The sequence below is a fragment of the Larimichthys crocea genome, chromosome XIII (assembly GCF_000972845.2).
Source record: "Larimichthys crocea isolate SSNF chromosome XIII, L_crocea_2.0, whole genome shotgun sequence".
Classification (NCBI taxonomy): Eukaryota; Metazoa; Chordata; class Actinopteri; family Sciaenidae; genus Larimichthys; species Larimichthys crocea.
In genome coordinates this window covers 37,687,722-37,830,323 of record NC_040023.1, presented here as the reverse complement: position 1 = coordinate 37,830,323, position 142,602 = coordinate 37,687,722, and the positions used below count along the sequence as shown (strand labels likewise).

The 142,602-nt window shown below is 43.4% G+C and overlaps 5 protein-coding genes across 15 annotated transcripts in view; all 5 read left to right on the top strand.

Moving 5' to 3' along the window:
* The window catches only part of LOC113747475 (multidrug resistance-associated protein 9-like), a 23,195-nt gene extending 12,388 nt beyond the window's left edge, over window positions 1-10,807 (top strand). The window contains exons 2-8 of the mRNA XM_027287324.1: window positions 4,203-4,350; window positions 5,574-5,801; window positions 5,893-6,066; window positions 9,629-9,776; window positions 9,886-10,034; window positions 10,388-10,495; window positions 10,565-10,807. Coding sequence (XP_027143125.1) covers window positions 4,327-4,350; window positions 5,574-5,801; window positions 5,893-6,066; window positions 9,629-9,776; window positions 9,886-10,034; window positions 10,388-10,495; window positions 10,565-10,807 — 1,074 coding nt within the window. The 5' untranslated portion in view covers window positions 4,203-4,326. The remainder of the gene's footprint in view (window positions 1-4,202; window positions 4,351-5,573; window positions 5,802-5,892; window positions 6,067-9,628; window positions 9,777-9,885; window positions 10,035-10,387; window positions 10,496-10,564) is intronic.
* Window positions 10,808-28,849: 18,042 nt separating this feature from the next.
* Window positions 28,850-36,694, top strand: LOC104938617 (multidrug resistance-associated protein 9). 4 transcript variants are annotated; one of them, XM_027286051.1, is made up of 19 exons: window positions 28,850-28,982; window positions 29,055-29,127; window positions 29,526-29,729; window positions 29,960-30,094; window positions 30,199-30,256; window positions 30,576-30,626; window positions 31,335-31,424; window positions 31,516-31,619; window positions 31,735-31,917; window positions 32,433-32,659; window positions 33,386-33,523; window positions 33,761-33,950; window positions 34,118-34,207; window positions 34,697-34,886; window positions 35,144-35,303; window positions 35,645-35,723; window positions 35,815-35,931; window positions 36,029-36,193; window positions 36,279-36,694. In XM_027286051.1, exons 1-19 carry the CDS (start codon window positions 28,858-28,860, stop codon window positions 36,360-36,362), a joined length of 2,463 nt encoding a protein of 820 aa, XP_027141852.1. In that variant the 5' UTR covers window positions 28,850-28,857; the 3' UTR covers window positions 36,363-36,694. The 4 variants fall into 4 exon arrangements, with proteins under 4 accessions (XP_027141852.1, XP_027141851.1, XP_027141853.1 ...); XM_027286050.1 differs by having other exon boundaries at window positions 31,335-31,430; XM_027286052.1 differs by lacking the exon at window positions 33,386-33,523 and having other exon boundaries at window positions 31,335-31,430.
* Window positions 36,695-38,232: 1,538 nt separating this feature from the next.
* On the top strand, window positions 38,233-58,238 carry LOC104938616 (transient receptor potential cation channel subfamily M member 1). Its single transcript, XM_019262991.2, has 28 exons — window positions 38,233-38,316; window positions 42,413-42,489; window positions 42,574-42,766; window positions 42,878-43,091; window positions 43,305-43,429; window positions 43,591-43,762; window positions 44,312-44,486; window positions 44,592-44,715; window positions 48,722-48,794; window positions 48,937-49,037; window positions 49,404-49,589; window positions 49,728-49,862; window positions 51,582-51,632; window positions 51,703-51,843; window positions 52,218-52,247; window positions 52,403-52,689; window positions 52,858-53,086; window positions 53,574-53,705; window positions 53,776-53,916; window positions 54,349-54,477; window positions 54,643-54,894; window positions 55,054-55,228; window positions 55,794-55,814; window positions 55,978-56,122; window positions 56,219-56,418; window positions 56,593-56,725; window positions 57,066-57,412; window positions 57,484-58,238. The coding sequence occupies exons 1-28, from the start codon at window positions 38,233-38,235 to the stop codon at window positions 58,119-58,121; spliced, it is 4,710 nt and encodes a 1,569-aa protein (XP_019118536.1). The 3' UTR covers window positions 58,122-58,238.
* A 1,821-nt stretch (window positions 58,239-60,059) lies between these two features.
* vps13c (vacuolar protein sorting 13 homolog C) lies at window positions 60,060-114,789 on the top strand. Of its 8 annotated transcripts, none has more exons than XM_027287443.1 (85): window positions 60,065-60,302; window positions 63,943-63,986; window positions 64,205-64,247; window positions 65,906-66,001; window positions 66,386-66,418; window positions 69,828-69,929; window positions 73,386-73,495; window positions 73,620-73,679; window positions 73,762-73,821; window positions 74,721-74,801; window positions 75,180-75,234; window positions 75,411-75,538; window positions 75,686-75,792; window positions 75,892-76,066; window positions 76,436-76,498; window positions 76,587-76,731; window positions 78,020-78,126; window positions 78,259-78,401; window positions 78,482-78,674; window positions 78,795-78,909; window positions 79,057-79,193; window positions 79,339-79,471; window positions 79,553-79,670; window positions 79,772-79,904; window positions 80,538-80,610; window positions 80,692-80,792; window positions 80,877-81,030; window positions 81,234-81,313; window positions 82,005-82,064; window positions 82,187-82,337; window positions 82,448-82,564; window positions 82,644-82,747; window positions 82,855-83,022; window positions 85,087-85,391; window positions 85,604-85,751; window positions 85,844-85,952; window positions 86,067-86,185; window positions 86,435-86,591; window positions 86,766-86,845; window positions 86,976-87,035; window positions 88,788-88,938; window positions 89,052-89,168; window positions 89,254-89,357; window positions 90,009-90,176; window positions 90,488-90,792; window positions 90,890-91,037; window positions 91,836-91,971; window positions 92,060-92,184; window positions 92,321-92,487; window positions 92,617-92,870; window positions 93,033-93,259; window positions 93,594-93,686; window positions 94,168-94,401; window positions 94,487-94,618; window positions 94,823-94,912; window positions 95,016-95,171; window positions 96,232-96,496; window positions 98,569-98,729; window positions 98,819-98,940; window positions 99,223-99,520; window positions 99,945-100,334; window positions 100,611-100,715; window positions 101,743-101,898; window positions 102,146-102,271; window positions 102,353-102,486; window positions 102,807-102,933; window positions 103,352-103,587; window positions 103,702-103,846; window positions 103,950-104,090; window positions 104,165-104,246; window positions 104,332-104,401; window positions 105,186-105,297; window positions 105,424-105,537; window positions 105,662-105,792; window positions 105,974-106,055; window positions 106,371-106,484; window positions 106,881-106,956; window positions 107,144-107,307; window positions 107,410-107,455; window positions 107,654-107,777; window positions 110,210-110,324; window positions 112,842-112,933; window positions 113,548-113,671; window positions 114,055-114,138; window positions 114,217-114,789. In XM_027287443.1, exons 1-85 carry the CDS (start codon window positions 60,203-60,205, stop codon window positions 114,316-114,318), a joined length of 11,112 nt encoding a protein of 3,703 aa, XP_027143244.1. In that variant the 5' UTR covers window positions 60,065-60,202; the 3' UTR covers window positions 114,319-114,789. The 8 variants fall into 8 exon arrangements, 7 of the variants coding, with proteins under 7 accessions (XP_027143247.1, XP_027143244.1, XP_027143243.1 ...); XM_027287442.1 differs by having other exon boundaries at window positions 89,049-89,168; XM_027287448.1 differs by lacking the exon at window positions 66,386-66,418.
* A 6,033-nt stretch (window positions 114,790-120,822) lies between these two features.
* Window positions 120,823-141,416, top strand: emilin1b (elastin microfibril interfacer 1b). Its single transcript, XM_010750042.3, has 14 exons — window positions 120,823-121,352; window positions 131,731-131,856; window positions 132,017-132,306; window positions 132,608-132,858; window positions 133,416-133,589; window positions 133,718-134,683; window positions 134,885-135,218; window positions 135,473-135,703; window positions 135,784-136,032; window positions 136,333-136,524; window positions 137,385-137,492; window positions 137,895-137,912; window positions 138,786-138,920; window positions 139,593-141,416. The coding sequence occupies exons 1-14, from the start codon at window positions 121,213-121,215 to the stop codon at window positions 139,913-139,915; spliced, it is 3,537 nt and encodes a 1,178-aa protein (XP_010748344.1). The 5' UTR covers window positions 120,823-121,212; the 3' UTR covers window positions 139,916-141,416.
* The last annotated feature ends 1,186 nt before the right edge of the window (window positions 141,417-142,602 follow it).

Below are 142,602 nucleotides of genomic sequence, written 5' to 3'. Positions count from 1 at the left end.
TGTTGCTGTGTTTGTTGCTGTGTTGCTGTGTGTGTTTAAGTGTTGCTGTGTTTGTTGCTGTGTTGCTGTGTGTGTTTAAGTGTTGCTGTGTTTGTTGCTGTGTTGCTGTGTGTGTTTAAGTGTTGCTGTGTTTGTTGCTGTGTTGCTGTGTGTGTTTAAGTGTTGCTGTGTTTGTTGCTGTGTTGCTGTGTGTGTTTAAGTGTTGCTGTGTTTGTTGCTGTGTTGCTGTGTGTGTTTAAGTGTTGCTGTGTTTGTTGCTGTGTTGCTGTGTGTGTTTAAGTGTTGCTGTGTTTGTTGCTGTGTTGCTGTGTGTGTTTAAGTGTTGCTGTGTTTGTTGCTGTGTTGCTGTGTGTGTTTAAGTGTTGCTGTGTTTGTTGCTGTGTTGCTGTGTGTGTTTAAGTGTTGCTGTGTTTGTTGCTGTGTTGCTGTGTGTGTTTAAGTGTTGCTGTGTTTGTTGCTGTGTTGCTGTGTGTGTTTAAGTGTTGCTGTGTTTGTTGCTGTGTTGCTGTGTGTGTTTAAGTGTTGCTGTGTTTGTTGCTGTGTTGCTGTGTGTGTTTAAGTGTTGCTGTGTTTGTTGCTGTGTTGCTGTGTGTGTTTAAGTGTTGCTGTGTTTGTTGCTGTGTTGCTGTGTGTGTTTAAGTGTTGCTGTGTTTGTTGCTGTGTTGCTGTGTGTGTTTAAGTGTTGCTGTGTTTGTTGCTGTGTTGCTGTGTGTGTTTAAGTGTTGCTGTGTTTGTTGCTGTGTTGCTGTGTGTGTTTAAGTGTTGCTGTGTTTGTTGCTGTGTTGCTGTGTGTGTTTAAGTGTTGCTGTGTTTGTTGCTGTGTTGCTGTGTGTGTTTAAGTGTTGCTGTGTTTGTTGCTGTGTTGCTGTGTGTGTTTAAGTGTTGCTGTGTTTGTTGCTGTGTTGCTGTGTGTGTTTAAGTGTTGCTGTGTTTGTTGCTGTGTTGCTGTGTGTGTTTAAGTGTTGCTGTGTTTGTTGCTGTGTTGCTGTGTGTGTTTAAGTGTTGCTGTGTTTGTTGCTGTGTTGCTGTGTGTGTTTAAGTGTTGCTGTGTTTGTTGCTGTGTTGCTGTGTGTGTTTAAGTGTTGCTGTGTTTGTTGCTGTGTTGCTGTGTGTGTTTAAGTGTTGCTGTGTTTGTTGCTGTGTTGCTGTGTGTGTTTAAGTGTTGCTGTGTTTGTTGCTGTGTTGCTGTGTGTGTTTAAGTGTTGCTGTGTTTGTTGCTGTGTTGCTGTGTGTGTTTAAGTGTTGCTGTGTTTGTTGCTGTGTTGCTGTGTGTGTTTAAGTGTTGCTGTGTTTGTTGCTGTGTTGCTGTGTGTGTTTAAGTGTTGCTGTGTTTGTTGCTGTGTTGCTGTGTGTGTTTAAGTGTTGCTGTGTTTGTTGCTGTGTTGCTGTGTGTGTTTAAGTGTTGCTGTGTTTGTTGCTGTGTTGCTGTGTGTGTTTAAGTGTTGCTGTGTTTGTTGCTGTGTTGCTGTGTGTGTTTAAGTGTTGCTGTGTTTGTTGCTGTGTTGCTGTGTGTGTTTAAGTGTTGCTGTGTTTGTTGCTGTGTTGCTGTGTGTGTTTAAGTGTTGCTGTGTTTGTTGCTGTGTTGCTGTGTGTGTTTAAGTGTTGCTGTGTTTGTTGCTGTGTTGCTGTGTGTGTTTAAGTGTTGCTGTGTTTGTTGCTGTGTTGCTGTGTGTGTTTAAGTGTTGCTGTGTTTGTTGCTGTGTTGCTGTGTGTGTTTAAGTGTTGCTGTGTTTGTTGCTGTGTTGCTGTGTGTGTTTAAGTGTTGCTGTGTTTGTTGCTGTGTTGCTGTGTGTGTTTAAGTGTTGCTGTGTTTGTTGCTGTGTTGCTGTGTGTGTTTAAGTGTTGCTGTGTTTGTTGCTGTGTTGCTGTGTGTGTTTAAGTGTTGCTGTGTTTGTTGCTGTGTTGCTGTGTGTGTTTAAGTGTTGCTGTGTTTGTTGCTGTGTTGCTGTGTGTGTTTAAGTGTTGCTGTGTTTGTTGCTGTGTTGCTGTGTGTGTTTAAGTGTTGCTGTGTTTGTTGCTGTGTTGCTGTGTGTGTTTAAGTGTTGCTGTGTTTGTTGCTGTGTTGCTGTGTGTGTTTAAGTGTTGCTGTGTTTGTTGCTGTGTTGCTGTGTGTGTTTAAGTGTTGCTGTGTTTGTTGCTGTGTTGCTGTGTGTGTTTAAGTGTTGCTGTGTTTGTTGCTGTGTTGCTGTGTGTGTTTAAGTGTTGCTGTGTTTGTTGCTGTGTTGCTGTGTGTGTTTAAGTGTTGCTGTGTTTGTTGCTGTGTTGCTGTGTGTGTTTAAGTGTTGCTGTGTTTGTTGCTGTGTTGCTGTGTGTGTTTAAGTGTTGCTGTGTTTGTTGCTGTGTTGCTGTGTGTGTTTAAGTGTTGCTGTGTTTGTTGCTGTGTTGCTGTGTGTGTTTAAGTGTTGCTGTGTTTGTTGCTGTGTTGCTGTGTGTGTTTAAGTGTTGCTGTGTTTGTTGCTGTGTTGCTGTGTGTGTTTAAGTGTTGCTGTGTTTGTTGCTGTGTTGCTGTGTGTGTTTAAGTGTTGCTGTGTTTGTTGCTGTGTTGCTGTGTGTGTTTAAGTGTTGCTGTGTTTGTTGCTGTGTTGCTGTGTGTGTTTAAGTGTTGCTGTGTTTGTTGCTGTGTTGCTGTGTGTGTTTAAGTGTTGCTGTGTTTGTTGCTGTGTTGCTGTGTGTGTTTAAGTGTTGCTGTGTTTGTTGCTGTGTTGCTGTGTGTGTTTAAGTGTTGCTGTGTTTGTTGCTGTGTTGCTGTGTGTGTTTAAGTGTTGCTGTGTTTGTTGCTGTGTTGCTGTGTGTGTTTAAGTGTTGCTGTGTTTGTTGCTGTGTTGCTGTGTGTGTTTAAGTGTTGCTGTGTTTGTTGCTGTGTTGCTGTGTGTGTTTAAGTGTTGCTGTGTTTGTTGCTGTGTTGCTGTGTGTGTTTAAGTGTTGCTGTGTTTGTTGCTGTGTTGCTGTGTGTGTTTAAGTGTTGCTGTGTTTGTTGCTGTGTTGCTGTGTGTGTTTAAGTGTTGCTGTGTTTGTTGCTGTGTTGCTGTGTGTGTTTAAGTGTTGCTGTGTTTGTTGCTGTGTTGCTGTGTGTGTTTAAGTGTTGCTGTGTTTGTTGCTGTGTTGCTGTGTGTGTTTAAGTGTTGCTGTGTTTGTTGCTGTGTTGCTGTGTGTGTTTAAGTGTTGCTGTGTTTGTTGCTGTGTTGCTGTGTGTGTTTAAGTGTTGCTGTGTTTGTTGCTGTGTTGCTGTGTGTGTTTAAGTGTTGCTGTGTTTGTTGCTGTGTTGCTGTGTGTGTTTAAGTGTTGCTGTGTTTGTTGCTGTGTTGCTGTGTGTGTTTAAGTGTTGCTGTGTTTGTTGCTGTGTTGCTGTGTGTGTTTAAGTGTTGCTGTGTTTGTTGCTGTGTTGCTGTGTGTGTTTAAGTGTTGCTGTGTTTGTTGCTGTGTTGCTGTGTGTGTTTAAGTGTTGCTGTGTTTGTTGCTGTGTTGCTGTGTGTGTTTAAGTGTTGCTGTGTTTGTTGCTGTGTTGCTGTGTGTGTTTAAGTGTTGCTGTGTTTGTTGCTGTGTTGCTGTGTGTGTTTAAGTGTTGCTGTGTTTGTTGCTGTGTTGCTGTGTGTGTTTAAGTGTTGCTGTGTTTGTTGCTGTGTTGCTGTGTGTGTTTAAGTGTTGCTGTGTTTGTTGCTGTGTTGCTGTGTGTGTTTAAGTGTTGCTGTGTTTGTTGCTGTGTTGCTGTGTGTGTTTAAGTGTTGCTGTGTTTGTTGCTGTGTTGCTGTGTGTGTTTAAGTGTTGCTGTGTTTGTTGCTGTGTTGCTGTGTGTGTTTAAGTGTTGCTGTGTTTGTTGCTGTGTTGCTGTGTGTGTTTAAGTGTTGCTGTGTTTGTTGCTGTGTTGCTGTGTGTGTTTAAGTGTTGCTGTGTTTGTTGCTGTGTTGCTGTGTGTGTTTAAGTGTTGCTGTGTTTGTTGCTGTGTTGCTGTGTGTGTTTAAGTGTTGCTGTGTTTGTTGCTGTGTTGCTGTGTGTGTTTAAGTGTTGCTGTGTTTGTTGCTGTGTTGCTGTGTGTGTTTAAGTGTTGCTGTGTTTGTTGCTGTGTTGCTGTGTGTGTTTAAGTGTTGCTGTGTTTACTCGTTGCTGTGTTTCTGTGTGTTTACATGCTGCTGTGTGTTGCTGTGTTGACATGTTGACATGTTGTTGTGTGTGTTCACACATTGCTGTGTTGCCGTGTGTTGCAGGTTGCAGACTCTGTGGGAACAGGAAGTGTCCTTAGTTGGTCTCCAGAAAGCGTCTTTGACTCGCGTCCTGCTTCATTTCCAGAGAGACAGACTGCTACTCGTCCTCTGCGTCAGCGTCCTGTTCATGTTGTGTCTGTTTGTCGGCTCAGTGAGTCAAAACTCTCTTAGATTATTAATGTATGTCTCTGTGTCCTCTGAAGTCTGTGTGATGTCTCTGTGTCCTCTGAAGTCTGTGTGTCCTCTGAAGTCTGTGTGATGTCTCTGTGTCCTCTGTGTCCTCTGAAGTCTGTGTGATGTCTCTGTGTCCTCTGAAGTCTGTGTGATGTCTCTGTGTCCTCTGAAGTCTGTGTGATGTCTCTGTGTCCTCTGAAGTCTGTGTGATGTCTCTGTGTCCTCTGAAGTTTGTGTGATGTCTCTGTGTCCTCTGAAGTCTGTGTGATGTCTCTGTGTCCTCTGAAGTCTGTGTGATGTCTCTGTGTCCTCTGAAGTCTGTGTGATGTCTCTGTGTCCTCTGAAGTCTGTGTGATGTCTCTGTGTCCTCTGAAGTCTGTGTGATGTCTCTGTGTCCTCTGAAGTTTGTGTGATGTCTCTGTGTCCTCTGAAGTCTGTGTGATGTCTCTGTGTCCTCTGAAGTCTGTGTGATGTCTCTGTGTCCTCTGAAGTCTGTGTGATGTCTCTGTGTCCTCTGAAGTCTGTGTGATGTCTCTGTGTCCTCTGAAGTCTGTGTGATGTCTCTGTGTCCTCTGAAGTCTGTGTGATGTCTCTGTGTCCTCTGAAGTCTGTGTGATGTCTCTGTGTCCTCTGAAGTTTGTGTGATGTCTCTGTGTCCTCTGAAGTCTGTGTGATGTCTCTGTGTCCTCTGAAGTTTGTGTGATGCCTCTGTGTCCTCTGAAGTTTGTGTGATGTCTCTGTGTCCTCTGAAGTCTGTGTGATGTCTCTATGTCCTCTGTGTCCTCTGAAGTCTGCGTGATGTCTCTGTGTCCTCTTAAGTCTGTGTGATGTCTCTGTGTCCTCTGAAGTTTGTGTGATGTCTCTGTGTCCTCTGTGTCCTCTGAAGTCTGTGTGATGTCTCTGTGTCCTTTGAAGTCTGTGTGATGTCTCTGTGTCCTCTGAAGTCTGTGTGATGTCTCTGTGTCCTCTGTGTCCTCTGGAGTCTGTGTGATGTCTCTGTGTCCTCTGAAGTTTGTGTGACGTCTCTGTGTCCTCTGAAGTCTGTGTGGTGTCTCTGTGTCCTCTGTGTCCTCTGAAGTCTGTGTGATGTCTCTGTGTCCTCTGAAGTTTGTGTGATGTCTCTGTGTCCTCTGTGTCCTCTGAAGTCTGTGTGATGTCTCTGTGTCCTCTGAATTTTGTGTGATGTCTCTGTCCTCTCAGGGTGTCCTCGTCCATGAGATCCTCCGGTACATCATCCACCCTTCCTCCGTGTTGGTGGGTGTGGTTCTGTCTCTGGCTCTGGTCCTCGTCGAGCTGTCCCGGGTCGGCTGTCTTACTCTGTGCTTTGCCGTCAACCTGAGGACAGGAATCAGGCTGAGGACAGGCGTCCTCATGCTGGGCTTTAACAAGATCCTGTCCCTGAGGGGACACAGAGGACAAGTGGGACAGGTGAGGGGACATGGAGGACAGGTGAGGGAATGCCAACCAGGACTGTCTGTCTGTCTGTCTGTCTCACTGTCCCTTTCTGTCTGTGGTTCAGATAGTGGATGTCCTGACCAGTGACAGTCTCCGCCTGTTCGATGCCGTCCTGTTGTGTCCACTGATGCTGCCCTTCCCGCTCCTCTTCGTCTTCTGCTCCGTCTACTCCGTCTACATCCTCGGATACACTGCCCTCATCGGCTTCTTCATCATCCTCCTCTTCATCGTCCTGCAGGTCTGTGGACACCATAAAGAGAGACAGGGTAGTCAGAGAGACAGGGACCACAGAGAGACAGGATGTCAGAGAGACAGGGATGTCAGAGAGACAGGGACCACAGAGAGACAGGGATGTCAGAGAGACAGGGATGTCAGAGAGACAGGATGTCAGAGAGACGGGATGACAGAGAGACGGGATGTCAGAGAGACAGGATGTCAGAGAGACAGGATGAATATAGACTGTGAAGACGATCACATGATTAGGACTGACTGTAAACAGCTGATCTGTGTCCTCTCAGGTCCCTGTAATGTGTCTAATTAAAGCCTTGATGAATATATAAATATATAATAATAAGTATTTATTTTTACCTGCCAGCATGTTACACAATCTGATTTTGTGCTGAACTGTCTCAGGAGCATCTTTGCACAGCCTGCATCTCGGGTCCTGATCGGTGTGGCAGACCCCCTCGGGTCCTGATCGGTGTGGCAGACCCCCTCGGGTCCTGATCGGTGTGGTAGACCACCGCCTCTATTGATCTTGAGTGCCTGTTCTTGTGCTGCCATGATTCGTGCCGCTGTGCTGTCTTTCAGTCCAGCCTTTTCCAGCCACTGTTAGGATTACTTGATGTCAGCCACTTCTTCAGTCTGTCGATGATACATGCCGTGCAGGGGCTTGTCCCTCCATGATGGTTCATCCTCCTCTGCACCATCAGGTTTCTGCTGCCTGAGGCGTTAACTTAGCAGCTCATCTGTGGGGGCCATATTCCTGACGTACATCATCCTGGATGGTGGTTCTGACACTCAAGAGTCCTTGGCCTCCCTTGCTTTGCTGGATTTGGGGTGAAACCCTTCATGCATTATGAGGAGCTTCCATGTCTTGATATCAGTGGCTTCTATCTCCTCCTTTGGCCAGTTTATTATATCAGCGGGCTATCTGATGTGTACGTGTTGATGACTCAGACCTTGTAGTGTGTAGGTACTTGGCTGCGATAACGGGTGGCTGGTGTACCAAAGAGGCAAGCGCTGAGTTTATGAGCAAACAGGGTTTATTCAACAACTGGGGGGTGTAAGACGGGCTGAAGAGCAGGGGGTTCCGGATGGCACGATGACGGGGTCCAGGGAAAGTGAGGAGGGGGAGCTGGGAGATTCATGAGGACAGATGACCACAGGAAGGTGAGGAGCAGGTCCAGAGAGGCAGCGTGCTGAACATGGGCAGGTGATCTGGGGCACAGGAAGACAGAGTCAAGAAAACGAGGCAGGAAACATGGGGAGTCAGAGAAAGCCGGAGAACCAAAACCTGTTTTCAAAAACACGAGGAGTTCAAAGAAATACGAAAGTTGTAGTCATGAGGAACAAGAAGCCTGATCAGTTACCACGAGATGAACTGCAAAGATCTGGGGTCTCATGTACAAAGCATGCGTACGCACAAAAAAGGGGCGTACGTCCTTTTCCACGCTCACGTTCAAATGTATCAAACGTGAAATGATCGTAGAAATGTGCGTGCCCCACGCCAATTTCATAGCTGTCGTACGCACGTTTCTACAGCTATTGTTCCTTTGGCGACACTTAGAGGTGACGCTGGGAAACTGTTAATAATGTGAAAACAAGTAGTCATCAGAGTGATGTGCACATCAGAGACACACTTATGAACAATTAACACACCCACGTGTTTGCAGTTATATGGGTGGATATAAAAGCATGCGTAATGTGATTAAGAAAATGGTATTAACAATGGCAGCGTTAGCGTTGTTAGAGGACCTTGCAAACGTGAGCGATTTAAGGAACGCAAGGATTTACTTGCAAACCATGATAATTGGCTCATAAGCCGATTTCGGTTACCAAGGCCAGTGTTACTGGAGTTGTGCGCAGAGCTGCGGCCGGCCCGAGAGCGCAACGGGGGCCGGCGAGTAGCTCGGGGTTGTGCTGACTACGCTGGGGTTCCTGGCAACAGGGGAATTCCAGCGGGAGCTGTTTATCTAAGTAGGAAACATTTTAATTCCATCAATGTTCAAATCATATGTGATGCGCGAATGCAGCTAACTAACATCGCGGCAAGGTGGCCTGGTTCAACGCACAACTCATTCATTATGACTAACAGCATGGTTGGGAACAGGCTGGAGGCTGGCACGGTGCGCGATGGGTGGCTTCTATTCGTTTAATTGTCCCGTATGTAACGCTGGATTACGTACGAAACAATTAAACGAATAAACTCTTTACTTACCCAGAAGCCGTGCCAGTGTGCCAATGCACATTTGGGCATGTGGCATTCAAATATCATGTTTTTGGTTTTCTTTATTTTCTGCTGGTGAAATTAGAGCTGCAGAGCTTTCTAACAAGCCCTGATTGTCTCCCTGTGTTCAGTATTCTTGTCAGTAAAAGCGGGCGTAAAATGTCAGCCACGGCGCCACACCTGTCCACACCTGTCCACACCTGTCCCCACCTGTCCACACCTGTGTGTGCGCTGCTCGGATCCCACGGCATTTCCAGCCTCACACACACACTCCCACTCACGTCTTTTTTTGGTCATATTTATCCCTGTAGACAGGAACCAAACAGAATCTCCACTTCATTCACTAGAATCTTTAGCTTAGACTCTGTAAAATTCCTTTTCTTTCCTTTGTTCATCGCGTTATCTGATCGGACAAAGAGGTGAATCTCAGGTCCGGGGCCTATTTAAATAGATTTGCATATGTAAATGGGGCGTGGACAGGGAGGAGTTGCACGTGCGCTCAATTCCACGTTGATTGGCATGTACAAAAGAAACGTGCTTGGGTCCATGCGAACGCACACTTTGATACATCTGAATATTTTTGTGTGTACGACAGTTTCTGGGTTTTGGTGTACGCCAAGTTTCACGTGGAAATCCACGCAAGTATTCGTACATGAGGCCCCTGGTGATGAGTGAGTGGAAAGTTGGTGTATTTCAGCAGGAGAGTGATGAACAGATGAGCTTCAGGTGTGCCCTGCAGCAGCTGCCTGCATCTGGAATCCGCCCTAGGAGGGAGAGGCAGATGTGGATGTAACACTTGGCTGACTGCCTCCTCATGGTTCCCATTGGTGACCTGCAATGTGCTCAGAGTGTGGATCTGTTCTCGTGTTATTACTCTGCCACTGAGAGTACACTGTAGATAGTTCAGTGGAGAACATTCTGTTTATTCTCCTGTGTATCTCTTCAGGCGGGTAGCCAGAGCCGTGAGCCTTTGCCTCAGGTATAGACAGTACCTTCATACCTTTCTGCAGTTCTGGCAATTGGCTAACTTCTCTCGGTGTGCCTCTGATCTTGGCCTCCAGCCTCCTTCTCCTTCTCCTACTTGGAGGACAATGGCCTTTTTGGCCTGTGGTTGTCATCTTGTATCCAAGAATCTCCAGGATTACTGTCACTGTGATGTGTATCAGCTGATTGGTCTCAGTTATAGACCAACAGGTGACAGACTGTAGCGCTGCATTCACATCGTCTAGCAGATCTTCAGAAGGTACTTTATCACTGAGGTGGTAGTGTTGTGGGTGTTGTCTTAACAAAATCAAAACAACTGAATTTTAAATTTTAGTTTTATATTTTTAAAATCGTGTGTGTGTTGTAGTGTGTGTTTGCCACACTCATCAGTTGCCTCCAGAAGAAGTCGTTGATCATCACTGACAGTCGAGTCCAAAGTGTTAACGAGCTGCTGAGCTTCATCAAACTCATCAAGATGTTCGTCTGGGAGACGTCGTTCACCGACAGGATCACAGGTCGCAACACACACACAAGAATACACACCACACACACACGTACATGTTTGTAGTGTGTGTATTCAAGTGTGTGTGTGTGTGTGTGTGTGTGTGTGTGTGTGTGTGTCAGACCTGAGGAGGTCGGAGGTGAACGTGTTGCAGCGATCTGCTCTGATCCAGAATCTCAGTGTGACCATCAGTCCTCTGGTTCCCGTCATGGCCGCCGTGTTTACCTTCATCGTCCACACGTCGCTGGGCCTACCACTGACCACGCACACCGTGAGGACTTGCTACACTGATACTACACTGATACTACTGTAGTACTACACTGATACTACTGTAGTACTACACTGATACTACTGTAATACTACACTGATACTACAGTAATACTACACTGATACTACTGTAATACTACACTGATACTACAGTAATACTACACTGATACTACTGTAGTACTACACTGATACTACTGTAGTACTACACTGATACTACTGTAATACTAACACTAAACTATGATACACTTTGTTGTAACAAGTCACAGATCAAACCTTCATCACGTGACAACAGTCAGTGTCTCAGGTGCAGATGATGTTAGCGCCCCCTGCTGCAGCAGCAATCTGTTTTTTCTGCAGGCTTATCCCATCGTCACCATCTTCAACTGCATGAGGTTCATTCTATCCATGACGCCCAGTGCCGTCAAGCTCCTGGCTGAAACTGCTGCGTCTGTGGGTCGCCTGAAGGTAACCGATCCTCCATCGAGGTTTGAATCTGTGTTTGATGGTACACCTGAGTACATACATGTGTTGCAGAAGTTGCTGCTGATCAAGAATCCAGAGTCGTACATCAGTCGGAAAACAGACTGCAGGTCAGCGGTCGTCATGGAGAAGGCCACGCTGTCCTGGAATAAACCAGTCCAGCACCCCGACACAGAGGACAGGCCGGACTCGGTGTCCAACTGCAGACACACTGAGGTGACGCCAACTCTGAAGAACATCAGCTTTACCCTGAACAAGGTGAGCAGTGTTCACAGGCTACACCTCAGGAGGACATGAACCGGTTAAACAGGTGTGATCCTGATCCTGATCCAGTATAGACCAGGATGGATTGGTATAGATTAGTTTAGTTTTTTTTTTTTTCGAACATGTGCGGGTAACACAACAAAGTGAGTTGAAAAACAAACAAATCCAATGAAAATAGTCAAAACAACAATAACAGTAGTCAATACAAAAAGTAATAATGTGAACCCAACGTGTCCGAAAAGGAGTAGGATGAAGCATATGCTTATTTAAACCTACCCCTTCTCCACTATTCAATCAAAAATCTTACTAAGTAATACATATTTACAAAAAAGAAAACAGATAAATAGAAAATAAATAGATTAAACAAACAAATACATAAATCATTTATCATTTATAAAACACCCATTGTTAAAGCCCTTCTTCCTCTTCCTCTTCCGCTTGGACATTGCTTGAGCCCCTCACCCAGTCTGTTCCACAACCTCACTCCACAAACTGAAAGGCAAAAACTTTTTAATGTTGTACGCTGATGTTTAAATTGAACTCACCCCTCAGATTATAACCCCCAACTCTGTAAGAAAACTATTTTTGAATGTTGCCAGGAAGTAGATTGTTTTTTGCTTTGTACATGATTTGTGCTGTTTGGAAATGAACCAGCTCAGTAAATTTTAATGTTTTTGATTTTAAGAATACTGAATTTGTGTGGTCTCTATACCCGGTATTATGAATTATTCTTATGGCTCTTTTCTGCAGTATGGATAGAGATTGCACTGTACATTTATAAGTATTGCCCCAAACCTCTGCACAGTTTTGTAAATGTGGTAAAATCAGTGAACAGTAGAGAACGTGGAGTGATTTGTGGTCCAGAATATGTTTTGCTTTGCTCAGAACTGAAATGCTTCTTGACAGTTTGCTTTGTACATGTTTTATATGAGAAGTTTATTTTATCATCAATTGTTACCCCAAGAAACTTGATTTCATATACACTTTCAACGTCCACCCCATCTATTTGTAACTGTACTTGTGTATTCTTATTGTAATTGCCGAATAACAAGAATTTAGTTTTACTTAAGTTTAACGATGATTTGTTTCTGTCAAACCACATTTTCAGTGGTGATCCTCCCTAGTACTTCATGTAAATCCCCCCCAGAACAAAAAATACTAGTGTCATCTGCAAATAATCCTAATTTTAATGTTCATGAAATTTTGCATATATTTATGTAAATTATAAATAGTTTTGGACCTAATACTGACCCCTGTGGGACGCCACAAGCAATGTCCAATCATAAAGATAAATGTTCCCCCAACTTCACAAATTGTTTTCTGTTACTTAAATAACTTCTCACCCAGTGCAATACTAACCCTCTGATCCCATACCGTTCACGTTTATTGATTAACATGTTATCATTAATTGTATCAAAAGCTTTTTTGAGATCTATGAATACTCCAACTGAATGCAGTTTGTGATCTACAGTAGTAGCAACTTAAAAGTTCCCGTTCAAGCTGAACGCCAGCTGAATGGCAGCCGTCTTCCAGCTGACTTCCAGCCGGTTCCCTGCAAAGTCCCGGGAAAGGAGAGACCCCCCTCCTTCTCCCGGGCGTGTCTATTTTTTACTGTAACTCCACCCATTCGTGTAATTACAGGGTATGACCAGGAGATGGCGCTTCTCTCACAGAACTTTTTTACAGTTGTTCTACCTGGAGATGACGTAGCTTACACACCTCGTTAGCATTCTCGTTGCTCAACCTTTTGTTTGCGCTTACAGTAATGGGCTTTTTGGTCTCTCAGTGTCACAGATCACAGAGCGGAAAATGCAGCTGGTTTGACTACTGCATACTGTACAGTAGCCGTATAATTTGAGCGTGTACATGAATTGAAATTAAATTTAAGGTGTTTATATCTAACATGTCAGCATTCACCAAATCAACAACATCTAGGCTGTTCTGTCTTTACTAGCGGTGGGCCGTTATCGGCGTTAACGTGCTGCGTTAACGTGAGACTCTTATCGGGCGATAAAAAAATATCACCATTAATCTATTTGCAAAGCTGTTCCAGCCTCTCAGGTCGCTTTTTTACTTTTTTACTTTTTTCTCTTTTGTTCGTTTTTGTTTTCTTCACTGTAACTCCGTGGAGTCCTGATCTCTATAGCAGTTTAGAGAGTTTTGTGCTTTTGTCATGTTTTTCTCGTGGTTTTTCTTGGTGATGTTTTTTAAATGCCGCTTCCACCTGGACAACTGCCTTTGTTTACTCAGAGAAACAGCTGATCCCGCTAATGCCGGCCGGCATTGGCGCAATCAGCTGTTTGATTGGCGCGACTAATCTATGGCCACCACTAGTCTTTGCATAATTACAGGAGCGTCTCTTCTCTTGTGTTCGCGCCTCTCTCTCGTTTATCTGCATGTAAACAACAAACTAACCCTTAAAAAAGTTACAAAAAACGGTTCGGACGTCTCAGGGCTGCCAGGCCTGTGTGTCAGACCTGCAGATACAAGCGATGGTTTATTTTTAATTAACAGTTTATTTGGAGGGGAGGGCTCGTTGTTGTTGTGCGACATAGAGCTGCAGAGACGAGCGTTTTGGAAGCCCTTTGTTATGCAGGTATTTACTGTAGTGCACGCTTTAGGCCAGGTAAACCATACAAACCTCATTAGCATCTCATTGTTTGCACTTGATGGGCTTTTTGGTCTCCCAGTGTCACAGATCACAGAGCGAAGAATGCAGCTGGTTTGAGTACTGCATACTATACAGCAGCCTTGTGATTTGAGTGTGTTCATGAACATGAATGACTCCTTTTCATTTTCGTCCATTCCATAGGCTAAATGGCGTAAATGGAAAGAATATTGTAGTGACCCGGAACAATGAAACTACGAAGCAACTGGTTTTGCTGGACTTTATTCCTAATCTGGAACACAGGCTCCTGTGGCCGTAGCCAACGGCAAAAAAACAATAAAACCAGGCAAGCACAGCAGCATATAACATTAACACATTAGCTACTTCGTGCCCCTCATCGCCATGGCAACTGCCATGACTGACAGGCTTCACAGCCTCTAACAACGCCACCCCCCCAGGCGTCACCCCATACACTGCAGCCTAACTTACTGAACACAACTCAACAGCCACAGTGTATACACAGCCCGTTACAATATGTATGAAATAAGTGAAGTATGTTTGGTCTTAATAAAGTTTGCAGTATATATGTTATGTTTTTATTCTACATGGACACCACTGTTTATTTTCCACTATGCCTCCCTCCATTATAATAATACACGGCACAGCTTTTTAAAGTCCAGAGAGAAGTCTGTTGCAAAAGTCCACGGTGACTCTCCTTTGCCAAAACGTCTGTATGTCCTCGACGAGCTCCTGTTTTGTGCCTGGCTTAGCCTCCTTGCGAATAAAGTCTTTCATGGAATGCCTAAATATATGTTTGATGGTTTCGTAAGCTTATACTGCAAACTTTATTAAAACCAAAAATACTTGACTTATTTCATACTTGATTCACCCGTAATTCTTTCGATTTGCGCTTTACGCCATTTAGCCTATGGTCACTGTTTAAATCAACAACATCTAGGCTATGTTACGGACGTTACGAGCGGAGTTTTCTTTAATAACGCGTTTATGTTGGCATGTTCTTGTTGCTGCCTCACTGTTATCTTATCACAACTTTTTTTTTTTTCCATCAACTGATCCGCTGATCAGCTGATCAGCTCACCCCGGCGTATCTGTTCAGATGTGTCTTTAGACAGTCGACGGTGAGAGCGGAACATCACTGCTCCTCCCCGTGGACAAATGAGGCATTGCAGCTGGTTTTCACACAGACTGCTTAGGGGCGTTTCCAGTCGGGGCCTCACTGACTACGTCATCGCGGGGGATTACATTTCGGTCACGCACCAGCCAAGGACCTTGACAGGACCTGTGACGGAACAGCCACGGTCCCGTCACGGTTCCGTCACGGAAACACGGGAACTTTTAAGTTGCTACATCTGTATATATATTTCATTGGTTTTTGTAGTTGACCGTACTGTACGCTGACCCGCCATCCTACGGCTGGGCATCCACACTACTCATGAGCACGACGTTAAGCGGAGACCAATTGCTTTCCTGCTCACGCACACGCACAGAATCTGATAAAACGCTACTCTCAAATCTAGAAGGAGTGCTGACATCTGTTTGTGCCTGGTGGAAGCTTTTGTACTTAATGTAACAAGGGCTATACATTTTTTGGCCCCCATACAACCACAACAGCTGGTCCCTTTGATTATGTAATGCGGTGACCTGGACAAGCACCGGTTCGTTCCGAGAGACTTTTAATGCGTCTGATGCGTTTCAATGTGACAGCTGTCCCATGTTCCAGGCAAAGCTTATCGGTGCAGATGAGCTGGTCCAGGAAGCCCTCTGGCCACAAGACGGAGTCTGAGACGACGCGTCGTTCGAGGCGTACGTCAATGCAGTGGTGACAAAATAAGCCCATGGCATCAGAGAGTTGGAGGAGATAAGAATGAAAAAGCGACGCAGAAGGATCCAGACCTTTCAACGGTCAGCTCAGAGGGCTAAACGCTTGGCGTAGACTCACAACTTTGTCCCTCCCTCTCTCCTCTCTCCGTGTACTCCGCCAGGCATCACCGTCTGTAAGCCAATGGACTAGTGCTGGATGATGACAGAAATTGTGATACCAAACATTAAGATCGCATTTCTGAAAAGTAATCCACACTGGTCGCCCAAGGAGGGACAAGTGCGTAGCTGCCAAAAATGTCTGTCCTGGTGGCCCGGGAATTGGGGGCGCATCAAACACAACAGTGGGGCATATGCAAGTTTCTGCAAGAGCACAAGCCAAAACAGAGGCGTGAGCCTCTCATCACATCGGCCCTGCCGGAAGGAACCATGGCAAGAGGATCGGCGCTGACCTTGGGCCGGAGCTGTACGGGTGAAGCAAGTACCGCTGATCGTAGTGGACTGACTACACAAAACCAGTATATCGGTGGCACACTTACCCTCTGCATCAAGGCCACAGGTCATTACGCGCCTCAAGGAATCGAAGCAGAATGGGTGTAACTCTCGAACTAGTCGTGGCTGGATAACGGGTCAACACCGCCCCCCCCCTGCAGTTTGCTTGGCTGCAGAATTTCTGACTTTAGCAAACATAACGGGTATCGGTCACACAACAACCTCGACCTCACTGCCCCCAGGCCAATGGGCGGACTGAGCGAGCAGTTCAGCTGCACAAAATAGTACTGTTAAAATAAAACAATCAACCCGCACCTTGCCCTGATGAGTACCTAGCACACCCATTGCGCAATCAGGGCCATTCCCGGCTTCAACTGATGATGGGACGACAGATTCGTACCACAGTCCCCCACCTTGATCAAAACCTGGGATGACTCCAATAAGCCAGAACAAGTAACGCAAGTGACGCTAAAAGCCAAGAAATCCTTACGATGTAACTTTCGTGACAATCGCCCCCCAGCTCCGTCCATCGCCTGCCAGGGCTACGACAGGCCAGCCGTGCGTTTCAAGCTGGACACAGAAAAAGTGTTGAGACTCCTGCGCGAGTGGTGGGAAAGGGCAGATCACCCCGATCCTACATGTCCAGATGGACAAACGGGCACAGTGGTTGCGTCCACAGGAGACCCTGCAGGCAGTTCCTTTGAAACTACTGCGCCCTGCATAACCACAGCTACGCGTATACCAGCCCAACCCAGCCCATGCAGCATCCACTCCGGAGATTGTCCCAGGGCCAACATGCAATCCTCCCCAAGAGAGGCCCTACACCAGAGACTACACGGACCCCGCACGGGCTACTCTGGCTGATGGTGCAATCAACTTACCTCAAGTGGCCTAAATCAGACCACCCGCTTCGGTTCAAACTGAATGACCTGATTTGTGTTAACTGAGTTTTACTTATTTGTTTTCAGGTTCTAACGGCTGATCTACGGCGAAATGATCGGAAAAAAAAAGGAAAGAAAAGGGGAGAAGAGTAAAAAGAGAAAAAAAAATGTTTTGCAGTTAAGGTTGGAATGCAACTTAAACGAATGTTGACAGGTAAAAAGATTGAAATAATACTACGTACAGGATATGAACGGTTTTGGAAAATAATGGAAATGTGAGATTTGTTTGAATGAACAAATTTAGTTTAAGCTTTAGCTGCTAGGAAAAAAAAGTTGGGGTTCTTTTTGAAGGTTAAGGATGTTCTGAAAGAAGTGAAGTACTGGTGAATTACTTTTAAGTGTTATGTCAAAGGGGGGAGGATGTTAGTGTGAGCACGGACGTGCCAATTATAGATGTGGCCTGATCAAGTGCTTGGTTGACGTAACACGAGGGTGGGTTAACACAAGTGACTGCATACGAGACACGTCCATTCGCTCTGTAACTGTTTGTTTATAAATAAATATCAACGAGTTGGAACACAAACTGTTGTGTTATCGGGACATTTGTTTTTAAGAGGAGGGCCGCTGAGCTCCCGCAACCCCGAGGCTCAGGTGTATCTCTGGGTAGTGGTTCTGTTTGGGGTTCTGGTTCAGCCCTCTCACTCTGCTGTGTCTAGGAGAAGGACCTCTCTCCTTCTCTGTCAGCCTCTTCCTCCAGAGCTCCCGAGCTCTCCATAGCCGACAGCCATCCCAGCACAGAGCTCAGAGCCTGACTGTCCGTGAGCGTTGGTCCTGCTGCATTCACCAGCTGACCTTCAGGCAGACCGACCCATGACTGCACAGCGCCCCATACTCAGCCAGGTCAGCGCTGCGCTCCACGTCCAGCCTGGCCCACAAAATTAAAGGCCTCCTTTTAACAGCCGTGCAGAGAGTCACATCTTCTCAAGGTCTTTTTAGTTTTAAACACGCTCCAGGGATTTCAGAAACACCCTGATAAAAAAGAGGGCAAACCACCCTAACTTAGAAATTTAATTCCAGTTATAAACAGAGCAGCTAAAATAACACAGCCCCAGCGTGGTTGTTTGACACCTGAGTTGTACCTGAGCAAAGGGGAGTCAGGTAGCAAGCGAAGACAAGACAACTACGTCCCTCATACGTCTTCGGGTCAGTTTGATTTCATGGTATGAGGCTAGCGTAGCCGAAGGTGAGCTGTGCCTGCTAGCCAGGTGGAAGCCCTTGTGTCCCCCCTCCCTCTGTCGATTAAAAACAACACAGACGGAGTACCCCAAATGTATTGTATCCCACAAAAAAATTCACTATCTTTACCTGGATTTGGGCCAAATCAGACCTATGGAGGGTCCCAAACAGGCTAACCGGTGCCATAGCAGGGAGGCCACCCTGGTAGTTAAACTAGGCCCTCCCTCTAAAACATCTGGGAGGAGGACCACCTCCACTTAGCCAATTTGCAGTCAACTTTGGCCACAAGTTTCTCCCAGTTCTTTTTTTTTATGTCGCTGTTTCCTAAAAAAATACCCAGATATTTTAGCCCTCCCTTTTTCCAGATTAGGCCTTGGGGAGAACAGGGAGGCCTTCACGCCACTCCCAACGCGAGGGCCTGCTCTTCCCCCAGTTCACCCTTCAGATGACCAACAACAAATTTCTCAATGACAGAGTTTAAAACACTTACACCTGTTGATCCTGACTAAAACAACACATCATCAGCATAAGCAGATAACCACACTGCTGTAAAACCAGGTAAAAACAGGCCTCGCAGAAGTGCCCTGATCTTCTGAAGGAGGGTTCCAGGAGAGTGCATAGAGCATCCCGGATGGTGCACAGCCCTGCCGGAGCCTCTATGCACTTAAAAGGAGGAGCACACAGCTGCCATTAAACTGTAGCACACTCTAAATGTCATGTAACAACACCTTGATCTTGGCTTGAGACCAGCGCTGAACCCAAACCTCTCCATGACCTTCCAGAGGAAGCTGTGTTCAACGCGGTCAAAGAGCCTTTCTTTGATCTAATGCGATCATCCAGTATTTACGCCTAAGAACTGGAGACCTCCAAAACATCCCGAATGAGGTAGATATTATCTAACATAGAGCCCGGGGACACACAGTACGTCTGATCCCGGTGGAGAATCGTGCTCACATGACTCCCTCACCTATTGGCTAAGACTTTGGAGAGTATTTATAGTCTGTGCAGAGGAGAGACACAGACGCCAGTTTTTGATGTCCTGCAGGTTTCCTTTCTTGCAGGAGGGTAGGGATGGCTCTCCTACTCGACAGAGCCAGCGACCCAGCCACCAGGCTCTCGTTAAAAACATCTAAATGTCACCAGCCAAGATGTCCCAGAAAGCCTTAAACTCCACAGTGAGGGCCGTCGATGCCTGGAGCCTTTCTCCCTGCATGCTCTGCAGTGCAGCAACAGCTCCTGTGGAGTCAGTGGGCTGTCGAGCTGTGGGTAGCCTCTGCAGACACCTGAGGAAACCACCCACAGACCTCTTCCATCATTCCTCATCTCTCTTTAAATCACTTTGAACAGTGAGGCAAAAACTCGACGGCTCTCTTCCTGATCAGGCCTCGCTCCGTCAGCTCCTGCCCTGTCGCAGAGAGTAGAGATGGGATCGTCTCCTCTGCCCTTGTCGCTTCTCCTCCAGCCCAAAGAAGCTTGATGGAGCATCCATCCTCCCTAAGTTCTGGACCTGGGACCGGACCAGCGCACACTGTACTTTAGTGTCCAGCAGGCTGGCTAAAGCCATCTTTTAGTCCTTGAGGATTCAATATATCCGTATTTCCGTGGACTCACTTCATCACGCTCAAGATCCACAATATCATCTCCAGATCTCTGATAGATCTGGTGATGTCACGTGCATTGAGCGTGTGCGCTGCATAAAAGTTTCATTTGAACTTTTCCATGGTCCCACCGCCCATCGACTGACAAACTGTTTTTTTCTTGTCTAAAATCAGTCCAATAAAAGCTAAAAGCTTCCCTGAAAGATTTATCAACAGTTAAAACAGTTAAAATGCCAATAGGCACTTTGGGGTAAAATATTCTGGTAAAAACGCAATAAAACCAAAGAGTGATCAGTAAAAACCACTGTAAAATCTCACTCATTTTTTAACAGCACTGAGTCTGTGCTTAAAAACATAAAAACGATCGAGTCTGGCCAGGGATTCTGTTTTTCTTCTCTGACGTGGGACCATGTGTACTGTCTGCAGCCGGGGTGCATCCTTCTCCACACGTCCACCAGGCCATGGGAAGAGACCAGCTGCCTCAAGGCATGCTGGGATACTGGATGCGGCTCTGCATGGTTTCGATCAAAAATTCATCACAGTACAGTTAAAATCCCCACCCACGAATAAATAGTCCTCCGAGCCACAGCTGTTTAAACATCATTCATGTTTTCAAAGAAGGTTTTCTCTCTGCACCGCTGTTTGGAGCGTAGATGTTGATAAACAACATTAAAATGTTCAAAACCACCCTTCACTAAAAGGCACCTCCCCTCCACGACATTTTGACACCTGCAGAGAGGTAGAGAGTAAAACCTAGGAGAACAGGAAGCCCACTCCTGCACTGAGGGTGGTGTTTAGGCTTAAAATCACGTCACCTTCCCATCTCTGCTCCAGTCTGCCTCGTTACTCACATCACTCCTGTGTGTCTCTTGTAGAAATAAACCATTGATGTGTTTTCATTCTGGCCATCTCCAACACTGACGCTCTCTTTCTAGCGTCTCGGGCACCACTGACTTTAAGACTGCCCATCTTAAAAACATCCAAATGATGTAGAGGTTAAAACACAGAGTAAAAAACAATCAGTGAAATATCATCAAAATAATCATTCATCATGATTAAGAACTGAGCTGCTTCCTGACTTTGATCATCTGTTTTTTTCAGTCGCTAATACTTCCTGGTCTGTCAGGTCTGACTCTGCTCATGTCTAAGAATGTACCTAACTGAGTCATAAAACCTTGCAAATTAGGAAGTGCTGTTCCAACATTACCTTCATCCATTTGGGTCTGCTTTAAAAAGGCCTGCAGTACCTCAGTGAATACACATAAGCACTGCTGAGTGGAGAACGGCATGCGGGTCAGACAACACAGCCCTCACTGTCACTGCTTGCCAGTCAGAGCTGCTCCGCTCTCTACAAGCAGGTTCCCTGCCAGCCGCTCGACCTACCACCAACCATCACAGTCAGAGCACTTCTCCTCTTACTGTGCCGTTTCAGGGAGCAGACCCCACCCAGCCCACAGGCCTCCATCCCTTCATCCTCAGCTGCTCCACACAGCTCCTCGTCTACATTACCTGCTCTCTCACCTTACCTACAGCCTCACCTCAAGCCTCACCACAGCCTCACCACAGCTTCACCTACAGCCGCACCTACAGCCTTCACCCACAGCGCCTCACACCAGGCCTTCACCTACAGCCCACCTACAGCCTCGCCCACAGCCTCCACCTACAGCTTCACTCTACAGCCTCACACACAGCCTCACTACAGCCTCACACACAAGCCTCACCTACAGCTTCACCTACAGCCTCATCTACAGCCCACACACAGCCTCAACCTACAGCCTCATCTACAGCCCTACACCACAGCTTCACCTACAGCCTCATCTACAACCTCACACAAACAGCCTCACCTACAGCTGATAAATTTTCTAGTTTAAAACTAGGACCCTCCTCTAAAAAGACATCTGGGAGAGGAGCCACCTCCACTTAGCCAATTTGCAGTCAACTTTGGCCACATGTTCTCCAGTTCTTTATTTTTATGTCGCTGTTTCCCTAAAAAATACCCAGATATTTTAGCCCTTCCCATTTCCAGATTAGGCCTTTGGGAGAACAGGGAGGGCCTTCACGCCCTCGCCAACAGGCCCAGCTCATTCCCCAGTTCACCCTTGCAGATGACACAACCGAAAACTTTCCCATATGACAGAGTTTAAACACTTAATCTGTTGATCCCTGACTGAAAACAACAACATCTTATCAGCATAGCAGATAAAACCACACTGCTGTTAAAACCAGGTAAAAAACAGGCCTCGAAAGATGACCTGATCTTCTGAAGGAGGGTTCCAGGGAGAGTGCATAGAGCATCCCGGATTGGCACAGCCCTGCCGGATGCCTCTATGCACTTTAAAGGAGCACACAAGCTGCCATTAAACTTCAGCACACTCTCAATGTCACTGTACAACACCTTTATCTTGGCTATGAGACCAGCGCTGAACCCAAACCTCTCCATGACCTTCCAGAGAAGCTGTGTTCAACGCGGTCAAAAGCCTTTTCTTGATCTATGCGATCATCCAGTATTTACGCCTAATGAACTGGAGACCTCCCAAACATCCCGAATGAGGTAGATATTATCTAACATAGACCTGCCGGGCACCCCAGTACGTCTGATCCCGTGGAGAATCTGCTCCATGACTCCTCTCAGCCTATTGCTAAGAAACTCTCCGTCCATTTTGTCAGAGTCTCTGTCTTCAAACTGCCAACTTTATCAATTTACCACTTCGGATAAGCGTGCCATAGAGTTTCTAATAAAAGTACTATTGATCTTGTTCGTTACTTTCACAACACAAATAAATTCTTCATCTAGATTCCAGTGAGCCTAGCAGTCATACACATTCACTACATGCTTTACCCCAAATTTGTCTTCTTCCTGTGTGTGCGTGTATTGACTGGTTTGTAGGAGTGATATGGATGTTCAAACTAAGCTATTGTGTTTCAGACGTGCTTCTAAGTTTTTACTGGGACCTTTTAACTTCATCTTGGTTCTAGTGTACTTTATTTATGAACAATCACGGCGGGGGTTTTAGCTTCTCAAAGATTATGTTATGTTTTTATCTAGGTCTGGCCGACTAGCCTTGAATCATGATCCAGACCTTATTATTAGTCATGTGGGACTGTCACTTACATCCACAACCGCCTTACTGTGAACATTAACAGAGTTTACATTTTGGTTATTTGTGATAATTAATTGTTAATTGCATGTATAGCTATTATATATAATATATATATTATATATATATATATTTGATGACTGTAGAAAAATAATCATTTGGTATCATAATATACTTATAATTATTTACCTTTTGCTACTGAGAAATTGTGATCTTATTTGCAATCAAGTTTAGTTAAACGCACTTATTCTACAGAATATAGAGACCATTAAAGTCATTCATGTTTAAGATCTGAGAATTGAAGTAATATGTCTGATCCTACTTATTAGTCACACCAAGTATTGATGAATAAGCTCGATGTAACAATTTTGTCTGCTTTTACTTGAGGGAGTGGGGCTATGTGGGTGACTGTGGGACCATATTTTTATTTTAAGCACATATAGGGTATTCTTACTGGAACTTACAAGAGTTATCATTGGTTATTGTGGATAATTAATGATGTAAGCTATGTAAATGCAATTTATCATTATATTGTGATGGGACTGTTAGAAAATAATCATTTGGCTCATAAAACTTTAATTATTTATTTCTACTGAGATTGTGATCTTATTTTGCATACAAGTTTGTTTAAGCACTTATTCTCTAACGATATAGAGACAATAAAGGAGCAGAGTAAGATCTGAGAAATGAAGGAAAGTTTCGATCCTACTTATTAGTCACACCAGTATTGAGAATAAGCTCGGATGGAACAATTTTGTGGCTAGCACTTGAGTTATGGGGTGCTATGTGTGTGACGGTGACCATAGTGATTTTTAAGCACCAAGTTATGGCTTACTGTGGAACATACAAGAGTTTACATTTTGGTATTTGTGATAAATGGAAGTAATGCTATGTAAATAGCATAATAATGTGATGGACTGTGAGAAAAATAACATTGGTTATCATAATATACTTATAATTATTTTACCTTTTGCTACTGAGAAATTGTGATCTTATTTTGCAATACAAGTTTAGTTAAAGCACTTATTCTCTACAGAATATGAGACAATTTAAAGTGTTCATAGTTTAGATCTGAGAAATTGAAGAATATGTTCTGATCCTATATTGTAGGTCAGGTTTTTGTGGAACCCTTGGATTTCGATAAGAGCCTTCTGCGGAGGAGCCAGAGGAAGACGCTGATGGCGAGCCGGACCCTGGAGGATCGTAGACGTACCCTGCGGAATTGAATCCTTTTGCTCACTTTTACACATACACACACACACACCCACAATCGTGTGGGGGACTGACACCTAAAGGGGGCAGTATAGTGAAGTGACAGAACATAAGAAAAACACGTACAGCTGCGAAAAACTTTTTATTTTGTTTATTATTTCTATACCCTACCCGGGTAAGCTTGTATGTATTTCATGTGTTTATTATTCTCCCCAGCTTAATATAAAAGGGGAGCATTGTTCTCATTAAACAAAAGAGCCACAGTTGTTGTGTCGTTCATGTGCATCGGTTGGTTACACCTGGCTCCGTAGCCGAATTTAAATCTTCTGTTTCTTATTCGCCATTAGTTCATATTATTATCATTACTAATACTTTTGCTTCAGAGGGTTACACTAATTAACTGTTAGCCCATCAGCGCAACATGCTAATTTAACAAGGCGATGCTAAAATGAATGTTAACATGCTAATGATAATGCTATGTTAACTGCTACCCATCAGCGCTAACATGTTAATGCTACTGCTAATGCTAATGCTAGTCCATCAGCGTAACATGCTAATGCAAAAATGCTATGCTAACATGCTAATGCTAACTGCTAGCTAAAAATGCTAAGTTAATTGCTAGCACGTAAGCTAGCTGCTCCTGTGGTCTAAATAAACATGTTAAAAATGACTATTTGAGGCGTGCTTTTTGAATACAGACCCCCAGCAACAGCCCACTCGTCAATCTCAAAATTTCTTTTCGTCTGCTGAGCAGTGTCAGTAATATATCGGGGACGACGGGGCCAGAGTCAGGCACACTCAAAAATTTCTTTAGAAATTTTTCTAGTTTAAAACTAGGACCCCCCCCTCTAAAACATCTGGGAGGGAGCCACCTCCACTTAGCCAATTTGCAGTCAACTTTGGCCACAATGTTCTCCCAGTTCTTTATTTTATGTCGCTGTTTCCTAAAAAAATACCCAGATATTTTAGCCCTTCCCATTTCCAGATTAGGCCTTGGGGGAGAACAGGGAGGCCTTCACGCCACTCGCCAACAGCGAGGGCCTCGCTCTTCCCCCAGTTCACCCTTGCAGATGACACAACCGAAAACTTTTCAATGACAGAGTTTAAAACACTTACATCTCTTTGATCCCTGACTAAACAACAACATCATCAGCATAAGCAGATAAAACCACACTGCTGTTAAAACCAGGTAAAACAGGCCTCGAACAGATGACCTGATCTTCTGAGGAGGGGTTCCAGGGAGAGTGCATAGAGCATCCCGGATGTGTCACAGCCCTGCCGGATGCCTCTATGCACTTTAAAGGAGCACACAAGCTGCCATTAAACTTCAGCACACTCTCAATGTCACTGTACAACACCTTGATCTTGGCTATGAGACCAGCGCTGAACCCAAACCTCTCCATGACCTTCCAGAGGAAGCTGTGTTCAACGCGGTCAAAAGCCTTTTCTTGATCTAATGCGATCAATCCAGTATTTACGCCTAATGAACTGGAGACCTCCAAAACATCCCGAATGAGGTAGATATTATCTACCATAGACCTGCCGGGCACACAGTACGTCTGATCCCGGTGGAGAATCTGCTCCATGACTCCTCTCAGCCTATTGGCTAAGACTTTGGAGAGTATTTTATAGTCTGTGCAGAGGAGAGACACAGGACGCCAGTTTTTGATGTCCTGCAGGTTTCCTTTCTTAGGCAGGAGGGTGATGATGGCTCTCCTACTCGACAGAGCCAGCGACCCAGCCACCAGGCTCTCGTTAAAAACGTCTAAAATGTCACCAGCCAAGATGTCCCAGAAAGCTTTATAAAACTCTACCGTGAGGCCGTCGATGCCTGGAGCCTTTCGTCCCTGCATGCTCTGCAGTGCAGCATACAGCTCCTGTGGAGTCAGTGGGCTGTCGAGCTGTGGGTTAGCCTCTGCAGACACCTGAGGAAGACCACCACAGACCTCTTCCATCAGTTCCTCATTCTCTTTAAATTCACTTTTGAACAGTAAGGCATAAAACTCGACAGCTCTCTTCCTGATCAGGCCTGGCTCCGTCAGCTCCTGCCCTGTCGCAGAGAGTAGAGATTGGATCTGTCTCCTCTGCCCTTGTCTCTTCTCCAGTCCAAAGAAGAAGCTTGATGGAGCATCCATCTCCCCAATGTTCTGAACCCGGGACCGGACCAGCACACCCTGTACTTTAGTGTCCAGCAGGCTGGCTAAAGCCATCTTTTTAGTCTTGAGGATTTCAATATATTCTCGATTTCCTGTGGACTCACTTTCACACTCGAGATCCACAATATCAGTCTCCAGATCTCTGATAGATCTGGTGATGTCACGTGTGACATTGAGCGTGTGCTGCTGACATAAAAGTTTAATTTGAACTTTTCCATGGTCCCACCGCTGCCTCAGACTGACAAACTCTGTTTGTTTCTGTCTAAAATCAGTCCAATAAAAGCTAAAAGCCCTGAAAGATTTATCAACAGTTAAAACAGAGTTAAAATGCCAATAGGCACTTTTGGGTAAAATATTTCTGGTAAAAACGCTACATAAAACCAAAGAGTGATCAGTAAAACCAACCGGTAAAATCTCACTCATTTTTACAGCACTGAGTCTGTGCTTAAAAACATAAAAACGATCGAGTCTGACCAGGGAGATTCTGTTTTCTCTGACGTGGGACCATGTGTACTGTCTGCAGCCTTCTCCACACGTCCACCAGGCCATGGGAAGAGACCAGCTGCCTCAAGGCATGCTGGGATACTGGATGCGGCTCTGCATGGTTTCAAACTAAAAATTCATTATTAGTACAGTTAAAATCCCCATCCACGAATAAATAGTCCTCCGAGCCACAGCTGTTTAAAACATCATTCAGGTTTTCATGAGTTTCCTCTCTGCACCGCTGTTTGGAGCGTAGATGTTGATAAAAACAACATTAAAATGTTCAAAACCAGCCTTCACTAAAAGGCACCTCCCCTCCACAACATGTTTGACCTGCAGAGAGGTTGGAGTAAAACTTGGAGAGAACATGGAGCCCACTCCTGCACTGAGGGTGGTGTTATGGCTTAAAATCACGTCACCTTCCCATTCTCTGCTCCAGTCTGCCTCGTTACTCACATCGCTGTATCTCTTGTAGAAATAAAACATCGCTGTGTGTTTCTTGTAGAAATAAAACATCGCTGTGTGTTTCTTGTAGAAATAAAACATTGATGTGTTTCATTCTGGCCATCTCCAACACTGACGCTCTCTTTCTAGCGTCTCTGGCACCATTGACGTTAAGACTGCCCATCTTAAAAAACATCCATAGTGATGTAGAGGTTAAAACACAGAGTAAAAACAATCAGTGCAATAAATAAAAATAAAATCCGTACGTTCATCACAATTAAGAACCGAGCTGCTTCCTGACTTTGATCATCTGTTTTTTCAGTCTAAATACTTCCTGGTCTGTCAGGTCTGACTCTGCTCTATGTCTAAGAATGTACCTGACTGAGTTATAAAAACCTTGGAAATTAGGGAAGTGCTGTCCCAACATTACCTTCATCCCTTTGGTCTGCTTTAAAAAGGCCTGCAGTACCTCAGCTGAATACACCTGAGCAGCCTGCTGAGTGTGAGACAGGTCACTGTTGTCAGACACACAGCCCTCACTGTCACTGTTGTCAGACAGAGCTGCTCCGCTCTCTACAGCAGACTTCCCTGCCAGCCGCCTGGCCTTACCACCAACCATCACAGTCAGAGCACTTCTCCTCTTACTGCGCCGTTTCAGACCCCACCCAGCCTCACAGGCCTCCATCCCTTCAGCCTCAGCTGCTCCACACAGCTCCTCTGCTACTTTACCTGCCTCACTCACCTCACCTACAGCTTCACCTACAACCTCACCCACAGCCTCACCTACAGCTTCACCCACAGCCTCACCCACAGCCTCACCTACAGCTTCACCTACAGCCTCACCCACAGCTTCACCTACAGCTTCACCCACAGCCTCACCCACAGCCTCACCCACAGCCTCACCTACAGCTTCACCCACAGCCTCACCCACAGCCTCACCCACAGCTTCACCCACAGCCTCACCTACAGTTTCACCTACAGCTTCACCTACAGCCTCATCCACAGCCTCACCCACAGCCTCACCCACAGCCTCACCCACAGCCTCACCTACAGCCTCAACTACAGCCTCACACACAGCCTCACCTACAGCTTCACATGCCTCTTCTACCTCACCTATTTCAGCTACCTCCCCCAGTTCACCTGCTATTTTATTCCCTTTACCTACTTCACCAACAACCTCACCTGCCTCACCCCCCTTACCTATTTCAAGCACATCCTTCACCAATTCACTTGCCCCTTTACCTGAAGTATCACCTGTGTCCTCACCTGTTTCATCTCCCACCTCCTCTCTCTCACCATTCACCTCAGTGCTCCCTCCAGCCTGGCTCTGCATCGCCCCCTCCGGTTGTTTCTCAGTAGCCCCCGTGTCTTTCTCCTTCTTCTCCCTGGCGGTACCGGCCCCCCCACCGGCTACACGCCACGACGCTGGAACGGGTTGGCCCGCAAGAGTGGATGGGTCAGCGGTGGCAGCGGCCCCCGCCGCCAGGGCACCGCAGTTGGGACAGGCTTTGATCAAATGTCCCTCCCCGCCACATCCAAAACATTTTATAGTAGATGATGTTGCAAACAACACATACTCAAAGTCATCCACGCGTGTTGAGCAACATGAAGAGCATGAAGAGCTGCCTGCGGTGAGACACGACATGTCTCAGCAGGGGGGACTTGCAGCCTGACAACACCTTTCTTATGGGTGACACCACCTTTCCATGTCTCGACCGCTCTTTAGTTAAAAAGTCATCACTGTTGAACGGGGGGCTGTGTCAGCGGCATCACCGGTTTAAACATCCCGTTCACCGTGATGCCCGTCTCCACCAACCTGTTCACCTGCTCCACTGTCTCCAGGAACAGGACCACCGCGCTGTTCATACGGGCAGCAGACTTCACAGAGCCGTGCCCGATGACCTTTCCCACGGCCAGTGCGACCTCCTCCACGCTGCATGGAGAGCCGGCTCCGATTTATTAGAGCAGCCTGATAACAAAGAGTTACAATAGTCCAGCCTAGAAGTAACAATGTGCTTACCTGTCTGTCTGCATAGATGTACCTGCTGCAGGGCTCGGTATCCGTGGAGGGGTCGATTGCCTACACATCTCAGCAGGCCTGGATCTTCTATGGGACAGTCCAGGACAACATCCTGATGGGGAACCCTCTGGACACGTCCAGGTAGGCAGAGCCTCCTCCTGTGATGTCAGGTGTCAGGTATACTCCTGTCGTGACTCTGTGGATGTTCTGCAGGTACAACAGAGTCCTCAGCAGCTGCAGTCTGCAGGCCGACCTCGATATCCTGCCTCATGGAGATCAAACGCTGGTGAGGAAGTCTTCAGTGTTTCAGTGGGTCACCTGACAGGAAGCAGACAGAGCAGACAGGAAGCAGACAGAGCAGACAGGAAGCAGACAGGAAGCAGACAGGAAGCAGACAGAGCAGACAGGAAGCAGACAGGAAACGGACAGGAAGCATAAGGACACAGTCCAAAACTCAGAAATTGTGCCATCTATGAAAAATTGTTAAAGAGGAATTGAGGAAAATAATCGACAATGAATCACCAAAGGTTAAAACCAGGCAAATATTTCAGGGCCTATGACTCAAGGTGCTTTCAATGATTCAGGTCTACTCAGTATTAATAATATTTGATTGATTTATAATTTGATAACTTAATTTACAGATGTGTGTGTGTTTGGTGTGTGTGTGTGTTTGTGTGTTTTCAGTTAGGGGATCAGGGGCTGAACCTGTCGGCGGGGCAGAGACAGAAGGTCAGTCTAGCCAGAGCCATCTACTCCAACAAGGACCTGTACCTGCTGGATGACCCGCTGTCCGCCGTTGACACCCACACAGGAAAACACATCTTTGAGAAGTGCATCAAGAAGGAGCTGCATGGGAAGACGGTCATACTGGTCACCAACCAGGTTCAGGTGAGTTTAAACAGGGTTTTAACTGGAATTCAGTCACGGTGGCAATGGGTTTAACTATGATTCACACCTCTAACTGCCATACCTCATAGCAAAAGCAGTTGAAGCTCTCAGCTATTTAGAGACACCATCAAAAACCTGATCTGAGTTTCTGTGTTCAGGTTGAAAAGTTAAAGATTCAGAGATTAAATTACAGTTCACCTGTTGAGTCCGGTTCTGTGTGTATCTATTAGTACATGGAGTTCTGTGATGAGGTTCTGGTCATGAATGACGGGACGATCATGGAAGCAGGAAGTCACCTAGACCTGATGAGGGTGGAGGGAGTGTACGCTGAGCTTGTCACCAAACACCTGACAGAGCAGAGTGTGGTGAGACTCCTTGTTTTATCTCATCATGTCATGTTGATTTAAATGAGCTTCACGTTCTCATCTAAAGTCCTGTTTTCTTCGTATTTCCTATTTCCTGTTTCCAGCCTCGGATAAAGGAGAAGAAGAAGGTGGACGGTCAAATGAATGAAGGAACCAGTCCAGGTAGATTCAGAGAGAGCTGTTTGTTTTACCATCAAACTGAGGACATTCTTTTATTATTTCTCCATCAGGTTTTAAGATATTTTTTCAATTTATTACATTTTCAAAGAAAATATAAACAAAATAAAAAATGTAAATATAAACATAACAACACGCTGTGGACGTGGTAAAGTGATGAGCACCAATGTCAAATATTCAAACGTTTCCAGCTTTTTATTGTTTTTAAACTCTGACAAAGGTTTGACCTCAGTGACGAGTCAGCTGACTGTGACATCACATTAATGAGTCTTTATTCAAACAGTTCATCAATGTTTCCTTGCAGTCTTCAACATGTCAGACAAGAACACAGATGCACCGTCATCAGACTGCAAACGTAAGTTCAAATATATAAATACATAAATAATCAATACACAGAGAACATCACACTGATCATACCACGTTCTGAGGGTCTGGTCTGAGGGTCAGAGATCTTCACACGCAGAAACTGAAACAAAGTTCATGTCCTCAACCTGGACTGAATGTGGAGCTTCATGTGGGGCAGCTGGGCTCAGGAGGTAGAGCAGGTTGTCCACTAATTAGGCGATCGGCGGTTCGATCCCTGGCTCCTCCAGTCTGCATGTCGAAGTGTCCTTGGGCAAAATACTGAACCCAAAATTGCTCCCAAATGTGTGTGAACCGCTTATGAATGGTTAGCTCCTAAAACTGATGAGCAGTTGGCCGCTAATGCCATCAGTGTGTAACTGGGAGCATGAGATATGTAGTGTAAAAAGTGCTGAGTGGACTAGAATGGTGCTATATAAGTCCATAAGTCCATTTACCATGATGGCGAGTTAAGCTGAAGTTCAGCTGTGATCAGTCATTCATCCTGAGGAACAGACCCTGACCCTGACCCTGATCCTGGACTGAAGGTCATCACAGAAACTTCATACAGAGAGTCGGCTGAATAACAGACAATTACACAGATTCTGATAACCAATCACAGACAAACTCTTGTTATATTTCATAAAGACACGAAAACATGAAGACACAGTCAATGACATAATCAATGACATGACAATAATGGTGTTTGTCCTCTGTGAAGCTGCTGATCAGCTGACCGATGAAGAGGATAGCAGGAAGAATTCGGTGATCCGGAGGACATTCACAACATTTGGACAGTACTGCAACGCTGGTGGCGGTAACACACTTACACTTCCTGTCCCCTTCAAAGTAAAATCCTGTCCCTTTTTAAAATAAAAGTCTGTTTTTCATGTCTTCTGCAGGGTTTTGTGTGAGCCTCTTCCTCCTTCTCGTCTTCATTGTGTTAATCACAAACACAGTGTTGAGTTACAGCTGGCTCAGTTATTGGCTGCAGCAGGGACATGGGGTGAGACACACACACAAACACACAGTCGATGGACGTCCACTGCCAGACATCTACCGACCGTGGACGTCTTGCAGTGGCTGCTCTGTTTAACACATCTGGACTCTGGTTTCTTCAGACAGCGAATGTGACGTCTTCAGAGCGAGGAAATGTTTCTCTGAACACCGACCTTCCCTTCTACCAGCTGATGTTCGGAGTATCAATTGTTGTCTTGATGATGGTCTGCATCATCAAATGTTTCTGCTACATCAAGGTCACGCTTCACGCCTCCACCACGCTGCACAACAGCCTGCTGAACAAGGTGACACTCCATACTTCGGACAAAAAAAACCCTGCTGATTTAAGAGACCCAAGTTCAGGTCCAGGTCCAGGTCCAGGTCCAGATAAAGCCGCAGAGTCAGTTGGATTCAGTTGCTCAGAAAGCAAAGTAAAAGGAAAGCATGATGAACTGAGGAGTGAGAGGATTGATGAGGAGCTACATGTCTCTTCATCTATTATAGAGTAAAAGAAATGTCCCAGTGGTTGGGGACCAGCGGTTGGGTTAGAAGACTAAACTTAGAAGTAAAACACTCAGAAAATTAAAGGTGCTAACTGGAACAAAGAATGAGTGATGCTATAGAAGATACTGGAGGTCCAAAGTCTGGACCAGGTTTTAAGCCCTCACAAAGGTTCACAAAGGTTAGGAGGTTCTGGTTCTCTGGAGATGATTGGAGTTTAAAGAGTTAATTCTTTCAGATGAACTTACATTTAAACTATGTAATGTAAACAGGAAGTCTTGTTTGTCACTGTGAGCTGATTGGTTGATGTCTCCCTCAGATCATTGCGTGTCCAATGAGTTTCTTTGAATCGACTCCAACCGGACAGATCCTGAAATGTTTCTCCAGATATCAGGAGGAGATTGACACTGTGGTGCCTCATCATCTCAACGTCCTGCTCACCTTCTTCCTTATTGTCGTCAGCATCTGTGTCATCAACACCATCATATTTCCCATCATGCTCCTGCCGATCTTCATCTTAGTGACGGTCTTCACGCTCCTCATGAGGTGAGTTCATTCGTTAATTAATGAACACTGTTTGTGACCTTTGTTCCACAACAAAGACAAGACGATGACAAGCTCAAAATAAATCTTTGATGATAAAAATGTTTTCATTGACAAGACTAAAATATTGACAAGACTAAAATATTGACAGGCTGTCGGACCTCCAAAAAACACTTGTATCATATTTACAATCATATTATCATAAACAATCATATTTACCTTCAACACGTCAACAAGAGAAAACAGAGGGTTCAGGATTCTTTAAGACCCACATCCACCTAACACATTATAATCAGCACCGACCTGCAAACCTCCAACTTTATCCATTATAACAACACAATTGTCTGAGCGACTCTCCAAGAAGCTGTCAGAACACAACTGGACTGCAGGAGATCTGGACCAAATGAATAGACGGACCGATCCCAACGTGTGTCAGGGGACATACAGTCCAAAACACTATGACAACAGGTGAACTGTGAACAGGTGATGCAACATCAGGTGTTTCTGAGGTAGAAAGGTAGAGACCGAGAGGGTTCAGTCAACAGAAAGAAACTCTGAAAGACCATGACAGACCAGGACTCTGTGACTCTGTGGACCTGAGCTTCTGTCTTTCATTCAGTTCAGCAGGGTGGTGATTCATATCTTCTTCAAACAATATGGACTTTATTTCCCATCATCCTTTGTAACCATGACCACAGTTTGAGTTAACGGGTTCTTGGTTCCCTGCAGGACGTTCCTGAGGAACATCTCTGAGTTGAAGCAGACAGAGAGCATCAGTCGTTCTCAGTGCGTCTCTCTGTGGACGTCCATTGCTCAAGGACTGAGCACCGTCCACGCTTATGACAAGACACACCACTACACACAGCTGTAAGACATCTGTCCAACATCTGTCCCCCAGGACCTCGTCCTGCCTCGTCACATTGTCCTCTGCTTCATCACATTGTCCTCTTCCTCGACATGTTGTCCTCTTCCTCGACATGTTGTCCTCTTCCTCGACATGTTGTCCTCTGCTTCATCACGTTGCCCTCTGCTTTGTTCTGCTGTCCTCTGTTTTGCATGTTGACTCGTCATGTTGTCTGTTGCCTCGTGATGTTTGTGTGGCAGGTTTAAGACCTTGTGTGACATCAATGCAAACCACTTCATGCTGTTTAACTCCGCCATGCGCTGGCTCTGCTTCCTGGCGGATTCTCTGTCTGCTGCTATGACGCTGCCGGTTGCTCTGCTGGTCATCTTCACCTCCAATGATGTCTGCAGCCCACCAATGAAAGCCCTCGCTTTGAGTTACATCATCCAGGTGAGAAGGTCACCTGACATGACTCTCTGCAGCAGTGTGCAGTGTGTCACCTGACCTGCAGGGAGTGACAATACAGATATCAAACTGAATAAACATAAAGCTGATCTCTGATCATGTGTTGTATGTTAAAAAATAATGATAATAATGATGATATTGTTTGTCTCCAGTTGAGGACTAACTCTCAGTATCTGATCCAGTCTCTGATGGAGGTGGAGACTCGGTTCATCTCCATGGAGCGACTGCTTGAGTACATCACGGTCAGTAAACGGGGCAGTCATGTTGATCATGAATCATCTGAATGTTCATCGTGACTTCACCTCATTTTCCTGGTTCACTGTCAAAGCATCGATCTAACTTATCAAAGAGCTGCCCATGATGGAGCTCTCTGTTTAAAACTGAATTTCAATAATAAAGTTGTAAGAATGATAAGAAGTAATCTGGGATCAATTGAGTTCACATTACAATGATGTATTGACATATCAGTCAATAATCAGATTTCTAAAGTCTCAATTATTGACATGTATCCGCATTAGAGGTCTGGTCCAGGTGCTCTTCAATCCACATTAAAGATGTTTAGACTACTATTATTGAATGAAGAATTTATTCAGTGTGTTCTGATGAACTGAAGATGACATGAAGACCTTAACACAACTGCTTCAAACGTTAAACTCTGGTAAGATCTCAGGTAAAGGTGACTCGGTTCTGCTGCCTGCTGGTCTGGCTTTGACGTGTTTATTCTGTTTCAGGGCTGCGAGTCGGAGGGTTCAGGGAAGCTACAGGTGGATCGGGTGTTAGAGGACTGGCCTCAGCTTGGAGCCATCACCTTCTTGGACTATAGGATGAGGTACAGAGAGGACTCACCTGATGTCCTCAACGGGCTGCAGCTCCACATCAGAGCTGGGGAGAAGCTTGGCATTGTGGGAAGGGCTGGCTCCGGTAAGAGCATGTCTGAACAAACATGGAGGTTTTTACATGGCTGATGGGATGTTTGAGCATTCACTATGTGCTGCTGTACTGCTGGGAAACACCACCTTCAGCCAATAAGATAATGAAGATAATGTCATACACCTTAGGGACATTCAGGACGAGGTGGACGACCTGGACCTGAATACCGAGCAGAGGGTGGATGGAGGTCAGGTGTTTTTCAGGTGTTGTGGTTGTGTGATAATGAAATGTCCACTTCCTGTGTCCAGGGAAGTCGTCTCTGGCTGCGGCTCTGTTCCGGCTCGTTGAACCGACTGCAGGAAGTATCCTTATAGATGGAGTGGACATCAAGACCATCAGCCTGTCGGATCTGCGCACAAAACTGTGCATCATCCCCCAGGACCCCGTCCTGTTTACCGGTACTGTCAGGTAATCTGCTTCCTGTCAAGACGAACTAACTAAAGACTGTCTAAAACCTGGACGTAGTCTCCGTGACGTCCCCGCAGACTATCTAAAACCTGGACGTAGTCTCCGTGACCGCAGACTGTCAAATATCTGCACGTAGTCTCCGTGACGTCCCCACAGACTGTCTAAAACCTGGACGTAGTCTCCGTGACGTCCCCGCGTACTGTCTAAAACCTGGACGTAGTCTCTGTGACGTCCCCACAGACTGTCTAAAACCTGGACGTAGTCTCTGTGACATCCCCACAGACTGTCTAAAACCTGGACGTAGTCTCTGTGACATTACATACAGGTGTGTTTGTCTGCAGGTATAACCTGGACCCGTTGAACAGGTGCAGTGATGAGGAGATCTGGGCAGCGCTGGAGAAGACCTACATGAAGGACATAGTACGTCACCTTGCCTGTTCATTTAATTAATTTCTCTGATGTTGCTTGTCTCTGATTGGCTGTTCCTTCTTCTTTGTCTGCGATTGGTTAGATCTGCAGTTTGGACAGGAGGCTGAACACTGAGCTGACGGAGGGAGGACGAGGGACGTTTTCAGTTGGACAGAAACAGCTGATGTGTCTGAGCAGAGTGCTGCTTCAAGACTGTAAGGTCTGTTTACCTGTCTGTCTGTCTGTCTGTCTGTCTGTCTGTCTGTCTATTTACCTGTCTGTCTGTTTGTTTACCTGTCTCTCTCTTGTCCAATCAGATTGTCATATTGGACGAAGTGACAGCATCTGTTGATGCAGAGATGGACGCTCAGATCCAGATCACGATCCGAGAGGCGTTCAAGTCCTGCACAGTTCTCACCATCGCCCACCGCCTTCACACAGTGCTGCAGGCTGACCGAGTCCTGGTCCTTGACCACGGACAGGTAACCCACCTCAGACTACAACGTGACCTGAAGTGTTCCAAGTCATGGTTCAGTTGTGTGTAAATGTCGCTGTTGTGTCCCACAGGTGGTCGAATTTGATCATCCAGATGTGTTGAAACAAAAACCAGACTCACTGTTCTCCTTTCTGCTGACTGCTGCAACACTGTGATGTCCTGTAGTCCTCAAACACACCGATGCTGTGACGTCCTGAAGTCGTCAAACACACCGATGCTGTGACGTCCTGAAGTCCTCAAACACATCGATGCTGTGACGTCCTGAAGTCATCAAACACACTGATGCTGTGACGTCCTGAAGTCCTCAAACACATCGATGCTGTGACGTCCTGAAGTCATCAAACACACCGATGCTGTGACGTCCTGAAGTCCTCAAACACACCGATGCTGTGACGTCCTGAAGCCCTCAAGCACAACGCTGTTTATTTTTTGGATTTAACTGAAATCAGTTGTTTTTTAATCATTAAATTATTTTTTTATCACTGAAGTGTTCAAAGTCTCTGTTTCAGCTGACTGCAGGTTAGCGTTCGTTCATGTGTTCTTTAAAGACTCAACAGAGGAAGCTCATTCAAACTTTAACCACAGGTGAGGGATGGAACATAGATAGACTGTCTCAGCTAAATCTGAACCACAACAGTTCGGACCAACTGCTGACACTGCACCGATCTGCCTGTAACTTGTGACCAAAACAGAGAACTGAAGACTCTGAGATACTTGAACTCCTTCAGTTGATGGCGACTAGCTTCGACCCATTCGATTGTTCATGACCTCTGTGATTTAAGCGAGGCATCCCTAAGTCTTCAGACCGACATCAGTCCGATTCAGCAGTCCTCTGCCTGGCTGAACTCAGGATGACTCAGATTATCAGGAACCAAAAAAACAACATGAACCAAGACAAACCAACACAAGCCAACACGAACCAACACAAGCCAATGCGAACCAACACGAACCAATATGAACCACAAGGTTCATCTGCAGAGTTCTCCTCTTTGATTCAGGAGAAACTCACAGAATGAGTAGATGAAGTAAATGTTTGATGTCTTACATCTGATCGGACTCTTGTGGTTTTTGATGTTCTTTGTCTTTTATTTGTTGTTTTATTTGGGGTTCTTTTCTACATTAATTTTATTAAACTGATGATCTGGACCAGTTCACTCTGAGTCCAAGTCTCGTGTTCTGGTTCTGCCTGAACCCCAACATGTTCTGTGTTTTGGACTGATTTTCAGACAGACTGACAGATTTATACATTTTTCAAAAATCTGTCAAAAATGTCAGTGTTGGACTTGTTGGACTCATTGATGGACTCATTGTTGGACTTATTGATGGACTCATTGTTGGACTTATTGTTGGACTCATTGTGGGACTTATTAATGGACTCATTGTTGGACTTGTTGTTGGACTCATTGTGGGACTTATTGTTGGACTCGTTGTTGGACTTGTTGTTGGACTCATTGTTGGACTCATTGTTGGACACGTTGTTGGACTTGTTGGACTCATTGTTGGACTCATTGTTGGACACGTTGTTGGACTTGTTGTTGGACTCATTGTTGGACTTGTTGTTGGACTTATTGTTGGACTCATTGTTGGACTCGTTGTTGGACTCGTTGTTGGACTTGTTGTTGGACTCATTGTTGGACTCGTTGTTGGACTTATTGTTGGACTCATTGTTGGACTTAATGTTGGACTCATTGTTGGACTTATTGATGGACTCATTGTTGGACTTAAATATTGTTGGAAATAATCTGTCTGAATTAGATTTACGTTCAATCACATTTATCAAATCTCCATCCATTAAAGAGCAGCAGCCCTCTGAGTCCACTAATCCAGATTAGAGAGAGAGAGGACGGGGTCTCAGTCTGCCTGTCACATCACAGCCCACCAACAGATGCCTGAACGCAGCACCAAGGCTGGACCACAGTACAGACCACAGTACAGACCACAGGACGACTACAGGAAGACCACAGGACGGGAAAGAGGAGGCTAAAAGATACGGGACATGAACGTAGACAGTTGAACGTGATCAACATGGACAACAGAGGGAGGAGAGGAACGAACGGATCTTTGAAACGCTCGTCGATCAAACGCAGCGCATCATCTGGTTCACAGAAAGTAAGACTGTTATGACTGAATCTTAAAGACTGTTAATCTGAGGTATAAAAACTGGTGGTCTTAGGGTTTAATGATGAGTCATGTTAAACACACAGAGTGAACCTTAATGAGCACTCATTAAGCTCAGCTCATTAAATACACACACACAGGACAAATCAGTTCATTCATGAAGCTTCTATTGATGTTTGATTATTAAACAGCTGTTACATTTTGATGATTTGTTACCTGAACAAAGTATTTAAAAGTTGTGAGCAGCTGAAACCAAACAGCTGGTGGAAAATCTCACAGTGAATGACGTTACCTGTCAACAGGTGAGGCACATGACTGTGACAGTGTTTGTGAGGTAAATATGGGAGGGGTTCCTAAATACTGTTGGTCTGAGGTTTAAAGTCAGTCAGTCAGTCAGTCTGTCTGTCTGTCTGTCTGTCTGGATTAGATATATACTTTATTTATCCCACCACGGGGAAATTCACTTGTAACAGCAGCAAGATAGAAAAACAAAAGTAGAAGAGGCCAAAACACAATAAACAGACAGAAATGAAATGGACAGAAGTATCTATAACTACACATTAACCACGAAAAATCAACCTTCAAAAACAGATAAGTACTGAGTGGCATAAAAAGTGGCATGATATATAAAGAGTATTGTAGTGTAAAATGACTCGTTTGGCTCTCAACGAAGGCGGTCGCATCTTCTCCTCCTCTCCTCCCCTTGGCCTTGCCTGCTCTCCTGTCTGTGTCTAGTCTTTTGTCTACTATTGAAGAGACTCTCCTTGTACTGCTCTCCAAACTATCAACATCATGGATCTGATCAATTGGTCTCTAAACGCAATTGACACCATCTTCTCAACGAGAAGCCCGGGTTCGGGGGAACCTGTATGTCCTGCCGGAACGTTTGCAGCTGGTTACTCGATGGACGCCTGGGAGAAGTGGCGGGTCGTGTGTCTGGCGGCTCTTTCTGTGGAGGACGTTGAAGACATCTTTCTATTCGGATTGTTGATGACAAGTGTCTTGCTGATTGGAGCGGGCATGGCACTGATTCATCGAGGCATGCGGAAAATGCTGATAGCCGTGCAAAGCCCCATTACGCTGCCAGCAATGATTGAGGCTCTGAGCAGAGCTGTCGGAAACCTGAATGAGGCCGTGCACCGGAATACGGATAACATCGGAGTGTTGGATCGCAACAACGCGGATAACATCACAGCGTTGAATCGCAAGGTGGACGACATCACAGAGACTATGAACCGGAACATGGTCACCATTACGGGACCAGGATATGGGTTACATCATGGAGAAGCTGACAGTTTTGCAAAGGCAAATGGATCGTTTTGGAGACCAAGCTGGCTGAGAGAGCCTGTAGCGGATAACGCAGCTACGGGGCCCCAAGACCAAACAAATTCCAATCTTATCTTGACCTCCCCACACCTGCAGAGCCTTGGCCAAGGCTTCTGCTGGAATAACAACTCCCCCGGAAGATCACTACAGCGAGACGCTCTTTGCCCGACTCCCCTACTCCCCTATCTCCCACTGACACTTGTTGACTGTTCTGCCATGGCCTGATCAAGGCTGTCTCCATAGCAACTGCCATGCCATCGCCATAACATCTGTGGACTGAGACTCCACGATTACGGACAGGGCGGGGCACGTCTCCAGGCTTACGCACACATGCACAGACTTACAGATATGCTTTCACTGCCCTACCCACATCCCCCCGCCTTCACCGCTTGTTCCCCCCAGCCTGACAAGGCGGGTCTGTGACCAGCGCCCTCTGGCTGCAGGACCGGATGGCTGCGTGTCTGTGCTGGGATTACTCAAACCCCCCATCCCCTATCCCCTGGTTGCTAGTGATGTGTCTCATCTTGTAGAGTGTACTGTATATGTGCTAAAACTGCTGAGGTGTTTTTGTCCTGCTCCCAGACTGTACTCCTTACAGGAGCACAGTCTGTGGGTTGTTCTTTTTTCTCCTCCCCTCTCCCCATGTTGTATCCCTTTTTTTCTTCTTTCCTTTGGCTACCATACACTGTCCTGTCCTCCCCCACTTGTCATATTACATGTATTATTTGTATGGACAGACTGGTTTGCAATTTCGTTGTACTGTACTTGTACTGCTACAATGACAAAATAAAGCCCCTATCATCATCATCATTATCATCATAGTGTAAGTAATTTTGCAAAGAAAGTGACCATAATATAAATAATAGTATTATTGCTATAGAGTAGTGACCATAATATAAATAGTAACTAGAAAATTCGCGCAGAAATTTGACGACAAGAGTGACGAGTGGGCTGTTGCCGGGGGTCTGTATTCAAAAAGCACACCTCAAACAGTCATTTTTAACATGTTTATTTAGACACAGGAGCAGCTAGTGCTGCCGTGCTAGAAATTAACATTAGCTTGTTAACAATTACCATGTGTTTAATTTTTTGTGGCTAATGTTAATTAGTATATTAGCATTTAAATTAATTTTAGCATTAGCTAGAAAATAGAAAGAAAATAGAGCAACAATTTAAGAATAATGTTTGTCAACGTAAAATGACAAGAGAAAGAATCTGTGAAAAACTGTTGTGAAGAACGTGGACGCTCTGAACGCCCTGGACCCTTTGATGATGATGATGATTTGATGATTCTGGGTCCAGGTCGGTCTGAATGAAAATATTCCGTGGCTCATGAGACTCTCAGAAAGATTAGCTTGGACCGAGTCATGAGACCGGCTCCAGCAAGGAGGCCTGCTGCCTCACATGCTGGTCACATGAAATTGATCAGCTGCATCACATCAGCCACTTCCCTGTGCTGGAGCTGCTCTGATGATCTACACTGAACCAAAGACTTTGGACCAGAAATCAGGACCAGGGACCAGCCTGGACTGTTGGAGCCTCATAAACCTGCCCGGCCCTCATAAAGCTGTCTGGTATGGTCTGGTCAGAGAAAAAGACGTTCTTGTAGAGATGAGACAAGACGTACTGCTGTCGTCACACATTTATGATTCTTCTGAAAAGAAGGATGATAAAAGATAATGAAGATGATGAAGAAGCATCTCAGAGGTCTGTGAATCAGGTCAGGTCCTCTTGGATCAGGCTTATGGTCTCCGGTCCAAAGATGATCAGATGTTCTGTTAAGAACTAAAAAGCATTTTGTCTTTTCTCTCAAGTCCTAAAAAACTTAAATGTATTCATTTACTCTGACTGATGCTGATACACGTCCACAGTTTAACATTAACATGAAGATAAATGTCATCAGAGACTCTCTGACTGAAGTTAATTATCTACAACAGCTTCCTGTTTTGACCTCTTCCTCCAATCAGATTTCAGCGCTCAGAGATTTGATTGAATTTTTTATAAAAATCTGATTTATTGGCGTTGGTTGAAACTCAGATTAAAAATCTACAAAAGTCACAAAAAGATCTTTAAATTAAAACAAACTTTAATTTGTTTGATCTGAGCGACGTTCTCAGGAGAACTCTGCTGCAGTCTGAAGGGATGAAGATGTGATGATGAAGATGGTGGTGAGGATAGTGATAATGGTAATGCTTCATTGTTCATGTGACAGAGACAATAAAAGCTCAGCTGCTGTGTACTTCATGTTAATCCTCCATCAGCGTTCTCATGGATTTAGAGGTTAAGAGGATTTCAGAGAGAAATCAAGCTCTGGACTAATTAGACAGATCACAGAGACACAGGCTACGAGACTAGGAACTGAGACTGTCACAGAGACTAGCACTAAGACTGAGACCAGAGCCAAGAGCAGGACTCAGACGGTCACAGAGACCAGCGATGAGACATGAGAGGCTTTATGTTTCAGCTGAATTTGGGGAGCCACTGGACAAAGACCGGCACAGAGGCCGACCAACAGTCAATGATTACGTTGAGTGATTCTGGTTAATCTAGATCCAGGTTTTAAAATTCAGACTTTGAAACTTTTTTTTTTAAAATGCTAATCTGAAATTAAAGATCATCGTCCAATCAGATCAAACCTTATTACATCAGAATATTTATCATGTTTTAGGGTTACATCCAAAATCTTCATAAAAATCTTCATTCATAAATTCATTTAATAACCTTAATGATCTGATCTCTACATGTTTGCTTCCTGTTTCAGATCCAGAGAGCATGGATCGAGAGAACTTTCCAGAAGAGAGAATGTGTCCAAATTATTCTCAGCAAAGACACCAACAGGTACTGACTCACTGTTAGCTCAGTTAGTTAACCTGAAGTTAACTCTTTCTAATAAATTATCATCTATTTGTTGATGTGGTTCAGGTGCAGTTGTGGTCAGGTGGTGACGCAGCACACGTCCATCTTACCAGGGTGCAAAGATGATGGGGCTCCTCTGGTTCAGCTGGAGGTCCAACCTGTAGAGAGATGGAACCCCCTCAAACACACTCAGCCATCCCCGACTGACGCCTATGGAGTCATTGAGTTTCAGGGAGGAGGACTCATCAACAAAGCCATGGTGCTTCAACACATCAGATACCATGTTAATCTGTCATCAACCACACAAGTTCACTAACAACTGTTCTTCATCATCCTCCTCCTCTTCTCCATCCTCCTCTTCTTCCTGCAGTACATCCGAGTCTCCTATGACTCCAAACCAGACCATCTGCTCCATCTCATGGTGAAGGACTGGCAGCTGGAGCTTCCCACACTGCTCATCTCCGTCCACGGAGGCCTGCAAAACTTCGACCTTCCCCCTAAACTGAAGCAGGTTTTTGGGAAAGGACTGATCAAAGCAGCCGTGACCACCGGAGCTTGGATCTTCACCGGGGGAGTCAGTACTGGTACGATACAGCGGCTTACAAACAACATGTTCTTTAATATGTTAACACGTTCTTTAACATGTTTGGGAGACATGTTCACCTGACCAACACTTGATGATATAAAATCTTGTCTTTATGAATTCTTGGACCTTGTACCTGGACCTTGACCCTGTGCCTGGACCCTGGACTGTGGACCTTGTACCTGGACCCTGATCATGCCCTGTGGTCTTTCAGGAGTGATCCGCCATGTTGGAGACGCTCTTAAAGATCATTCGTCAAAATCCAGAGGAAAAGTCTGTGCGATCGGCATCGCACCGTGGGGCATCATCGAGAACAAAGAAGACCTGATTGGAAGAGACGTAAGACAAACCAGAGCGGTGGACTGATTTAGACTAAACTGGACTGAACGACACTAAACCAGAACCAACGAGAACTCATCACCTCATTAAGACTTAAGTCTCAGCTGTGACTCTGCCCACCTCTGATGGGACCAATGTCTGACCATGTCTGTCTGTTCCAGGTGACCCGGCCCTATCAGACCATGTCCAACCCGCTCAGCAAGCTGTCAGTCCTGAACGGCAGCCACTCCCACTTCATCCTGGCAGATAATGGGACCAACGGGAAGTACGGTGCTGAAGTCCGCCTCCGCCGGCAGCTGGAGAAACACATCGCCCTGCAGAAGATCAACACACGTGAGTCCCACAATTGCAACAGGTGACCACTGAAACAACCAATCACTGCTGTCCCGAGAATGACAGGGTTGGGTTGGAGGACTTCAGGTGGTGATAAAAGACATTTGATGAATTCTCCCTCTGGTTTCCTGTCATGGCTCATCAGTCCCACCTGCTGTGTCCATATGACCCATCATGTGACTGATCATGTGACCTGTGTGTTTCCCTTTGTCATCCTATGATTGGAGCTGTCTGTAAGGCAGGGACAGCAAAGGAAAGCTCAGCCGTCACCTCTCGCTTCAACCAAGAACACACTTACCTTTGCTAGCACAGAGCCCGAGAGCAGGTGTGACTCCTAGCCTAGCTTAGCAGGGGGGAGGCTGTTAGCCTAGCCTAGCCTAGCTGCAAACAGAATGCAGCAGCAAAATGTGCAGACAGTGTTACTAAAGCCAAAATTATCTTAGCATTGTTTGTAACATCATTGAATAACTCCACCACACAGAGTGGTCATGTGACCTTGCAGGTGGTAGCAGTCCAGGTGCTGTGAGTGTTTGGTGTGGGATGTTTCAGGTCTGGGTCAGGGCGTCCCTGTGGTCTGTCTGATCCTGGAAGGTGGTCCAAACGCCATCTCAATCGTATTGGAGAGTCTGAAGGAGGAGCCTCCAGTCCCTGTTGTCGTCTGTGACGGCAGTGGCCGAGCCTCTGACATCATTTCTTTTGCACACAGATACTGCGAGGAGGACGGGTGAGTCACATTCATTGATGAGATCATTACATTCATCACAGTTTGGTTTTCTAAAGAGTCTGAAGCTGCCAACATCACATGACTGTCTGAGTTTCTCCTGCACAGGTTGCTGAGTGACGGCGTCAAAGATCAGCTGCTGGTCACCATCCAGAAAACCTTTAACTACAGCCGCAGCCAGGCGCAGCAGATCTTCCTGATGGTGATGGAGTGCATGAAGAAAAGAGCTCTGGTAGGTTCACTGCAGGTAGCAGTGTTAACACAGCATTAACACGACATTAACATGATTTTAACATGACATTATCATGTTCTATATTCTGTGCTCATTTAAATTAATTTCCAACACGTTCTACATTGTGTTTGTGTTTAACCTTAAAGGTGTTGTTGTTTATTCTGACCTCGTACTGTCATCTGTGTCACAGTAAATTCATTCATTTATCTCCATGAACCGAACCATGAACTCAGATTGATATTAATACAATAAAATATATTAATAAATATAAATATATGTAATCTGGATTTCGTTCAGAGGAGACATAGACATAGACATTCACATTCAGTCTGCACAAACACAAACCCTGTTAAAGAATGACGTATGAAACAAGACCAGGACCTGAACACTGACCTGTTTTCTCTGGTCCCCTCCCCAATGTGACCAGTGATGACATGTGTAGCCGCATGTCGTCATTTCACCGCTGGCTGTCGAGGTGGTGTCCAGCAAATGATGTGGGCTTCATAGATAATTGGACACCTTTCTAGGGAAAACCTGGTCTGATTAGGAGAGACGGCATCCATCCCACTTTGGATGGAGCAACTCTCATATCTAGAAATATGGCCAAGTTTATTAGCTGACCAAAACCATGTCGACAACCCAGAGTTGAGACCAGGAAGCAGAGCTGCAGCCTTACACGCTTCTCTGTGCCTCCATTAGAGCAGCTGCCCACCCAATCCTTTAGTATAGAGACTGTGTCTGTCCCCCGTCCACCCAGTCCTTTAGTATAGAGACTGTGTCTGTCCCCGTCCACCCAGTCCTTTAGTATAGAGACTGTGTCTGTCCCCCGTCCACCTACATTATTTAAAGATAAAACAAACAGAAGAGGAGTTCATCATAAAAACTTAATCTACTTAATCTCATAGTGCTGTAGGCAAATTTAAGGAAGTGATTCCTTCAGCATTGAATTCAATGCCATGTCTAACTGTAACAGAGGACTTGTCTGCTTCCTTTAGCCCCTCACAAATAGATCATCTTGCTGATAGTACTACAGGCTCATTACGGACAACTCTAGACTCTATTGCACCTCTGAAAAAGACAAATTAAACAAAGGGATTAGCACCATGGTATAGCCAGCAGACTCGTAAATTAAGCAAGAGGCACGTAAATCTGAACGCAAATGGCCACTAAACTGGAAGAATCTCATCTAGTCTGGCAAGATAATCTTAAAACATAATTAAACCTCTTCTTAAAAAGCCCACTCTAGACCCAGAGGTCTTAGCCAACTACAGACCGATATCAAACCTTCCCTTTCTGTCTAAGATACTTGAGAAAGCTGTAGCTAATCAGCTGTGTGACTTTCTCCATAACAATAGTCTATTTGAGGATTTCCAGTCAGGATTTAGAGTGCATCATAGCACAGAGACCGCATTAGTCAAAGTTACAAATTACCTCCTAATGGCATCAGACAAAGACTCACTCTGTACTTGTCCTGTTAGACTTAGTGCTGCACTTGACACCATTGACCATCAAATTCTTTACAGAGACTGGAACATCAAACGGCATCAAAGGAACCGCCCTAAGCTGGTTTAAGTCGTATTTCTTAGATCGATCTCAGTTTGTTCACGTCAATGATGAATCCTCCATGCATACCAAAGTTTGTCATGGAGTCCCACAAGGTTCTGTACTAGGACCACTTCTATTCAGTTTATATATGCTTCATCAGGAGCATCTGTGTCTCTCTATCTCTATCACAGGTTCCACTGCTACTGTAATCATTTTATCAGTCATTGTAATTCATTGTCATTTTATCATTCATTGTAATTCATTGTCATTTTATCAGTCATTGTAATTCATTGTCATTTTATCAGTCATTGTAATTGTACAATATGTTTGTGTTGATTTGTTCTGTACACGTGTCATCTATTGCACGTCTGTCCGTCCTGGGAGAGGGATCCCTCCTCTGTGGCTCTTCCTGAGGTTTCTTCCACCTTTTTTCCCTGTTAAAGGTTTTTGTGAGCAAGTTTTTCCTCACTGGAACCGAGGGTCTAAGGACAGAGGGTGTCACTCCCTGTACAGATTGTAAAGCCCTCAGAGGAAAATGGACTTTGTGACTTTGGGCTATACAAATAAAAATTGATTTGATTCATTAGGAATCACTCCGTTAATTTTCATTGTTATGCCGATCACACCCAATGATATTTATCGAATCCAATCAGTTAACTAAAGTTTAAGCATGTCTTAAGGATATAAAAAGTTGGATGATACAATTTTCTGTTAAATTCAGACAAAACTGAAGTTCTTGTAATTGGACCCAAACACCTCAGAAACTCTCTTTCTAGAGACTTAGTTACTTTAGACGGGATCACCCTGGCCTCCAGCTCCACTGTAAAGAATCTTGGAGTTGTCTTTGATCAGTATCTCAAGCGGATGCAGAAAAACTAGTCCACGCATTTGTTACTTCAAGGCTGGACTATTGTAACTCTTTGTTATCAGGCTGCTCCAATAAGTCTTAGGACTTTGCAGTTAATTCAGAATGCTGCTGCACGTGTTCTGACAGGAACCAAGATCAGAGATCACATCTCTCCCATTCTGGCTTCGTTGCACTGGCTACCTGTTAAATCTAGAATAGAATTTAAATTCTTCTCCTTACTTACAAAGCTCTTCATGGTCAGGCACCATCATATCTAAAAGAGCTTATAAGACTTAAGAGTTTCCTTTTTGATAGAGCTTATAGGTAGGGCTCAGGTCATCTCTTAGTTATGCTGCTACAGGACTAGACTGCAGGGGAATGAGATAACTTTGTTATGATATGAAGCAATATAAATAAAACTGAATTGAAAAAAAATGACAGAGTGGGAACCACAAATGCAGAGCAGGAAAATGAATTATTACATTATTTTATCACATGTGTACACACACACATAGATGTATATGACATATATGTAGACCAGGACATTGTTCTTCAAGGTTAAACAGACGATGGAGGATGACATCCAACTCAGTGACATGCACTATGAATCCTAGGTATTGCACAGCTCCTTCCTGCTCTGTGACCCTGTCGTTGTGACATTAACATAATGGCGAAGGTTTGACCTTTGATCCAAAACTGCACCACTTAACAGAGATTGTTCTGTGACCCACGGCCGTTTATTTAATCCCACAATCCTCTGCTTCTTCCTAAGAACAGCTGGTCGAACGTTTGCATTAAATCAATTCACTAAAAATGATTTTTGTCAGATTAAAATGATGCACGGACACGTGTCTCTGCTCTGAGACAGCCACAAGGACAGAGACAGACAGGAGGACAGACACAGACACAAGGACAGAGACAGACATGAGGACAGACACAGACTGTCATGACTAATAAAGCTGGCTATGTTTAGGTTGTCTTGTGTCAATGTTGTCTTGTCATTTCCGGTTTTATTTTGAAAGGTAACTCTCCTCTCGTTTCAGGTCACTTGCCCTTCCCTATGTGTCACCAGTCTGAATGTCTTCCCTGCCCTGATTGTTTCCACCTGTTACCCTGTGTATATATTGTCTGCGTCTCCCGTTGTCTGTTGCCAGTTCGTCTGGTCCTTTGTGCCAGAGAACCAGCGCCTTTCCATAGATTCGTCTAAGTCCTTGTCTTGTGCATTATCAGGTTTTGTGTTTTGCTTTGATACTTTGCCTAGCCTTTGTATTTCATAGTTTTTTCCCTCGTAAGAGTGTTTTTTTGTTTGTGATTTTTTCCCTGATTTTGTTAATAGGTTTTCCCTCTCGGGTGGTTTTTGTTTTCTTAGAGTATTTAGTGTTTTCCTCCCAGTGAGTTATTTTCTGTTGAACTTTGATAATAAAAGATTTGTTTTGTACTTTGTCTTCCGAGTCGTGCATTTGGGTTCAAGCCATTGTTCCAGCCGTGACACAGACACAAGGACAGAGACAGACAGGAGGACAGAGACAGGCACAAGAACAGAGACAGACAGGAGGACAGACACAAGGACAGGTTCTGTGTATAGATCGGTGTTGTTGTTTGTTCTGTGTGTAGATCACAGTGTTCCGGATGGGTTCTGAAGGACAGCAGGACATTGAGATGTCCATCCTGACAGCTCTGCTCAAAGGTAACAAACAATCAGACCATGGTCTGTCCTGTTTCCTGCCTCCTGTAGCCTTGGTTCTGATTTCCTCTTCCTGTACCTAGAGTTTCACATTAGTCCGGGTCGGGCCGTTCAGGAACAGCTGATCAGTTTGATGTCATTTCAGGTACGAATGCATCAGCATCTGATCAGCTGAGTTTGGCTCTGGCCTGGAACAGAGTTGACATCGCTCGCAGTCAAATATTTGTGTACGGACACCACTGGCCTGTGAGTCCACTGATACATCCATCTATCCACCCATCCATCATCATATATCCATCCATCCATCATCATATATCCATCCATCCACCCATCCATCATCATTCATCCACCCATCATGCATCCATCCTACTAAGGAGCTAACCACAGTTAGTGGTTCACTACTTATCAATGTTTCCATCATAAATTCTGTAAATCACCTCAGTAGTCTAACATTATTCCCTGTTGGTCACAGAGGCTGAGCTCGAACCTCATCCGGTCTGGCTGCTGAGCTCAGTTCTGTTGCCTGTGCAAACTTTGTTTCATTTGTCTGAAGTCTCTGATCTCAATCGCTTGTATATTTCATGAATGTCTTGGGTGTTGGATGTTCTGCAGCCTGTAAGCTCCTTAAACACGGACCGACCTAAAAGTCCAATGACCCAACGACCAGCTGGAGGAGGAGGAGGAGGAGGAGGAGGAAAAGGGAAAGGGAAGGCCCGTGCGAAGAAAGGAAAGGGAGGAAAAACCAAACCAGAACCACCCGAGGAGACTGACCCAAGGAAACTGGAGCTGCTCAGCTGGGTAAACAAAACCTGAACCACACTGAAGTAATTCTGGAATTAAACTGGCTAACACTGAATTATTATTATTAAATGAATTATTCACAAATGTATATTTATTGTTTATATTTATTCATATTTTTTGCATGTTGTTTTGCAGGTGCACTCTCTGGAACAGGCTATGATGGACGCTCTGGTGTTGGACAGAGTCGACTTTGTGAAGCTGTTGATTGAGAACGGTGTCAACATCCATCACTTCCTGACGATTCCTCGTCTGGAAGAGCTGTACAACACGGTGAGATACCTGATCAGTGAAGAATCAATACCTCACCTGGAGGAGCTGTACAGCACTGCTGACTGCTGTTTCTGTGGTTGTCGTGGTGCTGAGTTATGAAACAAAAGCTTTAACCTCTGACATGATGATCTGCAGATTATCATCCATCAGTCATCTGATAATCTGTAAAGAGTGCGTGGGTCATCACACACTGACCTCAAACACATCACTCAACAAGATATAAAAAATATATATAAGACTATCTTTATGTAAAGAAAATATATCTATCTATATAAATAAAATATATCTATCTATACAGACAGAAAGAAGTGAGGAGAATAAACAGGATGTTCTCCACTGAGTCATCTAGGGTGTACTCTCAGTGGCAGGGTAATAACACCAGAACGGATCTACCCGGGGCAGAAACCATAACACATAACACCAATGCTCAGTGGCTAGTGGATTTAAGAGCAGACCACAACGATCCTCCAGAACAAGAACTAATAACCATTACATTGGCAGACATCCAAGACAGAGTATCAGGTATGAAGAGCTGGACAGCTTGCTAAATAATCAAATCAGATCAGATTTTATTTGTATAGCCCAAAGTCACAAAGTACAATCTGTACAGGGAGTGACACCCTCTGTCCTTAGACCCTCGGTTCCAGTGAGGAAAAACTTGCCCACAAAAAACCTTTAACAGGGAAAAAAGGTGGAAGAAACCTCAGGAAGAGCCACAGAGGAGGGATCCCTCTCCCAGGACGGACAGACGTGCAATAGATGTCACGTGTACAGAACAAATCAACACAAACATATTGTACAATTACAATGACTGACAAAATGACAATGAATTACAATGAATGATAAAATGACAATGAATTACAATGACTGATAAAATGACAATGAATTACAATGACTGATAAAATGACAATGAATTACAATGACTGATAAAATGACAATGAATTACAATGACTGATAAAATGACAATGAATTACAATGACTGATAAAATGACAATGAATTACAATGAATGCTAAAATGATTACAGTAGCAGTGGAACCTGTGATAGAGATAGAGAGACACAGATGCTCAGCAGCAGCAAATCATCAACTAACTATAAACTGTGATGGAGATATGGCAGCAATAATGACAGTAGTAATATGTGTAGTGGACGTCATGCAGGACCACAGCAGCAGCCACGATCCACGAGAACCTGCTGGACGACAGAGACAGAAACTCCAGGGAAGAAGTTTAGTTAGTAACATGCATTAATGAGACATGAATGTTTACAGATGGTGCTGGTAATAGTGATGGAGAGAGAGTTTTCAGTAAAGAGGGATATGACTTCAACCAATACGTGCCTGACGAGGGAGGGACGGACTGACAGACGCACAGACCTTTTAGCCTGCTTAATTAATGAAGAAATAATGAGAAATCAAACCTATCCATGAAACCACTTCTGAATCACCTCTTTAATCATGTTTGGTCTCTTGCTTGCAGTCTTAGCTGGCTTCATATTAAAGAGTGTAGTACATAAACTCTTCATCCAGTTTGGGTCTTCAAATTAAAGCTGGCAGACGTTAAATACATTTTCATCATTTAACTGTGACATAAATATTTAAATTACAAAATGTCTGTGTGTTCAAATATACATGGACGTAAATATATGTAACACAAATGTCCCATGACTTTCCAAAATCTTTCCTGATTTGTTGATGATGACTTTCCTGTTTGTTTTGTAGAAGTTGGGTCCGGCCAACACACTGCACTTTGTGGTCCGAGACGTGAAGAAGGTGAGTTTGAGTATGAACAAAGTCTTTACTAAAGACGGTTCAGATTAAGACTTGACTGGTTCTGTTTCAGGGAAACCTTCCTCCGGACTATCAGATCACGCTCATTGACATCGGCCTGGTCCTCGAGTTCCTGATGGGAGGAGCTTATCGCTGCAACTACACCAGGAAGAGCTTCAGGACCCTGTACAACAACCTTTATGGCCTCAAGAGGGTAAGACAAGACTGACACCAGGCCAAGACTGACACAAGACAACAAGACAGGACTGATATCACTGCAATTACACCAGGAAGAGCTTCAGGACCCTGTACAACAACATATATGCCCTCAAGAGGGTGAGACACCTGATCCAAGACAAGACTGACCAAAGTCTGAACCAAGACCACCTGAGACTGGTTTACAACAACCTGTAAAGGCCCCAAGAGGGCAAGACACCTGACAAGACTGATCCAAGAATGATCCAAGACCATCTGATACCCGTTTATGACAAGACTCATCAAACTGGACCTGAAGGATCCTGAAGGACAGTTCTGGTCCATTCAAAGGTTTCTGGATTAACGTGTTGTATTTTGTATTTTGTCTTGCAGCCTAAAGCTCTGAAGCTTCTTGGGATGGAGGTTTGTGACTTTTAATTCATCTGCAAATAATCTGAGCTGACATGTGAACTCATGAGGACCTGTGTGGACCCATGAGAACTCAGGTGGACTCAGGTGGACCTATGAGGAACTCATGTAGCCTCATGTGGACCCGTGGTCTTGTGTTGACTCTGCAGGATGACGAGCCCCGTCCGAAGGGGAAGAAAAACAAGAAGAAGGAGGAGGAGGTGGACATCGACGTGGACGACCCCGAGGTCAGCCGGTTTCAGTACCCGTTCCATGAGCTAATGGTGTGGGCTGTGCTCATGAAGCGCCAGAAGATGGCGCTGTTCCTGTGGCAGCGAGGCGAGGAGGCCATGGCCAAGGCACTGGTGGCCTGTAAACTCTATAAGGCCATGGCCCACGAGTCGTCCCAGAGCGAACTGGTGGACGACATCTACCAGGACCTGGAGAACAACTCCAAGTGAGTACTGCAGAACCAGTTCAGGACACTCATGGGTACCCACAGAACTCATGAGCCACACAGAGAGATAACTGTGGAGCTAACACAGCTAAACATTGAGCTAACAGAGCTAACCTTTGAGCTAACAAATCAAACTGAGCCAACATTCATTGTGTGTTCTGGTTTCAGGGAGTTTGGTCAGCTGGCCTATGAACTCCTGGATCAGTCATACAAGCGTGATGAGCAGGTGGCCATGAAGCTTCTGACCTACGAGCTGAAGAACTGGAGTAACTCCACCTGTCTGAAGCTTGCCGTTGCTGCCAAACACAGAGACTTTATTGCTCATACCTGCAGCCAGATGCTGCTCACCGACATGTGGATGGGCTGTTTGAGGATGGGCAAGAGCAACAGCCTCAAGGTACTGAGCGACCTGGGTCAGGTCTGTACGGGGTCTGGATCTGCCCCTGCCTATCTCAGCATCTTACTAAAGGCTCACGTCCCGACCAGGGCGTTACGCTCCGCTCATACAAACCATCTAGTTGTACCCTCGCCTCTCGCAAAGCGAGGTCACTCTAAACTCTTCTCTGTGGTCGTCCCCAAATGGTGGAATGACCAACGGCTACTAGAACAGCAACATCCCTTTCTACCTTTAAAAAACTTGTAAAAACCTTTCTGTTTCGAGAATGCTTCCCTGCCTAACAAAACTAACAAAACTAACAACTACTCTGTGCTCCTTTACACCTTTCTCAGCTTATGTCCTCCTCTGTAAGTCGCTTTGGATAAAAGCAGCTGCTAATTGCAATGTAATGTAATGTAATGTAATCAGACTCAGCACAGAGGAACTGTGTCTCTTTGTCTTGAAGTTTTAAAGTGATGATGATGTTTTACCTTTGTCCGGTCTGCAGGTGATCTTGGGGATCGTCTTCCCTCCTGCAATTCTCCTCTTGGAATTTCGTCTCGGAGATGAGGCTTCGTTTCATTCATCTAGAGAAAGCGAGGGCGGGAAAACCAAAGAGGATGACAACAAATCCAGCAAGGTAATGGATGCACGGAGCAGCTACACATGACACTTCTCAGTTTGAAACTGACTGAGGCCATTTATTTCAGGATGCTGTCTCCAACGTGGACACCACGTCAAAGAAAGGAGACGAAGAAGAAGAACAAAAGAAGGTCCGGAGGAGGACTCCGATCGGGAAGAAGATCTACGAGTTCTACAATACCCCGTTCACAAAATTCTGGTTCAACACAGTCAGTCTGAAAATGTCTGAACATCCTGTACTGACCCAGTCTCTACGTGCCCCGCTCCGCAGACAACATCCAGCTCTACATTTCCACCAAATCCATCACCTCTGTCCTTGACTCCACCTGCCTCACTGACATCCTGGAAACACAGCAACAAATCATCGTCTCTGAGTCCATCACCAAAACCACTCCACCCTCACAGCTGGAACCTCAGAGTCCTCTTTGACAAGAACCTTTCCTTTGAATATCAAATCACCAGAACCCGTCCATGCCTCCATCACCTCCACCAGCATCCTCTATGGCACAACATCCAGAACCATCCAGAACTTTGCTTGCCAACACTTGATCCCATCACAAACCTCCAGATTTCACCACAGACTTCCTGACTCCACCACAAACCTCTTGAGTCTATATTTATGTGTATGTGTGTGTGTGTAGATCTCATACCTGGTCTACCTGATGTTGTATAATTACATCATCTTGGTGAAGATGGAGCGATGGCCATCTCTCCAGGAGTGGATCGTCATCTCTTACATCATCACTCTGGGCATGGAGAAAGTACGACAGGTAAACAGGAAACACTACTTACTTTTTACTATGAGAGGTAAATGGAAAACTGGAAATATAGATATCTACGATAAGTAAACATGGTCTTGACAAACTGGTATCATGATGTACTGATACTGGTCTCATGGTGGACTGGTATAACCCCACCTCCCCTTCTGTGGTCAGATACTGATGTCAGAGCCCGGTAAATTGAAGCAGAAGATCAATGTGTGGTTGGAGGATTACTGGAACATCACAGACCTGGTGGCCATCTCGGTGTTCCTGCTAGGTTTGCTGCTGCGGCTGCAGAATGAGCCATTGATGGGCTATGGACGCGTCATCTACTGCGTCGACATCATCTTTTGGTACATCCGAGTCCTCGACATCTTTGGAGTCAACAAGTACCTCGGACCCTACGTCATGATGATTGGGAAGATGGTACGACCACAGCATGCCATGACATCACAGACATGGACATCATGATATTGTCTCTGCGTTAGCGTGCATTAGCTACATGGCTAATATTAACATTAACATATTAACACTTTACATTAACATTGTCCTCTGGTCTTTCCATCCTTGTGTCTCCTGGTCCAGATGATCGACATGCTGTACTTCGTGGTCATCATGCTTGTGGTCTTGATGAGTTTCGGCGTTGCTCGTCAGGCGATTCTTCATCCAGATGAAGAGCCAACATGGCGGCTGGCCAGGAACATCTTCTACATGCCGTACTGGATGATCTACGGAGAGGTGTTTGCAGACTCCATAGACCGTAAGACTAGAGTTCATAGTAAGACACCGTGAGACACGTCTGTCCTCACCGTCCTCAACTCTGTCCTCTGTCCTCACCTGTCCACTGTCATCACCTCCGTCCTTTGTCTTAACCCTCTGAGGCGTGCTCTCAGACTCCATAGACCGTAAGACTAGAGTTCATAGTAAGACACAGTGAGACATGTCTGTCCTCTGTCCAATTGATGAATCTGATCAATAATGTAATGGCCGTGTGAGGACCCAATTACAGTAACCCAGACCACAGGATCGTTTGGTAATGGGCCTTTAATCTCTTCTTCAGTAGTCTTTTCAGCAAACAGTTAATAATGAATGCAGTTCAAAAACAGGCTTAAACACAGTCTTTTGGGGCTGAGATATGCCTAACCTCTCAAGTCCAGCAAGTTGATGAAATCCAGCAGGGCAAAGCAGCAGAGGAATGGATTGTGACAAATAAAAAATGCTATATATTTTAACCTAAACATAAAGTCTGTTTGTGTTTATGATCAATGATTGATGATAGATCATTGGTTCTTGATGGTTTTCTGTCTTCCCCTGCTGTCGGGCAGTTTATGCAATGGAAATCAATCGTAAGTACTTCCTGTAAATGTTTACAGCTTGTTAATTATTTCTGATCCTGTTGAAATGTTTTAATGTGAAGCAGACAGATTTCGAGGTGCATCATTTCCTGTTTAGTTTTATTCCATTTGGAGATCTGAATCAAAGTTTGGACTGTGTATTTGTTTGTCTCAGCTCCATGCGGAGACAATATGTATGATGAAGATGGGAAGAAGCTTCCTCCGTGTATCCCTGGAGCGTGGCTCACTCCGGCCATCATGGCGTGTTACCTGCTGGTCGCCAACATCCTGCTGGTCAACCTGCTGATCGCTGTCTTCAAGTCAGTGTTCAGACTTCCTGTTGGTCCACTTCCTGTATACACATGTGATGATGGAGACATGTATGAAACTGTCGTCCATCTTCTTTGTCCCCGCAGCAACACGTTCTTCGAGGTAAAGTCCATCTCCAACCAGGTGTGGAAGTTCCAGCGCTATCAGCTGATCATGACATTCCATGACCGCCCCATACTGCCACCGCCGCTCATCGTCCTCCCGCACATCTACATCGTCCTGAGGAGGCTGTGCTGCCGCTGCCGGAGGACAAACGGGGACCACGATGACCGCGAGAGACGACTACGTAAGACCTGTGTCACTGAGTCTGTCAACCATCCAAAGTCATTCACAGCTCGGACTCACATTAAATAATCTGAGTCTGTGTGGGATTAAACCTGAAATGGATCCTGAGTTTAATGTTTGTTTTTCAGATTAAAACCTGAGTTTGAACCTGAGATTAAACCTGTTTGTTTTTCAGAGCTGATCCTGAGTCCAGATGAGTTGAAGAGTCTTCATGAATTTGAGGAACAGTGTGTGGAGGAATACTTCAGAGAGAAAGACGATGAGAAAGAGTCGTCAAACAACGAGAGAATCAGAGTCACTTCAGACAGGTCAGGAAGACATCGGGCATCATGTTCTCCAGGATAATCCAGGATCATCCAGAAAAATCCAGGATAATTTTCTTAAAAAATGTTTTTCTTCTGTGAAACAGATTTAAAAAAAAAAGATTATACCACCAGAGGGCAACGTGTTTGATTCAGATTGGATTAACGAGTTGACCCTAATCGATCTGGCACTGATCACTGATTTTAAAAACTTGATTTATTTTCTGGAATAAAGACATTAAAATTATTCAGATTATTTACCATGAAACCATTTTTATTAATTTTTTTACAACAACAGTTTAAATTCAAGTCGAACTGAAACAAACTACGTTCTGTCCATGTTCAGGGTGGAGAACATGTTCATGCGTCTGGAGGAGGTGAACGAGCGTGAGCACTCGATGAAGGCGTCCCTGCAGACCGTTGACCTCCGCCTGGCCCAGCTTGAAGAATTCTCGGGTCGGATGATGAATGCTCTGGAGAAACTGGCTGGCATTGACCGGGCAGATTTTGTCTGCTCGCGCTCCAGAGGCTCTTCGGTCTGCGAGCCCGCTTCACTTCTGCGTCATGGTAGCGTCAACAGCGCCGATGGATACAGTCTGTACAGGTACCAGTTGGACCACGATGACAGGACCTCTGTGTCCGGAGAACTGGAGGGCAGCGATAGGAAGGTCCAGCTGAGTCCAGAGAGACAAGGTAGGTGGATCAGCTGATCCTGAACCGCGTCTGAATCCTGAAACCAGCTGATGTGAACTTCCTGTTTCCAGGTGATGTGAAGGAGTTTGGGTCAACTCTGGAGGTGAGAGGACGGAAGGAGAGGACGCAGTCTCTGTCCAGCATTGACATCAGAATCTCCCCCTGCGACCTGGACCAGAGACCCGACCTCCCGCGCCCCACCTCACCTCAGCCCGATTTGCCGGATGGCAACGTAGAGAAAACCCGGCTGGAGGCAGCGGCATCCTTCCCTCTGGAGAGGTCAAAGGTCACACAGTACTCTCCAACCTGCTCCACCCACAGGAAGTCCATCAGCAGCCCCACCCATCAGGACCAGGGCCAGGGCCAGGACCAGGAAGGCTCACAGCAGACCTCTGGATCTCCCAGCATGCCTCACTCATCGGTGGAGGGGAGCATGGGTGATAAAAACAAACAGGAAATGGACGAGGAAACGTTTGGACCATCCGACAATCACCATGGTAACAGCGAGGGGGAGGAACCATCAGAGGAGGACAGGATGTTCCCGACACTGCGGTCCAAGAGTCTGAACGCAAACCCAAGTAAGACGAGGACGAAGAAGGATGGGGAGGAGATGCAGCGTGCCGCTGGCAGCGTCAAGGATCTGGTGTCGGTGTTCAGTGAGGGTTCAGGGGGGCCACGGTCCAGGACCAGAACCAGGTCTGACTGCTGAAGGACTGACTGTGTGTTACTAAAGCAGAGATGATGATAGTTTGGTGTGTTGTGATGATGTAATGATGAGGATGATGATGGTTATATTTACATCTTCCTTCTAGTCTTCTGACCACTCAAAGCACGTTACACTACATATATACATATTCACACATTCACACACATTCACACACATTCATACATTCACACACATACACATTCACACATTCATACACATCACACATTCACACACATTCACACACATTCATACATTCACACACATTCACACACATTCACACACATTCACATTCACACATTCATACACATCACATTCACACACATTCATACATATTCACACATTCACACACATTCATACATTCACACATTCACACACATTCACACACATTCACACATTCACACACATTCATACATATTCACACATTCACACATTCACACACATTCACACATTCACACATTCATACACATTCACAGATTCACACACATTCATACATATTCACACATTCACACACATTCATACACATTCACACATTCATACACATTCACACATTCATACATATTCACACATTCACACACATTCATACATATTCACACATTCACACACATTCATACATATTCACACATTCACACACATTCACAGATTCATACACATTCACACATTCACACATTCATAAGCATTCACACACATTCATACACATTCACACATTCATACACATTCACACACATTCACACATTCATACACATTCATACACATTCACACATTCATACACATTCACGCACATTCACACATTCATACACATTCATACACATTCGCACACATTCGCACACATTCATACACATTCACACACATTCATACACATTCACACACATTCATACACATTCATACACATTCACACACATTCATACACATTCATACACATGCATACACATTCACACATTCATACACATTCACACACATTCATACACATTCACACATTCATACACATTCACACACATTCACACATTCATACACATTCATACACATTCACACATTCATACACATTCACACATTCACACATCCATACACATTCATACACATTCACACACATTCATACACATTCACACATTCATACACATTCACACATTCACACATTCATACACATTCATACACATTCATACATTCATACACATTCACACACATTCACACACATTCACACACATTCACACATTCATACACATTCACACACATTCACACACATTCATACACATTCACACACATTCATACACATTCACACATTCATATATGAATGTGTGAATGTGTAGAATATTGTAATACAGTGTGGAATGTTGAAAACAGTAGAATATTGTAATACAGTGAATTTTAATTATGTTAATTATTTCAGATTATTGAAAATTCTGGTTCTGAAACAGTTTGAGTTCTGTTCTGTGGTTCTTGTGAGAAATTAAACATGTTGGAATTGTATCATCTTCAGCTCATATTTATTCTATTATTGTGTGATTGTAACCAATCAGCAACCTTCATGTCTGTTAAGTGAAGCCACAAACTACAGTTCCTCTTGTCGTCCACTTGAGGCTGGCTCCAGAAGTGTCTCCAATGTTTGCGGGGACGTCACAGAGACTACGTCCAGGTTTTAGACAGTCTGTGGGGACGTCACAGAGAGTACGTCCAGGTTTTAGACATTATAATAATAGTTATAATTAATGACTATAATAGTTTTTTGTTTTATTATCATGATAATAAACTTTCAGACTGTATATATCTATGCATATATTTATATATTTTCACTATTATTGTTTTTACTTTCACTGCTGACAGGAAGTGATGTCACACCCTCCGTGTGTGACTCACCGTCACCTGACTGATCGATGCTCTCTCTCTCTCTCTCTCTCTCTCTCTCACACACACACACACACACACACACACACACACACACACAGTGAACTCTCAGGCAGCACTAATCGATCAAACTCAGCAGACGATCACAGAGACGTAGAACTTGATTTCTCGTCATCTGAGGCGGAAATCAGGTGAAGGCTGACAGCGACCCAAACCCTTTAGCAGGGTACAACCCGGAGCTCTCAGTCATGGTCTTCGAGTCTCTGGTCAGCGACCTGCTGAACAGGTTCATCGGGGACTACGTGGAGAACCTGGACAAGTCCCAGCTGAAAATCGGGATCTGGGGAGGTGAGACGGGGTTAGCCCGCAGACAGAGCCAGACTCGGTTCAGACACGTCACACTTTAACGTGTGTGCGGTCTCCACGGACACACACACACACACACACACAGGACAGGTCACCACGTGTCCTGATAAACATCACGGCGTCCTCTTTAATTCGGCTTCAGTCTAATGTCAGATTCACGTTTTGTTCTGCAGACATTTGAACTGCGCCTTATCTCCGCAGACAGCCCGCTGTACGGGCGCTGACAGCGGGCTGTCTGCGGAGATAAGGCGCCGTGCTGCGAGTCATTCCTCCGGCCTTTGGTTCATTACGTTCAGGCCGAATGAAAGAGACGTTCACGGTGAGCCGATGAGGCAAGGTGTCCCTGTCTGTCTGTGAAGTGTCAATAAAGACAAACACAGCTGAGGTTTGTTATCTGTGCAATCAGTGAACGTCACTATGTCAGTAAACACACCACCGGAAACACGTCATCAGTGTTCGAGTTTTAAATATTTACAGTCATATTCAAAATGTTTGAATATTTCTAAAATAACCACACACACACACACATCTGCAGAGACCATTAACAATAACAATAACAACAACAACAATAATAATAATAATAATAATAATGGTGATAATGATAATTAGAAAACTGCATCCAGGAAAATGGATGGATCTGGACTTCTGCTGAAATGTCTGATGTGAATCTAAAATGAGCTTAAAAAAAATACAATATTGTAGTAAAGTGTGGAATGTTGAAAACAGAATATTGTAATACAGTGTGGAATGTTGAAAACAGTAGAATATTGTAATACAGTGTGGAATGTTGAAAACAGTAGAATATTGTAGTACAGTGTGGAATGTTGAAAACAGTAGAATATTGTAGTACAGTGTGGAATGTTGAAAACAGTAGAATATTGTAATACAGTGTGGAATGTTGAAAACAGAATATTGTAATACAGTGTGGAATGTTGAAAACAGTAGAATATTGTAGTAAAGTGTGGAATGTTGAAAACAGTAGAATATTGTAGTAAAGTGTGGAATGTTGAAAACAGTAGAATATTGTAGTAAAGTGAGGAATGTTGAAAACAGTAGAATATTGTAGTAAAGTGAGGAATGTTGAAAACAGTAGAATATTGTAGTAAAGTGAGGAATGTTGAAAACAGTAGAATATTGTAGTAAAGTGAGGAATGTTGAAAACAGTAGAATATTGTAGTAAAGTGTGGAATGTTGAAAACAGTAGAATATTGTAGTAAAGTGAGGAATGTTGAAAACAGTAGAATATTGTAGTAAAGTGAGGAATGTTGAAAACAGTAGAATATTGTAGTAAAGTGAGGAATGTTGAAAACAGTAGAATATTGTAGTAAAGTGAGGAATGTTGAAAACAGTAGAATATTGTAGTAAAGTGTGGAATGTTGAAAACAGTAGAATATTGTAGTAAAGTGAGGAATGTTGAAAACAGTAGAATATTGTAGTAAAGTGAGGAATGTTGAAAACAGTAGAATATTGTAGTAAAGTGAGGAATGTTGAAAACAGTAGAATATTGTAGTAAAGTGAGGAATGTTGAAAACAGTAGAATATTGTAGTAAAGTGAGGAATGTTGAAAACAGTAGAATATTGTAGTAAAGTGAGGAATGTTGAAAACAGTAGAATATTGTAGTAAAGTGAGGAATGTTGAAAACAGTAGAATATTGTAGTAAAGTGTGGAATGTTGAAAACAGTAGAATATTGTAGTAAAGTGTGGAATGTTGAAAACAGTAGAATATTGTAGTAAAGTGAGGAATGTTGAAAACAGTAGAATATTGTAGTAAAGTGTGGAATGTTGAAAACAGTAGAATATTGTAGTACAGTGTGGAATGTTGAAAACAGTAGAATATTGTAGTAAAGTGAGGAATGTTGAAAACAGTAGAATATTGTAGTAAAGTGAGGAATGTTGAAAACAGTAGAACATTGTAGTAAAGTGAGGAATGTTGAAAACAGTAGAATATTGTAGTAAAGTGAGGAATGTTGAAAACAGTAGAATATTGTAGTAAAGTGAGGAATGTTGAAAACAGTAGAATATTGTAGTAAAGTGTGGAATGTTGAAAACAGTAGAATATTGTAGTAAAGTGTGGAATGTTGAAAACAGTAGAATATTGTAGTAAAGTGTGGAATGTTGAAAACAGTAGAATATTGTAGTAAAGTGAGGAATGTTGAAAACAGTAGAATATTGTAGTAAAGTGAGGAATGTTGAAAACAGTAGAATATTGTAGTAAAGTGAGGAATGTTGAAAACAGTAGAATATTGTAGTAAAGTGAGGAATGTTGAAAACAGTAGAATATTGTAGTAAAGTGAGGAATGTTGAAAACAGTAGAATATTGTAGTAAAGTGAGGAATGTTGAAAACAGTAGAATATTGTAGTAAAGTGAGGAATGTTGAAAACAGTAGAATATTGTAGTAAAGTGAGGAATGTTGAAAACAGTAGAATATTGTAGTAAAGTGTGGAATGTTGAAAACAGTAGAATATTGTAGTAAAGTGAGGAATGTTGAAAACAGTAGAATATTGTAGTAAAGTGAGGAATGTTGAAAACAGTAGAATATTGTAGTAAAGTGAGGAATGTTGAAAACAGTAGAATATTGTAGTAAAGTGAGGAATGTTGAAAACAGTAGAATATTGTAGTAAAGTGAGGAATGTTGAAAACAGTAGAATATTGTGATACAGTTTAAAGTTTGAAGCTGAAACAGGAGGGGTGGAAGTTGAAAGTGTTGATGGTTTGTAGGAATATTTTAACATTGTTCCATTCATTTTTATGTAAACATTTTAATGGAAAAGGTTGAATATTTTAAAAAGTATGAATTAGTAAAATACACGACGTAATGTACTGAATGAGCTGAACACAGTGATGTCTGAATGATATCTGTAGCTGAAAGTATGTAGGAGTGGTTCCATTCATTTTAATGTAGAATTTGAAGTTGTACTTTTTCAATGGCATCGACTGACCTAACAGATCGAGTCTGTTGTTCAGCAAGTTCAGCATCCAGTTGCAGAGGGAGGTGTTGATGCTGAGGTCGCTGAGTTTGGTCTGGAGGGGATGATGGTGTTGAATGCTAAAGTCGTTGAACAGCATTCTCACATAGATGTTGTTGTTGTCCAGGTGGAAGAGGCCGTAGTGAAGCACAGTAGAAATGGCGTCTTCTGTACTCCTGTCCTGGTGGTAGGCGAACTGGTTAGGGTCTAGTGTGGGTGGTAGGCTGCTTTTAATGTGAACCAGAACCAGCAGGAGGTGGACCTCTTGTTTCACCCACAGCTTCTGTTTGGAGAATGTTGTGATCTGTTTAAGGGTGGGCATAGGTAAACACACTCCAGTGTGTGTGCTGCTGTAGAGTCTGCTCCATCTGGCCACATGAGAACTGGACGAGACGAGAGAAAACCTACAGGGGAGAAGTTAAGTTAGTGACATGAGAAGAGCCCAGTGTATCATGGGAAGTCCTCCACAGTCTAGTCCTATAGCAGCATAACTGTGAGATGGTTCAGGGCTCAGCTGAGCCAGGGCTCACCTGAGCCAGCCATAACTATAAACTCAATCAAAAAGGAACGTCTTAAGACAGCTCTTAAATGGTGAGAAGGCGTCTGGCTCCAGAACCAGAACCAGAACCAGAACTGATCTGTGTCTCTTCTCAGGAAACGTTGTTTTGGAGAACCTCAAAGTGAAAGAAAACGCTTTGGTAAGTCCCGCCTCCTGCCTCTGATGTCATCATACCTGCATGTAGCTGGACTACACATGTTAAGAAATGTTTTCCTTCTCTGGTTATATTATTGATTCCTCAGATGTATTAATTAATGATTAACGAACAATTAATGATTGATTAATTAATGAATAATTCATAATTAATGAGCATTAAGTAATTAATTAATGGACTAATTAATGACACTTGTCTTTCAGAGTGATTTCGATGTTCCGTTCAAAGTGAAGGCCGGACAGATTGGTGAGCTCTGACTCCATGTTTGTTTATTAGACACTGTAGACTGACACTGCAGACTGACACTGCAGACTTACACTGTAGACTGACACTGCAGACTTACACTGTAGACTGACACTGTAGACTGACTGTAGACTGACACTGTAGACTGACACTGTAGACTGACTGTAGACTGACACTGCAGACTTACACTGTAGACTCACACTGTAGACTGACTGTAGACTGACTGTAGACTGACACTGCAGACTGACACTGCAGACTTACACTGCAGACTTACACTGTAGACTCACACTGTAGACTCACACTGTAGACTGACTGTAGACTGACTGTAGACTGACACTGTAGACTCACACTGTAGACTGACTGTAGACTGACACTGCAGACGGACTGTAGACTGACACTGCAGACTGACTGTAGACTGACACTGCAGACTGGCTGTAGACTGACACTGCAGACTGGCTGTAGACTGACTGTAGACTGACACTGTAGACTGACACTGTAGACTGACTGTAGACTCACACTGTAGACTGGCTGTAGACGGACACTGTAGACTGACACTGTAGACTGACTGTAGACTGACACTGCAGACTGGCTGTAGACTGACACTGCAGACTGGCTGTAGACTGACACTGCAGACTCACAGTGTAGACTGACACTGCAGACTGACTGTAGACTGACACTGTAGACTGACACTGCAGACTGACACCGTAGACTGACACTGCAGACTGACACTGTAGACTGACACTGTAGACTGACACTGTAGACTGACTGTAGACGGGCTGCAGACTGACACCGTAGACTGACTGTAGACTGACACTGTAGACTGACTGCAGATGGGCTGCAGACTGACTGTAAACCTACACTGTAGACTGACGCTGTAGACTGATTGCAGACTGACACTGTAGACTGACTGCAGACTGACTGCAAACTGACACTGCAAACTGACACTGCAGACTGACACTGCAGACTGACACTGTAGACTTACTGTAGACTGACACTGCAGACTGACTGTAGACTGACACTGTAGACTGACTGCAGACTGACTGTAGACTGACTGTAGACTGACTGCAGACTGACACTGTAGACTGACTGCAGACTGACTGTAGACTGACACTGTAGACTGACTGTAGACTGACTGCAGACTGACTGTAGACATACACTGTAGACTGACTGCAGACTGACACTGTAGACTGACTGCAGACTGACACTGTAGACTGACTGCAGACTGACTGTAGACTGACACTGTAGACTGACTGTAGACTGACTGCAGACTGACTGTAGACATACACTGTAGACTGACTGCAGACTGACACTGTAGACTGACTGCAGACTGACTAGACTGACACTGTAGACTGACACTGTAGACTGACACTGTAGACTGACTGCAGACTGATTGCAGACTGACTGCAGACTGACACTGTAGACTGACTGTAGACTGACACTGTAGACTGACACTGCAGACTGACTGCAGACTGACTGTAGACTGACACTGTAGACTGACAGTGTAGACTGACAGTGTAGACTGACTGCAGACTGACTGTAGACTGACACTGTAGACTGACTGCAGACTGACTGTAGACTGACACTGTAGACTGACTGTAGACTGACACTGTAGACAGAATCTGTAGACTGACTGACCTGATGAGTGAACTTTGTGTTTCCAGGTAAGCTGACGCTGAAGATTCCCTGGAAGAATCTCTATAACGATGCTGTGGTTGCCACGCTGGACGGTCTTTACCTGCTGGTTGTTCCTGGAGCCAGTAAGTAACCTTTGTTTTTCTGTCCTGTCTTTGGACTGTTCAGACACTCAGAGCTGTATCAACTTATGCAACGTCTCCATCACCAGATCAGCCAATCACAGCACATTTTCCCTTTATGTATCAAAATTAACCAATATTTGGACCAGGACCCACATTAGTTTATTTCTCAAAAAGCTCTGTAGAGTGGCCATTATGAGCCCACCGTTTATCCTGGTCCTCGTCCTGAACCTGCTCCTGGTCCTGGACCTGGTTCTGGTATCAACAAATTAAGCAAATTAGATGAGGAGCCAGCTGATTGGCTGGTGTGGTCTGCAGGCGGAGCTTGTACACATGGTGTTGATGATGGAGGAGTTTATGTTCTTAGCTGTTGTGTGTTTGTTCCAGCTGGATTTGAACTGAAAACGTGTCCATACAATGGTAAGAACCGGTCCAAAGGTGATGGTTCAGGTCCGATTTAGTGCTGTACTTCTTGTGGGGCTGCACGTCGTCCACATCTTTCTGTGGTCTCATTCTGCTAAACCTCCTTATTTCACTGCTGTTGGTCTCTTGTAGATTTAGCCTCTTTCTGATCGGGATTGTCTTTCCTGGATCCTACAGGATGATTCTGGGGTTCCTAGGAGGTATTACTGTTTTACTGTGATCTGGGGGGAGGGGGTCATAACTGGCTGTAACACCGGTGTAAACTTGAGCCACATGTACTTGATTCATTCCCAGAGGTTAAATTAGTTTATGGTGAGATGCTCAGCAGCCGATCGGGTTAAACAGGAAGGGCAGGTTTTTGTGCGAGCTCAGATTTTCACCTTCAGGTGTAAAAACATGAAACACTTTCAGCTCAGATTTTTTATTTTTAGTTTGTCAGTTGAAAAGAAAGTTTATGTGAAAATACTTTTTTTACTTTTTTATTTAAACTGCTGGCCTTTGATACTGACGTGATCTTTAGGTTGAATTTCCCTTTAAGAACGATCACAGAGACAAACTTTACCACGTTGGCAGCAGGTTTAGCAGAGCGTCCAGACATCCCTCCAACCAGAAACACATTCCAGCTTCTCCTGGAAGATCCCGGGACGTTCCCAGGCCAGTCCCTCCAACAAGTTCTGGGATTCTGGGGTCTCCTGCACATGCCTGGATCACCGCAAAGCAAAGAAACATTCAAAATCGGTCAGCGCCTCCTTCCCAGCACTCGAGAATAAACTTTCCAGGAGAAGCTGAGCAATGTGACACCCCAAAAACTGGAGCACACACCCCAGTCCCCCTTTTTGAAAATGGAAACCTGGACTACCACTTTACAGGTACTGTTCCCGTCCTACATGTGACATTGAAAATGCATGTCAGCCAAGAGCAAAGGCAGCCCAACAATGTACAAAAACCTTCAGCATCTGGGGTGAATCTCATCCTCACCTGGCACATTGCCATCAAAGTCTGAGCCAAGTCCTGCCTCCCCTTCCTGAGTCTTGTCAAATGGTTTTCCAAAACTTATTTAAGCCAAGTCACTGCTGGTGTCCCCCAGATTAAGTTGTCAACATGACAGGCACAGATGATCTCCTGACCACAGCTGCTACCAGCCGCCTCAGTAATGCAAGCACATGGCTCATTTAGATTTCAGGTTCCCAACCTCACAATGATCTTTACCCTTACTACAGGTTTGGGTTTACCTGGTCTGTCCAGCATCTGCTCCAACTCACCTCCAGGTGGGGATCAGTTGACAGCTTGGCTCCTCTTATTTGTACTGTTCCACCTCCAGCACCAGCGCCAATTCCTTTGCTGCTAGTAAGGGGACATTCCACATCCATAAGACAAGTCTGCAGTGCCAGGAATTGGCACGCCAAGGTTACCACCTTGCCCTTTTGCCTGGCTTGCAAAGCCCCTAACCCTGAAGCCTGTCCCTGTAGGTGGTGGACCACAGGAGGACAAACTTTGGGTTTACTGTGTCAACTTTCTTCAGTTTTTTTTTTTTTTTTTCAATATTATTTTTTGGCCTTTATGCCTTTAATGATAGGACAGCTGAAGATAGACAGGAAGCAGGGGGCAGAGAGGGGTAATGACACGCAGTAAAGGGCCGTCCGATGCGGGATTCGAACCGGGGCCAGCTGCAGCGAGGACTGTAGCCTCTACACACACGGGGGGCCGCCATCCCACTACACTACTGAACGCCCTGACTTTCTTCAGTTTTTCAATTCATTTAGTTTAAAAATCATAGCACATGTTGTCTCACAAATCTTTCCACACAGAGCAGCTCTAGACTGACTCTATATTATTATTTACAAAGACTCGACACTTCACACCATGAGCAAGAAAAACTTCTTTTAAGAGGCAGAAACCTCAAGCAGAACCCAGATCATGGTGGATCACTGTGGATCACAGTGGATCACTGTACTGAAACTGGTTCAGTAAGAAAGAGAGAGAAGAAGATAAGAGCTCAGTGCATCATGGGAAGTCCCCTAGAAGTCTAGTCCTATAGCAGCATAACTAAGGGACTCTTCTGAGCCAGGGCTCACCTGAGACTGTGCTGCCCTCAATATATGCGCTGAATATATCTTGGCATTAAGTTAAATGCCTTCTTCTCATCAAAACTCTGAAGACGGTCATCAGTTTATCCACAGGTTTATTGACTTGAAAAAGGGTGAAACTGAGAACACACAAACATGGCATAATCAGACAAATTGCTACTGTACACCTCTTGTACATACGATGTAAACATATTTTATCATGAATTAAATCACTCACTTTTAAACCTTTTTAACTCACTCATGTTTACATCTGTATTGTGTATTTATTGTTTTTAAACTATTACTCTAATTAACCATAACTTTCTTATTTTTAACATGTTATCGATCTTTTACTATAGTATGAACTCCTGACTACTGACTATACACATAGCACATGTTAAATGAAATCGGTAGCGACTAGCTTGATAGCCATTTTACCTCATGGAAAATAACTAATAACCAATAACTTTTTCCTCAAACTTCACGAACAACCTTTTGTAGTGACAAATAATGAACTGTAATTAAACATAAAGATATACAACGATAATACATACCGACGATGCTCCGTATAGCATAGGATGTAAACAGTTATTTGCTCATGTTAACAGACAGCATGCAGCACTGTTGGCTTCCTGAAGCTACCTCCTGAGTCTCTAGAGGGAGACCACTGCCCACAAGTGGCAGTATTATGAACTTACTCCTAAAACTATTGAACAAACCTGTAGTACCAGAACAGAGACAATTATCCAAAAGGAACGTCTTAAATGTGGCTAGGGGGTCTGCCTTCAGAATCAGAACTGGTAGTTTGTTCCACAGAAGAGGAGCTTGATAGTCTACTTTTGGAGACTATAAGAACCACAAGGAACCCTGAAGAACCATGAGGAACCATGAAGAATCATGAGGAACCCAGCGTCCTGAGAGCGGAGTGTTCTAGAGGGGTAGTAAGGTATTATGAGCTCTTTTAGATATGATGGTGCCTGACCATGAAGAGCTTTGTAAGTAAGGAGAAGAATTTAAATTCTATTCTAGATTTAACAGGGAGCCAATGCAAGGAAGCCAGAATGGGAGAGATGTGATCTCTGATCTTGGTTCCTGTCAGAACACGTGCAGCAGCATTCTGAACTGCAGTCTCAATACGTTTTTTAAGAAACCATTATTCAGGTAGTCACTTTACCTGCAGCTTGTGCTGCATTCATGTCCTGATGTTCAAACTAAATATGAGCAGCTGAGAAACCAACCTGCAGCCCAGCTACAAAGTTAGCCCTAAGCTAATGAAGCTAAGAAAGCTGTTCAGCTCAGCTGTTTGTATTTAATAAACTGATTTTTTTTGTTTTCTGCAGCGATAAAGTTTGATGCAGCGAAGGAGGAGCGTTATCAGCAGGAGGCGAAGCAGAGAGAGCTGCAACGCATTGAGGAGGCGCTACAGACTGCTGCACGCAGAGGTGAGAGAGGCCAACCTCTGACTGACCTCTGACTGACCCCCTATCTCTGACTGACCTCTGACTGACCCCCTATTTCTGACTGACCTCTGACTGACCTCTGACTGACCCCCTATCTCTGACTGACCTCTGACTGACCTCTGACTGACCCCCTATCTCTGACTGACCTCTGACTGACCCCCTATCTCTGACTGACCTCTGACTGACCTCTCTGGGTCTGAAGGCTCACCTGGTTCAGTTTCTTCTGCTGCTGATCTGAACTTCCTGTTCCACATTGTACACACTTGGGAAGCAGTTTGTTCCATTCCAGTATGAGGAAAAAAAAAAGAATGAAAAGCTGAATGTATTAACATGTTGTCTGTACCGTTCATGCTGCCTTTGCTGTCAGCGTCTCAAACTGGGGAACTACTTTTCAATCTGGAGACTTTAGTTTACAAGGAACCTCACAATGGTAACACACACACACACACACACACACACACACACACACACACAGTAATATATTAACGCATCTCAGCTCTGTTTCTTAACATGCTGCTTGGTGACTGGCTCAAACTGCTGCTTGAATATTTTATTATGCTGACGCTTCCTGTTGATCTTTATGTTGTCATCACTTCCTGTTGTTGTCTCTTCACGCTGTCGTCTATTCACGCTGTCATATCTTCACGCTGTCGTCTATTCATGTCGTCTATTCACGCTGTCGTCTATTCACGCTGTCGTCTATTCACGCTGTCACGTCTATTCACGCTGTCATATATTCACGCTGTCATATCTTCACGCTGTCATATCTTCACGCTGTCGTCTATTCATGTCGTCTATTCACGCTGTCATGTCTTCACACTGTCGTCTATTCACGCTGTCGTCTCTTCACGCTGTCATATCTTCACGCTGCCGTCTATTCACGCTGTCATCTATTCATGTCATCAATTCACGCTGTTGTCTCTTCACACTGTCATCTCTTTATGCTATCATATCTTCACGCTGTCGTCTCCATGTTGTTGTGTCTTTCTGTTGTCATCTCTTCCTGTCATCTCTTCATGTTTTCGGGCTTTTCTGTCACTAACGTTGTTTCTCTCTTTAACGCTGCCAAAGTCCAAAAAGGAAATAAAAAACACAAAAAGGTCAAAAAAGGTCTGAAGAAACTAAAACGACACGACAACAAAGCAGGTAAGGATGGTTCACTTCAGGGTGAACACTTCATGTCAGCCATTAGCTGTTAGTTATTAGTCGTTACCTCATATTCTAAACAGAAGCCTCCAGCGTCCTCCTCCAGCGTCCTCCTCCAGCGTCCTCCTCCTGTGTCCTCCTCCTGTGTCCTCTTCCTGTGTCCTCTTCCTGTGTCCTCCTCCTGTGTCCTCCTCCTGTGTCCTCCTCCTGTGTCCTGACTATGAACCCCTTCATTTCCCACAATACAACGTGATAAAGACCTCCTGTAAATGTTTCTGTAAAAGTTCGACAGAAGCACTAAAACTGAAAAGTTTTTTTTCTGATTAACAATTTTTATTGTTTTCATAGTGTCACATCATAATGTTACAAAACATGAGATTTATAATATATGTACAAATAGACATACATATATGAACTCTTATACATGAAACAACCAACTACAACAAGAAAACAAACAGCACAAACCATCACCATCTGTCCTTGATTGTCAGTGTATGATTATACTTTTATACGTAGTGACACAAAACACGTGAGGGTTTTACAATCTGTACAGGAAATGACACCCTCTGTCCTTAGACCCTCGGTTCAAGTGAGGAGACTTGCCCACAAAAAAAAAAAAACCCTTTCAATATATCCCTACCAATTACAGTAGACCTAATAACAGAAAACAAGTGAGCTTACAGAAAATAAATAGGTAAAAACAGAAATAAATAAGGGACAGTGAAACAAAAGAGAAACACAGCTTCATACCTCACATCAAGACTCTTGTGTCTCTCCACTATATAATCCAATTCAGAAGGCCTGCAAAAAAGTTAAATACTTGTCCCACTTGTTAATATATAAGTTCATTCACCCAAGTCGTTTATATGCCATCTTTTCAAATGCTGCTACTTGCCATCTCTACAGGCTGTTCTTGTGTTGAGGGCACCCCTTCAGCTTTCCATCCCCTAACAAGAATCTGTCCACCTACCATAATACTAGTTTGAATCCAACTTCTAATGTGTTTATCCCCTCCCACTGGAGCTGAAAAGTCACCGAGAACAAATGATCGAGAGCTAAATGGAATATGGGTCCCTGAAATTTTTCCAAGATTATCATATATTCTGGCCCAGAACTTTGTCACATGACCATAAAGCATGAATTAAATGGCCATCCTGAGATTTACAACGCCAACATTTTGATGTATCTGTTAATACTAATTTAAACAATCTGGAAGGGGTCCAGTAAAAGCAATGTCTACTCTTAAATTGTATGAGGCATATCCTTGCATCCCTTGACGCTATGCTGATATTCTCACAAATCTTATCCCACTCCTCATCCTCCAATGTTAGGTTCAAATCCGTTTCCCATGTCTTTTTTAAAGGTGATAGAGCCCCATCACCTAGAGCAGGGGTCGGCAAATAAGTTTGGACCCGGGCCAATTTTTGTTCTGGGGGGGGTTGTTCTGCGTCCTGATTGGCTGAGTGAGAACCGCACGTATGTTCTACGTCCTGATTAATTAAGGGAGCACTGTACAAAATGCGTGTAACAAGGTGTATAAAAGTGTGTGGTTAGGGGTTTTACGGCCTTAAACGCCCACTGCGTCTGTCATGAAACAGTCAACCTGCCCTAGCAACCTGCCGTAACTAATGTATACAGCAGCGCAGATCTGCCGACCTTGTTTGGTTTTGTTTTTTTCATTTAATGAAACACATTTGTTCACGTTGTCCGTTGCAAGAGGGACACAGGACACTTTTATTTTCCACAGGTTACAGCGCACGCACGTGCCAATTAGTGTTCCGACCTGTGGGTCAAGTAAAGAGGCTGCGAGGATGTTCTGGCTGCTGTCACGTTACTTATCAGCTACTTTTCAATAAATGTTGTGAAATCTGTGGAATTGTTGTATTTTGACAGGAAACATGAGGTTTAAAAGATATATATATATATATATAAATAAATCAACGTCATCTAGCGGGCCAGATATAAATGATGGCGGGCCAGTTCTGGCCCGCGGGCCGCTAATTGCCGACCCCTGACCTAGAGTCTAACTCATCATAGAATAATATGCCGATACCTCGTGGCCTTTCCCATATCTCCGAAGAACCTTATCTAGAAGCTACTAGCTCTTAGGAGCAGATATGCTGGATTCAAAGATCCCTTGTAACTTATGACGAAGTTGCAGGTAAAAAAATTGAGACCTAGGAATTTTAACTTTTAATCTCTTCAGATCCTGCTCTAAGGTCTATTGGGCTGTCCTGATCTCAGGTCCAACTTAGTCTCAGGTCTCAGGATGTCCTGGTCTTGTGTTTTCAGAGAAACCTCCAGAGGAGAAGAAGGATACGTTTGTGGAGAAACTGGCCACTCAGGTGATCAAAAATCTGCAGGTAAAGATCAGCAGCATCCACCTGCGCTACGAGGATGACGTGAGTACTGATCCAGGTTCAGGTGCTATGAACAGTCTGATGTCATCATTCTGATGGACAGGTGATCTCACCTGTACCAACAAACAGGAAGTGAAGTGTCGTGTCACCTCTATGTTTGTTTCAGCTGTCAGACCCACAGCGCCCCCTGTCAATGGGATTAACACTGTCAGAGCTGAGCCTACAGGTAACACACAGTAACACACAAACACAACACAGACACACCTGTGACAGGTGTCATTGACCCCGTCCTTTGTTTATTTTTTTAGACCACTGATGAAAACTGGAAGTCGTGTATCCTGAATGAATCAGCAAAGATCATCTACAAGGTGAACTTCACTTACCTGTTTACTGTTGTTATTCACCTGTTTACTGTTGTTAGTCACCTGTTTACTGTCGCTACTCATCTGTTTACTGTCGCTACTCACCTGTTTACTGTCGCTACTCACCTGTTTACTGTCGTTAGTCACCTGTTTACTGTCGTTACTCATCTGTTTACTGTCACTACTCATCTGTTTACTGTTGTTACTCATCTGTTTACTGTTGCTACTCATCTGTTTACTGTCGTTACTCATCTGTTTACTGTCGCTACTCATCTGTTTACTGTCGTTACTCATCTGTTTACTGTCGTGAGTCACCTGTTTACTGACGTTACTCATCTGTTTACTGTTGTTACTCATCTGTTTACTGTTGCTACTCATCTGTTTACTGTTGTTACTCACCTGTTTACTGTTGCTACTCATCTGTTTACTGTCGTTACTCATCTGTTTACTGTCATTACTCACCTGTTTACTGTCGTTAGTCACCTGTTTACTGTCGTTACTCATCTGTTTACTGTTGCTACTCACCTGTTTACTGTCGTTACTCATCTGTTTACTGTCGTTAGTCACCTGTTTACTGTCGTTACTCATCTGTTTGCTGTCGTTACTCATCTGTTTACTGTTGCTACTCATCTGTTTACTGTCGTTACTCACCTGTTTACTGTCGTTACTCATCTGTTTGCTGTTGTTACTCACCTGTTTACTGTTAATACCTGTCATTACTTGTTGAACTTGTTAATCTTCGGTCGGATTTGAACCCTGGGCTTCCACAGCGAGGACTTAGCCTTCGCACATGGGGCGGCTCCTCTACCAGCTGAGCTAAACACCGCCCCACAAAAACACTAACTTTACCTTACACGCACAATCCGTCTTTGTGACTGGTTCATTTACGTGTTTGTTTGTTTCAGCTCGGGAATCTGGAGTGTCTCTGTGCTTACTGGAACGTCAACAGTCCGATCTTCTACAAAGGATCATGGGAAGACATTGTAGTGAGTCGATGCTGTTATGACATCAGAGAACAAACAGAAACATGAGAAATGAATGAACACACTATTCCTTCTCTCCATTAAAATTATATCATGATCTGATATAACGTAATATAGTGTGTGTGTATGTGTATGTGATATAGTGTTTATTGTGTACTTTACTTCATTTTGACATATTATTGGTTTTAATATTCAATTTGTGTCATCATGTTCAAGATCCCATTTTTTCAATTAATGAAATCAGTCAATAAGGAAACATGCTGTTATTTTTGTTTTTAAGATCTTATGACACATTTAGGATGTCAACAATAGTTGTTAAAGATAAAAAGGTCTTTAAAGATGAGTTTTCATGTTTTGACTCTTCTTCTGTTTGTCCTACAGGATCAGTTAAAGTCTGGGATCAGCAGTAAGAATCAGGAACCCCATTATCAGTACAGTAAGTTCTCTTTATTTACTGACTCTAGATGTGTCAAGACTTTAGGTGTTTCAGACTAGATGTTTAAGATAAAATGACAAATCAATGATATTATGTATTGATTATTATTATTATTGATTATTGCTTATTTTCTCACTATAAGCTCTTCTCTGATTGTTTACTTTGTCGGTCTGTAGTTTTTAAGCCGATCTTCGCCTCGGCTAAAATGTGCATCAACCCGAACGCTGAGCTGGAATTGAAAGCTCCAAAGGTAAACCTTCACCTGGAGGTTCAGAACATCGCTATAGAGATGACTAAACCACAGGTAGGTAACATGTGACACAGATGGGAGACAGAGGGGTGAGACAGACACTCAGGACTGTAGATGTGAACTCAAGTTTTCAGAAATACACCTGAGCACTGTGCAGGCTTTTTAATGTGTTGTGGTCCCCTGTGTTGTGGCTCCCTGCAGTATCTGACCATGGTGGAGCTGTTGGAGTCTGTTGACTGCATGGTGAGGAACGCCCCCTACAGGAAGTTCAGGCCTGATGTCTCTGTCCACAGCAGTGTCAAACTCTGGTCAGTTGAGAATCTGGTTTTAGAACTTCACTTTGAAACAGGTCTGAGCAGTTTTCAGGTATTTCTGGTAAAATCGTTTGTTTTCCCTGCCTATGCCAGGTGGAGGTATGCTTTCAACAGCATCCTCGAGGTCCACATCAGACGCTTCAGTAAAATGTGGTCCTGGTCCAACATCAGAAAGCACAGGGAGAACCTAAAGGCCTACAAGACGGCCTATAGGACCAAACTACTGAGCCAGAACAAGCCGAACCAGGACACAGAGCGACACATCCAGGTGCTGCTGACTGACTGAAAGAGCCTGACAGATGGATAGATGGATGGATGGATGGATGGATGGATAGATACACAGTTACAGTATATTTATTTTGACGGAGCTGCTCCGTCACAATAAATATACTGTAACTGTGTTAAGTTAACCCATGCTAAACGTCTGTATTAAAAAAATATATAAAAAATAGAAAGTAACTAGAAATATAAATGTTTTATACAACTATAAACTATATTAAAAATATAAAGTGACCGTAGAAGTAAAATGTTTTTTACAAATATGTGAAAGAACATACACCAACACAAAGACCCAGTGGAGCTGGTAGAGCTGAGTCTGGTGACAGTTTGTACCATGCTGACTGTTTGTTTCCACCAGGATCTGGAGAAAGTTTTGGACGTCTTCAACATCACATTGGCCCGGCAGCAGGCCCAAATGGAGGTAAACATGATGAAGACTGTGATGAAGGTTTTCTGTGGACACAGAACAGTCTAGTTCCAAACACAACCATCTCCTGTTTCTCGTCCAGGTGATCCGGTCGGGGCAGAAGGTCATCGGGAAGAAGGCTGCGGGGGGACCGAAGCAGGGAGGAGGAGGTGGTTTCTTCAGCAGCTTCTTTGGTAAAAAGGCCAAGAAGGAGGAGCACGGCCTACAGGATAGCAAAGACACAGAGGGTAAGTTTAACAGCGTTCAGGTAACACTGACAGGTGTTCAGGTGACACTGACAGGTGTTCAGGTAACACTGACAGCTGTACAGGTAACACTGACAGGTGTTCAGGTAACACTGGCAGGTGTTCAGGTGACACTGGTGACACTGACAGCTGTACAGGTAACACTGACAGGTGTTCAGGTAACACTGACAGGTGTTCAGGTGACACTGGTGACACTGACAGGTGTTCAGGTAACACTGACAGGCGTTCAGGTGACACTGGCAGGTGTTCAGGTGACACTGGTGACACTGACAGGTGTTCAGGTAACACTGACAGATGTTCAGGTAACACTGACAGGTGTTCAGGTAACACTGACAGCTGTACAGGTAACACTGACAGGTGTTCAGGTGACACTGGTGACACTGACAGGTGTTCAGGTGACACTGACAGGTGTTCAGGTAACACTGACAGGTGTTCAGGTAACACTGACAGGTGTTCAGGTAACACTGACAGGTGTTCAGGTGACACTGGTGACACTGACAGGTGTTCAGGTAACACTGACAGGTGTTCAGGTAACACTGGCAGGTGTTCAGGTGACACTGACAGGTGTTCAGGTGACACTGGTGACACTGACAGGTGTTCAGGTAACACTGACAGGTGTTCAGGTGACACTGGCAGGTGTTCAGGTGACACTGGTGACACTGACAGGTGTTCAGGTAACACTGACAGGTGTTCAGGTAACACTGGCAGGTGTTCAGGTGACACTGACAGGTGTTCAGGTGACACTGGTGACACTGACAGGTGTTCAGGTAACACTGACAGGTGTTCAGGTAACACTGACAGGTGTTCAGGTGACACTGACAGGTGTTCAGGTGACACTGGTGACACTGACAGGTGTTCAGGTAACACTGACAGGTGTTCAGGTAACACTGACAGATGTTCAGGTAACACTGACAGGTGTTCAGGTAACACTGACAGCTGTACAGGTAACACTGACAGGTGTTCAGGTGACACTGGTGACACTGACAGGTGTTCAGGTGACACTGACAGGTGTTCAGGTAACACTGACAGGTGTTCAGGTGACACTGACAGGTGTTCAGGTGACACTGGTGACACTGACAGATGTTCAGGTAACACTGACAGGTGTTCAGGTAACACTGACAGATGTTCAGGTAACACTGACAGGTGTTCAGGTAACACTGACAGGTGTTCAGGTAACACTGACAGGTGTCAAGGTGACTCCAACAAATGTTCAACTGTCTCTGACAGGTGTTGAGAAGATAACGTGATCTAATATTTTTTTCTGATTTAGGTTCTGGTTCTGGTCTGGACGATCTCATGACGGCTGAGGAAAAGGAGAAACTCTACACTGCCATCGGTTACAGTGGCAGCTCTCACAACTTGACATTACCCAAACAGGTGAGCACACCTGCTGTTGACACCTTCATGCTCTGCTGAAGGTGGAGCCTTGTGTCCTGCAGCGCTGCCATCAGGACAAAGTGTTCATGTTCAGACTCTAACCATCAGCGTGGTATTTGTTCTGACCTTTAGTACGTCGCTGTGGTCGTCACCTTCCAGCTGTTCAGGACCTCGGTGACAGTTCGAGAGCTGCCGGAAATTCCAGAGATCCTCAAAGTCCAGATGATCGATCTCAGCACCAAAATATCTCAGAGACCTGGAGCTCAGGCTTTCAGGTGACACCCCCAAGATCATGTCACAGGTTTGATCTCTGTCTGTGTGTCTCATGAACAAGCTGAATAATGTCCCCCTGCAGGGTGGAGGCAGCATTGCAGCACTGGTTTGTTACGGGTCTACAGCAGCAGGGCGCGGTACCTTCCCTCATCGCCTCAGTGGGAGACTCTTCTTCTTCTCTGCTCAGTGTTGTGTTCGAACTGAACCCTGAGGGCAACGCCGCTGACCAGCTGCTCACGGTCCGTTCTCAGCCCATCGAGATAATCTATGACGCGGTAAAGATGAACTATGATCTGAGCCCACACCAGATCATTTTTATCAGTCTGTTCTGGATCTTGACCTGGATCTGGATTTACCTCTAAGAACAAATAATAAAGTGAGTGTTTGTCCTCCAGCTCACCGTGAATAGTCTGATGGATTTCTTTAAGTCTGGGAAAGGTGTTGATCTGGAAGTCCTGACCTCGGCCACGCTCTCCAAACTGGAGGAGATCAAAGACAAAACTGCTGCAGGTAAGTCCTGACTCAGGATCAGGTTTACCTGAAACACCTGAAACCCTGTCTAACACTGAGTCTAAATACAGCTGAGTCTAACTAACCCCAAGTCTACAGCTGAGTACTGGTCCTCATCTGGTCCCTGATGAACTCTTATCTCTGCAGGTTTGTCTCATATCATTGAGACCAGGAAGGTCCTGAACCTGAGGATCGACTTGAAGCCGTCCTACCTGCTGGTACCAAAGTCCGGTTTCTATAGCAGTATGTCAGATCTCATTATTGTGGACTTTGGCAGCTTACAGGTAAATTCTTAGTTTCATAAACTCAGTTTGAACTACAGATTGAGACAAAGTATTGTTTTATTTATATGTCTTCACATGGTGTCTTTGAATTTTTTGTTACTGTTTTGTGTTTGTCAAACACACGCGAACACGTGTCTGTTTGTAGTTTAACAGTGTCGAGCAGTCCCATCTCAGTTCGTCTTCGTCCTCCTTCTCCTCTCTGGAGGAAATCATGGATCGAGCCTATGAGAGGTACAACGTGGAGCTACGAAGAGTCCAGGTGCTCTACAGCAAGTCAGGTACTCAACTCACACACACAACATATGTACAACTCAACTCAACATCCACAGAACCACCTGAATATTTAAACTAAATTCCAGGTGAGGCATGGAAGTCTGCTCGGCTGCAAGGTTCGTCCGTTCAACACATCCTCCAACCGATGGACTTCACGGTCCAGCTGGCCAAGTGTATGGTGGAGAAGGATGCCAGGATGCCCAGGTATGAGTCTTACCTATGGTCAGGTCTCTGATCTCTCTGCTGATTCTGCTGTTAACTCACCTGTACGTGTTATGTCAGTGTTGGATGTGTTTGTGCTTTAGATTCAAGGTGTTGGGGGAGCTCCCGCTGCTGCACGTTAAAATCTCGGACCAGAAGATCCAGAACGTTCTGGAGCTCGTTGACAGCATCCCACTGCCCAACATGGGCTCCTCCCCATCCACCCCCACAGAGAAGGTACAGTTGGTACAGTCCGGACTGAAATACCTGAAACATTTAGGAAGTAAAAGTGTCACTGTGACATTTCATACAAGTGACGGGTGAAATTTGAGGAAGCATGAAGTGAAATTTAGGGGAACAACAGGAAGCTGAGGATGGTGAGCACTACACCAAGAAGTATGCAGAGTATACTTGTATACTATACTATACTTGTAACTGTACTTATATATCTCCTTTCTAGTCTTCCGACCACTCAAAGCACTTTTTAAACTATATATCTCATTCACACATTCACGCACATTCATACACTGATGGCATTAGCTGCAAGGTGCAAACTGCTCATCAGTTTCAGGAGCTAAGCATTCATACACATTCACACACTGAGGACACTCAGACTGGAGGAGCTGGGTATCGAACCACTGATCATGTGATTAGTGGACGATCCGCCCTACCTCCTGAGCTACAGCAGACCCAAAGTATCTGAAGAAGTGTCTGAAGTTAGATGTAGCACTAATGATGGTGGAAGTTTTCAGTGTGCAGAGTGACAGTGACGACAATGTTTGTATTGAAGGAGAAAGTGTCGGGCGTACGGGGGAGTTATCATGTATGTGTAGGACTGTAGTCACCATATTTAGGTGTTTCCTGCTGTAGGTTCTGTCGTTGGTGGAGGCCAGACCTCAAGCACTCAGTCTTCACCCTGTACTCCTCGACACCATGGAAACAGGTGGGTGCTCCCTGCTCTTTGATTGGCCGTCTCAGATGTTTCTGTATTTGTGTCAGTGGTGAAACAGTCCGTCTGTTTCAGATTCAGATGAAGACACCAGTGAGAAGTCGATTGATGAGGAGCACCAGCGTTCAGCTCTCGAGGAACTTACCGACCTTCACTTCAAGTTTGAAGTCAAAGAGGTTTGTTTGTTTCTCTCTGGTCAGGTCATGTGGGGGAGGAGGTGGAGTCCATGTGAGACCAATATGTGTTTGTGGTGTGTCCAGGTGCTGTTGGAGCTGACCCGGCAGGTGGACCAGGAGAAGACCATTTTGTCCTTCAGTGTCTGTCAGCTGGGAGCTGAAGGGAAGAAGCGGAGCTTCGACCTGAACGTCACCTCATACCTGCGCAGAGTCACACTTGACTACTGCGACATACCCGGTAACTTCCTGTAAATCTGACTGATGAGAACATGCTTAGGTAGAAGGTATGCATCAAAGGAAAATCCACATGAACAGCAGAACCTAAGGTTTCCCAGCAGAACATCGTCCAAACTGCCTCTAAGGCTCACCGTTCATCCATTTTTCTGCTTCGTGTGATTACACTAACCCTGACTAATTTGGTTCAATGTGGTTTGTCCTCAGATGGCAGAAGTCGTCCTCTCCACCTGATCAGTTCCTCAGAGCAGCAGAGCTCCAACCTGCTGAAGGTGGAGTTCATCAAGGTGAGCAAACAGACTCAGATCTGATGAGTTTCATCACAAAATGGTGATTTTTAAGATGAATTTTAAACCCCAAATGATAATTTTTTCCTCCTCAAATAACAAACAGCCGATATGAACAACAGAAATAATAATAAATTCAAATATATTAAACAAACTTATGTAATATGTTTGATCTAACATGACACTGGGAGGTTTGGACGGTTAAACATGATGGAGGAGTTCAGGGAGTGACAGGAAGTTAATGTTTACTGACTTAGACTTCGACTGCACTTTATTGATAGTAGCATACAGTGAAAAAGAATACAATATAAGATAAACAATAGACTCTTATCTAAATATATAAAGTAAACAGTAGACAATAAACTCTTAACAGTAAGCAGTAAACTCTAACTAAATATATAAAGTCAAATTCAAGTAAAATAGGATCAAGATAAAATAAATGTAGAGAGCTGTATGGAGGATGCATATAGAACATATAGAGGACTGTATATGTCAGACTTAGATTAACAGTTAATTAAAATATTGCACTTAAACGATTGATGGGGTTATTGCACAAAGAAAGAAGAAGAGTGTCCAGATTCTTATTGCACAGAAAGCTTGGCCCATACAGGATGGTTAACGTAAAAATGTTACACTACTGTTCTGAACACGTGATCCAGATGAGGACTTGTTTCTGTCTGTGGTCCTGCAGGCGGACCCCAGCGGCCCAAGCTTCCAGACTCTGTTCAACAACACAGAGCAAACACTGAAGGTGGGTGGAGGAGGTTTCCATAGCAACAGTGGTTAACGACCATAAAAAGTTCACATTTTCCAAAGATATGTTAGATAGATTATTAGGATCACAGGTGATCACAGGTGATCTGTCTGTTTCAGGTGGAGTTTTCCTCTCTGGACTTTCTCCTTCACACTAAAGCTCTGTTGTCAACCATCAACTACCTGAGCAGCATTGTGCCACCAGAACTCGCCGCTGCCCGTGACCGAGACATCAAAAAACAGGCGGACAAGACCAGACAAAGCCGGACAGGTGAGTCTGGACTCACAGGTGTGTCAGTATGTCACATCTGAAGAGTCTCAGTTGATCACAGGAAATCACAGGTGTGTCTTTGACCTGTGGTGTCTCTGCTCCCTCTGCAGTGTTTAAAGAAGCCAAAGATGGTGGCGTGTTCAGCTTTAAGCTGTTCGCCATGTTGGGTTGTTTCCACATGGAGGTGTGTGACGACTGCCACAGCATTGCTGACATCAGAGTCCAAGGTACGCCATGTGGTCCAGTTTGAACTGTGTGAGGGCACAAAATGTGTGACAGCTCATTAAACGTGTCGTCGCCCTGCAGGAATCGATGCGTCTGTGTTGGTGCAGGCGAAGGAGACGGAGATGTTCGCTCGACTTCGAGACATTGTGGTCACAGATGTCAACCCCCAAACTGTCCACAGAAAGGTCTGAACACAACACAGAGACCCAGAACAGTTGAAACAGTTTGATGACCCAGGATCAGTGTTATCAGAACTAACACGACCTGGACCTGATGTTTTGTCCTCCTGCAGGCGGTGTCCATCGTGGGTGAGGAGGTGTTCAGCTTCAAACTGTCCTTGTTTCCAGGGGCGACGGAGGGCAAGGGTTATGGCGACATGTCGAAGGTGGACGGGAAGGTCACAATGCGTCTGGGCTGCATCCAGATCGTCTACCTGCACAAGTTCTTCATGTCACTGCTGGTCAGATCTGACACACGTGTTAATATGAACATACATGTTTCTAACACGGCTGGATGTCACCATCAGTGTGTTTGAAACATCTGATCTATATTTCAGTTTCTACTCAGACTGTGAATCATTTTAGAACGTCTACTTTTGAAGACTTTAAAACTGTTTCCTGTTGCATGGTTTTCCTTTCTGTCTCTCGTCTTTCTGTCTGTCTCTGATGTTTCTGTCTGTCTCTAGTCTTTCTGTCTGTCTCTCGTCTTTCTGTCAGTCTCTAGTCTTTCTGTCTGTCTCTGATGTTTCTGTCTGTCTTTCATGTTTCTGTCTGTCTCTAGTCTTTCTGTCTGTCTCTATTCTTTCTGTCTGTCTCTGATGTTTCTGTCTGTCTCTAGTCTTTCTGTCTGTCTCTAGTCTTTCTGTCTGTCTCTGATGTTTCTGTCTGTCTCTAGTCTTTCTGTCTGTCTCTAGTCTTTCTGTATGTCTCTGATGTTTCTGTCTGTCTCTAGTCTTTCTGTCTGTCTCTAGTCTTTCTGTCTGTCTCTGATGTTTCTGTCTGTCTCTAGTCTTTCTGTCTGTCTCTAGTCTTTCTGTCTGTCTCTGATGTTTCTGTCTGTCTCTAGTCTTTCTGTCTGTCTCTAGTCTTTCTGTATGTCTCTGATGTTTCTGTCTGTCTCTAGTCTTTCTGTCTGTCTCTGATGTTTCTGTCTGTCTCTCATGTTTCTGTCTGTCTCTAGTCTTTCTGTCTGTCTCTCGTGTTTCTGTCTGTCTCTCGTCTTTCTGTCTGTGTCTGATGTTTCTGTCTGTCTCTAGTCTTTCTGCCTGTCTCTGATGTTTCTGTCTGTCTCTAGTCTTTCTGTCTGTCTCTTTCGTCTTTCTGTCTCTCTCTCGTGTTTCTGTCTCTCTCTTGTGTTTCTGTCTTTAGTCTTTCTGTCTGCCTCTAGTCTTTCTGTCCGTTTCTAGTCTTTCTGTCTGTCTCTAGTCTTTCTGTCCATTTCTAGTCTTTCTGTCTGTCTCTAGTCTTTCAGTCCGTCTCTAGTCTTTCTGTCAGTCTCTAGTCTTTCTGTCCGTCCCTAGTCTTTCCCCTGTCTCTCATCTTTCTGTCCATTTCTAGTCTTTCTGTCTCTCTCTCATGTTTCTGTCTCTCTCTTGTGTTTCTGTCTTTAGTCTTTCTGTCTGCCTCTAGTCTTTCTGTCCGTTTCTAGTCTTTCTGTCCGTTTCTAGTCTTTCTGTCCGTTTCTAGACTTTCTGTCTGTCTCTAGTCTTTCTGTCCGTCTCTAGTCTTTCTGTCCGTCTCTAGTCTTTCTGTCTGTCTCTAGTCTTTCTGTCTGTCCCTAGTCTTTCCCCCGTCTCTCATCTTTCTGGTCTTCCTGTCTCTCATGTTTTGTGTTTTTGATGTCTTTTGTTCTTTCAGGCTTCTTTTAGCTTTCAGTATTCGTCTGCTGATGAGGTACAGCTTCCAGCATCAAACCTTCTCATTTCTTTTCACTCAGTGCTCCGCTGCACCTTCAGTCCACCTTAAATATCATCAGCAGGACTCACCTGGGTTAACTCGAGTCCTCCACCCCACGTCTGATTGTCAGTTGTGGACTCGGGTTAATGAAGCGAGATGACAAACAGAAAAAAATGAACTCATTCTTTTTTAATTTCTCAAGTCCTCCATAAATGCTTTGCAACTCAGCTGTCACTCATCATTACAGCCCCGCCCCTTGTCGGTCACATGACCTCTGCCTGTGAGACATCACTTCCCTCCTTCTGGATTTTTGTTTCAAAAACTTCTAATTTGATCGTTTGAACCTTTGATCATAATTATTCTATAACTATTGATTGAAGGTTGACAGCAGAGATTTATTCAGACTGAGAAGTTTGAGTTATTCTATATTTAATATTATTTCATGATATTTTTAATATTAACAAACAGATGGATGTTCATCAGACTCAGGTTTCTGAAACAGAAATGCCCGGATGCTGTGTCCAGGCAGTGAATGCGTCACATCGGCTCCTTCATGGCGATTCTGTCTCAGTCTTGGTCATTTGATGCGTGATGATGTCGTCTCACTCATGAGTGTTTTTCTTCTTCAGATGTTCGTTGATAACTTCCAGACGGCTAAAGAAGCTCTGAGCGCTGCGACGGCTCAGGCAGCAGAGAAGGCGGCATCCAGTGTTCGTGGCTTGGCCCAGAAGAGTTTCCGTCTGTCCATGGACATCAAACTGAAGGCTCCACTCATCATCGTCCCTCAGTCCTCCACTTCCCATAATGCCGTAGTGGTGGATCTTGGTCTGATCACGGTGGGAAACAGCTTCTCTTTGCTGCCAGCTGAAGGTTTCTCTCTGCCGGCGGTAGTGGAGAAGATGGAAGTGAAGCTGACACAGCTGAAACTCTCCAGGTATCAAAAAACTCTGACGGTTAATCATCTTCACTCAGTGCATGAACACTCTGTCAGGGCAGAAAACCCTGCTACTCCACTGTATAGACAATACGCTGGGAAAAAGAATGATTAAACTTTATTTCAGTAATGAATTGAGTAACTGTGAAAAGGACAAAGTGAACTTCAGTTTCTGTGCTGCATTCAAACACGATGAATAAATGTGTTTTTAGAACCACGATGAAGCAAGACTCTATTCAGCCAGACATCGAGATCCTCCAACCAATCAACTTAGAGCTGCTTGTCACCAGGAACCTGGCTGCTTCCTGGTTCACCAAGATCCCCGGAGTCCAGGTCCAGGGAGTCCTTCAGTCCCTTAATGTATGTCTCACATGGTTGTTGTTGTTGTTGTTTAAACTGCGGCTGAAGTGTTTTGCAGAATAAAATAGGAAACTGTGTCATGTGTTTATCAGATGAGTCTGGGTGAGGAAGACTTTGGCGTGCTGATGAAGATCCTGGTGGAGAATATCGGGGAGGGGAGTAAAGAGCACACCATGGACATCAAAAGACAGGTCGCTCAAGGTAACCTAACTCCAATGAGCATGATGGAAAATCAGGACTCACCTTTATTGAACAGGTCATAAAAGACCTGCAGACTCACAAACCTGTTTTTTAATGATGTGTTTCCCTCCTCAGAGAAGGCAGAACTTGCTGAGCAGCAGGTGGAGGTGGCGTCATTACAGACAGGGTCTGCCACCAATGGAGGTCTAACCGAAAACACGATAAATGTTCTCCTGAACTTTGAAATAAAAGAGGTACGAAACCTGATTTAGACTTTTCTGATCCAAGTGTATGAATGTAGAAAAGGTCACAGCTCAGTTGACCCAAAAGCCAAACCCAGCACCTGAAGATTGAGAAACATCAGAACCCTAAAAGATGACATGACTATAGCTCCGGTCCGATCATGAATTAATTATGTTGATTATGTTGACTGTCTGTGTGTTCTGCTGACCGTCCTGTAGCTGTCTGATTCTTCCGATTCTGTTTTCTGTTTCCTCTTCAAGGTTTTGCTGACCCTGAAGAAGCCCAGAGAGCAGAAGGAATCCCCTTTCCTGGTCTTTCATGTCGCTCACCTGGGCATCGACACCAAAGTCAGGAAATATGACATGTGTGCCACGACGTACATCAACAAGATCACTATGAAGTGCCTGGAGTTCAACGGTCAGTTTCCTCTGCTATCCAGTTTGTGTTTCTGTGTTTTCTGAGGTGTCTTGTAGTGTAAGTTCATGTTTGGACAGGAAGCAGCAGCTCTTCAGGTACATGTGGTCAAACATAAACATGTGCCTCTGACGATTGTCATGCCTCTTGACATGTGTCTCTGACTTCTGGTTTCAGACTCAAATGGTGAGCCGCTGTGTCTCATTAGCTCTTCGGTCACGTCTGGAGCTGAGCTACTCAAAGTCCAGTATTTCAAGGTGATGATCATTAACTGTTTTATCTGAGTACCTGTGGAGACACAGCACTCAGGTCTGCTGTTATGTGACCTGTGAGAAGAGAAGAAAGATTTGAGATTCTTGAACTTACTGTTTGTTTTTCTTTTCTCAGGCTGACCGCTCTGGCCCAAACTTCTCCACTGTCTACAAGAACACAGAGCAGATGATTAATGTGAGTTCATCCAAAACACACTGATTGTCACTTCACTGTTTGAGTCAGTATTCTGATCCCGTCGATTCATGTTTGTGTGGGAAACAATGACGCCGTCGCTGCCAGACGTACAGACACAGGATTTATTTTAACGGTCTGTAAGTTAATTTCCAAAGAGTGTTTTGAAAGCATATTCAATCTGACAAGAAGAAAGCCTGCGTTTTCTTTAAAGTCTGTGTAAATGCAATTTCATATTTTCTTTCAAAACACAATAAATATGTTGGAAAATAGTTGCTGAAAACACGTGAAAAGACTTTGAACGATACATTACTGAAATATGGAGTTAGAGGTTCAAACAGTTTTTCACCAGTTTTCAGTCCACGATTTTTTGGGTGGTCCTAAAAGGAGACTGCGTGAGACCCCGCCCCCCTTCATTTTTGAATTGCAACACTGCCATCAACATCCCGAAAATGCATCTTCTCTGGATGCCAGAATGTGACAACAGCTCCATTACTTTATTTTAATTCCCAAATAACGAAGTGATAGAGAAGAAGTGTATTGTGAAGGGCCATATTAATGGAAACATGAAAATAATACAGTAATTACAGTAACGTGATTTTACATTGTGTACTAACATAATCACGTTAGGGTAGAGCCCAAAGTCACAAAGTCCATTTTCCTCTGAGGCTTTACAATCTGTACAGGGAGTGACACCCTCTGTCCTTAGACCCTCGGTTCCAGTGAGGAAAAACTTGCCCACAAAAACCTTTAACAGGGAAAAAAGGTGGAAGAAACCTCAGGAAGAGCCACAGAGGAGGGATCCCTCTCCCAGGACGGACAGACGTGCAATAGATGTCAGTGTACAGAACAAATCAACACAAACATATTGTACAATTACAATGACTGATAAAATGACAATGAATCACAATGACTGATAAAATGACAATGAATTACAATGACTGATAAAATGACAATGAATTACAATGAATGATAAAATGACAATGAATTACAATGACTGATAAAATGACAATGAATTACAATGACTGACAAAATGATTACAGTAGCAGGGGGGAGGGAGGGGGAGTTCCCCGGCACTCTAATCCTATGGCAGCATCACTAAGGGATGACCTGAGCCAGCACTAACTATAAGCTCTATCAAAGAGGAAAGTCTTCAGTCTACTCTTAAAGGTGTTGACCGTGTCTGCCTCCTGAACCCAGAATGGTAGTTTGTTCCACAGAAGAGGAGCCTGATAGCTGAAAGCTCGGGACTAGTTTTTCTGCATCCGCTTGAGAGACAATGCGTCTGATTTTGGCGATGTTACGTAAGTGGAAGAATGCAGTCCTCTAAATTTATTTTATGTGACGTTAAAGGACAAATCCTTTACACCGGTAATGGGACACGGGACATCTCTTATATGCAGCAGAAGCTTGTGGCTATGACAGGGAATATATGTAGTCAGATCTGAGTTTACGTGTGTAACAGTGCACACGGACGAGAGACACCTGCCTGGGTCGGACCACCTGTAAGGTCAGCAGACACACCCCCACAGTCCTGAAGCTGAGAGTACTGCCTATTTTTACCTGATTTTGACAACTAATTTCAAAAACTTGTTATTTTTAATCATTCAAATTTGGCTGGGTGGTTAATAACACTTTAGACTTTAAAAAGAATGTGTTCAGGCCAACTGTTGTGTTTTGAGTCTGCAGGTTTCACTCACCATTTATTAAAATGGATTAATTTAAAGTTAATTTAAACTCTCTTTGTCTCTCAAGGTGACCTTCACTTCTCTCGACCTCATGCTTCACACTGAGGCTCTGTTGTCAGCCATCAACTTCCTGTCGGCGGCTTTGTCCTCTAGCAGTGTTTCATCTGAGAGAGAGATCAGACCGAAGATGGAGGACAAGACAGTGTCCGCCAAGTCAGGTTAGTACAATACGCACTAACTATCGTGTTGTGAAAACAAACTGCATTGTGGGTTTGAAAGTCTGTACCATCTGTCTCCTTCTTTAATGTGTTGTCCTGTTTCCTGTCAGCAGGCCTGATGTCATCTGCAGACAGTGAGGTCATCGACCTGAAGGTGATGATGACGCTAGGAGCCTTTAATGTCCTGGTTTGTGATCACAGCTGCAACATGGCTGACATTAAGATCCAAGGTACTGAATCACAGCTGAGTGTTTGTCTGCTGTCCTTCATCAACACACAACAATCCTGATTGACCCCATTTGATGCATCTTCCAGGTATTAATGGCTCTTTGCTGATGCAAGGACCACAAACCCATATATCAGCCCGCCTGAGAGATTTCATCGTCCTCAATGTTGATCCCAAAAGCATCCACAGGAAGGTCAGTTAGCTGAATACGATAATGACGGTTAAAGAGAAGCAGAGAGAACTTTATTCGGTTACCTATTTCCTGTCGGCTTTCTAAACACTTCTCTATTTCTGAATGAATGAAATCTTTAGAGCGTATAGAAATCCAAACATCATCAACATCACATGATATGAATACAGTTTTTGCTTTATCATTATAAGTCCTAAATCAGACAGCAGTTAAAACTCCACATGCAAGTGGGACGCCTAACTTTCACCTTATAATGATTAAAGTTCATGTGATGCTGTACACTAAACATACCTTCACGTGGTGGAAACCACTGAAATCATGGGAAGATGCAGCAAGAGTGTGATCCTGTGAACAACTCTATACGAGCCAAATTCTCCGACTAAGTTAGACTTTTTCAGACTAACCTGAAGTACCTTAGACTACCACGGGAATACTCAGACTATACACTACATAATGCATACTACATACTCGGACTACTCAACACTACCTTGGACTACCATAGACTACTTTAAACTTACACTTCCATAAAATACATCAGATGGTCCAGGATTACTCTATAGAACCTACCATGAAGTTAGTACACAGTGTTGTCCATAAACAATCTGGACTACATCATTCTGCCTCAAATTTTTTCTATTCATTGAACCCCTTCAGGCCATCTCCATCGTGAGTGATGAGGTGTTCAGCTTCAGTATGAGTCTTACTCCTAACGCCACAGAGGGGGCAGGGTATTCCGACACGTCCAAAACTGATGGCAGAGTGAAGCTGAATGTTGGCTGCATCCAGGTGGTTTACCTGCACAAGTTCATCATGTCCCTGCTGGTGAGTTTGTTTGGATTATGTGACAGGTGACATATTTATGCGACCATTGTTAGTCCAGTTCAGGCATCTTGGATTTGTTTATTTCTTTGGGTTTAATTTGTGTTTAAATTTTATTATTCTTAGAATAATATTCTTAGTCTTTTTTGGAGGAACCATAAGTAAACACATTTCAATACAAACCAGACATTTGATGACTTTTAATTATTCTTGATTGATTGATCTTGATTTTTTTGATCATTTGTTGTTTTTTCCTAAAGAGGTCTACAATAAAACATTTTTTATTGATTTATTGTTTACATCTTTGCATTCAGAACTTCACCAACAACTTCCAAGCGGCTAAAGAAGCTCTGAGCGCTGCGACGGCTCAGGCAGCAGAGAAGGCGGCGTCCAGTGTTCGAGACTTTGCCCAGAAGAGTTTCCGTCTGTCTATGGACATCAAACTAAAGGCTCCACTAATCATCATCCCTCAGTCCTCCACCTCCTACGATGCACTTGTGATGGACCTGGGTCTAATCACAGTGGAAAACAACTTCTCTCTGCTGCCTGTCGATGGATGTCCTCTGCCGGTCGTCATTGACAACATGGATGTACAGCTGACACAGCTGAAACTCTCCAGGTGGGTCAGTTGATTAAGATTCAAGGATCTGGTCCAGAATCAGCTCAAAATAATCCAGCAATAACTTTACCCACTCTGGTTTTCTGTGGTATATCAGGACCTATATGGACCCGACATCGGGTCGACCCAGCACTGAGCTGCTGGAACCAGTAAACCTGCATTTGAACATAAAGAGGAACCTGGCAGCTTCCTGGTACAAGAAGATGGTCGCTGTGGAGATCAATGGAGACCTGAAGCCCATGATGGTAGGAAGAGGTGGAAGAGATAGAGGAGGAGGAGGGGAAGGAGAAGGTGGAGGAGGTGTTAATGAAACATATACCTTCAGAGTGACTCATTATAAATATCACATCAACTCTGATTTGTCTGTTCTTGTTTTTGAAACCAGTTGAAATGTTCACTGCCAAAGATACCGTTTGTTCTGAGGACTCTTCTTCTGTGGTGAAGAAATGTAGCATCATTAGTCTCCTTTGTGTCTTTAGTAATCTGATAAACTGTAGATGCTCCCATCAGGATCCGAATGTGACTGTTTTTTTTTTGGCTGACATGAAGAAACAAAATTCTTCTTGAAAATAAAATGCCTGTTTACAGGAGGTGTTTCAGGAGCTCAAATGAATTGTTAACGTTTCTTTGGACGTTCATTTAATATGACCTGTTTTCCACCTGTAATCCTGACAAGAGTGCTTTGTAAGGTGACCAAAGCCTGTGTCTTCATCATCCGCCAACCTCACTTTTCTCCGTGCTTTAACGTCCATAAAATCCTGCCACAGACTGAGAAGTCTGAGGTGGGAAGTTTATTTGTGAATGTCCAACTCCATTTCAAAAAACACAATGACACTACGCCGCATGATGAGGCTGCACTGTGTGACAAAAATTATTTAGAAAATATTTTCAGCTTAAATTTAATTCTATACAGAACAAAGACAAGATATTTGAGGTTCAAACTGCTGAACTTTAGAGTTGTGACCTTTCAGAGTGTCGGAGGAGTGTTTGATTTGACATTTCACAGTCATATGTAACAAGCCAAATGGGGCTTGTGTCTACAGGTGGAACTGAGTCAGGACGACTTGAAGGTGCTGCTCAGGATCCTGATGGAGAATCTGGAAGAGGCTGGCAGTCTGGAGGCCAATGCCCCAAGACAGGGGGCCAGTGTGCAGCTCAAAGCTGGAAGCCCCCACACAGGTCTGACATGGATCCTGGTTTAGCTTTATAGACTGTGTCCGTGGTCCTGATTGTTTCATGTTTCTCTTGATCTGTTTCATGAGTTCAGATGATGTTTTGAAGCCCGCCCCAGTCAGCAGTGGTGAAGAGGAGGAAGAATCCATGGAGACAATGAAGTTTAACTTCAACATTGAGTCTCTCGGTCTGGTTCTGTACCGCAATGATCCAACAAGGGTCAGTCAGCACATTTTCTTTATGTGACCTGCTCTGATTACTGATCTTAACTAAATGAATCCTGATCGCGAACCAATTGGTCCAAGAGTTCAGCTGGTTCAGGTTCTCGTTTTGATTGGTTATCTGTTCCCTGCAGTCATCAGACCTCCAGCGCCAGCAGGACCTCAGACTGGGCGAGTTCAGGCTCCATTTGCTAAAGACTTCAGGAAGGATCTTGAACAGCGGCAGCATTGAGTTGACCACAATCCTGACTGCCTGCACACTGGACGACCTGAGGATGGGCATGGAGAGGGTGACATCACGGTAATAGCCAGATCACCTCTCACAGTTCATTGTATTCATGTAACGTAAGGTGGAAAATCAATCAGTTTCATTGATCATAGTCTCATTCTCAGTATGGACTCACCTGTTTGTTTGTGGGTGTGGCTGCAGGATGGTCGGTCGGAGAGACGAGGAGAGCTCTGAGGCGATGATCGATGTGACGTATCGACAGAGCTCTGGAGAACGGGATGTGGTGGCTGTTCTGCAGAAACTCTATCTGTGTGCCAGCGTGGAGTTCCTGATGGCCGTTGCAGATTTCTTCCTGCAGGCGCTGCCGCAGAGTCCGACTCCTCCCACCAGCTCTGCAACGAGTGACAGACTGGTGCTGAGACAGACCACCGAACCTCGAGCCGATGCCAAGACCAGTAAGACCAATGCAAGGCCAAGCCCAAATTTAATTTAGTCTCTCTTCAGCTGTCCCGTCTAATAAAAGCTGAAGATATTTTAGTCCTGGGGTTTCTAAACTGTGATGATGTGATCAAACCTACCTGCAGAAAACATCACACGTGTCTCTTTTCTGTCTGCAGCCTCCATGGTGAGGACTCGTCTTCGGGCGGTGGTGGTGGACCCGGAGGTGGTTTTTGTGGCCAACCTGATGAAGGCTGATGCCCCTGCCCTTGTGGCCTCCTTCCAGTGTGACTTCACCCTGCAGACCGAAGAGGACGGGATGCAGAACATGAGAGCCAATCTGAGGGAGCTGAGAGTGCTCGCCTGCCCCTTCATCCAAAACAAGGATGCCAAGGCTGTCACCACCGTAAGATAACATGACTACATGTAGTTCTCTACAGGGTTTAAGGGATCAGCTTTTTGTGTTTTGACATCAGATCTTAGATGCAGACAGATGTTCATCCATCTCTCCTTTCCTCCAAATTGCTGCTCGCTGCATAAACTATTCCAGTTAAACTGCTGGAGAAACTCATTTTCAAATATTTCCTTTCAAGCATCTTTGGAAGGAAACAAAAAATGTCTTGTAACGACCTTCTGTGTTCATTTATTATCCATCTTGACCTGCAGGTAGCGACATCAACACATCTTCACCTGCAGGTCGAACTGCTACTCTGACTTATTAGTCTGACTCTGTCCAATAGGTGTTGAGGCCCTGCTCGGTTGCCTTGGAAACTAAAATGCAGCCCAACCAACCACTGAGTGGCACTGTGACCGTGGAGGAAGTCATTGTGAAGGTACATTCAAAATGTTTAAAATGTCTTTATGGATCAAACATTTTATCAATCATGTTTTGATTTTTTATTAATTTATGTATTTCATATAAGATTTTTGCTCAGGACTTGTTCACCAACTTCATATTAAACACTCTGAACAATTAAACATCTCTTTTTAGCGTTCATCGTGTTTCCACGTTATGAACACACTGAGGTCAGAAGAATACTGACATGTGGATTCAAGTATGGAAGTGAAAAGAACTTTTCCAACCCAACTCAGGAAACAGCAAAGATGTAGACTCAAAACATTTTAATTTGGCCTCCACACAAGTCAGTTACTTGGGAAAGGACAAAGGAATCAAGTCATTGTGATGTCGATTCAAATCAGCTTAATAGAAATTAAAATTACTTGAGACTTGACCTGAGGTAGTGTGACGCGCATGTGAACACACCATTTATAAACAAACTGTCAGTGAATAGTTGGTGTGTCTTTGTCCTGCAGATCTCACCATTCATCCTTAACACAGTGATGACAATAACAGCCGCCATGACAGCAAAGCAACGTGATGAGCAGAACGAGGAGTCAAAGTCAGAAGTCAGTGACCTCTGGTCAGTCATGAACATCTATGGCTGTAACTACTGGTTCCTGGGAGTGGACCAGGCCACCGAGGTCACAGAGAGCTTCAGAGAGCAGGATGGACACAACCAGGGCGAGAGCTTTGCTGTAGAGGTCAAGGTTCGACATTTAAGCTTCTCTAACACAATTTTATAACAAGGTTGTCAGATCTGTTTTCTGTTAACAAAGTATTAATGCTCCACAGGTAGTCCAGGTGACTCTGGAGTCTGGTTTGGGTCATCGGACAGTCCCTCTGCTGCTAGCTGAGTCCGCTTTCAGCGGATCAGCCAAAAACTGGTCTTCTCTGCTGCAGCTGAGAGCCGACATGACCCTGGAGGTGAGAACCGATCCTTCACACGTGAACCAGATCCTTTTCTTCACACCTGAACCAGAACCTTTCCTTCACACCTGAACCAGAACCTTTTCTTCACACGTGAACCAGAACCTTTTCTTCACACCTGAACCAGAACCTTTCTTTCACACGTGAACCAGAACCTTTTCTTCACACCTGAACCAAAACCTTTCTTTCATGTGCCTGCAGGTGAACTACTTTAATGAGATCCATGCGGTGTGGGAGCCTCTGATTGAGCGAGTTGAAAGTGGCAAACGCAGATGGAACCTGGAACTCGAGGTAAATGTGTTAGCTGTTACCCACTATATATATATTAACTGCTATCCTTTATAACTGGATGAATTAGTTAAAATCATTCATGTTGTTATCCTTGTTCCTTCAGATGAAGAACAACCCGGTCCAAGACAAGAGTCCGGTTCATGGAGATGACTTTGTCATCCTTCCTGAACCTCGCACGGCCATCAATATCTGCTCCAAAGACACCATGAACATCACTGTCTCCCAGTGCAGCCTCAACGTCTTACACAACCTCGCCAAGGTACCACACATAACTACTGTAACCTCACAAAGGTACCAAACATCATAACATCTGTAACCTCACAAAGGTACCAAACATCATAACATCTGTAACCTCACAAAGGTACCAAACATCATAACATCTGTAACCTCACCAAGGTACCAAACATCATAACATCTGTAACCTCACAAAGGTACCAAACATCATAACATCTGTAACCTCACCAAGGTACCAAACATCATAACATCTGTAACCTCACAAAGGTACCAAACATCATAACATCTGTAACCTCACAAAGGTACCAAACATCATAACATCTGTAACCTCACAAAGGTACCAAACATCATAACATCTGTAACCTCACCAAGGTACCAAACATCATAACATCTGTAACCTCACAAAGGTACCAAACATCATAACATCTGTAACCTCACAAAGGTACCAAACATCATAACATCTGTAACCTCACAAAGGTACCAAACATCATAACATCTGTAACCTCACAAAGGTACCAAACATCATAACATCTGTAACCTCACAAAGGTACCAAACATCATAACATCTGTAACCTCACCAAGGTACCAAACATCATAACATCTGTAACCTCACAAAGGTACCAAACATCATAACATCTGTAACCTCACCAAGGTACCAAACATCATAACATCTGTAACCTCACAAAGGTACCAAACATCATAACATCTGTAACCTCACAAAGGTACCAAACATCATAACATCTGTAACCTCACAAAGGTACCAAACATCATAACATCTGTAACCTCACCAAGGTACCAAACATCATAACATCTGTAACCTCACCAAGGTACCAAACAGCTCAATTTATAGTCTGGCCAAGTTACCAGACTTAATAACATCAAAAATAACAATATGCAGTTTCACGGAAATCAGTGAAAAAGTTAGAAAGTTTTGTGTTTTTGTACTTTTGAACTATGAATGATGTAAAGAGCAGATCAATTCATTTGATCTATTCAGTCATTGGAAATCAGCTAACAGTGGGTTGTCTTTTGATCATAAGTTCTAGATAAACATTACCAATTAGTCATTGCTGTGTTTTGATCAGGCATTCTCCGAGGGCACCGCTTCCACTTTTGACTACTCTCTGAAGGAGAAGGCCCCCTTCACCATCAGAAACTCTCTTGGGATTCCTCTCATCATTCAGCACAGTGCCAACCTAAGGCTAGTGGGTTCACCTGCTCAAGGAAAGCTACATGAGCTGCCTGTGGATGAGAGCATGGACCTGGAGCACTCTATGTTTGAACCATCGTCACGAGGCAAACTGTCGGCTCTGCAGCGGCAAGAGAGCTGCCTGTTCAACCTCACCATCGGTCAGAAAGCCTCACTTTTACTTCATTACCATTCACACCAACAATCAGTTAAGCTCAATCCATGTAAAAAGAAAAGAGAGCAACACAAAGAGCAATCCCACCATTTATTGGTTCAGGAATTTTAATTTTAATGGATATCCTGTAGCCTTAGCAAAAGTGATAACAGAATCAGAGACCAATGCAAGTCTACCAGAATCAGGTTTTGTTGGCAGTTTTAATATCTGATCGGGTTATAAACAGTGTTGGGTATAGTTACTTTGGAAAGTAATTCATTTGGTTACAACGTTACAATTATTATCATCAATTAAAAGTAATCTGTTACGTTACACCTATGAATAAAAGTAACATGTAGGAGTACAAATGTGCGCACGTCGAAATATGCGCATGTGGAAATGTGCATAGAGCGCCACGCCCACATAGTTTCCCCAAAATTCATAATTTTGATAACTTTTACTCAGGAAGTCTATGTGAATACACCTACCAAGTTTGAAGTCAATGAGGTAAAATCCCTAGGAGGAGTTCGTTCAAACATGACCCCTTGTCAACCAGCCCAAAAAAAAAATGGGGATTTTCATTCTTAAATATCTCGCTTCCTGTTCATTGTGACTCTGTGTCCAAAACTATGGCGGGGCTGTTCAAAAAAAAAATTCCAGGGGGCGCTATAGAGCTTTTTTGCCCCGCCCCCTCATTAATTATGCAGCCAAATTGTGCATAATATTGGTCTTAATGACCACAAGAAGTTTCAGACAGCTCTGTGAAAGTGTATGATAGCCCAACACTTTTCCCCGAAAATCAGCCCAAAAGTAAATGTAGTCATTTTTTTTCCAAAAAATCGGTAGCGTTGACTTTGAAGCGCCGTCACGGCCACGCCCTCTGATGAAAAGTTGTGATTTTGATAACTTTTCATTGTCAAGGCACACACAGCAAGTTTCAAGCACATCGGATGAAATCCCTAGGAGGAGTTCGTTCAAATGCGACCCCTGGAAATGAGGCAAAAACCCCAAAACTCCAAATCTGACAAAAATTGGACGCTGTACGGTTCACTGTAGCCCCGGGCACCAAGAGACTTTTTTGTGCGTCTGGACTGTTACATACTACAAATTGCACACCTAGGTGGCGCTGTCGAGGCATATGCGTACGTCCATGAGACCCCAAAAATGCGAAATTTTACACCTGACATGGGGTGGGGGGTGGGCAAATTTTCATGAGTTTTCGGGGGGATATTGGCTGTCGAAAATGCGATTTACTTTGTAGTCTGAAGAAGAAAAAAAAACGCGTGCTCGGCCCTAATTAATGACCAGTCAACGATCTAACAGAAATTTTAACAGCTGCCTCTAAACAAAAATGATAACAGGCCGTATAACACAAACAATAAAATTGCTCACTGGCACACATTGAATTTCACCGGTAGAGACAGTTTTAGCTAAAACTCAGACACTGTTGCTTTGGAGCTGGTGCACCACCGTCGTCTTGCTCAGCAGGCTTTGCTACCAGGGTGATAAGAGTGCTGCTTGGAGCAGAGTGTGCATTTTACCGTTATGTTCTTGTCCTTTTCGCTGGTGAACTGAAAATAATGTGCATACTTCATGACTCAAAAGCTGTCCTCTCTGCCGTCTTGCCTTCGAAAATACACACACACACACACACACACAGGTAACGTAGGTCAGCAGGGCGCTGACGCATGATCACAGCGCTGACACATCCGCAGGTGGCACAATACTGTCTGACAAAAAGCTGCAGTTGGAATTTTTCTTTCTTTATGCAGAGAAATTCTTAAAGCAGCGGATTACTTTTTAAAAAAATAACAAAGTTACTGATTACTTAACGCACAAAACTAACGCATTAGGTTACACCTTACATGAAAAAAGTAATTAGAGTACTCCCACAACACTGGTTATGAACCTGAAGTTCCCTCTTTTAAATTAAACTGATGATGTGTCTGTGAAGGTTTTCAGTCATCCAGGTTGAAGGTATCTCTAATCATAGAGGTTGCTTCATTTCTAGTTGATTTGTGAAAAAGGATTCATGACTGATGTCATGTAATCATGACTGATGTATTTCTGAACCCGTAGTTCCCTCTGGATACAGCGAGATCTCCAACATCGCTGTGGACAAACCGGGTCGCCGTCTCTACAACATCCGTGGTCCAATGCTGCAGGAGGCAGTTTCCGTGCTACTGCAGATTGACGCTGCTGAAGGAAACAAGGTCATCACTGTCCGCTCACCGCTGCAGGTCTGGACCATAAAAAGTTCACTGCACAGTTCTCTGAAGGTCTAAACACTGCTGAAGAACAAACCGCTGCTACTTCTTTGTGTTTTCAGATAAAGAATCACTTCTCTGTGCCGTTCACCATCATGAAGTACTGTCAAACATCCAGGAGCCTGCAGAGCATCGGACAGGCCGAACCTGAGCGAGAGTTTCACGTTGCCTTAGAAACATACAGGTAGCATCACACACAGTATATTAGCATGGTGCACCACTTATGTGGTATCATCTCTGTTTCTAAATGGTATTCACCTCATTTAAAACAGCAGGAACAGCATCTGGATTCAGATTTGATCAGCACTGGCTAGTTGACAGTTTGATCCTAGTTTGGTGAGCCTGGTCTGAAACGAAATCAATTCAGGGGCTAATTGGAAAGTCTGCTGAATTGCAGATCCAGGTGTTGCTCCAGGTTTATAGAGATGATGACATTGTACACCCCCCCCCCCCCCCCCCCCCTCAGGTGCCAGCTATATGTGCGTCCAGCGGGATGTTTGGATGGTCAGTATGACCCATCCTCCACCTGCGTAGCGTGGAAGGAGCAGGTGCACCGCAGCTCAGAGGTGCGTTCGGTGCTGCAGTGTCCAGCGACTGAAAGTGGCCTGCTGCCACTGATGGTCCGAACTGTCGCTGTTCCTGATGACCTGCGACACATTGCCAACCATGGAGAGGAAGACTGGGACCCTGCCTACATCATCCACCTCCACCCTGTGGCCACGCTACGCAACCTGCTGCCCTACAGCATCCGCTACATGATGGAGGTACAGCAGCTTTCACCCAGACAGTCAGAAACAAAAATATATGAAAAGCTCTTTACATAGAAGAAAGATTATTGTTTTTTTTTTTACTTTTTAGCTTCATGTGAATAATCAAACCAGTTATATTAAACAATTCTTATTTATCTATTAACCTTTATTTAACCAGGAAATGTCCCAGTTGGTGCCTTTGTCCCAAAAGAGTTCCGGTCAGACAAGCAACAACAAACAAACTAACTAAAACTAAAACAGTTCAAAACAACGCAGAATTAAAACACAGGACATGTCTAGTACAAGCTGTGAATCCAACAATATCAGTTTAACGTTTTTTTTCACCAAACACTGAACATGAGGTATAAAAGTAAATTGGGGATTCAGATAAGATAATCTGGTTTGATCTGATGTGGTCTGACATGGTTTTCCTCCTCAGAACTCAGCAGACTTTTACGAGCTTCAGGAAGGCAGCACGTCGGATCTCCTGAATGCTCGTGTCTCAGGTGAGATCATGTCATTGGTGCTGATGAGGTATCAGGGTCGCAACTGGCATGGACACGTTCGCATCAAACAGGAAATGCCTGAGTTCTTGGTCGTGTATCTCACCTGTGATTCTGACCAAAACATGACGGTGGACTTGAGCATTCACGTGACAAGGACGACAAGCCGCCTCCTACTGTCACTCTTCAGCCCATACTGGATCATCAACAAGACTTCCCGAGTGCTGCAGTACCGAGCTGAGGACCTCAGTGTCAAACACCCGGCAGACTACCGGGACATCATCCTTTTCTCCTTCAGGAAGAAGAACCTGTTCAGCAAGAACAAGGTGAGACCAGTATCTGGACAGGTAACCAGTCTGTTAGACCATGCTTCCACAAATGTCTTCATGCTCTCTTGAGGATTTACATTTTAATGATCACATGACCTCAATCCTCCCTTGCCAAACTCAGGTCACACACCTAAAAACATGCTTACTGAAATTTAATGTGTTGGTCAAACAAAAGTATTTGTACTTAATTTCAACCCTCGATGGTCCCATCAGTGGTCCCATCAATATTAATGTTATAATAGCAGTAATTTAACATATTGTTGTTTGTTGCAGCTCCAGCTCTGCGTCTCCACCAGCTCCTGGTCTGATGGTTTCTCTCTGGACACTGTGGGAAGTTATGGATGTGTTCGCTGTCCTGCCAACAGCATGGACTTCCTGGTACCTGAAAACCTCTATCACTGTCTTTGCTCAGTATAAACATGTTGGCCATTTTAGTTTTGCATCACTAAGTTCATAAAACTTGAAAAAAACAGCTAAGTCATCTTATACCAACTGCTTGTTTGGACACACTTGAGGAACATCCACAGCCTGGGCAGGTCCAGTTGTTGTTTATATTCAGTACTTTTTTCAATGTTGCACTGTTGTCTATTCCCAGTGTTTATATGTAGATGATAATGGTATTTATAATTATTGATGTTTTTGACACTTTGAACAGCATGCGCATGAGCACATCAGCATATAAAGATGGACTTAAATGAGCTTGGGTCTGTTTGAGGTTTCTGTCTGTTAAAAGCCACCATCGCCAAGTGCTTGCTCATGGTGAACTGTTGGTCTCTGTAAATAATAATATACAGAATAATATACGGAAAGTCATGAGATAACTGAAGTTATGATCTGGAGCTATATAAATAAAATTGAATTGAATTGAGGGTGAAGAGGTTCTATAACTGAGCCTTGTGGAAAAACCTATTGTTACTGTAAAGAACTCGGACTGGAGTCTTTGTCAGAGCTTTCGACTGATGACACCTTCATCTGCAGATTATTGCTGCTGCAGTTCTGATAATGAAGACTGTGTGATCATGTAAAAAGCTCCAGAACAAGGACTAAATAAGGCTACCAAAACCAGATTAGAAGTGGCCAGGAACTTGAGCATTAGCCAATTAACTAGCTGAGAGAAGATTCATGGATATGAATTTTTTCAAGAAAAATGCCTCAAACGTTCTTTTTTAGGGTTAAAATGTGACAGTTTGTTGCTTTCAGTCTTGAAACTGAACTGAAATCAGGTCACTCCTGCTATGATTTTATGCTGTATCAATCAAACTTCGGACTGGTCTGAACATTTACTTTATAGTCAAGTGGAGTTGTCCTTTGATAGATAAAATGTGTAGAATAATCAACAGATTGAAGGATGAAATATTCTTTTCCTGACTGACTTTGACTTTATTTATTGTGTTTGTGGTTCCAGGTCGGCGTCAGTATCCAGATGAGCAGTTTTAACCTGACCCGGATAGTTACTATGAGTCCGTTCTACACTCTGGTCAACAAGTCCTCATATGAACTGGAGGTGGGCGAAGTCACCAGCCAGACCTCCATCAGGTGGCACTACATCTCCACCACCGAAGTAAGTATAACCCGGAACAACTACAATTACCAGAGAGAGCATTTCTGTGACTACTGTTCAATCAGTTTCCGACTGTGTTGTGTTGAAGTTCTTTCAGATTATGGATCCATCACTTTTGGATCACGGTAACATCTGTGGTGCAGAGTTTGGTCCTATTCAACAGAACCATCTTGATGGATGCATCTTCATAGTAAACTCGCTGAGTGTTAACCCTTACCCTAATGTTGTGAATGTGTGTGTTTGGCAGTGCCTTCCTCTGTGGCCAGAGAACAGCTCAGGGAAGTTGTGTGTCCGTGTGGTTGGATCTGAATCCACTTCCAAGTTCTTCTTCTTTAACCAGCAGGACAATGGCACCCTCCTGAGCCTCGACATGGTGAGTATCTCTGCTCAACCAATCACACTGGCCGATTCACTCTGTGTTTAGTGCATTTAACATGCATTTGGGTGTTTTCAGTGTGGTGGCATCATCGTGGACGTCAACATCTCCAATCTCTCAACTGTCATCAGCTTCACTGATTATTATGAAGGGGCAGCTCCGGCCTTGCTGCTCAACCACACGCCCTGGGTCACTATCAGCTACAAGCAGAGGTCAGAGGTCAACGCACACTCACACTCATTGTTCATATCCCAGCTTACTGTCTTCCCAGTACCCTGGTCCTGGTCCTGGTCCTGGTCCTGGTTCAGTTTCATTTCTCTAACGTTTCTTGCCATCTGGTTTAAAACAAGACAAGTATATTTATTTAAAACACACAAAGGAATTTGACTTCCTGATGTATCAGAGTTGATTAATAATACCATCCTGTCACAATGTCTTGCGCTCTTACACGTTAATTTGCCGAAATTAACTCAGAACCTTTTGTGATGGTTTGAAGATTCCTCATACTGATCCTCTCTCTTTTCTCACTCAGTGGCTCGGCAGTGGTTCATCAGCTGAAGCCTGGCGAGGCTCGGCGGTTTGCGTGGGACGACCCAGCTAGCGTCAGAAAGCTCAGCTGGAGCTGCATGGAACATTCTGGAGAGCTGGACCTGCTAAAGGTTTGCTTCTATGGATTTAATGTTTAAATGAAATCAATGAAATAAATAAGAAAAACAAATAAATGTGATTGTCATTTAAAATTAGTTGTTTTTAGTTTGTCTTTTTTGGGTCATTACAGTAAATGAACGAACATCTTTCAAACCTACTCAGAAAAATGTTTTCTTCTGCCCTCATATGGACAAAGAAATCAATGGAGGCAGTTCGAGCATGCAAATATGAAAGAACAAGAACAGAACCCAGAGGAACCCCAAAACTAATTAGTGACATTGTGTCTGTTGAAGGTGTACAGGCATTTGCTTGATAACAAGCTAGCGTCATGTTAGCATCAAGTTAGCATTTTATAGAACTTTTAAAGAACAAGTCCAGAATCAGGTCGTTGTTTTTTGACCATTGGTCTTTGTCTGGTCTCTGGTTCAGGACGAGGTGGGTCAGTTCTCCTACGACAGCCTGTCTCAGGTGCACTGGGTTTCCTTCCTGGATGGACGACAGCGGGTGCTGCTGTTCACGGAGGATGTCGGCGTGGTGACGAAGGCTCGGCAGGCTGAGGAGCTCGAACAGTTCCAACAGGAAGTGAAAGTGTCACTACAAAACCTTGGACTGTCGCTGATCAACAACACGAGCCGGCAGGAGATCGCTTACATCGGCATCACCAGGTAAACGCCAACATATCACCAGTGGTTCTGTGTTTGAAGCTCAGGTGTGGTTCTGTGTTTGTAGCTCTGGTGTGGTTCTGTGTTTGTAGCTCAGTTGTGGTTCTGTGTTTGTAGCTCAGGTGTGGTTTGGGAGATGAAGCCAAAGAACCGTTGGAAACCGCTCAATCAGAAGAACATCAACCTGCTGGAGAAAACCTACCAGAGTCAGCTCAGCGGGAAGACTGAGTCGGGCTGGATCAAACTAGAGACCAATCTGGAGGTCAGAAGCCAACACACACGTTCAGACACATTTTAATCACAGTCAGATTTCAGTGGTCTGTCCAATGAGATGAGTGAGATCATATGGTGTCATTGATCATCAGGTGAACCTCAGTGGAGCTATCATGATGATGCGTCAGCCATTTTCCTGCCCGGTGAGGAGGAACTTCCTGTCTGGGATCCAGGTCGAGTTCAAACAGTCGCCGCACCAGCGCAGCTTGAGGGCCCAGCTGCACTGGCTGCAGGTAAACACACACACCAACACACACATACTCAGAAACACACTCACTTGTATCGCTGACATGCTTTTTGTGTGCAGGTGGATAACCAGTTGCCAGGTGCCATCTTCCCCATCGTCTTCCATCCTGTTCCTCCTCCGAAATCCATCGCTCTAGACTCAGGTTGACCATTTTAGCATACTCCTCAGAAACAAAATGATTGATTCAGAAGAATTGTTTTGTCTAAGCCTTGGTTCTGCCTCCACAGAACCAAAGCCATTTATCGACGTGTCTATTATCACCAGGTTCAACCAGCACAGCAACGTCATGCAATTCAAGTGAGTAACAACCAGTTTAAACCAGTTAAAAGTGAGCTTGAACCAGTTTAAACCAAGTAAAAAAGTAAAAGTGAGTGTGACCTCACATGAACTTTCGTGATCCTTGTTATGTCAAGGTATTATATTTAACTCCCCAGCATGCCTCAAAGAATTTTACAGTCTGAGCAGCATCAGATATTTTTGTCCTGAGACCTGCCAGTCCTGTCCCAGACATCCCAGAGATACTGAAGAGAGATTTAACAAGATGATCCCAGAGTTCAGAACCTTCAGGACCTCAGAGCTATCAAACCTGGTGATACCTGGACAAGTCTTTTTCCAAGTGTTCAGGAGTTCCTCAAACTGTCTCCTTAATGCTGGTTAGCAGTCCTCCTCCCTGCTGGAAACATCTGGACTAAGGCAGACCTCTTTGAGACTCCTCGGCCTCATCACAAGTGTCCACCAGCAGGCTTCAATGACCATTTGAAGCCAGCTCCTTCACTATGGAGACTTAGAACCCACTCAGACTCCTCAGCCTTCACCAGGCTGCAGGAAGACTTTATGGACAGGTCCTCAGACAGGCTGTCTATATCACATCACCACCACATGATCAAGATCACCATCTGGTTTATGTTTTGTTTTTTTAATCAGGTATGTTTGTGCTTCTTCCACCATGAAGTGACTCAGCGTACTCAGTACCTGACAGTTGGTGTGGTTTGATTAGTTCTGATCAGTCTGTGGACCAGGACCTGTTCTCCTTCAGAGAACATTTAGAACCTGAAATGTTCTGACTGTTTGTGTTTTTCAGGTACTTCATGGCTCTGGTTCAGGAGATGGCAGTGAAGATTGATCAGGGTTTCTTGGGAGCCATGCTTGCTGTGTTTACCTCTGCTGCTGATCCCCAGACCGACAGACAGAAGGTAGAGCAAGGCTGTAGGTTGACGTTTCAAGTCCCTGAACCCTTGGGGGTTGTGCCATGAAACAAAACCACAAAGAATTCTTCCAGCTTTTACAAAAACTTTTTTTGTTGTTTGTTTTTGTTCCAGTCTCGTCTCCTTGATAAAGATCTGCAGCTGCTTCAGTCCGACCTGACGGAAGCATCACTCAGCGACACATCAGGACTCAGCTTCTTCGAACACTTCCACATCTCACCCATCAAGGTCAGGACAGGGATCTGATTTAAAGGTCACAACATGGGTCGGTTTTTAACCTCATGACACGGGTTGGGTTTAAGCCTCAAGACTTATTTTAATGTTTTTTAATATATATATTTTTATATTTCAGCTTCATCTCAGTCTGTCTGTGGGCTCCAGCGGTGAGGACTCTGATCAAGAAATGGCAGCTGTTCAGGACTTCAACCTGCTGCTGAAAAGTATTGGAGCCACACTGACTGATGTGGACGACATCATCTTCAAGTAAGGCACTTCCTGCTACTTGCTGGGTTTTTTTTATAGAGAGATGCACTGTGGACCAAAAAGACGCTGCACAGCTGCTTTGTCGTCAGGTACACAGGAAACATGTTGGTCATGTCAAAGTAAAAAGTAGTCCTTACCTTCCTATCTTGTGCCATGTGGTCTTTGTTTCCTGTCCTCTCAGACTGGCCTTCTTTGAGGTGAAGTACCAGTTTTACAGCAGAGAGAAGCTGATGTGGGCAGTGGTCCGACACTACACTGAACAGGTAACACCACAGTCTTTCTCATGCTCTTGTTTAGTGGTTCAGAGTTGGACTGTCGGGTTCTAACTAACACGTTTTCCATCCATCATCCATTTTGTGCTGTTTGTCTGAGGCGGGTCTTGTGGCAGTAAGTTAAGTGAGGTAGTCCAGACTCCTTCCAGGCACATGATGACCTTCTGAACTCCTACCAGCTGCCTCTGTGTAGAGGTTCTGATTATGGTCCCCTCTGACTCCATGTCCACAACCTTCCCTGGAAAGCATGAGAAGTTCTTCTGTAAGGAGGAACCTCTGACTAAGAACCTGATGTTGTTTCTGCAGTTCCTGAAGCAGATGTATGTTCTGGTTCTGGGTCTGGATGTCCTGGGAAACCCATTTGGACTGATCCGAGGTCTGTCTGAGGGAGTGGAGGCCTTCTTCTATGAACCTTTCCAGGTAACTCACCACTCATCACTAACCCAGGTAACTGATTGGATGGAGAGCCAGTGAGTCCAAAATGGAGGAAGATATCATACCTCATTAACTAACAACCAGTTTTATTGAAGCTCCTGACCGTCTAAACAGGTCCTCAACAGAGACCTGATCCAGTCAGAATACCTATTTAGAGCACATTAACCTAGTGTGGCACACAAGTGACCACACTAGGTTAATGAATTAACAAGTGTGCTAAGTGACTGTTAGCAACAGTCCAAACAACAAACCAAACAAACAATTGTTAATGAGTCACTGTGAAAACTACGACTCAAACTAAACAGGTCTCCGGTCCTGGTTCTGTCTGGGTTTGGACGGGCGAAGAGTCTGATTTAATGAAGCTGTCTGTGTGTCCATCAGGGGGCAGTTCAGGGTCCGGAGGAGTTTGCTGAAGGTTTTGTGATTGGAGTCCGGAGCTTGCTGGGTCACACTGTCGGTGAGTAGCCTCACCCGACCACCTGTTTCTATAGGCTACATTATCTGACTAACACACCACAGTCTGTTGCATTGTGGGTAATGTAGGCAGCAGGTTTTGTGTGCCGAACAAAACAGACAATGGTTCTGATGACAGAATTCAGATCACATGACAGCTTGAGGATATCTGACGGTTTCCTGTCCTGCAGGTGGTGCCGCAGGTATGGTGTCTAAGATCACAGGTTCGGTGGGTAAAGGTCTGGCTGCCATCACGATGGATAAAGAGTACCAACAGAAACGACGTGAGGAGATGAACCGACCACCCAAAGACTTCGGAGAGAGTCTGGCTAAAGGAGGCAAGGGACTGCTCAAGGTGAGGTCACCTAATGATGTCAGCTGATCAGGTCAGGTCAGCTGATGATGTCAGCTGATCAGGTCAGGTCAGCTGATGATGTCACTGTTGGTGTCTCTGCAGGGAGTCGTGGGCGGAGTTACTGGCATTGTCACCAAACCTGTGGAGGGTAAGAGTGTCACATTCATTTAAAATACCGCAGCAAAACCACTGTAGAACCACAGCAGAGCCACTGTAGAACCACAGATCTAAATTAGAACCACAGCAGAGCCACTGTAGAACCACAGATCTAAATTAGAACCACAGCAAAACCACTGTAGAACCACAGCAGAACCTTCTGACCTGACATGGATTTGTGTGTCTGAAGGGGCGAAGAAGGAGGGAGCGGCTGGGTTCTTTAAGGGCATCGGTAAAGGTTTGGTGGGTGTGGTCGCTCGGCCGACAGGCGGCATTGTGGACATGGCCAGCAGCACCTTCCAGGGGATTCAGAGGTAATGGACCGACTCAATGTACTTCAAACCTTCAGAATGTCTTTCTTTGGTTCCACTGTTTTGTTCTCTGAAGAACTTGTTGTGTTGTGGTCGGTGTGCTTCAGAACGTCGCCTCACTAATGTTCTCATGTTCTGCTTTTGTTTTCTGTCTCGTGTTCTTGTTTCCTGGAGTTTGTTTTTTTCTTTTTCTTGTTGTTCTCATGTGTGAGTATTTCTCATTAAACTTGTTAAAGCTGAGCTCCTTCACCTCTGTTAGTAAACCACAAGTCCAGGGCCACGTCAGTCCTCGGGACCAGAGTGTGAACTTTAGTCAGGATCAGATGAAGGCGCTCAGCTTCAGCGAGCAGCTCTTGTGTCTTTTTGTATGTTTGCATGTTGTTGTAGTTTTGCGGCGGACAGATGGTAAGTCGCTGCATCGTGTCACAAACACTTCACCCATCATGGTCACAACTGATTCATGCTCGCATCGTCTGCCACGCTAACACTGCTACTAGCCCACCCCTCTGTAAGCCCCACCCCCTCCGCTTGCTGCAGCATCGTGAGTCAAGAGGCCATGCCCCTGATGAGGGTCATTTTGGGGGTGGGGCATCTGTGATCAAATCAAATAAAAATTTTATTTGTACAGCCCAAAGTCCCAAAGTCCATTTTCCTCTGAGGCTTTACAATCTGTACAGGAAGTGACACCTTCTGTCCTTAGACCCTCGGTTCCAGTGAGGAAAAACTTGCCCACAAAAACCTTTAACAGGGAAAAAAGGTGGAAGAAACCTCAGGAAGAGCCACAGAGGAGGGATCCCTCTCCCAGGACGGACAGACGTGCAATAGATGTCACGTGTACAGGACAAATCAACACAAACATATTGTACAATTACAATGACTGATAAAATGACAATGAATTACAATGACTGATAAAATGATTACAGTAGCAGTGGAGAGAGAGAGAGTGAGTTTTCAGTAGGGGGAGATCTGACTGCATCTTCAACCAATACCGTGCCTGACTAGACATTGAATTCAATACTGAAGGAATCACTTCCTTAAATTTGGCTCCAGCACTATCAGATAAACATCTGCTGTAGGAGTTTCTGCACAAAGGCTTATAGTCCGGTAGTATGAACTCAAAGGTTATTAAAAAATGGTCAGACAGAAGAGGATTCTGTGGAAAGACTATTAGATTATCAATTTCAGGTAAGTGATCAAATTCAGAATAAGGACCTGGAGCTCGATATACTGTAACAAATAAAATTGGCTGGGATGTTTTCCAGGTTGGGTGAGTGAGGCTAAGAACAAGACTTTCAAATGAATTATAATTTAGTTTAGGTTTAGGCTCCAACTCCACCACCTCGACCAGTACTTCGAGGAACATGAGTATTATAATGACTCGGAGGAGTGGATTCATTTAAGCAACATATTCATCCTCCTGCAGCCAGGTTTCAGTGAGACAGAACAAATCAATATCATAATCAGATATTAATTCATTGACTAAGACAGCTTTAGATGACAAAGACCTGATGGACTTTGACTGCACTTTATTGATCCCTTTGGGGTGACTCCCTCAAGGAAATTGGATTTCCAGTAGCATACAGTGAAAAAGAATACAATATAAGATAAACAATAGACTCTTATCTAAATATATAAAGTAAACCGTAGACAATAAACTCTTAACAGTAAAACTCTTATCTAAATATATAAGTAAAGACTAGAACAATAAAACTCAATAACAGTAAGCAGTAAACTAACTAAATATATAAAGTCATGTTAATACTGGTAAATACGTACAAGTATATTTAACAAATACATCAAGGTACTCAACATGCCGTTACCAGTAAATACTAGTTAATACATGTAAATCTAAATATTTTTAAATACACTAAGTACTTTTGTGTTAATTTATAAATTGTGTTTTTCTTGTGAAGTTTAGTTAAAACGTTCAGAATCTGTTTAAATGTTTGATTTTCTTTAATCTTTCCACAAAAAAAAACACATTTCAACATTTCTGTCGTTGCCTTGACAACCTGCTTCTGATCCTGAAACATTTCCCAGCTGCCTCAGTGATTTTCATCATCATCCTCCTCCCCCTCTGTTTGGAGGATTCATCTGTCATGTGACACATCAGTCAGTCCATTATAACCTGTTGATCGTTATTATTTCATGCTTTCACTGTAGAGGTCATGAAAGGTGAGATATCCCATCCGACAAAAGCACCTAAAAGCATTGTGTGCACGCATCACAAACTGTCATCAGCTCACCTGCCGAACCGGAGACATTAAAACTCAGCTTTAGTCACATGAAGTTAACGAGCTTTAGATTTTGATGAAAGATTTAGACTTTGTCACTCAGGTGGAGTTCGGCGGTGAACTTGTAGATGTGTCCGATTGTTGATGTAGTGTCTGTATTTGTTTTAGTTAACACCATCTTTTTGTGTGTTGTGATGTCAGAGCGGCAGAGTCCACAGAGGAAGTGACCAAACTGCGTCCAGTGCGTCTGATCAGGGAGGACGGAATCATTCGACCGTATGACCTGACAGAGTCGCAGGGTTTTGACCTGTTCCAGGTTTGACCACTTTGATTCTTTGACAGTTTCTGGAACAACATGATGTCACACTTGATGTTTTGCTGTTTGTTTCAATCACTTTTTCTCTTTTTAAAAGGGAAATTCCACAGTGTATAAAGTTTTCTTTGTGTTCATCAGCACACCTCCATTTCACAGCATGATGTTACACAGCTTGGTTTCATCATTACATTTTGACAACAGAAAAATATAATTTAGATTCTAAAAAGATAAATCATTCTGAGATCAAATAGTCTGACATCAGAGAATCTGTTGGAATCATATTGAATCCTAAGATATAATTACAAAATATGTAAACTTGTTTTCAGTTGATTGTGGTATTTTCATTTGTAAAGGAAATTATTATGAAGGAAATTGTCTAGAACTGGAGCCATTCTAGTTTAAAATGTGTAAAGGTATTGAAAAGTGCTTGGTGACGTATTTGATTCGCATACCACGGACGGTGGCTATTTAATTTTTATGAATGAACGTTTTGGAGTGGTTAGGTGGCGGAGCATTACAGTTTTCCGACCACACACTCACTCACACAAATGTCTTGGACCTTGCGTGTTAAGTTACTCGTTTAATTTTGTTTTATAACTTTAGAAAGTCAACCGGAGATTTATGTTCAATAAACATCAAACTTGGATGAGCATCTCTGTGCGTGCTTATCGAAATGTGTGTCAGTAACTCTGCACCTTAACCTCAACTGGCTAAAAGAAAATACACAAAGGATTAGCCACTTCAGAGTCTGACATCAGATAGTGTGACATCAGAGAGTCTGAGACCAGATAGTCGATAACTCAATAGTCATTTCACATTCTCTCTGTGGAGTTTCCCTTTTAAAAACAGAGTAAACTTCTTCTTCATGATTCTAACTTCCTTCTTCTTGTTTTTGCCACATGCAGCCTGATGAGGAATAATCAGGGTTTGGGTGGATCACCTTCATCATTCAAGTGCTTTATAAACTATAAACTAGCTAAATGTTTGTTCATTTCCTCATCCTGTAAATCATTTTTAGTAATTTATAAATATTTCAGGTTCTACAGAGCCTCATAGGGGACATACAGAGAAAAAAACTACATATACATTTGACTGAGCAAATTTCAAATGTTTGTGTCCACAAAGTGAAACACAATGAAATGAATTTCGTAGACATTTGGACCGCCTGCTGTCTTTCTATATTTTATCCTTCTCTTCATGACCTCTGCAGGACACTGTAGGTTTCTATGCATGACAAAACCAATCTTTCTCTCATACCTCTAACATTTTGACACCTTTTTTCAAACCTTTCTGCTTTTTCTTTGTGAAATGCTATTTTTCTTATTTCTGTTATACATATATCTCTAACATTTATAAATAATAGTTTGTATAATAGCTTTTGTTCATAACCAATTATAATTTAATTATCCAAAGTAAGAATAATAGGCAGTGAATTTATTTTATTACAAAGCTGCAGTAAATGTATCTTTAGTAGATCTTAGCAATATTTTTGTAAAAGGTCAACGCTTCGCCTTTGAATTAATCCAGAACTTGAATATTTAATATTCTGTCTTTGTGATGAAGTGTTGTTTGTATCATTCAGTCTGATATTATAAACCAGCATGACCTCTGACCCCCTCTCTGAACTTTTATGTGTGTTTGTCTGTATAACGTCTGTAAAGTTTAAACTAAACTTTAATAAAACCAACCTCTTTATTCACACTCTTTTCTCAGGTCTGTAAACGTTTTTTTATCTCTAAATATAAGGCAGCTGATCAACTTCATGATTGACTTTGTGATCGACCCCACAGTCGACTCCACGATAAAAAAAAACTGAAACAGAGCTGATTTCTTTCAAAGGAGATATTGAAACTGTTTATGTTGATTGTTTCTGATATGAGACTCTCGTTGAAGGTTTTTGGAGACAACTATACTTGTTTAGATTGTTGAAGACGTTTCTCCTCTCATCCAAGAGGCTTCCTCAGTTGTGACTGACTGGTGGAAAGTCCCAGATATTCACCTCAAAGGTTAATTCATCTTAGAGTTGAACACCTTGGACTGCTTTGAATACTTCAACAGCTCAAGGTCGAGGATTTGAGTTGAGGTAAAGGTCTGGGAGGTCACACACCAGAGGTGACGGAGCTGCTCCTGTTTCAGTGTTTGTCCAAGGACACTTGATTGATTGACTGATTGACAGACTGACTGATGCTCACTGTATTAATGACATAGTCCTAAAATTTAAAACATTGAGCTGAATCTATATCGATATAAAAAAATGAGATAGAAATAGAAAGATGTTTTAATAGAAACTGCAGCAGACTGATGAAAGTGGAGAAACAGAAGTGAATGTGTGGAATGAAAAACAGATGACAAAAGTTTATCTTCAGTAAAGTATAAAATGTATTATTTTCCTGTTGATGTATTTTTATGTGACAATTTACCTGTCTCAGTTTATTTTGGGTCATAACAGCTGATTTCAGAATGAAAACATGATGAGAGATTGATGAACTAAAATATTTACTGTGTTTTTTGTTTCAGCGTTCAGAGATCAAACAGCTGGATGGTGAAGTGTTCAGGGATCATTGTTCATTTCCTGGACACCGAAAGACCAACATCATCGTCACCAACAGGTATGAACCCTCAAAAACCCTCGAAAACCCCTCGAAAACCCTCAGAAACCCATGAAAACTCTGAGACCCTCAAAAACCCTTAGAGATCCCCAGAGAGTGGTGTTGGTTAGCTCAGTTGGTAGAGCATCCGCCCCATGTACAAAGGCTCAGTCCTTGCTGCAGCGGCCCAGGGTTCGAATCCGACCTGCGGCCCTTTGATGGATGTCATTCCGATCTCTCTCTCTCTCCACACTTTCCTGTCTGTCAAATAAAGCTTGAAAAGGCCTTAAAAAGTTGTTGTGTATTGTGGACTGTGTGTTGTTGTGTAATGTGTACCGTGTATTATGGACTGTGTGTTGTTGTATAATGCGTATTGTGTGTTGTTGTATAATGTGTACTGTGTGTTGTTGTTGTATAATGTGTACTGTGTGTTGTTGTTGTATAATGTGTAATGTGTGTTGTTGTATAATGTGTAATGTGTGTTGTTGTATAATGTTTACTGTGTGTTGTTGTTGTATAATGTGTAATGTGTGTTGTATAATGTGGACTGTGTGTTGTTGTATAATGTGGACTGTGTTGTTGTATAATGTGGACTGTGTGTTGATGTGTAATGTGTATTGTGTGTTGTTGTGTAGGAGGGTTCTGTGTGTGAAGGAGATCGACTTTGTCGGTCATTTCAACAAAGAGTGGGAGTGTTTGTTTGAGAACTTCTGCCGCCCTCCAGCTGCGACAGGATCTGAGCTGAAGATCTACTGCAAGGTACCAAAGAAGTCAACAGACACAAGTACAGACACAAATCTAGGGGTGGCTGTGGCTCAGAGGTAGAGTGGGTCGTCCACTGATCAGACGATCTGTGATGATGGGCAGTTCAATCCCCAGCTTCTCTTCTACATGTCGAAGTGTCCTTAGGCAAAATACTGAACCCCAAATTGAAGGCTGCGCCATCGGTGTGTGAATGTGTGTGAATGGTTAGCTCCTGAAACTGAGCAGTTGGCACCTTGCATGGCATCAGTGTATAAATGGGTGAATGAGATATGTAGTGTAAAAGAGCTTTGAGTGCTCGGAAGACTAGAAAGGTGCTCTATAAGTACAGTCCATTCATAATATTGAGCCTGTTTGTCTCTCACCTGTCTGTCTGTCAGGAGCAGCAGAAGTTGAAGTTACCAAAAAGAGATGTTCAGGAGTCGGTGAGGAACATTCAGCTCAGAGACCAACACACTGCTCAGGTATGACGTGTGCGTGTGTGTGTGCGTGAGAGAGTGAGAGAGACCCCTCCTTCACCTGGTTACCATGGTTACCCACAGAAGCTGCAAAGGGCCATATCGGATGCTCAGGCAGCGCAGAAGCAGCACTGCATGGCGAGACAGAAGTCACAGCGCTTCCTCAAACTGAACAACAATCAATGAGGTCACTTCCTGAGGTCACTGCTGACCTGTCACCTGCATCATTATTGACTTTTATTTTGACGTCCCTGCTGTTATGATCTTCCTATCTGCTCGAGTGGGCCCATCCAAAGAGCTGGCTCAGCTCTCATTTTGAATGTACATGTAGTCATGATGCTGTGAGGCATGCTGGGTAAAAACCCTGAGTCATGTGATCATTGTAGGTGGGTTTGTTTGCTGATTCTAATCATTAAGTCACATCTATCTAATTATCTCTGATTATCCAATCAAACTTTGTTTTGTAATGAGGCTCATGGGTTTTCCTGTCCCTGCTGTTTGACTGCAGGCTGCACTGTCACTGATGATAAATGAACGCATGAAGATCTAAAATGAAGAAAGATGCTTATTAAAATGTGTGTTTACAAACTGAAGAATTAAAAGGTCTTTTTATTTTTATTATCTTTGTGAGCTTAATAAATTTCTATGAAGCATCAACTTTGTCTTTGTGTTCTGTCAAACTAACGAGCTGCTTTTATTCTGAAAATACAGAATAAATTAAGTTTAGACAAATCTTCATGGTTCATGAAAGGTTTAAAATAAACCAGCAGGAGGCAGCAGACTGGACCTGGACCTGGACCTGGACCTGGACCTGGACCCGTAGCTGGACACGGAGAGTTCGAATCATGTGTTCCAGTGGTTGAATAACGGTCCACCTCCACGGACACAAAGAGAAGAAGAAGAAACATTGTGGAGATTAATGTGTGTAACATCTGTCAGGTTGTTGTAATGGCAACAATAAAAAAAAAAAAAAAAAAGATTTCCAGATGTTTCTCTTGAGCTGTCTCCTGATTGGTCCCTTTTCAGGTGTGATCTGATTGGATGTTGTCTCTGCAGAGTGGACTGACCCTCAACACTCAGCTGTGAAACTGCCATGCATCATGGGTAATTCTCTTGCAGTAATCTGACCTCAGATCTGCTGCTGATGGTGGAAACATCTGGAACTGATTCATCAGAGATGGAAACAGCTGAGGTCCGGTTTCATCACATGGAACCAACCCAGTGGAGTGTTGCATCACATGACCTGGCCTCCATGATCACCTGACCTAAACCCAGCTGAGATGGTTGGGATGAAGCTGACTGAGAGTGTGGAAAGCTTCAACAAAGAAAATATTTTTCACTACATCACTCAGATGTTTTGTTTCATAGTTTGGTGTTCATTAAAAATAAATAAAATAATAAAAACCGTCAAAGGAGAAGATGTGTCCAAACTTTGACTGGTCCAATCTGGGTTCTGCTCGAGGTTTTCTGCTTGTTGTGTAAATTACCAGTGTAAACAGATGGTTTTGATTTAACTACTCATATTTCTTTAGTTATCAAAACTGTTCAGGTTTACAGTCTGTAAATAAGAGCAGCCGCCCAATGTGCGATGGCTCAGTCCGTGCTGTGGAAGCCGAGGGTTTGAGTCCGACCTGCGGCTCCTTCCCGCATGTCATTCACCATCTCTCTCTCTCTCTCCACGTTCCTGTCTCTCTTCAGCTGTCTCTATCAGAAATAAAGGCCAAAAAAAAATCTTTAAAAAAGAGTGTAGCCTTGGACATTTAGAAATAAAGCAAATTGAAGTGGATAACAGTTTTCTCTGATTGGTCACTAGATGGAGCCAAACAAACTTCAGAGTTTCATTTCTTTAAACAACCTCCAGCGTGTTTAAGTAGTGTTCTTCTTTACTTTAAGTCAGTTTGTCTTAGTCCATGATCTCCTTATGATCTGCCACTACTGATCAGACCTCCTAATCTGCGGCTATCATCTCAGCCAGATGCCATATGTCTTTTAAAAATACAATATTTAGTCAAAAATAATTGTATTGGATTATAATCAACGCCTTTAAGGACTTGCTGCCCTGATGACAGCTCTGATCTGGATAAAGAAATGTGAAGAGTTAAATCAGAGTGACATCTCAGACAGCTCTATTACCTGAAACATTTTCCATATCAGCTTTAGACCTTGAACCTAAACTGTGAACTTCCTCAGCATCAGGAAATGCATGATGGGAAATGAGCAACAGGAAATGTTATCTGAGATATGAGACCGGATGATTTAAAGTTCATCTGAGGGTTTCCACGGCCTCCGTGAAAGAAAACATCAACACTGTTTCAGAGTTCAGCTAACCTAACTACCTAACTTTAACCCTCCACCTGTTCATGTGCTTGCTTGCTCCTGGTGGAACTGTTGGTCTCTGTAAATAATATTATAGAGTACAGTCTAGACCTGCTCTGTATGAAAAATATCATGAGATAACTATTATGATGTGGAGCTATATAAATAACATTGAATTGAATTGAACTGAATAGGTCTGTTTCGACCTGAGAGGTCACATGATGAAGAAGTCTCTTCAGGTTGGCTTGGACCTGCTTGGACCTTCAAGGCCAATGCAACATGGGAGAGTCATGACCAAGACAGTGAAAAAATGTGGAGGGTATATAAAGTCATAAAAATGGGACATTAATGATAGAGGAAGACATCTGGGAATTCAGAGGGAGGAAATAATCATCACCTGTCTGAGAACAGCACATAAAACAGGTAAACACATACCTGGAGGATAAACCTGTAATCTACCTGAATCTACCTGCACTGTGGAGCTCAGAACAGAAGGTTCCAAAAAGGATGTCACGGAGAGGCAACAGATAAAAAGATATTTTTCCACCTGGTTTGTATGCTGCTCCACTCCTGTCCAACAGGTGGCAGTGATACACCTGTAAACTGGTTCACAGCCTGTAGATGAATGTCAGTGGATGTTTTCTCATTAAATAATTGAACACAAAAAGATTTTTTCCAGTTAAAAGATAAGAAACAAAGATGAGACTTTTGTTTAAACACAGCAGCAGACAGCGAGTCGTTCACTGACCTGCTGAGACCTTAGTGTGTTTACAGCAGAGCTGTGTTCACTGTAATCAAATGCTCAGCGTTCGTTCATGACGGAGAGCTTCCTGTTTACGTTAACCTTCATTTAACTCAAACATCTGCAGCACTTTGACCTCCATCTGCTTTTTCTTCTTCTACTCTTCAGGTTTCAGGCTGACTCAGTTTCCTTCAAGCAGCTTCCCATTTCAGATTACTGAGGTGTCAGTGAAGGTTACACATGTTCGTTCTTTATTTTATTTCTTTCACACTTTGTCTGATCTGATTCAAATGTCCCATCACACACGTGCGTCCGGCAGATATTTTATTTTTATTTTTCCTGGAAACAGGTTGATGATAATTTCCAGGAAATATCAGAATGTAAATTCCAGAACTTAAATAGATGGTTTCCTTTGTTTCTGATTTTTTTTAAAAGAGCAGAAATAAAACTTCCACTCACACTCAGGTTTTTTTTGTTCTTGATCATCTTCAGTTGTTTCCAGTCTATCAGTTTTGTTCAGTCACACTGGTTTTAATGGCTTTTAAACTGATTTCAAACTACTCTTAAACTGGTTTTAAACCAGTATAACATAGGTATTTTCTCCCTGCAGATTGTCAGACAGCAACTTTGTTTTAATGTTGTTGGTGTTTCAGTTTTTATTGGTATATAAAGTGAAGGTTAACAGGCGTCTGTTGAACAGCAGCAGTGTTTGTTCTCTGCTGGAGGTTTGACTCATTAAATCCTGAAACTCATTTTCACTCATTTCTGCTTCACAAATTCACATGAAACATTGAACTGTTTGAGTGAAAATGTACTGCTGTTTATACATTAAAATAAATAAAGTGTTTATATACATACACAGATTAACGTTCACATGTATGAACACGCATGAACATGTGAACAAACCTCTGAACAGCACTGATTCACAACAGTAAGACAGTGATCAAACACTTCGCCTGCTTTCATCTGATACCTGCATCTGTTCTCCCACTGTTCCAGTGTTCTACCAGCGTTCTACCAGCGTTCTACCGGTGTTTTATCGGTGCTCTCTCAGTTTTCCTCTATGTTTTCTCAGTGTTCTCTGAGTGTTCGGTAGAGGTGAGTAGAGGGGGAGGGGCATATAATGACTTCCAGCTGCCTGAGGCTGAGCAGAGAAGGATGTTTGATTTCTACACAGTCAGAACCGCTTCAGTCCAAGTTAGCTCTGCGGTGATGGACGAGATGCAGAGTGAGAAAGGACAAACAACGGTGGTCGAGGGACAGACAGTGAATGAGAGAGAGAATGACACTTAAGTTGTTGTTTTTTTCTGGAGTTTGGAGGATGGAGGATGGAGAGTGGATGAGGTTACAGAGTTGAGTGGAAAAAGCAGAGTGAGGGTTAACTCTGCCCCCAGGTTTGTTCTCCACCCCCAGCAGCTGTCAGCTCCGTTTAGATTATCGTTCATGCAGCAGACTCAGACTAAATATGAAGCTACAGCTGATGGAAATCTCCATAAATACCTCCACCTGATGATCAGACCATCAGACACTCAGGACTGCAGAGATCTCCTTAGATATGTCTCGTCAGAGACAGTTGAATGGATTTGAGTTGACCTGGTTTGTGACCTTCACTGCAGTGATGAAGACAAACTGAGACATTTACTGGTTTTGGGGTTGTGACCTTTAAAACAAACCAGTGTACTGATGACTGCCCATCACGTCTATGATTTATGACAACAATACAGAAAAATACATGTTAGAGACTTAAAGAGGTTAAAATATTCAATGAATTCAAAGAAACAGGTCATGAGGTCACTGGTTCTAAATTGACTGAGACTTCACTGAACTGTTATGTCGTCATACAGGAAGTGGATGTGTTAAGGTTTACTGATCTGCACACATTAATACCACAGAGGAAGAAACTCTCTGATGTTGGTAGAATAATTTCTGTTTCATGACAGAACCAGATCCAGACTGAATAGAGGCCATGGCTTCTGCCTCTGTGATCTTTGACCCCCTGAAGAAAGTAATAAGGTCATCATAAAGAAACCAACAGGAAGAGACCCTCCAGACTTCTTCTGTGGTTTTATGACGGCACTTAAAAACAGATCAGATAAAACTTTATGATGCCTGCAGGTGAGCTGAGCTTCTGCAAAGAAAACAAAGATAAAGAATACAAATATTAAAAAGTCTTTGATTCACTTTATTTCTAAATCTCCAAATCACAACAGAAATTCTCTCCCAACTCTTTGAATACAGAATTGCTCTGGACTGACTCTTTATTATTTACAGAGACCGAATAATTCACACCATGAGCAAGAAAAAAACCTTGAGCAGAACCCCAAACGATGGTGGGCCTACATCTGTTGAAAATGGTTCAGTTTAGAGAGACAACGATGAACATCGCTAATCCTTACTAATAATAATAATAATAATAATAATAATAACACTACAGGAAGAAGCTGCATACTACTTTCTCAAGTATTTTAGAGAGAAAGGGAAGGTTAGATATCAGCCCTCTGGAGTCTGCGGGCCTTTTCTTCATGACTGGTTTACTGTTAACACCTGAGCTCTGACTGCCAGGTGATCACCTGCGGGCCACACAGGTGACAGACAGTGGGCGGGGCTTCAGGCTCCAGTCTGTCAAATCAGAAGTGTGTTTATCAACAGAACCTAGTTCTAAAGAAACAATGATGTCACTTTCCGCATATTGTTTTTACTGTTTTTATGGAAACATCAGAGTTTGTTCAGCTGTCGGCTGAAAACAAAACAACTGTAAAATAATTTTTTATGTCTGTAATAATCTCACTCAACAATCAGAGGAAGTACTGCATGTTGGTTCTGCTGCATGGGTTCAGGTCCATTTTGAATCTGGATCTCATGAAGAGATCTAAACGTGTTCCTGCTGCTGAACATACGTGTTCACTCTCACATGTGACATCCATGTTTTCATCACTGGCTCAGCCATGTGTGCTCTACAGACCAGAACTAAGACCAGAACCAAGACTAGAACTAAGACCAGACCCAAGACCAGAACTAAGACCAGAACCAAGACTAGAACTAAGACCAGACCCAAGACCAGAACTAAGACTAGACCTGCATGATGTTCTCAGGCGGTTTGGTCTGCTTTCAGTGTGTGCAGTGTGAACGTAAACCAAACCAAATGAAGTTCAATCTAAAAAATGACACTTTTCTGCATTCCCTGTCCAATCAAACCAAGTCCCCCTGTCCTGGTATGAAAGCAACATAAGACTAGAAATAAGACTAGAACTGAGACCAAACCAAGACCAGACTAAGACTAGAACAAAGACCAAACCAAGACCAGACTAAGACTAGAGCTGTGCCGGACAGGTGAAACTTTCCAAAACTTCAAAGACCTGTAAGTGTGATAATACTACTTATAAAAATATATTACTGTGAATATTATCATCAACAGTCATAATTTGTTATTAATATTGTGTTGACTTTAAACCAGAAATAAACATATTTTCATTAAAACTGGTTTATTAGTCAAATAAAATGTAATAAAACAGAAGTTACAGAAACACAGAACAGCCGACCGAACCAAGACCAGGACCAGCAGCAAACTGTTGCAGGTGTGGCTGCGGGGCTGCGGGTCTGGTTTCTCCTCCGGGAGGGGCGGGGACAGTTCGGGGGGGCGGTGATGAAGAGGAGGAGCAGCTGGTCTCGGTTCAGTCTGTCGCAACGTTTTCTTCTTTTCTTTGTTTCACGTCAAAAGTTCTGATGGACGAACTCTGAACCGGATCAAACCGGATTCAAACCCATTTTAACCCGGATTAACGGCGCTGAAACTGCGGGACGCGGGGGACCCGGACCCTGAGAGGGACCCGAAGGGACTCAGCGTTAGACCTGATTTCTGCAGTTTGGATCAGAATCCGGATCATGGGTCGGGACGACAGGCGGACTGAGTAAAAACTATTTATTTTGTCTCCATGGAGACCGAAAATTTTCCTGCCAGTTGAAAGCTGATCACAGTCTGATCGAGTATCGATATCCTGATTGATCGATTATTGATCAGCGCGATGGGCGCGCTCCTCCTGCTGCTGCTCGCGCTCTCGACCTGCGGACACGCCAAGAGCGCGTTCCCGCTGCGCTCCTCCTATAGCCTGTACGCCGGTGGACACGCGCAGGCGCACGCAGCGCGCGCTGCCAGCAGACACAGGTAGGCTGACACGTGCACGGAAAGCCTGACGACTATGATGTTGTTGATGATGATGATGATGATGATGATGATGATGATGATGATGATAATGGAGGAGGTTACGTCAGGGTTTGGTAACCTCACCACAGAAGAAAGTGTGTGCGTGCGTGCGTGCGTGCACACACAAACATATTGTGATTGAGTACACAGGAAGTGTCAGGGGCTGCTGTTGTGCAGATGTGAGTGTGACATCATGGTATACCTGTGAACTGCTTCTCTGCTGTGTTTCCTGTTTGAGTTATGTGACCTGAGTTGAAAACATCTGGTGTCAGAAGTGATAAGGAGGGTGGCCTTAAACTTCATTCAAGAGACCTCGAGCAGAACCCAGATCATCGTAGACCATGGTGGACCATGGTGGATTATGGTCATGAACCACAACCTGCAGAGACCCAATCAGTTTAGAGAAACAAAGATGAAGAGCGCCAATATAATAACAAAAAAAATTGGCAACAATAATAATTATAATAATAATACATGTAGTGGATGTCACATAAGACCACAGCAGCATCCACGATCCATGAGAACCTGACGAGGCGGGAAAGCACAGAAACTCCAGGGAAGAAGTTTAGTCAGTGATATGAGAAAAGCCCAGTGCATCATGGGAAGTCCCCCGACAGTCTAGTCCTATAGCAGCATAACTAAGTGATGGTTCAGGACTCACCTGAGCCAGCCTTAACTATAAGCTCTATCAAAAAGGAACGTCTTAAAGATGATGGTCTGCCTCCAGAACCAGAACTGGGAGCTGGTTCCCCAGGAGAGGTGCTTGATAGATGAAAGCTCTGGCTCTGCTCCACACATTCCTGTCACTCTTCAAGCTGTCTCTGTCAAATGAAGCTCAAAAGGCTAAAAAATATCTTTAAAAAAGGGATATAGTGGTGCCTGATCATAAACCTCATCTTGGTTCCTGTCAGTACACATGCAGCGGCACTCTGAATGAGCTGCAAAATCCACAGAGACTTATTGGAGCAGTTTATATGAAGTGAACTCAGATTCAGTTGTGTTTAATTTCATGAAGATCATGACTGTTTTCAGTGTATTGTTGTCAGTGTATTGTTGTCAGTATACTGTTTTCAGTTTATTGTTGTCAGTATACTGTTGTCAGTTTATTGTTGTCAGTATACTGTTTTCAGTGTATTGTTGTCAGTATACTGTTGTCAGTGTATTGTTGTCAGTATACTGTTTTCAGTGTATTGTTGTCAGTGTATTATTATCAGTATACTGTTGTCAGTTTATTGTTGTCAGTATACTGTTTTCAGTGTATTGTTGTCAGTGTATTGTTGTCAGTATACTGTTGTCAGTATACTGTTGTCAGTTTATTGTTGTCAGTCTATTGTCAGTATACTGTTGTCAGTGTATTGTTGTCAGTATACTGTTTTCAGTGTATTGTTGTCAGTACAGTGGTCCTCCTTTTTTTTTTGCAGGGGATACGTTCTAAAAATAATCTGCAAAGTAAGTTTTACAATTATTATACATGTTTTAAGGCCATAAAACCCCTAACCACACACTTTTATACACCTTTTTACACACATTTTGTACAGTACTCCCTTAGTTAATCAGGACGCAGAACACATGTGCGGTTCTCCCTTAGCCAATTTAGGACGCAGAACACAATGCGCGTTCATACTGTACAGTACGCTGTAAAAAAAAGCATGCAAAATTACACTAAAAAAATCAGCGAAACAGCGAGTCCGCGAAAAGTGAACCGCGTTATAGCGAGGGATGACTGTACACTGTTTTCAGTGTATTGTTGTCAGTCTATTGTTGTCAGTATACGTTTGTCAGTCTATTGTTGTCAGTATACGTTTGTCAGTCTATTGTTGTCAGTATATTGTCAGTGTATTGTTGTCAGTATGCTGTTGTCAGTGTATTATTGTCAGTATACTGTAGTCAGTATACTTTTGTCAGTCTATTGTTGTCAGTCTATTGTCAGTATACTGTTGTCAGTCTATTGTTGTCAGTCTATTGTTGTCAGTATACTGTTGTCAGTCTGTTGTCAGTATACTGTTGTCAGTGTATTGTTGTCAGTATACTGTTGTCAGTCTATTGTTGTCAGTATACTGTTGTCAGTCTGTTGTCAGTATACTGTTGTCAATGTATTGTTGTCAGTGTATTGTTATCAGTCTATTGTTGTCAATATACTGTTGTCAGTGTATTGTTGTCACTCAGTGTATTGTTGTAGTATACTTTTGTCAGTGTATTGTTGTCAGTATACTGTTGTCAGTCTATTGTTGTCAGTCTGTTGTTGTCAGGCTTTTAGTTTGTGGGTAGACTTCCTGTTTTATTTTGGTTTCCCTCACTTCCTTTTTGTGTTCTTTCTTGGTGTCTTTACTCCCTGTGATTGCCTATTGTTTTCACCTGTGTCTCGTTTGCTCCTCCCCTCATGTGTATTTAAGCCTGTCTCTCCCTGTGTGTCCTTGTTAGATTGTCTTCATCCTTGTAAGTAGCTCTCTGGCGTTTTCATCATTGTTTCCTCGTGTACCAACCCTGTTTGTTTCTTCGACCCGTTTTGCCTAGCGTCCTGTACTTCTGCCTATCTGCTCCGTGTTCTGGATTCTTGACCCTTGCCTGTTCTTGGACTTTCCTCCTGCCTTGTGATTTTGTACTTCTGCCCCGCTGACTGCCTTTTGTGTACCGAATCCGGACTGTCAATAAACCGCCTCACTACACCTGTCAGTCTCTGATCTGCTCTGTGGGTCCAGTTGTCTGTCTGAACCTGAGAATTGTCAGTATACTGTTGTCAGTATACTTTTGTCGGTCTATTGTTGTCAGTATATTGTCAGTCTGTTAGTATACTGTTGTCAGTTTATTGTCAGTCTGTTATCAGTCTATTGTTGTCAATATACTGTTGTCAGTGTATTGTTGTCCATATACTGTTGTCAGTCTGTTGTCGGTATACTGTTGTCAGTCTGTTGTCGGTATACTGTTGTCAGTCTGTTGCCGGTATACTATTGTCAGTATACTTTTGTCAGTGAATTGTCACTCTTGTTGTCAGTGAATTGTCACTCTTGTTGTCAGTGAATTGTCAGTATACTGTTAGTGAATTGTCAGTATACTGTCAGTGTACTGTTTTCAGTCTAGTGTCAGTATACTTTTGTCAGTCTAGTGTCAGTATACTTTTGTCAGTCTATTGTCAGTATACTGTTGTCAGTGTAGTGTCAGTATATTGTGTCTGTAAAATAGGGTTCCACACAGTTTGGCAATGAAGCAGCTGTGATGCCATTAGCAGCAACAAACGCCTGTATGACTCATTTCCTGGAGAGTGGGTGACATCACTCTGTGTGTTAATGCTGCAGACATAAAATCTCCAGAGTTTGGTTAATGTTAAACTCCAAGCTTTAGTTTCTGTAAAGATTTAAACAATTAAACATCATCAGTACAAATATGTTTTATATTATTTAATCAATGTGTTTTACCGTATGTAACTGAAGCTGCAGGAATAAGCAGTCACATTAGTGAAGGTATTTAAATCCTATACAAATTAATGAAATATAATATTCAATGTTATTTTGTTTATGTCTTTATATAATAATGAATGATTTAATTCATGTAAACTGTTGATCTGCAGTAAACATTTAGTTTGGGTTTGGTTTCTGTCTGATGTCACTCATTCCTTCAAAATTACATCATCACCAAGAGCCTTTTTAAGATGGAATCCAAGTGTGTGTGAAGGTTTCTGTAAGAGGATTTTATTTTGAAATTCACCTCAAATAATGTTCCAGGAGTCGACCTTATCTAATCATGTCGCCTCAGTTTCCCGGTCATGCCACTTTGCACTGCACAATGTAAGAAAAATCAGGCCTTACTTGACTCAACATGTTACCAAACGACTAATACAGGCTATAGTCATCTCACGACTTGATTACTGTACCGTCCTCCTGACGGGCCTCCCAGCCTGCACAGTGAAACCTCTCCAGATGATCCAGAACATGGCAGCTCACCTGGTCTTCAATCAACCCAAAAGGTCACGTGCTACCACGCTGCTCATCGAGCGCCACTGGCCTGTAGCAGCCCACATTAAGTTAAAATCTCTAATGCTGACTACAAAGCAGTCTCCGCTTCTTGAACGTCCTCATACAGACATATGTTACCTCCTCCAATGAACAACACCTGGCTCTGCCACCCGTACGCTCAGGACAATCCTGAAGACCTCCAGCTCTTCAGAGAGGACCTCCTCTACAACACTACCAACAGCTGGACATTTAATTCAATTCAATTTTATTTGTATAGCCCAAAGTCACAAAGTACATTTGCTCCTGAGGGCTTTACAATCTGTACAGGGAGTGACACCCTCTGTCCTTAGACCCTCGGTTCCAGTGAGGACATGATACATCTATTCCCCCTGTACAACTGTCACAGCTCTTACTGCTGCACTAACATATCCTAGTCGCACTGTACCTTGATTGTTTCCCTTTTTTGTAAGTTGCTTTGGATAAAGCGTCAGCTAAATGATTAAATGTGAATGTAAGCCGTCAAACATGAAAAAACATGGAACTTGTAGAACATGTTGAACATATATCAGAAGAAATATGGTGCACGCAGTAACATGTGTGGCTGTTGGCGGTAAAGTTTGTTTGCAAAGCCTGGGATGAAATGCAAAACAATAGTTATAATGAATTCTGGAAAGAGGTTAGAACTACGAGTGTGTAAGTGTAAAACATTATTACTGACAAATATTTACAGAGCCAGTGGCTCAGATCAAATTTCAGAGATACGGTGGCAACATTATTATGAGTTATTCAATTGTGTTGGAAGGAATAGTTTTGACTTGGGTACTTTTGATACTAATGAGGATATAGCTGTTTAATTATGAAAAGGTTCAGTCTGCTGTTTTGGGCTTAGATGACAATAAAGCATGTGGAGCTGATAAGGTAACTGCTGAACAAAATATGCTATAAAATATGCTAGCAAAAAACTCTGTCCCTTACTTGCCATGTGTATGACTGGCTTCTTAGTCCATGGAATTTTACCTGGCTACATTCTGTTGTATTATTAGTGTCTGTCATTAAAGACAAAGCTGCTAAAATAAACAACATGGAAAGTTATAGGTCTATAGCTTTAGCCAGGATAATATCTAAAGTGTTGGAGAGAATCCTCCTGAACAGTCTGGAACAATACAGTATATTATTACTACTGTCAAGTTCTGTGTGTTTTTTGGAACCACAACTCTGCCCAAACTTGAAAAATGCTTGATCAACCACTGAAGGATGCAAAGGACAACTCAGTTCTTCTTATTCTTCCATTTTTATTTTCTGAATGATGGGTTTAGGTTTGATGATTTCAGTAGGCATGAATAAATGATGGAATTGAATAGAATAGGTTGATAACCTTCAAGAAACATAAAAGACATTCATTAGTCTTAAATAAATAAATACCAATAAATATTTTCCCTAAAAGTTATTCTAGTTATCCTAGGTTTGGAGTGCAGATTCCCCAGTAAATGCTCTTGAAAAATGAATTGAGATCTGACATAACAACTACCGACAATCGGTCTGACAGCATCAAACAATGTCAGACAGTTTATATCTAATGTGGACCTTTTTATCCTTAAATGTGTCCGAAATAAAACTCTAATAATAATAATAATGGAGTGTGTGTACACACTGAACATGTAAAATATATAGAAGGCGTATATAAACATTCAATTTCTGGATGTCAAAACTCTGGATGTTAAAGATCTATAGGTTAAACACCTGTGTGTAAACATCTGGATGTTAAACACCTGAATCTTACACACCTGGATCTTGAATGCCTGTATGTCCCATGCCTGGACTTTCCACATCTGGACCTAGACCTTGAATGCCTAGACCTGGGGTGGCTGTGGCACAGGAGGAAGAGCAGGTCATCCACTAATCCGATAATGGTTGGTTCAATCCCGGCTCCTCCAATCTGCATGTCGAAGTGTTCTATACTGAACCCCAAATTGCTTCTGAAGGCTGTGAATGTGTATGAAAAACTGATGAACAGTGGGCACCTTGCATGGCAGCCAATGCCATCAGTGTATGAATGTATGTGAGCCAATGCCATCAGTGTATGAATGTATGTGAATGGGTGAATGAGATATATAGTGTAAAAGAGCTTTGAGTAGTCAGAAGACTAGAAAGGCAATATATAATTACAGTCCATTTACCATTCTATGCCCGGACGTTCAACATATGTTTGTCAGAAGAAGTGAATTTATTTTTTTGTGGATTCCAGACAAAATAAATGAACACAATTCAATTTGAACACAAAGAGACTCAGTCAGTCTGCTGATCCAATATGGCCAATACAGAGACACATTCATCATCATTATCCACTGATGCCATCAGCGCATGACATCAGCATCATGTGCAAAACATTATTCCCACAGGAGGATACACACACACACACACACACACACACCACTTTAACAGAACAATTTATGTATTTATTTTATTATTTAATGGATTTTATTTAAATTTTATTGATGTTAAGTGTACTCAGTTAGGGTCTGCAGGTTTGAGTGTTCAGCTTCTCAGTTTTAGGTTCATATTTTTTCAATTACCCAAAACAGGCAGACTTCAAATTTAAACATATCTAACAGTAGGAGAAACAGTGACATTTAAAATAAAAGCCCTTCTATAGGAGATCAGCTGTGCATAAAAATTAAGCTTTTATGCTGTTTATTTTGTAACAGTCTGCCAATCAGCTGTTTCTTTAAACAACCAGAAAACATCTGCACATGGTCAGTTCTGACCTAAATCGACCCAAACAGATGTTTGTCATTAAAGCTGTGGAGTTGCAGCTGACCAGAATAAAAACTACAATATTCAGAGTATAAAGAATAGTCCAGTTAAAAAAAGACAGAGGGAGACCCTTTTCAGTGTGTCACAGGGTTCTCTTCCTAACCTCACCGATCTTTCCAATAATCCAGGCTTAGTTGGAAAAAAATTTCTTTTTGATTTTATTGTCCCACCTCACCAGGTGCAAACAGTGCCAATATTTACAGAAGAAAAATAGAAATTCAGTAATTTATTCATCTAAGCCATCAACTTGTCTCTTAGACCCCATCCCAACCACTGCACTCTCAGGACGCTGGGTTCCTTGTGGTTCCTATAGTCTCCAAAAGTAGATTGGGAGCCAGAACTTTCAGCTATCAGGCTCCTCTTCTGTGGAACAAACTACCATTCTGGGTTCAGAAAGCAGACACGGTCAACACTTTCTCTCTCTCTCTCTCTCTCTCTCTCTCTCTCTCTCTCTCTCACCATCTGTAAACATACATGTCTCATTAATGCATGTTAATGCATGTTACTAACATACATGTCTCATTAATGCATGTTAATGCATGTTACTAACTAAACTTCTTCCCCGGAGATGGAAACACTGTTGACAGGCACTGTCAAATCCTGTTCCTACTCTGTCACACCTGAGCATCAAGCCAGCTGATTGGTTAATTCAAGTTCTTTTTAAACACTATAGGAGCTGTTTGTTCAGGTGTGAATGACAGATCATGTATGTGTAACAGGAACATGTTTAATGGATGTTCTCCTCACTGTTATGGCCAGCCATTTTGTGTCATATTTTTACTCCCTAACCAGAGTGTGACCTTCTGTCTTTTTGAGGATCTTTGTCTAGGTGCTGATCCTCCAAGCTAATTTCAATCCAGCTGATCGGGGTGTCGCCTATTTAAGAAACTGTCCTTTCTAGAGATGAGGGGCTTGGCTCAGAGTGGAGTTTTGTTCTCCTCCACATGCTCTGAAAAAGATTTTACTGTGTTCTGCTTGTTTGGTTTTTCTTGATATTGAGAATGTATTTGCTTGTTTCACCCTTTGTGTCACTAGTCACCTTTGGATGTTGTCACCCTGTTGACCACACTTGTAAATAATCACTGTAAGGATCGACACAGTAGGATTGAACTGCCTTTTCTGTTGATACGTTTTCTCTTGTTTTTGGTCATGTTTAGGAAGTTAGGTTCATCAATTGTCTTTTTGTTGCACGTTTTTGTATAGGCTTTAGGTAGCCCCACTTAGAAAGGCTGGTTTGTTTTGGCATAAGTTCACTCTGAAGAGAAGCATCACACAGGGATGTAACATAATTTTGGGGGCCTGTCCGGGATCTTTCCCCACAACAAGTTCTTTGTCTTTGGTTAGTAGCCTAGTATGGCTAAATATTTTGACATGGACATGTTTGCACAATCCCCTTTGCTTGTCAAATTGGATAGATGCACAAAAACTGATTTATTGTTGATTGCCAAAATGTCTAATGTCTCTGTGCCTTATCAGACCTGTAAGGCAGGGGTCAAACAATTTGGTGGAGATATTGGTGGAGAAGGACATAATCACGCCGAAGCTTGAGACTGCCTGTGATTTCCCAGTTGCTGAGGACGTGGGAGCAGAGACTGCTGTCACAGATGCGTGTTTCTGATAATAGATTTCATGATCAATAAATAAACACAAATAAATGACAAACTTAATTGTTTGTGACACTATACCTTTTAATGCTCTCATACATGTCGTGTCGGACGTGCTTTACGGTAACGTATTGTGTCACTTCTGGTTATCGGTGTTGCTGCCACGGTGCTCCCTACTCTGTTCACCTGAACAGATTTTCGTATATTTCTCACATCAGTGATTATCTACTTATCTCTGCACTACCCTTTGACTTGTTCTGTCTGTGCACGAACAGGTCTCTTAACTCTAGTAACCACTATCTGCTAGTTTCACCGGTTTCTGTTAGCCACACTAACTAGCCTAGCTATAGCAATGGCGTCTCTCTGCTCTCCTCCTCTCTCCTCTCCTGCTCTCTCCTGCCCTGTGTGCCACATGTTCAGTTACTCCTCGTCCTCCTTTAGTGATAACGGTACTTGTAATAAATGTAGAATATAATATATAGAATATAAGAATATATAGTTTATATAATTCTTTTACAGAGACTGGAACATCAAATTGGCATCAAAGGAACCGCTCTAAGCTGGTTTAAATCGTATTTCTTAGATCGATCTCAGTTTGTTCACGTCAATGATGAATCCTTTCATGTATACCAAAGTTTGTCATGGAGTCCCACAAGGTTCGGTACTAGGACCACTTCTATTTAGTTTATATATGCTTCCTTTAGGGAATATTATTAGGAATCACTCTATCAATTTTCATTGTTATGCTGACGACACCCAATTATATTTATCGATCAAGCCTGATGCAACCAATCAGTTAACTAAACTCCAAGCATGCCTTAAGGATATAAAAAGTTGGATGACCTACAATTTTTTGATGTTAAATTCAGACAAAACTGAAGTTCTTGTAATTGGACCCAAACACCTCAGAAACTCTCTTTCTAGAGACTTAGTTACTTTAGATGGGATCACCCTGGCCTCCAGCTCCACTGTAAAGAATCTTGGAGTTGTTTTTGATCAGGATTTGTCCTTTAACGCCCACATAAAACAAATTTCGAGGACTGCATTCTTCCACTTACATAACATCGCTAAAATCAGACGCATTGTCTCTCAGGCGGATGCAGAAAAACTAGTCCACGCATTTGTTACTTCAAGGCTGGACTATTGTAACTCTTTGTTATCAGGCTGCTCTAATAAGTCTCTTAGGACTTTGCAGTTAATTCAGAATGCTGCTGCACGTGTTCTGACAGGAACCAAGATCAGAGATCACATCTCTCCCATTTTGGCTTCCTTGCATTGGCTCCCTGTTAAATCTAGAATAGAATTTAAATTCTTCTCCTTACTTACAAACCTCTTCATGGTCAGGCACCATCATATCTAAAAGAGCTCATAGTACCTTACTACCCCTCTACAACACTGCGCTTTCAGGACGCTGGGTTCCTTGGGGTCCTATAGTCTCCAAAAGTAGATTGGGAGCCAGAGCTTTCAGCTATCAGGCTCCTCTTCTGTGGAACAAACTACCATTCTGGGTTCGGGAGGCAGACACGGTCAACACTTTTAAGAATAGACTTAAGACTTTCCTTTTTGATAAAGCCTATAGTTAGGGCTGGCTCAGGTCATCCCTTAGTTCATTGTCATTTTGTCAGTCATTGTAATTGCACAATATGTTTGTGTTGATCTGTCCTGTACACGTGACATCCATTGCACGTCTGTCCGTCCTGGGAGAGGGATCCCTCCTCTGTGGCTCTTCCTGAGGTTTCTTCCACATTTTGTCCCTGTTAAAGGTTTTTTGTGGGCAAGTTTTTCCTCACTGGAACCGAGGGTCTAAGGACAGAGAGTGTCACTCCCTGTACAGATTGTAAAGCCATCTGAGGCAAATGTACTTTGTGACTTTGGGCTATACAAATAAAATTGAATTAAATTGAATTGAATTGAATGTTTATAGATCTGAATGTCAAGGTCATGTGACTGAAACCTGTGTGTGTTAAACAGGAACTGGTGTGCATTTGTTGTGACAAAGACGGTGAGCTGTGTAGTCGAGGACGGTGTGGAAACCTACGTGAAGCCAGATTATCATCCCTGCAGCTGGGGAAGTGGAACATGCAGCAGAGTGGTGGCGTGAGTGTTCCGTGTTCCATGTTATTCTGTTTCTTCTTTTCTGTTGTCCTGATTGATCTGTTTGTCGTGTTTGTTCTTTTTTTGTTCTGTTTCTTCTGTTCTGCTTTGTTGTGCTGTTCCTTGTTCTGTTTGTCGTCAGTCGTGTCTTGTGTCTGTGCAGATATCGGACCTACATGAGGCCACGGTACAAAGTGGCCTACAAGATGGTGACAGAGATGGAGTGGAAGTGTTGCCAAGGTTACAGTGGAGAGGACTGCAATGATGGCCCAGCTGGAGGAACAGGAAGTCAGATTGCCACCACTAGACCTCAACCCAGACCAGGACAGGGAGGGGGGATGAGCTATGGACAGGGTGCTGGTGGTCAGGGAGGAGGTGGGACAAGGTATGGACAGGAAGGAAGAGGTTCTGGAGGAGGCAGTTCTGGATCTGGACAGAGTGGAGGACACATTGGTGAGTCAACACAATCCACAGAATGATCCATGTCTTGGAAAGACCTTACAGACAGTTCTGGTCATAGTGTCTTTTATTCTTGTACAGGGATTGACACACAGGTCACAATGGCTCTTTAACAAACTGGTTTTTAATTATGGGTTTTCCAGTAAGACTCCCCTCAGAATTTTCCCCAAAACATGCCTCATGATGAATAGAACAGAACAGGTGTTGAAACCTGAACAAGTAAATCCAAAGAGATTACAGAAGCATATGAAAGAGATCACAAAGACCTTCTTCTGTGATTGGTTGGTTCTTCCAGGACGAGTCGAGAATGAGAAGATGAGGCAGATGGAGGAGAAGATTCAAAGTCTGACTAAGAACCTTCAAGACCTTCAGTCCACCATGAACACCATGAATGAACACTTCCAGCAGGGGGTGAACAAACCAGGTTTCAGTGGAGGAGGTCCATCCTCGGGAGGAAGAAACCCTGCTGATGCAGCTCAACCAGAGATTAAAGAAACAATTCACAGCATTCAGACCAAATTGGACCAGCTGGACAACCGCACACAGGTGAGTCCTATTTCCCAGTCTACCTGTGAGTACTGGGGGAGATGTAGCTCAGTAAATAATTTATGAAGGGACACATAAGATTGATCGGGGCAGATGGCTGCCAATCCTGATCTGATTTCTGCTCAAGCTTTTCTTGCTCCTGGTGGGAATTTTTGAGTCTCTGTAAATAATATTTTAAAGAGTACAGTCTAGACCTGCTCTGTATGGAAAGAGTCACAATATCATTTCTATTAGGATTTGGAGATTTATAAATAAGAGTGACAAGGCTGACCAGAAAGTTGCCAGCCAGATCTGTCAGTTTTATGGGATCTTTGTTCACCAAACTTCAAGAAAGTTCAACAATCTGTAAGAATAAGAAACAAAACAATCTAATTATTTTGATTATATTTGTCTTGGTGGGATGTAATAATAGATCAGCCCAATCAGCTGCAGTGTCTACAGATAAAAGGTCGTATCATCTCCACATTACTTTGTCAGGTGGTATACCTACACTGATCAAGGGTGGACAGATCCACTTACTGGTTTTAATTAGAGGTAATGTCACTCTTCTCCAACAGGCTCATGACAAAACCCTGGTCAACATCAACAACCACCTGGTGAATGGGAAAGGGAACGACCTGGATGGAGGTCTGTCCGGAGGAGGACTCAGTGGAGGGAAGCTGAACTTGCTGAAGGAGGAGATCCTGAGAGAGCTGGAGAGGAGGGTGTCTTTGTCCTGCTCATCCTGTCAGGTATTAATTACAACCTTAATGAGCCAACAATCCAAAAGACTACAAGAAGGCTAGTCGTAAAACCTTAACCCATTCTTCTAACAGTAACAACAGTGTGATTCTGTAAGATGAAATTCACTGTTTTCCAGGCTGGTGTGGAGGATCTGCGCCGACAGCAGCAGGAGGACAGAGAGAGGATTCGAGCTCTGGAGAAGCAGCTAAATGCCATGGACGTCCGTTATCGGCAGGGACTGGACGGGCTGCGACAGGAGGTGGTGCGTTCACAAGGATGTTGTGATACAGTCAGTGACCTTCAAAACCGCATCACTGATGCTGAGCGCAAGATCAGCTCTGCCTCGGAGAACTTGGACGTTCTGCAGAACCGCCTGGACAAGGAGCTAAGCGGAGAAGGCGGCAGCAGCAACAACAATGAAAATGACCGCTTCAGAGGAGGTTTTGGTGGTGGAATCGAGGGCGGTGGGAGAGATGTTGTGCTGACAGAGAATAGACTGGACAATCGGCTGAAGGACCTGGAGCGGCGAATCAACAACACTGTGCAACGGACAGAGCAAAGCTGCTCATATCTGGAGAATGACCTGAAAGACTACTTCCACAGAGAATTGGGAGACCTCAGGACAGTGTTTCTGGACCGATTTGACGACCAGGCCTATAGAATTGCAGATGTGGAGCTGGATGTGGGGCTGGTAAAGGACAGGGTGAGTGATCATGACAAGAGGCTGTCAAAGTTGGAAAACAACACCTCCATCTTGAGTCAGAAGCTGGAGGAGTGCAGCTGTTCAAGGGCTGAAGGAGGAGGAAAGTCATCAACTCCTGGTGACCGGGGAAATGGAGGAGGAAGGTGGGAAGGAGGAGGTGGTGGTGATGACAATGGGGGAGCAGGTGGACATGAAGGAGGGTCTACAGGAGAAGGAACTACAGGAAAAGGATCTACAGGAGGAGGGAAAAGGGGAGGATTATCTGGGATGGGAGGACAAAAAGAAAATACAACAGAGAAATCACTGGAATGGAGAGTGGTTGCCAACGAAGATCAGATTCGACACTTTAATACTCAACTCAAAGACCTGTCGGTGTCTGGAGACTCTCTGCACAACAAGGTGAGATTTACCTGAAATCACTGAAGCTTGAACAAACCCAGACGATTTCTATTAATAACAAACAAAACAATGTTTGTGGTCCAAATCTGTTCTTCTATTAATGTTGATATGATGAAGAAAATAATGAACATGTTATTACTGTTGGACATGTGTGAATATTATATTAATATTATGAATATTAACATGTGAATCTTCATTGAGGTGGTGGACCTGAGCCATGATGTCCGTAAGATCAAGTCTTTGACGGGGGATCATGGTGAACACTTTAGTCGGATTGTGACGGAGGTAGAACTGCTGGGGCAGGACTGTGAGTTGTGTGGGAAGGTGGAGGAGGAGCTGCAGAGGCTCAAGAATCATTCCCAGGATGCACTAGGACGCATGCAGAGTCACATTAATAGACTCCAGATCAGACTGGACTCAGGGAGAGAAAGCTGCTACCAGATCTGTTCACACCTGGAGGATGAAGTTCACCTGCTTCGAGATGATGTCAGGAGGTGCACCGTCCAATGTAAGAACAGCCCTGAAATGCCCACAGGTGAGTCAGTCCATCCGTCCTTCTGTCCAGCTTTCCATGAACTTGTTCTCCTGAGATAGTGCGACTTCAGGTGTTTTTCATGTCTGTGAGCATTTCTTAAAAATCTGTGTTCAGATCGTTCAAGGGATTAACATGATTTTAAAAAAATTTTGTCTAGAAAATCCTTGTTAATGAGCTCAAATGTTTTAATGTAAGGTTACATTCTTTTTTATAAGCAGATATTTGAGGTTGTGTGCAAACTAAACCCCTACTAGGTGGTGGTGGTTCTGGTGGCACTGGTGTTAGCAGTGGACGCAGACCTGGGTTGGATGCCGAGAAGCCTCTAGACGGCCACAGTGTGATTGGAGGCTCCCTGAATAACAACCAGCTGAAGACACTGCAGGGCGAACTTTCCGAGGTCATCCTCACCTTCAGTTCCATCAACGACACCCTGAAAGGGCTCGAACACACGGTGCAGAAGCATGGAAGTGTCATCACAGACCTTGGTGAGCACAGCTCAGAAACACAGCCTCTCTGCATTACTGCACTTTTGTTGGCAAGCATTCACTCATTGGTCCACTGACAGGAAACACCAAGGATAAGATCATCTCTGAGCTGGACAAAATACAGCAGGAGGTGACAGAGCACGTCGAGGACAGCCGCGACCGCCTGGATGGGATGGACCGGGATGTCCGGCGGTTTGAGAACACTCTGCTGGTGGAGATGGGCGACTGTAAGAGGTCTGGCGATGGGCTGGAGAAGAGGCTGTCGAAGCTGGAGGGAGTCTGCGGGAGGCTGGATGGTGTCTCTGACTCCATCCTGAAAATCAAAGACGGTAGGCCTCATTTTCACTCTCTGTTTAAATGTTTATATCTTTACACGACCTACACTCACTGTGGGAGCAGGTGCAGGTTCTGATCTGTTCCACAGTGTCTGAGTGGATTGACTGTCAAAGATTCCCAGACACCAGGGAGTAAACGCTGCTGCTGAACTGAGCCAACATCTGAAAATAAAAGCTCCATTATCCGCCAAGCAAAAGAATCTGAAGCACGGTGATTGGTGTCTCTTGTGCTGTGTCCCATGTTTTTAATATGTCCTGTGTTTTGTCCCATGGTGTCGTCTGTTCTATGAACAGGACTGAACCAACATGTGTCAAGTTTGTGGACATGTGTTTCTGGTCTGAATGACTCTGTCATCCATCACGGAGGAATCATGGACTTTATTCAGAAGAACCAGGATGACGTTTACAGCAGGATGAAGAACCTGAACACAAGCCTGAACCAGGTCCTGAAAGACATCCAGAGTTTCTCTGAACACAACCTGACGGGTGAGCTGGACTGTTTATCAATTTCTATAGCTCAGCTTCATGGTGCAGATTTACTTGAGTTCATGTTACGTAGCTGCTTTGGTTCAGTCCCCAGGTGGAAATCTTGATTTTTTTTTTTTTTTTAAACATTGAATGAAATTTGCAGTATTTTCATTTCTTGATGTTTGAATCTGTGATTGTCTTGTTGAGCGGCAAGAACTGAGCTTTTGTACATGGGGCGGATGCTCTAACAACTGAGCTAAACGGCACCCAACAGCATTTTTTTCTAACTGGAATACTCTATTGTATTGAATTTACCAACATACGCAAGTTACTGCTTACATATGCACACTTACAGTGAGAAAGTGTAAATGTAAAAATCACAATTCAATGTCCCCTGCTGGAGGAAGGAAGTGTTGAGTTGCTCTGTGCAAATGATGTGGAGACTGAGCTGAATGTTTAAAGAACAGTGATTCAGAAAGTCAGCTGAAGCAACTGAATAAGTCTCAAATATGAACTAAAGCATCACAAATGCATGAAAAATCTGACGTATGACGTTGTATTGATGGTGTTTGTTTTTTTGTTTTTTTTAGGCACTGTGCTGCTTAACAGAGGTTTAAATATGTAGTTCTTTTTGTTAACTTCCTAACTGCAGACTATGAAGGACCTTGTTTTAATGTAATTCTTTTGCTCAGGCAGATTTAAACCCCTGTTGGGAAGAATTTGGCTTCTATTCTAGACAAAACTGAACTGTTAACTAAAACAAAGACCATCAACTTTAACCCTAACCCACTAACACCAAAACAAACACCACTGACACAAACGCCACCAACACCATTAACAACTTTTGTTCGTGCTTTATATTATTCATATTGAAACAGGCCCACCTGGAACCCCAGGACCCCCAGGAGAAAGAGGGCTGCAAGGTCCTCGAGGGCCTTTAGGACCTCCTGGACGACAAGGTGAAAGTGGAACACGAGGTCTGCCCGGTATGACAATGTTATACATTTATTCAACTGATTATTCATTTATTTATATTAAGAAACAAACAGATGGATAAAAGCACTTGTTCGTCCAATCCTGAATGACAACCTCCACCCTACATTCCTTTGATGTTTGTACATATTCTTATCTTTTGATGTACTGTGTGTATTGTTTTTTTTTCTATATTTTGATTATTTATATTTCATTATGTCAAACACAATAGAGAGATACGTTGATTACAAGACAAATAAAAGATATGGAGGTGAATTTCATGTATAGTATAAGGTTTATCTGTACAGAGTTTAAATATCTGCACTTAATATTACATTTATCATTAACACCAACAGATTTCTCATTGTGATTGTTATTTTTCTGCATTTTCTAACCTCTGTTCTGGTTCCTTACAGGTCCCAAAGGTGAACCAGGTACGTGAGAACAAGGCTGAAACCTTTCCTCCATGTTTGTTCACTGTGAACTGTTTCGCTTCTCACCCTAACGACAAAGTCACAATATATCTAAAAATCTAATAACATTAATTATTACACTGTCAGAGACTTATTGGAGCAGCCTGATAACAGAGTTACAATAGTCCAGCCTAGAAGTAAAAAATGCTTGGACTAGTTTTTCTGCATCAGCTTGAGACGGGATGATTTTTGCAATGTTACGTAGATGAAAGAAGGCAGTCCTCGAAATTTGTTTCATGTGGACGTTAAAGGACAAATCCTGATCAAAAACAACTCCAAGATTCTTTACGGTGGAGCTGGAGGCCAGGGTGATCCCGTCTAAAGTAACTAAGTCTCTAGAAAGAGAGTTTTTATGTTTTTATGTGCTTAAGGCATGTTTGAAGTTTAGCAAACTGATTGGTTTCATCAGACTTGATTGATAAATATAAATGGGCATCATCATCATAACAATGAAAGTTGTAATATTTGTTGACCCTTTTTTCAAAATTAAAGGTTATAAAATGTAACTATGCGAAAAACCAAAGAATGCACAAACTGTCAATATATATAATATAAAATAAGTAATTTGTTCAACAACCTGCAGAATGACACATTATAGCTCTTGTTTTGTCAGTTTCTTTTACCAGACAATATCTCTTGTTCAGAAGTGGATTTATCTTTTTGACCCGTAACTACATAACAAAGACGGCAACTGGTGTAACCATGGCAACCACACAAACAACAAAGATTGCAACTGCTGTTTGAAATGGCACATAGCTGTACACAGCTGTATACCGGAATGTGTGTTTGGATTTCTAGGTGTACACATACCTGAATGTGTGTTTGTGTTTTCAGGTATACCTGGCATTGATGCTCATGTCCCCAGACTGTCGTTCTCTGCTGCACTCACTGTTCCAATGGAACGAGCTGGAACCATAGTTTTTGACAAGATCTTTGTCAATGAAGGAGATTTCTATGACCCAAGAACAGGTAAACAGCTGTGTCCCAGCAGATTGCCTGTTAGTCTAATCCCCAGCTACTTCTGCCCATCTGTAAGAGAGGTGTTGGGCAAGACACTAAACCTGAAACTGGTCCTGAATGAATGAAAGGCCAGCATGTATGTTAGCTTGCTGTGTTAATGCTGTCATTATCATTTAAATATGATCACAACAACACCTGAACATCATCAATATCAGCATTTCCCAAAGTCAGGACTGGGACCCAAAATGGTTCATGGACCCGTTTTTCTTGGGTCCCAATTAGGAGAATAAAGTGCTTAACAATGACATAAAAAACAACTGATTTTTGCAGCATCTATCTTTAGATAGAGCACCACCTGTTGTATGTTCAGCTGAATGAATGGCTCTTGTGGTCTTGTATGGTGCCGTTTCTGTACCAGACAATGATGTTCTCCATCAGGATGTTCTTGGGAGTCCTATTATCTCTTAAGTCTCACAGTGGTAATATGCTTTTCTGTAAAGAACCTAAACAATAAGAGCTGTTTTCTCTTGCATTCACAATAATTCTCTTAAAACAATAACCCTCACCCATTTTATTGCTGTTTTACAAAAACCTCTAACCTGGCTGATTAGTGTTTTAACTGTGTAGTGTGTTAACAATGATTTCCTGATTTTAATCTGAGCTTGAATCTGTCACCTTCAGGTATTTTCACCGCCCCTGTAGATGGACATTACTTCTTCAGTGCTATTCTGACAGGTCATAAGAATGAGAAGATCGAGGCGGTTCTGTCCAAGTCAAACTATGGCATGGCCCGGGTTGACTCTGGAGGTTACCAGCCCGAAGGCCTGGAGAACAACCCCGTGGCTGAGGCCAAAACAATTCCAGGATCTCTGGCTGTCTTCAACATCATCCTGCCTCTGCAGACTCGGGACACAGTCTGCATCGACCTGGTGATGGGCAAACTGGCCCACTCTGTGGAGCCTCTCACTATCTTCAGTGGCATGCTGCTGTATGAAGACATGTGACGTGATCAATCAATGACGCCACAGAACCTGAACAACTAGATTTAAGATTCATGACAAACCCACAGGAGGCTTAAACGTAAAGTATGATGTCACTTGCTAATTCAGGAGTGATGTGTTGCCAGAATGTTTTAAAAACAGATTTCTGTGTTTGTATTCCATCACATCACATTGGTTTTATCTTATTATTCTAAAGAGTGTTTGTGTCACATGGTTACGACAGCAGGGGTCGATTTACCATCTGATTGCTTCAATTCAGTCATCTGATCAGATATGGTCGCATGATCTGACACTGATGATGGCTGTAAACCAGGATCAGTTGAGGCCTATCAGGCCTGGTTTCTATATAGGGATTCCTGTGTGGAATAATTACAATGCTGGTAACGCCTCCTACAGGCTGCGGAGTACATTACAGGCAATCTGAACAATTACGAATCACTGAGGTCAGGGAGCTACAGAACACATCATGGACTCATTCAAACCTGCATGGTTCATCTTCTGAAGAGCAGGACCACAATCAAAAGTTTATTGATCATCTGACTGTTGTTGACTGGTAGATGTTATTGTGGACCAAGGTGCTGGACAGATGGATGGACAGTCATCGCTATCCCTAAGCACTGCCCCTGGCAGGTTAGATGCCGTCATGGCGACAGTGACAGTGTCACTTTTAATATGATAAAACGCTTTTAACAGAAAATGTGTTTGTTTAATTTGATGACTGAGATGAGTTTATGTTTTATATGAAGCTGCATCTTTTTTTAAACTTTCTGCATAGTATTTAATCCAATATCACAAAAGACAAGGCTGGAAATTCATAAGCATTTAAAGTTCTGATCATTTACTTAAGGTTTTAATAACAATGTAGGCATACTTACAGGTAAAACAGCATTTTAAATGTTATTTAAGTGAAAATACCGAAGATTAATCAACAAAATGAACTTATTAAAAGAACTATAATGGAGCTCCATGATACACAAGTAAAATATATCAGGCTTTACACACTTTACACACTGTGCACAACAATAGAATAGTTCGGTATCATTAGACTTGTAGTTTAAAATATTTTTTTTGTGCATGTAGCTGAAAATGACACTCAATAGCAAACAGCATCATCAGATGAAACACATCTAATGATGCTGTTTGTTTTCATGGTAACTCTTGACAAATCAAACATGAACTACATCAAGACATTGTGTCATCAGCTGAGGATTGATGTTTCAGTTTGTCATTATACTGAACAGTATAACATTAACACATCACACATTCCCACTTTGAGAAACTGAATACAGAATGAGTTCAGTGACTTCATATGATCTGTTGCATTAAAGGTGGTGAATATTTAAAGTTGCAATATTCTGATTATCATTTACACTGAGAAAAGCAGATTTTAGAAACATTATTTTCTGTCAGGATTTAGCTCCAGTTCTCATGTAAACCTCCATTTACACTTCACCTTTTGTATTAATGAATACTTTTCACTGTCATTAAACACAAGTCAAACCCAGCAGGTTGTATTGTATATAATATAGTTACGCAGTATGTGTTGTCTGTGTTAATGACCAATGGTTTAAATCATCCAACACCATTTTTGTCATCAGAAGAAAAACAGCATTATATAAGTATATAGCTCTTAATCCTGTATGATAGATAGATAGATAGATAGATAGATAGATAGATAGATAGATAGATAGATAGATAGATAGATAGAGTTCAGCTCAGGAATGAGCTACTGTGGAAACATCAATACTGTTATATAGTATATTATAGTATATAGTATTTTCCATTATTGTTTTTCCTTCATTTTCTGTGGTAGTTCTAAACTTCTTCTCTGGAGTTTCTGTGCTCTCTTGTCCAGCAGGTTCTCAAGGATTGTGGCTGCTGCTGTGGTCCTGCATGACGTCCACTACACATGTTTCCCCCCGTATAATAAGTTTCACTATTACAATCCAAGACTACAGGTATTCCAGGTGGAATCTCATATAGAAAACTCCATTTAAAGGGTTCCTCATGTATTTTGGGCAGCAGATAAAATAATGGCCCTGGGTACAGGATTTCCTGACAGGCATTATCTGTCACACCGTGGTGAGGTCAAGTTGGGTTTTTGTTCTGTCTCGTCATTTCCTGTTTTATTTTGAAAGATAACTCTCCTCTCGTTTCAGGTCACTTGCCCTTCCTCATGTGTCACCAGTCTGATTGTCTTCCCCGCCCTGATTGTTTCCACCTGTTCCCCATTACCCTGTGTATATCTTGTCTGCGTCTCCATTTGTCCTGTGCCAAAGTGTTTCGTCCTCGGATTGTTCACCTAAGCCTTTTCCTAGTTTTGCCATAGCCATAGCGTTTTTGCTCGTGTGTTTTGTTTCCTTACTCATAGCGGTTTTGCTCGTGTTTTTGTTTCTTCCTCTATAGAGAGATTTTTTTTTGTTGTAATTTTCTTAGTCTAGCCTTTTGTTTTATAGTGCTAGATTTGTTGTTTTTTCAGCCTCCCTTGGAGAGATTTCAGTTAATGTTTTGCAGCCTTTTGATTTTCCTCAATGTGAGTGAGTTTTTTCCTCCTTTGGAGTGATTAGGGTTGTTTTCCTTAGTTTAGGCCTGTTTTTCATAGCCTGCCGTAGCATCACTGTCGAGAGGGTTTTGTTATTTCAAAATAAAATCAGCTCACTGAGACCTCTGCGTCTGAGTCCTGCTTTGAG

Bases quoted from the DNA above. Each gene is read 5' to 3' on its own strand.
- LOC104938616 (XM_019262991.2), top strand. From the start codon at position 38,233: ATGGACAACAGAGGGAGGAGAGGAACGAACGGATCTTTGAAACGCTCG. The intron at 42,490-42,573 runs GTACTGACTCAC...GATGTGGTTCAG, and splicing joins CTCAGCAAAGACACCAACAG to GTGCAGTTGTGGTCAGGTGG. The intron at 52,248-52,402 runs GTTTGTGACTTT...TTGACTCTGCAG, and splicing joins TGAAGCTTCTTGGGATGGAG to GATGACGAGCCCCGTCCGAA.
- vps13c (XM_027287442.1), top strand. From the start codon at position 60,203: ATGGTCTTCGAGTCTCTGGTCAGCGACCTGCTGAACAGGTTCATCGGG. The intron at 85,752-85,843 runs GTATGTCTCACA...TGTGTTTATCAG, and splicing joins GAGTCCTTCAGTCCCTTAAT to ATGAGTCTGGGTGAGGAAGA. The intron at 90,793-90,889 runs GTGGGTCAGTTG...GTGGTATATCAG, and splicing joins ACACAGCTGAAACTCTCCAG to GACCTATATGGACCCGACAT.
- emilin1b (XM_010750042.3), top strand. From the start codon at position 121,213: ATGGGCGCGCTCCTCCTGCTGCTGCTCGCGCTCTCGACCTGCGGACAC. The intron at 121,353-131,730 runs GTAGGCTGACAC...TGTGTTAAACAG, and splicing joins CGCGCTGCCAGCAGACACAG to GAACTGGTGTGCATTTGTTG. The intron at 132,307-132,607 runs GTGAGTCAACAC...TGGTTCTTCCAG, and splicing joins ACAGAGTGGAGGACACATTG to GACGAGTCGAGAATGAGAAG.
- LOC104938617 (XM_027286050.1), top strand. From the start codon at position 28,858: ATGTACCTGCTGCAGGGCTCGGTATCCGTGGAGGGGTCGATTGCCTAC. The intron at 35,304-35,644 runs GTAATCTGCTTC...GTTTGTCTGCAG, and splicing joins CTGTTTACCGGTACTGTCAG to GTATAACCTGGACCCGTTGA. The intron at 36,194-36,278 runs GTAACCCACCTC...TGTGTCCCACAG, and splicing joins TGGTCCTTGACCACGGACAG to GTGGTCGAATTTGATCATCC.